This window comes from Salvelinus fontinalis, chromosome 24 (genome assembly GCF_029448725.1).
Source record: "Salvelinus fontinalis isolate EN_2023a chromosome 24, ASM2944872v1, whole genome shotgun sequence".
Taxonomy (NCBI): Eukaryota; Metazoa; Chordata; class Actinopteri; order Salmoniformes; family Salmonidae; genus Salvelinus; species Salvelinus fontinalis.
Window position 1 is genome coordinate 5,504,186 of NC_074688.1, and position 114,736 is coordinate 5,618,921.

At 43.8% G+C, this 114,736-nt stretch overlaps 7 protein-coding genes and 1 pseudogene across 9 annotated transcripts in view; 5 read left to right on the forward strand and 3 right to left on the reverse strand.

The window, feature by feature from the left end:
* Positions 1-11,452: 11,452 nt before the first annotated feature.
* On the reverse strand, positions 11,453-24,614 carry LOC129821812 (porphobilinogen deaminase-like). The gene is made up of 14 exons (XM_055879485.1): positions 24,438-24,614; positions 24,186-24,239; positions 23,636-23,708; positions 22,653-22,702; positions 22,392-22,447; positions 19,933-20,010; positions 19,460-19,537; positions 19,279-19,354; positions 19,024-19,137; positions 17,247-17,285; positions 15,631-15,750; positions 13,975-14,028; positions 13,781-13,867; positions 11,453-13,644 (listed from the first exon to the last, which is right to left on the reverse strand). Exons 1-14 carry the CDS (start codon positions 24,462-24,464, stop codon positions 13,471-13,473), a joined length of 1,080 nt encoding a protein of 359 aa, XP_055735460.1. The 5' UTR covers positions 24,465-24,614; the 3' UTR covers positions 11,453-13,470.
* Positions 24,615-33,991: 9,377 nt separating this feature from the next.
* On the forward strand, positions 33,992-43,451 carry LOC129821813 (coatomer subunit delta-like). The gene is made up of 10 exons (XM_055879487.1): positions 33,992-34,348; positions 35,531-35,794; positions 36,072-36,251; positions 36,346-36,551; positions 39,675-39,836; positions 39,997-40,162; positions 41,014-41,161; positions 41,299-41,407; positions 41,658-41,862; positions 42,000-43,451. Exons 1-10 carry the CDS (start codon positions 34,346-34,348, stop codon positions 42,087-42,089), a joined length of 1,533 nt encoding a protein of 510 aa, XP_055735462.1. The 5' UTR covers positions 33,992-34,345; the 3' UTR covers positions 42,090-43,451.
* Positions 43,452-47,165: 3,714 nt separating this feature from the next.
* Positions 47,166-63,484, reverse strand: LOC129821661 (elongation factor G, mitochondrial-like; annotated as a pseudogene).
* Positions 51,423-53,920, forward strand: LOC129821814 (latexin-like). The gene is made up of 6 exons (XM_055879488.1): positions 51,423-51,836; positions 52,277-52,339; positions 52,586-52,760; positions 52,839-52,975; positions 53,304-53,366; positions 53,464-53,920. Exons 1-6 carry the CDS (start codon positions 51,699-51,701, stop codon positions 53,578-53,580), a joined length of 693 nt encoding a protein of 230 aa, XP_055735463.1. The 5' UTR covers positions 51,423-51,698; the 3' UTR covers positions 53,581-53,920.
* A 3,453-nt stretch (positions 63,485-66,937) lies between the features above and the next one.
* Positions 66,938-83,230, forward strand: LOC129821815 (inositol-trisphosphate 3-kinase C-like). 2 transcript variants are annotated; one of them, XM_055879489.1, is made up of 7 exons: positions 66,938-68,279; positions 78,253-78,352; positions 78,468-78,681; positions 79,417-79,621; positions 79,874-79,975; positions 80,105-80,176; positions 80,781-83,230. In XM_055879489.1, exons 1-7 carry the CDS (start codon positions 67,041-67,043, stop codon positions 80,988-80,990), a joined length of 2,142 nt encoding a protein of 713 aa, XP_055735464.1. In that variant the 5' UTR covers positions 66,938-67,040; the 3' UTR covers positions 80,991-83,230. The 2 variants fall into 2 exon arrangements, with proteins under 2 accessions (XP_055735464.1, XP_055735465.1); XM_055879490.1 differs by lacking the exon at positions 66,938-68,279 and adding an exon at positions 72,493-73,349.
* Positions 83,231-83,870: 640 nt separating this feature from the next.
* Positions 83,871-87,227, reverse strand: actmap (actin maturation protease). Its single transcript, XM_055879491.1, has 7 exons — positions 86,787-87,227; positions 86,268-86,473; positions 85,598-85,666; positions 85,273-85,397; positions 85,049-85,178; positions 84,707-84,777; positions 83,871-84,614 (listed from the first exon to the last, which is right to left on the reverse strand). The coding sequence occupies exons 2-7, from the start codon at positions 86,426-86,428 to the stop codon at positions 84,283-84,285; spliced, it is 888 nt and encodes a 295-aa protein (XP_055735466.1). The 5' UTR covers positions 86,429-86,473; positions 86,787-87,227; the 3' UTR covers positions 83,871-84,282.
* A 116-nt stretch (positions 87,228-87,343) lies between these two features.
* Positions 87,344-90,230, forward strand: LOC129821817 (U1 small nuclear ribonucleoprotein A-like). Of its 2 annotated transcripts, none has more exons than XM_055879493.1 (7): positions 87,344-87,513; positions 87,667-87,739; positions 87,857-88,029; positions 88,171-88,353; positions 88,537-88,704; positions 88,982-89,070; positions 89,293-90,230. In XM_055879493.1, exons 2-7 carry the CDS (start codon positions 87,667-87,669, stop codon positions 89,450-89,452), a joined length of 846 nt encoding a protein of 281 aa, XP_055735468.1. In that variant the 5' UTR covers positions 87,344-87,513; the 3' UTR covers positions 89,453-90,230. The 2 variants fall into 2 exon arrangements, with proteins under 2 accessions (XP_055735468.1, XP_055735467.1); XM_055879492.1 differs by having other exon boundaries at positions 87,345-87,513; positions 87,664-87,739.
* A 15,804-nt stretch (positions 90,231-106,034) lies between these two features.
* The window catches only part of LOC129821818 (protein jagged-1b-like), a 43,160-nt gene continuing 34,458 nt past the window's right edge, over positions 106,035-114,736 (forward strand). The window contains exons 1-2 of the mRNA XM_055879494.1: positions 106,035-106,845; positions 110,635-110,964. Coding sequence (XP_055735469.1) covers positions 106,696-106,845; positions 110,635-110,964 — 480 coding nt within the window. The 5' untranslated portion in view covers positions 106,035-106,695. The remainder of the gene's footprint in view (positions 106,846-110,634; positions 110,965-114,736) is intronic.

Below are 114,736 nucleotides of genomic sequence, written 5' to 3' on the forward strand. Positions count from 1 at the left end.
CTAGTTGACTGGGGGGCTGCATTTCCAAGAGACCGTCTCAGCCCTCGGAACACTACATGTTGAGGCTTGAACACCTGAAAATTCACCAACGTCCACTGTTGCATTGTTTCGTTGTCATTTCGTGTCCCTCCACAGCTGCAGGGCAGGAATTTGTCTGCATTGACTCCTGGTGTGTGGGGTGTGGGGTGTGGGGTGTGGGGAAGATGTACGCCATCATTCAATCAATTACAGATGAAGGTAAACCACACTCAGGGTTCCCTCACAACGTACATGCTTTATTCTGAGGACTTGTTGGTTTAAGTCCACATCCAATGCCCCTTTAAGGCCGGCACCTGTTCCATTGATGCTGATGCTGCAGAGTCTAGGTTACTTTGGGTGAGGCTGGAGGTTACTAGAGTTCAGATGACTTCTCAAGTGTATACACCAACACACTATCTAACAATAAAGCATGATCAGATCTACTATATCTTCATAAGTGTGTACACAATGTACTGTAGGTTGATATGGAGATAAGATACAGTATGTACATTCGGAAAGTATTCAGACCCCTCGACTTTTTCCACATTTTGTTACGTTACAGCCTTATTCTAAAATGGATTAAATCCTTTTTTTACTCATCGATCTACACACAGTACCCCATGATGACAAAGCAAAAACAGGTTTAACATTTTTTTTTTACCAAAAAAATTAATAAAATGACTGAAATATCATATTTACATAGGTATTAAGACCCTTTACTCAGAACTTTGTTGATGCACCTTCGGAAGCGATCGGGTCGGGTCTTCTTGAGTATGATGGGTCTTGAGCCTCGGGTCTTTTTGAGTATGACGCTACAACCTTGGCACACCTGCATTTGGGGAGTTTCTCCCATTCTTCTCTGCAGATCATCTCAAGCTCAATCAGGTTGGATGGGGAGGTGTCGCTGCACAGCTATTTTCAGGTCTCTCCAGAGATGTTAGATCGGGTTCAAGTCCAGGGTCTGGCTGAGCCACTCAAGGACATTCAGAGACTTGTTCCGAATCCACTCCTGCGTTGTCTTGGCTGTGTGCTTAGGGTAGTTGTCCTGTTGAAAGGTGAACCTTTGCCCCAGTCTGAGGTCCTGAGCACTCTGGAGCAGGTTTTCATCAAGAATCTCAATGTACGTTGCTTCGTTCATCTTTCCCTTGATCCTGACTAGTCTCCCAGTCCCTGCAGCTGAAAAATCCCCACAGCATGATGCTGCCACCACCATGCTTCACTGTAGGGAAGGAGCCAGGTTTCCTCCAGACCTTTGGCATTCAGGCCAAAGAGTTCAATCTTGGTTTCATCAGACCAGAGAATCTTGTTTCTCATGGTCTGAGTCCTTTAGGTGCTTTTTGGCAAACTCCAAGCGGGCTGTCATGTGCTTTCTATTGAGGAGTGGCTTCCGTCTGGCCACTACCATAAAGGCCTAATTGGTGGAGTGATGCCGAGATGGTTGTCCTTCTGGAATGTTCTCCCATCTCCACAAAGGAACTCTGGAGCTCTATCAGAATGACCATCGAGTTCTTGATCACCTCCCTGACCAAGGATCTTCTCCCCTGATTGCTCGTTTTGGCTGGGCGGCCAGCTCTAGGAAGAGTCTTGGTGGTTCCAAACTTCTTAAATTTAACAATGATGGAGGCCACTGTGTTCTTGGGGACCTTCAATGCTGGTACCCTTCCCTAGATTGGTACCTCAACACAATCCTGTCTCAGGGCTCTACGGACAATTCTTTCAACCTCATGGCTTGGTTTATCTCTGACATACACTGTCAGCTGTGGGACCTTATATAGACAGGTGTGTGCCTTTCCAAATCATGTCCAATCAATTGAATTTACCACATGTGGACTCCAATTAAGTTGGAGAAACATTTCAAGGATGATCAATGGAAACAGGATGGACTGAGCTCAATTTCGAATCTCATAGGAAAGGGTCTGAAAACTTATGTTAAGGTATTTCTGTTTTCTATTTTTAATAGATTTGCAACCATTTCTAAAAAACTGTTTTTGCTTTGTCATTGTAGGGTATTGTGTGTAGATTGATGAGGGGAAAAAATATTTTATGAATTTTCGATTAAGGCTGTAACGTAACAAAATGTGTAAAAAGTCAAGGGGTCTGAATGCTTTCGAAAGGCACTGTATAATGCAAAAGGCTGTTAGGTTGGAAATTATTATTATATCTAACAAATCAACATGCTCAATTTCATAATAAAAAAAATCGTTATTGAGCTACTTTGAAGGATTTGGAAGCATGCCTTCATTCTATATCAAAATTGTTGTGGCCCTCCATTTAAGTTGTTACATACTGGAATGGTGACCCCTGGTGGAGAAGCAAAGTTATCTTAAAGAGCCCACTGTAGATTTATTTACAATAATATTTGGTGTAGGGGCATATTTGTTGACAAAATGGTAGTCTACATTGGGGATTAGGCACAGGACCAGAACCATTGAATGTCACGGTCGTTAAAAGGAGAGGACCAAGGTGCAGCGTGGTGAGCGTACATTTTCTCTTTATTTTAGAATGACGCTGACAAAAAACAATAAACCATACAAAAACAAACCGTGAAGCTCAAAGGCTATGTGCCCTAAACAAAGTCAACTTCCCACAAAGACAGGTGGAAAAAAGGGCTACCTAAGTATGGTTCTCAATCAGAGACAATGATAGACAGCTGCCTCTGATTGAGAACCACACCCGGCCAAACACAAAGAAATACAAAACATAGAATAGCCACCCCAACTCACACCCTGACCAAACCAAAATAGAGACATAAAAAGGATCTCTAAGGTCAGGGCGTGACATTGAATTAGGAATTAGAACTCTGGGGCCATGATTCTGGAGCATCATAAGATATATTCAAAGGCAGAGCACAGAGAGAGCAGGATAAAGATTTGAAAGAATACAAGAATACAAGAATACACAGATTTTTAAAGAATAATCAAGAACAATAAACAGACTGGACAACTTCACATAACAGATAGTTCACTCAAATGACCTTCTGTATATGAACTCTTCCTTAACCAGACTATTCTATGTGAGACTTAGATCCCTATACTCCACAGAGCCAGAGCTCTAGGCATATAGTAACAATACAATACAGGTGCTTTTAGGGGCCATAGCCCCTAATCACTAACATTAGCTTGTGTACATAACCAGAGCCCCTATTCAGTTTACATAACATTGACCTAAGGTAGCATGCTCTTGTTTGGATGGATCAACCACCTTGATGCTGTTCTATAGAAATGTCTTAACTGATTACATCCCTGACCTCATCAAAAGGGAGCAAGCTGGAGGGAGGAGCACTGACACACACACACACAAGGCATGCAAAGGCAACGTGGTTATTTATTGGTAATTTGTTTAATACGGTCTTAGATTCAGCAATCCTACCACCAGGTCATGCATGGTTGGTGGTAGGAGTGCTCCTCGGCTTCCAATGTTAGAATGGAAGGTGTTCTTTGGAATGAAAGGCTCTTCTGGGCGTAATGAAGCAAACAAGTTCAATGCCACTGTGTAATTCTAAAAAGCCCTCGTTAAATTGGTTCACCTTTATCGAAAAAAGATGTGTGTAGATTCAAGAATTCTGTCACGCCCTGATCTGTTTCACCTGTCCTTGTGCTTGTCTCCACCCCCTCCAGGTGTCGCCCATCTTCCCATCTTCCTCGTCTCGTTTGTTCAAGTCTACCAGCGGTTTGTCTCAGCGCCTGGGTTTCCCTAGTCTCTCTTTTTCTCATCCTCCTGGTTTTTGGACCTTTGCCTGTCCTGACCCTGTACCCGCTGGCCTGACCACTGCCTGTCTCTGAGCCTGCCTGCCGTCCTGTACCTTGGCCTCTGCTCTGGATTATCAGCCCGCCTTCCGTGACCTGTCGTTTGCCCGCCCCTGTGGTTACAATAAACATTGTTACTTCACACCGTCTGCACTTGGGTCTTGCCTTGATTCCTGATGAATTCACGTATAAGGCTTACCTGCAGTGCTTCTCAAAAGTTGTGTGATCTATTGTGTGAATTCTCAATAAGAATGATGAACTGGTAATTAACATGCAATTATGTTCTTTAAACAACAGACAAACAATATAAAACACCCTTTTTAGTAGGGTTCACGATATAGAGTGATTGTGATTTGTGTTTACGTCAACATCACTTTTAATTTGCACTGTCCCCTTTAAGACCCGTACCTGTTCCACTGATGTTGTTGCTGTAGCTTCTAAGTTACTTCACCCAGGTAAGACTTCTCTAGTGAGGCTTACTAGAGTTCCTATCCCTTCTCAAGTGTACACAACAGAACAACATACTATCTAACAATAAACTATTATCCGATCAACTATATTGTCATACGTGTATGTCTAACATAAGTTCATATGGAGATATTGTACAAAAAAACTGTTACGTTTGACATGATTCATATACAGCATTGAATTTATTCAACATGCACAATTTCATAATGAAAAATATATTATTGAGCATATCTCGATTGATTTGTAAGCATTTCCACTGAATCAAAATATAAATGCAATATCCCATGTTTCATGAGCTGAAATAAAAGATCCCAGAAATGTTCCATATGCACAAAAAGCTTACTTCTCTTACATCCGTTACTGGGCATTTTTCCTTTGCCAAGATAATCCATCCACCTGACAGGTGTGGCATATTAAGAAGCTGATTAAACAGCATGATCATTACACAGGTGCACCTAGTTGTATTCCCGTTCATGTGAAATCCATAGATTAGGTCCTAATGAATTTATTTGAATTGACTGATTTCCTTATATGAACTAAAATTGTTGCATGTTGAGTTTATATATTTTTGTTCAGTATACTTTACCTTAATTGTTGTGGCCCTCATTCTAAGTAATTACTGAATGGTGACCCCCAGTGGAGAAAGTGAAACTTGAGCTCGTAGTCTATTGGCATCTAAAAATGGAATATTTGGCATGACAATGTCTGACAAGGAGTTGGCATGATAGCGCTTGTAAACAGATTGGCACTCACGCCACATGCCAGTTCAAAACATACATTACACATACATTGCACAATAGCATCAGATAAAGGGAAGAGGAAGAACATCTTATTCGTTTCTGTCCTTGCCAGGAAATTCCCCCGATAAGGAGTGGCTACTGGTTCAACATAAATATGTAGTACTGTACCCTTCCAACCGGACCTGAATACATGAGGAGTATGAGGACCGTTGCACCTGTTCTCTACACAGCTCTGCTGTTGCTGGTCCCTGGGATCCTGACAGAAAGTAATGTTGAATATATTTACTTACTACAGCTTAGTAATGTCATCTCTATATAGTTATCATCTATCTATCTCTATATAGTTGACTTTGTAAATGACCATTTCAACAGTCTTCCGTTGAGCTGGTCGTAGTCAACAGCATCTCAAACACACCCAATGGGACCTACAGTACTGGTGTCGCATTCAGAGGGATCCCTCAGCGGTGCCGTGAGAAGACTAACAGGAGACCAACGCAGGATTCAAGTTAGTAGATTACTAGGTTACATTGTCTCATTGTTAGATGCTGTGTTGTTCGATTCTTAGCCGTTGTTGTGTCAGTGATTGTATTGTATGTCAGATGTCATTGGTGAACACTGTTGTTTTTGCAGTTTCACCTACACAGAAGACTGCAACTATGGTCCCTTCTTTGTGGTGGGGGGGGGGGGGGGGGGGGGGTTGCTTAGGGACAAGTCATCTGATGCAAATAATGGAAAACGCATCCAAGTTATTTACAATGACCTTCATAAAATATAACACCTCTGTCACACAAATGCTGCACATACTGGATAACTAGTCACACATTGACCTATTTGGACATTATTTCTGCCTGGTCTTGGCTGTTATATCCCAGAACCAAATGACCGCATCATCCTGAGATTTACAGTGTTCATCTCGGGCTCGCACTCTGTGAGTGGCAACAGTTAGAACCCTGGGAACCTGGCAGCAAGAAATCATGTAGAAGATGTTTACCTCTCTGCATTTCAAACGCGCCCAACAAGACCTACAGTTCTGACATCGCATTCAGAGGGATCCTTATCGGAGCCGTGAGGAAACTGCAGACCAATGCAGGATTTAAATTAGTAGATTATTAGCTTCCATTGTGTCATTGTCAGATGCTGTAGACTGTTAGACGTGCATTCAAATCATTACAGTTTAAGCAACTGTGTAGAATATTTCAGTGGCCATGTACAGACAATGTTCTGTAGTGCAAGGTGTCATTCATTGCATTGCATGGCATGGAGTGATACTGCGTTTTGTACTTGTCTTTAATGTCAAAGATAATTGTAGTATTCTGGCATTTCACAACGTCTCAAATAAAAAAGAAATGCATTGTTCTCTTGTTTTTGCCGTTTCACTTACAGAGGACACCAAACTATGGTCCCTTCCTGGTGAGTGTGAATGGTGTTGTAATGGGTGCGTGTTGGTGGCAGCGAAGTCAGGCGCAGGAGAATCGAACTTGGTATAATGGGAGTCGTTTAATCAGTGCGTCATAAAACTCCAAAACCAAAATGACAAAATAATAAAAAGTGGGTACAAAACCCATCGCGCACCAACACATAATTACACAAACATACAATCAAACAATCTCCGACAAGGACATGAGGGGAAACAGAGGGTTAAATACACAACATGTAATTGATGGGATTGGAACCAGGTGTGAAGGAAGACAAGACAAAACCAATAGAAAATGAAAAATGGATCAATGATGGCTAGAAGGTCGGTGACTTCGACAGCCGAACACCGCCCGAACAAGGAGAGGGACCGACTTCGGCGGAAGTCGTGACTGGGAACAATACTGAGAAAACTTTCTGGGAGCTCCTTGTTCAGACTTGCGGGACTACACTCAGACCTAATGTGGGTGAGTAATGATGGAATGTTTTTCGGTCAGGTTAATACAATCGGTTGGACCATCTGTCTGTTTGCGTCTTTCTCTCTCTGTAAAGCTATAGATATACAGTAAGGAAAAATGACTTCTTCATCTTGCATGACTTATTTTCCAATCATTCATCAATCATTCATTAAATATATCAGCTGTCACAAACATTTTGTACATGCTGTGTAACTACTCACACCATGACCTACTTGGACATTATTTCTGCAAGTATTGGTTGTTACATCCCAGAACAACAAAATGACTGCATCTTCCAGAAAATTACAATGTCCACCCCAAGCTTGCATTCCGCGAGTGGCAGAGGTACGAATCCGGGTGTGTTGTTGTTTCTGATGTGTTTGTTTTTTGTTTTCTAATCTAAGCTTAACCCTTGCCTCAGTCCCCAGCATGCATAACCCTAAAACACTAACCCCATACCGGAACCTTAGTCACTACCATACCACACCCTAAGTCACTTACTAACACCTAAATCATTAGCAGGGAGGTTCACTCACTTAATACGTCTAAATCGGCAGATAAATATGTGGGCTTTGGCTGGTTTCTGTGACAGTGATTTTCAACCAGTGTAAATGTTATTTTGTGTGATCATGTTGGAACAGAGAGTAGCTTCTGATCAATACTGTTTTGTGATTTGGAAAGATGCCACAGTTTGTGCTACAATTTATGTAATTAAATTTTTTAAAAACATGGTTATGTAATAATTCTCTAATTGTTTGAATTCCGTTTAATTTTAAGATGAACATTTACCCTGACATCATAGGAAATATGGTGCAAAGGCATGGGTTCCTTGTTCTTTCTTGGTAAAGACCAAGAAGAATGAAGATTGAAGACGAAGAAAATGAGAACACCTCTTTGAAGACTGTTAAACAAATGTTGAATGAAGAACTATGAATAAAATAAAATGTATTTAATTAGACACAATTAATGAATGTAGATAGCAAAAGCTCAGGTTGCCCAGCCCGGCGGAGATATAATCTTTGGCAAAAATATTATTTGAAGGTGACATCTGTGTCTGTCAAGGAGTCTCCTTTTCTTTTGGGGATTGGTTCTCCATGCTTACACTCTGACATGTTTTGGTGTTGTTTGTATTGGTGATATTGGTCGATACATTCCTCAAGCCTTATAATGTGTTTTATGTTGTTATCCAGATTGAAGGTTATTGCCAATGAATATGTGGAGTGAAGTGCTAATATTTAGTCAAACTTACAGATATTGAATATTTGTAACTATGTTCGTCTGAGGAAGAAGGATTAGACCAAAGCGCAGCGTGGTACGTGTTCATGATGTTTAATATAACCTGAACACTGAAACAAAAGTGGAACAAAACGCAACAGTTCTGTCAGGTACTCACACAAAACAGAAAACAACTACCCACAAAACACAGGTGAAAAAAAAGGCTACCTAAGTATGGTTCTCAATCAGAGACAACGATAGACAGCTGCCTCTGAGACCCACACCGGCCAAACACATAGAACAAAAACATAGAATGCCCACCCCAACTCACGCCCTGACCAACCAAAATAGAGACATAAAAAGGATCTCTAAGGTCAGGGCGTGACAATATTACATTTTTATCTTGAGGTATTCTGCACCGCTGTCTTCAGTCTGCCATGGGGGTGATGGTGTTGAGTTCGTGTTCTTGTGCTGCAGGGGACGTCTTGCAGTCATGCAGCTGCAATACCATGGACGGTAGCGAGCTAGCTAGCTTTTTGTTTATCATAACTTGCCCTTTCTATAACTGATAAGTTTGTTGTTAGCTAGTTACTTAGCTAATTGTGATGATACCATATCACTGACCAGAACTGACCACGTTAACTATGGCTGGCAAGCAAATAACTAGCTTGCTTGCTTGCTAGCTAGCTAGCTGCAATGTTTGGCTATTGATTAATGTATCAAGCTGGGGAAAAAAGATGATGCGGGCCTCAGAGGTGGAATCACAAAAGTTGCAAACACTGGTGCAAAATCTGATAATGGAAATGTGAGAGTGCTTTGTTGACCTTTGGTGGCTCTCATATCCACATTCCTGCTGGTACTGCTGCCTGGTAGGTACCTTGTCTACAATGTAATGAAGGCTACAATATAGTCACTATTTTAACATGAATTCCCCTTTGAATGTCATCACGATGCTTCAATATGGTTGGCTACTTGGAGCCCTGTGTGGATCAGTCGGTAGAGCACAGCACTTAATTGCACCACCATGGGCTCGATTCATGCTGGGTCCAACAACATGAAAAATGTACCTGTTGCGCATAGAAATTGTCTGTCCTCGTTTGCAACACTCACTACAGAGTTCCAAACTGCATCTGGACGCAACATCAGTACAATAACTATTTGTCGGGAGCTTCATGAAATGGGTTTCCATGGCCGCACACAAGCCTACGATCACCATGTGCAATGCCAAGCGTCGGCTGGAGTGGTGTAAAGCTCGCCACGATTGGACTCTGGAGCAGTGGAATCACGTTCTCTGGAGTGATGAATCATGCTTCATCATCTAGCAGTCTGACGGACAAATCTGGGTTTGGAGGATGCCAGGAGAATGCTACCTTCCCCAATGCATAGTGCCAACTGGGGCTGTTTTTTATAGTTATGGCTAGGCCAGTGAAGGGAAATCTTAACACTACACATACAATGACATGCTAGAAGATTCTGTGCTTCCAACTTTGTGGCAACAATTTGGGGAAGGCCCTTTCCTGTTTCAGCATGACAATGCTCCTGTGTTAAAAACAAGGTCCATACATAAATGGTTTGTCGAGATCGGTGTGGAAAAACTAGACTGGCCTGCACAGAGCTCTGACCTCAACCCCATCGAACACCTTTGGGATGAATTGGAACGCCGACTGCGAGCCAGGCCTAATCGCCCAACATCAGTGCCCGACCTCACTAATGCTCGTGGCTTAATGGAAGCAAGTCCTCGCAGCAATGTTCCAACATCTAGTGGAAAGCCTTCCCAGAAGAGTGGAGGCTGTTATAGCAGCAATGTTCCAACATCTAGTGGAAAGCCTTCCCAGAAGAGTGGAGGCTGTTATAGTAGTAAAGGGGGGACCAATTCCATATTAATGCCCATGATTTTGGAATGAGATGTTTAACGAGCAGGTGTCCACACACTTTAGTTCTTGTAGTGTTCAGTATATGCTTTGTAAACTAACTATATTACTGCAAATAGCTGATCTAGATGTCCCATCAAGCTGATAGTGAGGAACTGCATGTCATATGACCGACATTGCCACCAGCCTGTATGACCGAACAAAGGGATCTGACAAGAAGCCATGTAGAAACTGCAGGGAGTAACTTAAAGTCAGTAGACAATTAAGCCTAGTTCATACTGCAGGCTCAAATCAGTTTTGTTTCTGAAATCAGTTTAGGAATACTGACCGTCCAAATAGCAAGTTACAAGTGACCAAATCGGATTTGTGTGTATTCAGACAGCAGTCATTTGCTGACATGGCTATGCTAGTTGTTATAGCAACTAAGGGTGTGTGCTCAGTGGTGTAGGCTGATTGGTGGTGGCGCTCGTGCTTCCTATCACTCAGAAGTTATGTTGCAAGCTAAGGTGACAACAATGCCTGCCATGGACGTCTACCAGTTGCGTTGAATGTTGAAAATCATAGAGTAAGAACACTTTGAAAGCCTCAAAGGATAAGATTATCCAAGTTTCAAAACGAGTACTTTTTGGCTATCCCCAGCAGTCAGCTAGCTAGCCACCGCAGTCAACTAGCTAGCTAGTTAGCGGTTTAGCTTTCTAGCACATTCACTCATTTGTTTGTAAACAATTATCAAGCTAGTTAGCTACCACATGTTCTTGTCCAACTGTCAACAGATTCGAATCGGACATGCAAGAAAATATGACTTGAGTCACTTCAAACTGTCAATGTGAACAAGACGCTTCCATTGTCTGATGAACCTGCTGTGGTAGCCCCCAACACTTCTGTTGATTTTTAGCTTCAGTGGCCAAAGTTATCTTAAGTTTGTAGTGGCTATTTAAAGAAAACCTAAACATGGATTAGCTTCTCCTAGGCCAGATCACTTTCAGGGTGAGGAACCAACCATCTAATGTTAATTTGTAAAATAGTGAACTTTCCCTTTTAAAGCTTCAATCAGCAGTCGAAACAATAACGATGTGTTTTCGCCACGCCTGTTTCGGTAAAAAGCTGAGGGATAGGGTTGTAACCCCTCTCAAATTCATAGACAGAGCTTTGGATGCAAGGACTGACCATCCATGATATTACAATTATAGTTTTACCCATATTTTGAGGCATGTTTGTTTATATTTACTTTGTTTACAAACATTGGAGTGAAAAAAGCTTATATTTTGGGTTCTGATGGGGTACGACAGTTGAACTAAGCTTGTGAGGCATTTAGAAGTTATATTCTTCAAGAATCAATGGGTACATTTAATGAATTCAGAAGTCCCAAAATGGATGAAGCGCTTGCCGATTGCTCCTTTAAGACCGAGAAGAACGAAGAGGATTAAGAAAATGAACACGCTTATTTGAAAACTCTGCTGCTCTACCAAACATTGGTTAAATAATAAACTACGAATCAAATAAAATACTTTCAATGTACAAGCTAGAGAGTAACAAGTGGCTTTAATTGAGGCCGCCTCCTTTTTAATGACACAGAATTAATGAAGGTGACGAAGCAAAGCATCACGCTTTCAGATTGCAATACATTTCCACATTCTGTCATATCATGATGAATGCTGCGATATTGAACGAATAGATGGTATGGCAATTATCATTTGACCAGCATCTTCTTAAAACGTCTGAGCACTACAGCGGAAAGCAGAAAGCTGCAAAACAGAAATATGGCACAACCACCCTCTCTATGCCTTTTCAAGTATCGATAGTCAGACAACATAACACCACTTAATATAACATGATGTAACATAGTGAATTCTGCAAAAATATAAGTTAGAGGGGTCACAATGAGGAAAACCTGTGCAGGCTCAAGGGGTACAAGGAAAAGGCATATTTGTAGATCAAGGTAATTAGGTTGTAAGCAAAGCTGTACACACAGCAGCCATATAGACAGAAACTAAAGTAAGACACAAAACTATGCTATCTGACTGCATAAGGTTTGTTAACAAATGACACAACATATCTAAAAAGGTAGCCTACAACTATATTACATTCAATTAATTTCTCTATTTTCTTCATAACACACACACACATAATTACTATATGAGCAATATCTAGTGGGATGGTTATGGAATACTTGTTCAATTCTGAAGTCGTGGACTAGTAGGCTGGATCAAGTACACACAGTGAACATACCAAACCTGTGTGCGTATTCATAAAGTGTGTCAGCATAGGGGTGCTAATCTAGGATCAAATTTGCCATAATGAATAAGATTACATGGCCAGGGAGTACCTGGTCAGCTCTCCTACTCTGGGACGCTTTATGAACACAGGCCCTGTTTTTAAGGACGCAGATGACGTTTGTTGGGTGTTATTGTACGCTGCTTTATATTCGTAAAATTGATATAGCAAAACAAGTAAGCAATAAAAATCCTCCCAGGATCCAAAACACATTAAACTTATGTGAACACATTGAAAGGAAAATGTCACAGGTATCCAACGTTTCGTTTTTGTACGGCATCCAGTGTTTATCGTTTGTTTATATGCAGTGCTTTCCTAATTGTCTTGACATTAGTATTCTGCCGATCAAGGGGAAAAAATATATATACACGTAAAAGTAATAGTCGCTCTGGTGTTGTAGACAGGTGGGCTTGGGCTTGGTCTGACAGTACTCATAAGCTAGAGTTTGTCACCGTAGCTTGCATGTTCTGGGTCTGTTCAACAGACATCACTAATGTGTCACACGCGTCATTCATCAAACAAAGCTCTGTCATTCATCAGAGCTCTGTTGATGAAAGAGGTAGCATGATCCCAACGACAGCTAGAAATGGAGTCCCTAAATGTGTGTACAGGTAACTGCCAGAGTAAAGGAAACATAAAGTGTTTCGAGAGGGCGTTGGGCCACCACGAGCCAGAACAGCTTCAATGCACCTCTATTAGCAGGAGCAACCTTCTTCCACGATAAATTCCATCATTTGGTGTTTTGTTGGTGGTGGTGGGAAACACTCAGGCGCCGCTTCAGAATCTCCCATGTGTTCAATTGGGTTGATCTGGTGACTGAGACAACCATGGCATACGGCTTACATTGTTTTTCATGCTCATCAAACCATTCAGCGACCATTCGTGCCCTGTGGATGAGGGCATTGTGATCCTATGGCCTGCCCAGTATTTTTATACATGACCCTAAGCATGATGGGATCCTAATTGCTTAATTAACTCAGGAACCAAACATCTGTGCAAGCACCTGTTTTAATACTAATACACTTTGTATCCCTCATTTACTCAAGTGTTTCCTTTATTTTGGCAGTTACCTGTACATTAATGTTCTGGCGCTGAAAGCAGGCTAAATCAAACTCTAAGTGAAAACGCATACTAATCGAACCCAGGTCTAGTGGTGCTATTCTATATCACGAGTCCTCAGTCAGCCACTGGTGAGCTTTAATATTAGTATGGAATACCGGTAAGTGTAGGTTACACCTCCAGACCTAGCTGGGGGCACAGAATGTATTTATCGCGCATCGTTGAGCTCCCTGGCCACGGTAAGGATCTCCTTAGCCCCTTTACTCAGGAGTAGATTGGCCAGGTCTAGACCTAGCGTCTCAGAAGCATCCTGGGCCGGGCCTGGCATGTTGTTCGCTGTGACGCCAACTCGCTGGACCCACTCATCCACTCGCTCTTCCACCTACCACAGAGGAAAGACGGCTTAAATAAACCAAATAGATATGCCCTGAGAAGGGAGCCCCTTGGTGAGCTGATACGTTTAATGAGACGAGGTTCATTTTATGTTCTGACTGGGAGTGAGAAATCAGTAGTCGGACCTTATTGTCTGAAGCAATGCTGGTCTGCATGGTCTCCTTGAGACTGTCTGAACCATCCAGGCTGTACACTGCACCCGTCAGGTAGAGCTTTGGTAAATAGAACACAGCAGTTACAAACGGCATACACGCAAGAATGCAACCATGGATATGCAATGACACACACGTGCACGTTAGCAAGTGTCATAAGCCCTTACCTGAGAGCCCTTGACTTCAGTGTGGACAGCAACTGGTACACTGCAACCCCCCTCCTACAACAAGCGAAAGTGATTACACTGGAGTGTAGACAGACAAATATAATGGGACATACAAGAAAATATTGACATTTGGTTAAAGGGGGTAATCTGCACTAGCTGCATACATTTCTTAAATGATAAATGAATGAAATAAAATAAAATTGTATTTGTCACATGCTTCGTAAACAATAGGTGAAAACTAACCGTGAAATGCTTGAATACGACCCCTTCCCAACAATGCAGAGAAAAATAAAATAGAGAAATAATAGAAAAGTAATAACACGTAATAATAAAAGTAATAATAAATACACAATGAGTAATGATAACTTTGCTATATACACCGGAGTACCAGTAGAGTCGATGTGCAGGGATATGAGGTAATTGAGGCAAATATGTACATACTGTATAACTAGGAATAAAGTGATTAGTCAACAGGACAGATAATAAACAGTAGCATCGGTGTATGTGATGAGCCAAAAAAATGGTCAGATAGTTAAATAGTTAACTAATAGCTACCTGGACTAACTATACTGAACATAAATGTAAACGTAACATGCAACAATTGCAAAGATTTTACTGAGTTACAGTTCATATAAGGAAATCAGTCAATTGAAATACATTCATTAGGCCCTAATCTATGGATTTCACATGACTTGCAGGGCATAGGCACACCCACTGGGGAGCCAGGCCCATCCAATCAGAATGAGTTTTTCCCCACTAAAGGGCTTTAGTACATTCAGAAATACTCCTCAGTATTTTTGTTCAGTTTATTGGGGGTAGAAGCTGTTCAGGGTCCTGTTGGTTCCAGACTTGGTGCATCGGTACCATTTGCCGTGCGGTAGCAGAGAGAACAGTTTATGACTTGGGTGGCTGGATGCATGAAGTTTTAGGGCCTTCCTCTGACACCGCCTGAAGGGCAGGGTGTTCGGCCCAGTGGTGTACTGGTATACTGATGCACTGTAATGATTTATACCCATTTATTATTGAGGAATATAACTTAGAAATGTCTCATGAGCTTAGTTCAACTGTCGTACCCAATCAGAACACAAAATATAACCTTGTTCTACTCCAATGTTCGTAAACATTGTAAATATATATATTTTTAAACACTCTATTGCCTCCAAACATGTTTAAAACTATCATTTTTAAATCTTAGATGGTTAGTCATAGCTCTGTCTACGAAGTTGTGAGTGGTTACATTTCTCCAGACCCCTCCATCAGCTTTTTACCAAAATAGAGGTGGGGTGTACGCGTTGTGATTGTTTCAACTCTGGATTGCCCCTTTAAGTACTGTTTGTGACATAATTATAAAGCCTACCATTACATTATATTTTTTTAAATGTAAAGACTTCTACTTTCACTTGCAATTGTACCTCAAAGGCCGGATTCCTAGGCAAAGATTAAGCCTCGTACTAGACTAAAAAGCCCTTTCAGTGATGATTCTCCGTTGAGCATGCTTTTTAGTCCAGGATTAGGCCCAGGCTAATCTGAGTCTGGGAAACTGGTCCTATACGAGTATCTACATTAAGTAGCATCAACACTCCACTAGCAGCCAACAATTCACAGATACACTGGACACACTATAATAAAACATCTAGGAGATAGAGTGAGACATACCAGTCGTCTGAGGAAAGCTCGCTCTGCTATACAGCGCAGGACCGTGTTGGGGTCGTGCAGAACAGACACCATCTCCAGGATGTCCTTGTCTTTGGCCCGCACCTCAATGGCAATAGCCCCCTGGAATACAGCCAAGCAATGGACCCTCAGTCAGTTAAGACCAGGCTGAAAATTCTAATTCTCACATACAGTTGAAGTCGGAAGTTTACATACACTTTAGCCAAATATATTTAAACTCAGTTTTTCACAATTCCTGACATTTAATCCTGGTAATTATGGTGGTTTTGGAGCAGTGGCTTCTTCCTTGCTGAGCGGCCTTTCAGGTTATGTCGATATAGGTCTCGTTTTACTGTGGACAGAGATACTTTTGTACCTGTTTCCTCCAGCAGCTTCACAAGGTTCTTTGCTGTTGTTCTGGGATTGATTTTCACTTTTCGCTCCAAAGTACGTTAATCTCTAGGAGAAAGAACACGTCTCCTTCCTAAGCGGTATGATGCCTGCGTGGTCCCATGGTGTTTATACTCGCGTACTATTGTTTGTACAGATGAACGTGGTACTTTCAGGCATTTGGAAATTGCTCCCAAGGATGAACCAGACTTGTGGAGGTCTCCAATTATTTTTCTGAGGTCTTGGCTGATTTATTTTGATTTTCCCATGATGTCAAGCAAGGAGGCACTGAGTTTGAAGATAGGCCTTGAAATCCATCCACGGGTACACCTCCAATTGAGTCAAATTATGTCAATTAGCCTATCAGAAGCTCCCAAAGCCATGGCATCGTTTTCTGGAATTTTCCAAGCTGTTTAAAGGCACAGTCAACTTAGTGTATGTAAACTTCTGACCCACTGGAATTGTGATACAGTGAAATAATCTGTCTGTAAACAATTGTTGGAAAAATTACTTGTCATGCACAAAGTAATGTCCTAACCGTCTTGTCCAAACTATAGTTAGTTAACAAGAAATGTGTGGAGTGGTTGAAAAACGAGTTTTTGTCACGTTCCTGACCTTATTTCCTTTGTTTAGTCTTGTTTAGTTGGTCAGGACGTGAGCTGGGTGGGCATTCTATGTTATGTGTTTCTATGTTGGGTTGTCAACTAGCCTGATATGGTTCTCAATCAAGGGCAGGTGTTTTACGTTTCCTCAGATTGAGAACCATATTAAGGTAGGCTGTTTTCACTGTTTGTTTGTGGGTGATTGTTGCCGTGTCTGTGTTTGTGCGCCACACGGTACTGTTTTCATTCGGTCGTTTATTTGTTTTTGTATTTTGTCAAATGTGTTTTTCGTCTTCGTTGCTTTATTAAAAGATATGTATTCAACCCACGCTGCGTTTTGGTCCGATCCATGCTCCTCTTCAGACGAGGAGGAAGACGAGCGTTACAGTTTTAATGACTCCAACCTAAGTGTATGTAAACTTCCGACTTCAACTGTATACAGTGCCAAAAGGGGTCTCGGACGAAGGCCTGGTGATAATGGGTTAGCAACTGTGATATACCCTTTCAAGGTAAAATGTTCAGTTTTAATAACAGTTTAGCGTTTTTTGTTATTACACAATGGAATAAGTGCCACAGGTATAAGAGTTAAAGTTGTCAATTTCTCCTTCATAAAATAAATCTACCCACCTGTCCAACAGCGTACATACAGTCCTCAGGGCCCAGGATCTTCAAATGCAAAGACACAAATTAAAGATACAATGAATTCGTAAAGTTTTCAGACCCCTTGACTTTTTCCACATTTTGTTACGTTACAGGCTTATTCTAAAATGGATTCAATCGTTTTTTCCACCTCATCAAATCTACACACAATACCCCAAAATGATGAAGCAAAGACATATATATTTTTTTCTGCAAATGTAATAAAACTGAAATATCACATTTACATAAGTATTCAGACCCTTTACTCAGTACTTTGTTGAAGCACCTTTGGCAGCGAATACAGTCTTGAGTCTTCTTAGGTATGACGCTACAAGCTTGGCACACCTGTATTTGGGGAGTTTCTCCCATTCTTCTCTGCAGATCCTCTAGCTCTGTCAGCTTGGATGGGGAGCATTGCTGCATGGCTATTTTCAGGTCTCTCCAGAGATGTTTGATCAGGTTTAAGTCCAGGCTCTGGCTGGACCACTCAATGACATTCAGAGACTTCCCCCGAAGCCACTCCTGCATTGTCTTGGCTGTGTGCTTAGGGTTGTTGTCCTGTTGGAAGGTGAACCTTTGCCCCAGTCTGAGGTCCTGAGCACTCTGGGGCAGGTTTTCTTCCAGGATCTCACTCTACTTTGCTCCGTTCATCTTTGCCACGATCCTGAATAGTCTCCCAGTCGCTGCTGCTGAAAAACATCCCCACAGCATAATGCTGCCACCACCACCATGCTTCAACGTAGGGATGGTGCCATGTTTCCACCAAACGTGACTCTTGTCATTCTGGCCAAAGAGATCAATCTTGGTTTCATCAGACCAGAGAATCTTTTTTATCATGGTCTGAGAGTCTTTAGGTGCCTTTTAGCAAACTCCAGGCAGGCAGTCCGGTGTCTTTTACTGAGGAGTGGCTTCGATCTGGCCACTCTACCATAAAGGCCTGATTGGTGGAGTGCTGCAGAGATGGTTGTCCATCTGGAAGGTTCTCCTATCTCCACAGAGGAACTCTGGAGCTCTGTCAGAGTCACCATCGGGTTCTTGGTCACCTCCCTGACCAAGGCCCTTCTCCCCCGGTTGCTCAGTTTGGCTGGATGGCCAGCTCTAGGAAAAATGTTGGTTAATTACAAACTTCTTCCATTTAAGAATGATGGAGGCCACTGTGTTCTTGGGGACCTTCAATGCTGCAGAAATGTTTTGGTACCCTTCCCCAGATCTGTACCTCGACACAACCCTGTCTCGGAGCTCTACAGACAATTCCTTCAACCTCATGGCTTGGTTTTTGCTTTGACATGCACTGTCAACTGTGGAACATTATATAGACAGGTGTGTGCCTTTCCAAATCATGTCCAATCAATTGAATTTACCACAGGTGGACTCCAACCAAGTTGTAGAAACATCTCAAGGATGATCAATGAAAACAGGATGCACCTGGCCTCCATTTCTAGTCTCACAGCAAAGGGTCTGAATACTTATGTAAATAAGGTATTTCTGTTTTTATTTTTAATACATTTGCAAACATTTCTGAAAACCTGTTTGCATTTTGTCATTATGGGGTTGTGTGTAGATTGCTGAGAAAAAAATATTTCATCAATAAGGCTGTAACATAACAAAATGTGGAAAAAGTCAAGGGGTCTGAATGCTTTCCGAAGGCACTGTATACAGTAGGCTTACATATTGTCTATAAACCACATACAATTGAATCTTTATGAATTAAGATTAATCTTGGTATGGACAAGGTGTTGTGAAGTGGAATGTTGGAAGTAACTACCTGGCTGACTCGGCTCTCCCAGCCCATGCGACTCAGTCCTGCTGCAGCCAGTATAATGGCCGAGAAGTCGTCCTTTTCATCCAGCTTCTTCAACCTCGTGTTGAGGTTTCCTCGCTGGAAAAACCCCCACTAAGGAAACAAACTCACAACCCTCTATAGATGTAGTCATGACTGATATGATGTGCATCAGATTTGAAATGAAGATCCTATTTTGATATTTCGCTATACTGTGAGTGGCGGTGAGTGAAAGGATACAATATCTTTAAACTCAAGGTGGGGGAATCTTTTCTTTAGCTGAGCAGCCCGTCGCAGCGAACTTGTGCCTATCACACTACGAAACAAACCCATCAAGATCAATGTCAAGCCACTCCTTTACAACAGATAGGAAAAGAATCTTCAAACAATGTCATGAGTAAAATACAACTGTGTTTCGTACCTCTTGTCGGGCAGGGTGTCGAGAGATTTGCCCATGTTTTTGGGATGCAAGACAACTGCATCATGGGGGTTCTCCCGCCTTAAAAGAACAGGAAGAAAAACAACTATTGACCATTAAAATATCGGAGGCTACTTCATTCCACAACAGTGGTGAAGACAATCCTACTTCAATAGTAGATATTCAGAAAGTGACGAACTCTAGTGCGCTTGGAGTATTCAAAGTAAATGTCTACACACGCTAGCTAGATCATGATTTCAAATCTACATAGTCAATGAAATAATGATGAAACCTGTATAAACTTTGAAAGAAAGAACTTTCAATATATTACAATATGTGAGTAAAACTGATAGTGTTTCACACCAAATCAGTATATTCAAAGGTCTGAACACAAACAAAAGAGGCCCAGATGAATTAAGGACAGTGTGTTTGATTTCTCTGTGGATCCTTACAGAGGCACTATTGTGTCGACTTACTTTAGCACTGCTCCTATGGTAAAGCCAGGAGGCAGAGTCGTGGGCAAGTCCTTCAAAGAGTGGACCACCAAGTCTACCCTATACGAGACACAGCACAACAGAGTAATTTATTTTTGCAACACTTCAGAGCGAAGACTCTGGACATCAACACCTGCACAAATCAAAGTCTTGAAGACATCAATGGTTTTGTCTGAAGTGTTGAAGCTACTCTAAATGTATGCCATTACGTTGTAATAAAGAAAGTACTTCAGCAGTAGTAGCTTTCCAGATTCTGGCTAATAGTAATGTAGCCTACAGCTTGAATGTACAGTGCGTAGTGAACATCTACACACCCCTTGCACAGTCTCCACATTTTGCTGCCTTTAAATTACATATGAAAAATGTATAAAACATTTTTTTAAGTCCTACTGATCCTACTGTACACAACCTACTCCACATTTCCAAAGTGAAAGAAAATTATAGAATATTTTCAAAATGTATGGAGAAAAAACAAAAAACTAAGATGTCTTGATGGAGTATGTCTTTACACCCCAGAGTTAATACTTGGTGGAAGTACCTTTGGTAGTAATTACAGCTGTGAAACAATTTAAATCAGATTCTACAAACTTTGCACAACTCTTAGGGCAACATGTATCCATAGTTAAATTTGCTCAAGCTCAGTAAATTTGGTTGGGAGTCATTGATGGACAGTAATATTCCAACCTTGTCTCAGATTTTCAAGCAGATTTACGTCAGGACTCAGACTGGACCATTCAGGAACATTCGACACCTATTGTAAAGCCATTTTGATGTGTCTTTGGCATTACAATTGATGTAATTGTCCCGCTGAAAAATAAAACTCTATTCCAGGTTTAGGTATTCAGAAGACTAAGGCAGGGTTTCGTGTAACTTTTTATCTGGGCTTTTCTCCTTTCATATTATATATATATATTTTTTTGTTTTGTTTTTTTACCCCCTTTTTCACCCCAATTTCAATCTTGTCTCATTGTTTCAACTCCCCAATGGGCTCGGGAGGCGAAGGTTGTGTCATGCGTCCTCCGAAACATGATTCACCAAGCCGTGCTTCTTAACACCCGCCCGTTTAACCTGGAAGCCAGCCGCACCAATGTGTCGGAGAAAACACTATTCACCTGAAGACCGAGGTCAGCCTGTAGGCGCCCAGCCCGCCACAAGGAGTCACTAGAGCGCGATGAACCAAGTAAAGCCCCCCGGCCAAACCCTCCCCTAACCCGGACGACGCTGGGCCAATTGTGCACCGCCCGATCACGGCCGGTTGTGAAACAGCCCGGGTTTGAACCCAGATCTGTAGTGGCGCCTTAGACCACTGCGCCACTCGGGAGGCACCTTTCATATTTTTTTCTCCTGAAAAACTCCCCAGTCCCTGCCGGTGACAAGCATACCCATAACCTGATGCTGCCACCACAATACTCAAACGCATATGATCAACAATATTGTATTCACTCCACATTAATGACCTGTATGACAAAATGAAACAAATTAAGCCTATTTTAGAAAAGCCACTTCAAATCATCCATTCTGTTTGCAACAAGGCTGTGAAGTAATACCGCAAGACAACACTGCAAAAAATTGACTTTTTGGCCTAAATTAAAAACTACAAGCTTAGGTCAAATCCAATACAAACACAACACAGAGTCAAGCATTGTGGTGGCAGCATCATGTTGTGGGTATGCTTCTCACTGGAAGGGACTGGGGAGTTTGTCACGATAAAACAAAATATGAAAGGAGCAAAGGGTTAAACCTAGCCCTAACCCAGGAAAGAATTTAGAGGAAAACCCACCTCAGTCTTCTAAAAAGCTAATCCTGGGATAGAGTTTATTTTTCAGCGGGACAATCTCACAATTTTTGGTCAGATACACCAGAATGGCTTTTCAAAAGGTGTAAAGTGTTCATGAGTGGTCCAGCCTCAGTCCTGACTTGAATTTGCTTGAAAATCAGAGACAAGGTTGGAATATTGCTCCATCAATGACTACCACTCAAATTTACTGAGCTTGAGCCATTTTGACAAAAACAATGAATACATGTTGCCCTAAGAGTTGTGCAAAGTTGGTAGAATCTTATTCAAAATGATTCACCGCTGTAAAGGCTGCCAAAGGTGCTTCCACCAAGTATTAACTCTGGGGTGTGAAGACATACGTTACCAACACAACAACAATTTTTTATTCATTTGATTTAACTTTGAAAATGTGGAGTAGGTTGTGTAGCTCGATAGGAAAGAAATCAAATATATCCCCATTTGAGATCACATTTTAAGGCAGCAAAATGTGTTGACTGAGCAAGGGGTGTGTAGACTCTCACTAGCGACTGTATATTACAAGGCTTATTCACACACAAGAGACCACTATTATCACCATTCTTGACAACATTTTTCTTGACAACACCCAAGCCTGACAAGTGGATCCAACTGAAATGCCAGTTCCAGATGACAAAATTAGACTTACTCGTTCCTCTCCAGAGCAGTCTCCAGTTCTTTGGTGAAAAGGCTCTTCTCTCCGATCTGCATTTAGAAAGGAAATAGGTTACTAACTGTTAACCTCATAACATTTTCAGTTCAGACCATAAGTTTACATGTACACAATGGAGAAAACACTGTATATTCTAATGGCAGTGGTTTTTGCACACTACTGGAGTCAAGTAAAATGAACAATTTGGGCAACAATTTAGTTCTCATGAGGCACGCTTTAGTATATAAATAGATTTACCTTTGATAACGCTGTGTCAAGGATTTTGTCCCCTGTAGTTGTCATGCCAACTGAAACAGAAAGACAATGACGTAATCAAAGTGATATAGTCATTTAATTACTGTGCTGTACACATCTTATTGGTGATGCATCTCTATAGTCAAATGAAGATTACGGCACTATAAGTAACACAACATACACGTAACTGCTAAAATAAAGAAAACATCACCATAACATGTTTTAATAGGGCGTTGGGCCGGAACAGCTTCAATGCACCTTGGCATATATTCTACATATGTCTGGAACTCTATTGGAGGAATGGAACACCATTCTTCCACAAGAAATTCCCATAATTTGGTGTTTTGTTGATGGTGGTGGTAAAATGCTGTCTCAAGCGCCGCTCCAGAATCTCCCATAACCCTTAGATTGGGATGAGATCTGGTGACTGAGACGGCCATGGCATATGGCTTACATCGTTTTCATGCTCATCAAACCATTCAGTGACTGCTCATGCCCTGTGTATGGGGGCATCCTATGGGGGCATAGCCATGGTAGGCCAAAAATTGCCTAAATAATGGCCTGCCCAGACTTTTTATACATGACCCTAAGCATGATGGGATGTGAATTGCTTATTAATTAACTCAGGAAACACATCTGTGTGGAAGCACCTGCTTTCAATGTACTTTGTGTTCTTTATTTACTCAAGTGTTTCTATTATTTTGCCAGTTACTTGTATAAAACCTTTTTTTCATACACTCTTAGAAAAAGTTCCAAAAGGTTCTTCGGCTGTCCCCATGAGAGAACCCTTATTGGGTTCAGAACCCTTTTGGGTACCAAGTAGAACCCTTTTGATTTCCAAGTAGAATCCTCTGTGGAAAGTCTTCTACATGGAACGCAAAAGGGTTCTACAAAGGGTTCTCCTATGCGGAATGCCGAAGAACCCTTTTAGGTTCTAGATAGCACCTTTTTTTCCTAAGAGTGTATTGCGGGACACCTGGACTCACCTATTTCCATGTGGACATCGGGGTGCAGTCCCTTCAGCTTCTCTGCAACGCTGTCCGTCTGAATACGAGCGAGCTGAGGTCAACAAATGAACAGAAATCAATTCAATTTGGATTACATCATTTGTTTGTCTGCATTTTGGATGGTTGGTTTCTAGCTAGTTCACTTCTTGGATAATATTGAATATCATAGGCTATTCAAAAAGCGAATGTTCAGCCGTGAGTTACCAAATCAGTGGGACGTGAGCATAACAAGCTGTAGTAAAAGGCTAGACATGACTGGAGCAGTGAACGATCTATCTCTGATGCAGGAGGTGCAGACGTCCCTGACTGCTGTATCAGAGGGAACAGAGAGGGGAACCTTATCTGATAAGGAGTTGCCACGCTCTCTACCCCCCCCCCCCCCCCTCCTCCCCCCCCATTCAAAAGCTGTTTCGCCATTCAAAAGTATAAATCTTGAAAAATAGTTAAAGTGAGAAATGACATTACTTGATATCAAAAACAACAACAAAAAATGCTATTTGGTTCCACTCAACCACCAAAGGTATCATACCTGGCTCTTTCGGGTTCCAATTCGTATGACCCGGCTAACTTTCCCATTCCCATCCTGTTGGTAAAAAATGAAAGCAATACATTTACAACAGCCATTTTTCCAATAATGGAGTTTTTTAAACTTACACATGTAGTTGCAGTTCTTGGCAGTCATTCCCTTCGTATTGTGTCAACTCCTTTAACTATAAGCCACATATAACTACTCCATACAATAATATTTATATAAACTCTGCTTGAATTGCTTTCCTCTTACCCTGATGTACTTGTAAGGTCCCTCCATAGTTCTCAGTAAACCTTAGCTTCTACACGCGGAGCAGCACGTTGTGTCGTCTGTAGAGCTGTGAAAGCCTGCTGTGTCTATGTGGGGAGCAGTGGCAAGTCATATAGCCTAGCCCGAGAGATACTGAACAACTATGCATCTTAACTTCCTACACCCCCATTTCCCTGGTCCTAGCTGATAAGTCAAGAGTGCCGATTCATTGTGTCAGTTATTATGAGCAGGGAGGGGTAGTGATAGACTTTAGAAAGATAATTTGTTTTAGGCATTTTCCAAATGGTTAGGAAATTGACATGTACTGTATGTATGTGGAAACCAATAATATGAAAAGGATAAGAGTTTTCTGTTTAAATCTGATCCCGTTCAAAGCTGGCAACCTTTAGGTTTTATAGGCGAAGACAGGAAACCAACACACTGGATGTTGCAGGCATATAATACAGCAGCTATAGAAACACTGACAGGCAGCAACATCATATTATGCTGTTATTTAGAGTTAGTTTAATGAATGAACACACATAATTTTTACTGCAGGAACTGTCAATCTGCCATTTTAGAAAGGGACAGCTAAGATTTAACATGACATTAGCTTCTAATCTACAGGTTCAATGGGTGTGGCTGCTGATGGTGAGGCAGATATTGTTTGTAATGAAACCCTTTGATATATGAGATGTATTCTCCAATGGTGAGCTCCGAGGTGCAGAAAGGCGCGTGAGTAAACCAATCGGAGTGTTCCGGGTTGGCTGTAAAAACGACGCATGCCTCACTGCGCGGAATATTATCAGTGAGGTATGACTGTTATGCAGAGTGCTAGCTAACTAGCCAAGTCTCTCACCTGGGAATTCTTCTTCTCTCGACATCTCAGTGTGGCAGTAACGATCCGCGAGTATTGTCTTTGTCAGTGACAATTGTTCGCGACATGCAATCCTTCAGAATATAGATAATTCCTTGTAAACAGTGATGAAAATGGCATTTGTAACTAGGGTAATTTATTTTTAAATGTTTGTATTATTCATAATACAAAAATCAACTTACATTGCTACATCAAACATGTATAACAAAACAAAACACAGGTATTAACAAGAAAATACTAAAACATACAAAAAATATCATTTAAATAATTTTAGAAAATTAACAATTCTAGTGCAATTGTATTCATTCTGAAAAAATATCGAATTATAATGAATCAGGAAGATGTTCATCTTATTTACTCGGGATAATGTCTCAACAAGATAATTAAATTCAATCAAAAATATGTGTAATTTTGGTATATAATTCTGGAATTTTTGTTTGTGTATCAAGTATTTGGCAACAAGAATAAGAAAAATCACAATTATTTCAATGGTCTTGATATCATTGTAAAAGTAACATATTGTATCCTTAATGTCAAAAACATGGGTAGTGTTCATAATGATAAATAAGTATTCTGCAAGATTTTCCCAAAATTCTGACACAAATTCACATTCAAAGAACAAGTGAGTCAGAGTCTCACCTTTTTCACAGAAAACGCAGATATCAATAGGCACAAATTTGGACAACATAGAATTACATCTTATGTAGAATTTGAAAGTGTACTTCTGTCACGTTCTGACCATAGTTCTTTTGTGTTTTCTTTGTTTTAGTGTTGGTCAGGACGTGAGCTGAGTGGGCATTTCTATGTTGTGTGTCTAGTTTTCCTGTTTCTGTGTTTGGCCTGATATGGTTCCCAATCAGAGGCAGGTGTTAGTCGTTTGTCTCTGATTGGGAGCCATATTTAGGTAGCTTGTTTTGTGTAGGGGTTTGTGGGTGGTTGTCTTCTGTCTTTGTGTTCTCTGCACCAGATAGGACTGTTTCGGTTTTGCCACATTTGTTATTTTGTATTTGTGTAGTGTTCACGTTATCGTCTTTTATTAAAGATGTTGAACACGAACTACGCTGCGTCTTGGTCCGATCCCTGCTACACCTCCTCCAGACGAAGAGGTGGAAGGCTGCCGTTACAACTTCCTTACATTTGTTTGGTATACAATATTTGTAAGGCCTTAACCAAGCTTTTTTCCAGACAATGTCAGGAATAAGCATGTTCCAGAAAAATGTTCCTCTAGGTGTAAGTTGGTTCTGTGAATGGAGAATGTCTTATATATTTACTACAACAATATTTCTCAAGTAAGGCCATGCCTTCCAATCTGAGTTCTGGATAAACTTTGTGATCATTACCAAAGGTTAGATTAGTTGTCATTAGTGTAGTTAGACCACTGGGAATGGCTTTGATCACATAAATAAACTCTCTGAAAGGTATTGGAAACTCATTCAATGTTATGAATTGTTCATATGTAAGAATATTACCCCTGTTTAACATCTCCTTCCAATTCACACTTTCAAACACATAGATCCCCTGAACGCAGCTCACTCTCAAGATCCCAATCACCTGAATTCTGATCACCTGTTCACACACCTGTATGTCATTTACACACACTATTTAGTTCAGTTCTTTGCACCCCATCATTGTGAGGTATTGTTTGTTTTGTTACACGGTCTATTTGGAGTCATGGTTATGTCCGTATTAGTCGTCCTATGTATCGTAATATTTGGCCATCCTCCCTAACGGCACCTTTTTGCCTATTCCCTGCCTGAACTTTTGCCTATCAGTTTTCCTGTCCTCAACCTATTGCCTGCTCTCCAGGACTAGGTCATTAGCCTTTTCCCTGCATGTACTGTTACCGTTTTGGAGTACCTGTGTATCTTCTCCTGCCTGTCCCTGGACCCAGCTATCTGTCTCTTCCTGTGGTCCTTTGCTAATAAACACCTGCTGCGCCCTGCGCTTGAAACCAGAACTCTGTCTCCCATCGTATTCATTACACCCTGTTGTCAAAAACATCAAGAACAAAGTCAATATTCCTCTCATGCCAGCTGGGGTAGAACAATGACTTATTCCTTACAGTTATGTCTGAGTTATTTCACAAAAGAGCTTTACGTTGGGAAAAATTGTGCAGGAAACATATTTTCCAGGCCATTAAAGCTTATTGGTGAAACCTAGCCAATTTAGCTGGTAATCTTTCAGGAATATAATTACATTTCTGTAAAAATTGAAGACCTCCCAACTTATTAAAAACATTATTTGGAATGAAATACCATATTGAATCAGAATTGATTAACATCTTTTCAACCAGTTTATCTTGAAAGTGTTATTTATGTCAACAAAATCCAACACTTCTAGACCGCCTTCAGCTCTTTTATTACAGAGGACTGACTCTTCTCGTTTGTGAGACTTATTTTTCCAGATGAAGTCAAGAAAGGTCTTGTTGATCTCTTTACAAGTAGAGGGATTTACAAATAAAGATAATGAGGGGTACACAAAGCGAGACAATCCCTCTGCCTTGGACAGAAGTACTCTCCCAAGTACAGAAAGATCCCTTTGTAGCCAATTATTAAATATACACTGCTCAAAAAAATAAAGGGAACACTTAAACAACACAATGTAACTCCAAGTCAATCACACTTCTGTGAAATCAAACTGTCCACTTAGGAAGCAACACTGATTGACAATACATTTCACATGCTGTTGTGCAAATGGAATAGACAAAAGGTGGAAATTATAGGCAATAAGCAAGACACCCCCAATAAAGGAGTGATTCTGCAGGTGGTGACCACAGACCACTTCTCAGTTCCTATGCTTCCTGGCTGATGTTTTGGTCACTTTTGAATGCTGGCGGTGCTTTCACTCTAGTGGTAGCATGAGACGGAGTCTACAACCCACACAAGTGGCTCAGGTAGTGCAGCTCATCCAGGATGGCACATCAATGTGAGCTGTGGCAAGAAGGTTTGCTGTGTCTGTCAGCGTAGTGTCCAGAGCATGGAGGCGCTACCAGGAAACAGGCCAGTACATCAGGAGACGTGGAAGAGGCCGTAGGAGGGCAACAACCCAGCAGCAGGACCGCTACCTCCGCCTTTGTGCAAGGAGGTGCACTGCCAGAGCCCTGCAAAATGACCTCCAGCAGGCCACAAATGTGCATTTGGAGGAGATGCACTGCAGAACTCCAATTGGTAGTAGTTACAGTCTTGTCTCATCGCTGAAACTCCCGTACGGACTCGGGAGATGCGAAGGTCGAGAGCCATGCGTCCTCCAAAACACAACCCAACCAAGCCACACTGCTTCTTGACACAATGCCCATCCAACCTGGAAGCCAGCCGCACCAATGTGTCAGAGGAAACACTATACACCTGGCGACCTGGTCAGCGTGCACTGCGCCCGACCCGCCACATGAGTTGCTAGTGCGCGATGAGACAAGGATTTCCCTGCCGGTCAAACCCTCCCTAACCCGGACGACGCTGGGCCAATTGTGCGCCACTCATGGGCCTCCCGGTCGCGGCCGGCTGCGACAGAGCCTGGGCTCAAACCCAGAATCTCTGGTGTTAAAGCTAGCACTGCGATGCAGTGCCTTAGACCACTGTGCCACCCTGGAAGCTGCTCTGCAGGACTTAATGCAGCTGGTGGCCACACCAGATACTGACCGTTACTTTTTGACCCCCCCTTTGTTCAGGGACACATTATTCAATTTTTGTTAGTCACATGTCTTTGGAACTTGTTTATGTCTCAGTTGTTGAATTTGTTATGTTCATACAAATATTTACACATGTTAAGTTTGCTGAAAATAAACACCGTTGACAATGAGAGGATGTTTCTTTAGATGCTGAGTTATTTGTTGATTGTCTTATTAAGGTGTTTTATCAATTTAAAGTACATTTCACTAGCAAAATGAGCCACTTTAGTAAGAATGGCCTTTTTTGTGCATTGACAATTTATGAGTAAAATGTGCACAGCTGACCACTGTCTTCTTCAAGACTATTGTCATTGAGCTATAAAAGAAAGGGTCAAGACTGAAGAGCTAGCTACTTTCCAAGCCCAATCCTCTTTTCTGAAATGCCGGATTATCTATCTGGCCTATTTCCAATTTTTTTCTCTGTACAAAAACTTGTTCAAGCCATAGAGATAGTAGATAGATGGATGTAAACTGTTTTAGCATGGACATTACCATTGAGGGCTTCCACCATTTAAAGTCATCATGATTCGACCTTGTTTTTTTCCGAGTTCCAAGTTGTCTTGAAAGCACCATAAATCCAGGGAATGCCAGACTTTGATGACAAAATTTGCCCATGAAGGACCGCCTCGCCACCTTTCTGATCAAGTGAGCACAGCACAACAACGTGAGTCCAAAAATGTCTTGTATGCAGCTTCATATATTATGTATTATACCAGAGAGATATTTATACTGTAGCTAAGAAAGTAATACTAAGTGTATGTTCTGTAGTAAGCTGTTAGTAGGCCGTGTGCTTCACCCTAGTAATTTAGTATATTTTCACCTCTTAATTTCGCTTACTGTTCTGAATTGATGGTGCACATGTAGCCTATAACATGTTTTTGAGAAATGTAATCATCAAATATTTTTAGAGCTTTCATTGTCTGCTCATATGCCCCCTTTATTTATCCTATGGTTCTGACTTGGTGTACAGGGAGAACACTGTAAGAATGGCCCATGTTCTGAATTCTGTTGCTGTACATTTCAAAAGTGCTGAACAAAGAGTTATATTGATTACGTTGTCCTAGCTCGCTCATTAATGTCTTAATCGAAATTATGGATCGCCTCTTATCTGCTTGTAATCCCCTTATGCCATAGTTTGTACATCTCAATTGTCAGTAGAAAACACATTTGTTTAAGCAAGTCAGCCATATCAGCCATGTTTTTTAAAAGGCAGTAAATGAGGCTGAATGAACTGTTTTGCTGCCAGACAAGGCTCCGCTGATAACCAGGTGTAGCAGTGGTAAGGTGTTGGGACTGCTGTTGGGACTCTGCTGTTCGGACATCTTTATGTACAGTAGGCCCTAACAGTTTGTGGGCATCGTTTGTCACTTTTTGTGCAATTAATGTATTGTTTAGTGTCGTGTAGTGGCTTTGCTGGCATGCATCCCACATTTTTTGTTTTGTTTGCTCCACCAAGATTTACATGCTAAAATCGCAACTGGCATCATGTGCAAAAAGAGGGAAACATGCTCCAGTAGTTCAGAGATGGAACCTGGCGAGAGTGAGGATGAAGTACCTGCGGTGAGGACCGCCGAGTTCAGTCCTCATCCCGAGGATGATAAGGATGATTCTGGCCGAGTGCGAGTGAGATTTATAGAGACAAGGAATCCTTGCATTTTGGCTGATCCATATGTGGTGTCAGATTGGGTGGAGAAGAGGTTGGTGAAGGTAACTCGGAGTGGACTCGTGCTGATTTATTGTGTTTCCTCCGCCCAGAGGGAGCGGGGGCTCTGGATTACATGATTAGGGACAAGATTTGCAACTTGCTTTGCTCTTCGGAGCAGTGCGCCGTTGAAAGGAGTGATAACGGGGGTTGCATTAAGTGTTGAGGAGGAGCAGTTGAAATGGAAGATTCCCGGTGTCTGTAACGCCCGCCGTTTGGCGAGACGTAGATCCGGTGGAGAGCATGGGGATACGGAGAAGACATTATCTGTCATGTTGAGTCTATACCAGATTATGTCAAGGTAGGAAGTGTCAGTTTCCTGTGAGTTTTTGTTCCGACAACACTACAGTGTTTTAGGTGTCAAGTTTATGGGCATGTTGCAGCAGTGTGGAGGGAGATGCCTCGATGTGAGAAGTGTGCTGGAGGGCATGAGATGAAGGATGTGTGGTATTGGTGGAGAAAGTTATATGTCTCAGTCTTGGGGGTGCCCATGGGGCTGGAGTTCGGAGGTGTCCGGTGAGAGAAAGGCAGATTGATGTAGCCAGGGTTAGAGTAGTACAGAATGTGTTGTATGCCGAATCAGTGAAGAGAGTGGTAGAAAAAGATGGGTACAGGGTGAGGGATCCTGAGAGAATTCCAGCCGCGTCCTCAGAGCATGCGCAGACCAGCTGGCTGGTGTGTTTACGGACATATTCAATCAATCCTTATCCCAGTCTGCTGTTCCCACATGCTTCAAGAGGGCCACCATTGTTCCTGTTCCCAAGAAAGCTAAGGTAACTGAGCTAAACGACTACCGCCCCGTAGCACTCACTTCCGTCATCATGAAGTGCTTTGAGAGACTAGTCAAGGACCATATCACCTCCACCCTACCGGACACCCTAGACCCACTCCAATTTGCTTACCGACCCAATAGGTCCACAGACGACGCAATCGCAACCACACTGCACACTGCCCTAACCCATCTGGACAAGAGGAATACCTATGTGAGAATGCTGTTCATCGACTACAGCTCAGCATTTAACACCATAGTACCCTCCAAACTCGTCATCAAGCTCGAGACCCTGGGTCTCGACCCCGCCCTGTGCAACTGGGTCCTGGACTTCCTGATGGGCCGCCCCAGGTGGTGAGGGTAGGTAACAACATCTCCACCCCGCTGATCCTCAACACTGGGGCCCCACAAGGGTGCGTTCTGAGCCCTCTCCTGTACTCCCTGTTCACCCACGACTGCGTGGCCATGCACGCCTCCAACTCAATCATCAAGTTTGCGGACGACACTACAGTGGTAGGCTTGATTACCAACAACGACGAGACGGCCTACAGGGAGGAGGTGAGGGCCCTCGGAGTGTGGTGTCAGGAAAATAACCTCACACTCAACGTCAACAAAACAAAGGAGATGATTGTGGACTTCAGGAAACAGCAGAGGGAGCACCCCCCTATCCACATCGACGGGTCAGTAGTGGAGAAGGTGGAAAGTTTTAAGTTCCTCGGTGTACACATCACGGACAAACTGAATTGGTCCACCCACACAGACAGCGTTGTGAAGAAGGCGCAGCAGCGCCTCTTCAACCTCAGGAGGCTGAAGAAATTCGGCTTGTCACCAAAAGCACTCACAAACTTCTACAGATGCACAATCGAGAGCATCCTGTCGGGCTGTATCACCGCCTGGTACGGCAACTGCTCCGCACACAACCGTAAGGCTCTCCAGAGGGTAGTGAGGTCGGCAGAACGCATCACCCGGGGCAAACTACCTGCCCTCCAGGACACCTACACCACCCGATGTCACAGGAAGGCCATAAAGATCATCAAGGACAACAACCACCCAAGCCACTGCCTGTTCACCCCGCTATCATCCAGAAGGCGAGGTCAGTACAGGTGCATCCAAGCAGGGACCGAGAGACTGAAAAACAGCTTCTATCTCAAGGCCATCAGACTGTTAAACAGCCACCACTAACATTTAGCGGCCGCTGCCAACATACTGACTCAACTCCAGCCACTTTAATAATGGGAATTGATGGAAATTATGTAAAAATGTACCACCAGCCACTTTAAACAATGCCACCTAATATAATGTTTACATACCCTACATTACACATCTCTTATGTATATGTATATACTGTACTCTATATCATCTACTGCATCTTGCCATCTTATGTAATACATGGACCACTAGCCACTTTAAACTATGCCACTTTATGTTTACATACCCTACAGTACTCATCTCATAGGTATATACCGTACTCTATACCATGTACTGCACCATTGCCTATGCCGTTCTGTACCATCACTCATTCATATATCTTTATGTACATATTCTTTATCCCTTTACACTTGCGTGTATAAGGTAGTAGTTGCGGAATTGTTAGGTTAGATTACTTGTTGTTATTACTGCATTGTCGGAACTAGAAGCACAAGCATTTCGCTACACTCGCATTAACATCTGCTAACCATGTGTATGTGACTAATAAAATTTGATTTGATTTGAGAGAATTCGTGTGAGTAGGCAAAGACCAAGAGAGAGTGATGGGAAGAATATGTGCCTCAGTAAGGTGGACTTTATAGCATTTATAGCCATGGCTGTCAATTGTACTGCAGAAGTGGATCGAAAGTCACAGAACATTGAGTTTGTGGTGGCAAAGAAGTACTTGGGATTGAGGGATTTACTGCAGAACAGCTGCAGGGGGTGTTAGTGTCATGTACTCTCAGACCATCAGATTTTTTTAAGAGTGCTAATAGTTGGCAGGGCAACTTTCCTTTTCCCCAATTTGTATTACCACATCAAATAATTTAATGTAGGTAGGCCGTGGATTACCTCACAGACCAGTACAGTAGGTGGCGGTGTATGCACTTAAAAGTTTGATGCGATCCAAAGAGTTTTATAACTAAACCAAGGTAGTCGTTTCCAATGGGAACAAGTGCGTCATAGTGGGAAGAACAAGTAAGGAGGTGGGCAGAAACAAGCATGAGTTAGTGAGATCCTATTGGCGCGTTCTAGCATGTATCTGCATATTCCCGTTAGGGAATGCTTACTCTGTGAAGTGCGCACGTGCAATAACTCAATTCGCCTTTGCACTCCTTCTAAACAACGCAATTTAAAAAATACATGTTGTAAAGGGCCAAGTCTACAAAACTTACTCCAATCTGTTCATAACAGATTCTAGTGTTGGGAACAGAAAACTGTATTGTGCTCAAATGTTTCATCGATGAGAAAATGTGCAGAATCTCGGCCAAAAGCCACCTGGTTCCATCTTCTCCTACTGCTGGCCATTGGGCTTCCTCTCACTATTTGGTAGTGAGGTGAAACGCCAAGCGGATGCTTCACATTTCTACATCCGGTGAAACATCTGTCTCGTTCTATCTGTGCTCGATCTCTTTGGTTCAAGCACACATCGCGCAACTTTTGACGTTCTGAAGTTTTCTACGACAATGCGAACGAGTGGTTTATCAAGGAAGCAACTCCGCTGGTTGGAGACGTGGCTCTGCCTGGCTGCCATATTGAAGTAACCCACAGTGAAGCACTACAAGCAGCTTAGCTAGCTATCCAACTATATTTTCTTTCTAAAGGCGCTTTAGATATACTGGAACTCGACTGAGCAAACACCATCAGAGATTGAAGATCGTTTTCCTAACCATCTGAGATTAAAGATCGTTTTCCTAAAGAGAGACCAAAAATGGTGAGCACAGTCACATTTCAAGTCTTTATCTTTTCCGCTTAGCTTAATCATAACAACAAACGTTAGCTTGCTATCATTAGCTAGCCCCTTGGCACAATGAATTGAAAAGCAAATGAAACTTAACTTGACAAATAACCACAAAGGTAGCCACTCAAGGTTATTTGCTAACTTAACTATATAATGCTACTATTACTTAGCAGCTTTGTAATGTAACTTATCGATGTTAGTAAGCTAGCTAAGTTAACTAGCTAACGTTACCACAAATATCAGCTACTAGTGCTTGGTGTCAGTTCAGTTAGCTAACGCTAGCTGGTTAAGTTTACTAGGTAACTAGCTAGCTACAATTTAACTAAGTTAGCTAGATTGATCTTTGCATTTCACCGGTTGTCTAATGTTGGCTGTCTGCTAACTGTGTTAAGCTATGTTGGCTGGTAACGTGAAGTACTTGTCCTTGGTAGGCTAGTTAACTAACTAGCTAACATTAACGTTAGCTAGTTATCAAGATATGTCAACCAATGGATCTTGGCTGTATGACATTGTAATTGATTTGCATTGGGTAATCTAGTAAATTAAGTCGTTTGGATCAATGCGTTATCATGCCTTGGTCCTGGTATTCTGTGACGGTAAGTGATTTTCACATATAGTTTATTGTAGCCAGCATATTCCCACCCTATCTTTACACTTGTTTACACACTGAACTTCACTGTGGTCAGAACGCAATCATGGTTACATTAAGACACCATGAAGATTGTGTGAGATTGGTCGGAAAACGTACCTTCAATGCAGGGATGAGATATGCCACTGTACTCCAAATTTTACCTTTCCACACTGCTAGATCAAAAAAGTTGAAATACTGCTTTTTTCCCCTGGGAAACTACCCCTTTGTCCTCATGCTAGCCAGCAGTAGCATATCCCGTCCCTGCATTGAGGTACGTTTTCCCGACCCATATCATACGCTGGCTTCGCGGTGTCTTAATGTAACTATGATTGCTTTCTGACCCCAGTGCAGCTCAGTGTGTAAAGAAGCTTAACGGTATGGTCGGAATCTGCTTTCTAAGTAAACTACCTTTCTTGGCCAACATATTTGTACCAAGTATGGTTACCCTGTCTATCACGCTGTCATCATTAATGGAGACATCCCACTTATGAACGGATGTTTGCGATTCTCTCTGCTCGCTGCAGGTGCTTTTGGCAGCGGCGGTGTGCACCAAGGCAGGCAAAGCCATCGTGTCACGGCAGTTTGTGGAGATGACCCGGACGCGTGTCGAGGGCCTCCTGGCTGCTTTCCCCAAGCTCATGGGCATGGGCAAGCAGCACACGTTTGTGGAGACGGAAAGCGTGCGTTACGTCTACCAGCCGTTGGAGAAGCTCTACATGGTGTTAATCACCACCAAGAACAGCAACATCCTGGAAGACCTGGAGACACTGCGGCTCTTCTCACGTGTGGTACGATACGATCCAACACATCTTCACTGGTCCATTACACAGAGATTTTGCGGTCATAGTGTCCAGGACCCACCACACAAGACACACACACATAAGACAGGCTGGGAGCAGCACACGGGATAACCCTACGCTATAGCAGCTCACTGCTGCTTACGAGTTCAGAATTGATCCATCCCACCAATAACTTCAAATGGGATCATATCCCACTATAAACTAGAAAAGTGTTATGACTGTTGGTTTGATATTGAAGCATTTAATTGGGTTTTTCTGTTTTCAGATCCCAGAGTACTGCCGTGTGCTGGAGGAAGGGGAGATCTCAGACCACTGTTTTGACCTGATATTCGCCTTCGACGAGATCGTGGCCCTGGGCTACAGAGAGAACGTCAACCTGGCCCAGATCCGCACTTTCACCGAGATGGACTCTCACGAGGAGAAGGTGTTCCGGGCAGTCCGAGAGGTGAGACACTTGTAGCTAAAACGCCCATAACGTCCAGCGGACGTGTGGCATTAGCTTATAGTAACCATGATTTGAACGTTCTTCCTCATCACAGACCCAGGAGCGAGAGGCCAATGCAGAGATGCGGCGAAAGGCCAAAGAGCTGCAGCAGATCAGGCGAGACGCCGAGCGCTCGGGGAAGAAGGTGCCGGGCTTCGGCGGCTTCGGCAGTGCCGGGATGAGCAGCATGTCCTCAGGGTCCATCATCACAGACACCATCATCGAACCTGAGAAACCCAAGATGGCTACCGTCCCAGTCAGGTACGGAAATTATGGAATTTAGGTGTTGAATTTGATTGTGTGTATAATTGTCTTAGAATGTGCTCCAATACACAGTGATTGGCAGATAGGGCCCAGTTTCTCCTAATAATGTGACCAGGCTGGGAAATTGTATTTTTGGTCCAACAGCCACTGTGGCAGTTAGATGAGAAAATCGACCAGCCACTCATTTTTTTTTTTTACAAGCAAAAATATTTTGGGGCCATAATTAAACCAAAAATCACATGACTGATGAGAATGCTTTTGTAATGTTTCTAAAACAAGAAATGTATTAGCAGTAAGAAGTAATGTGGTATATTGCTCCATTCAATTTCATTTTTAAGTATTTTAACCGATGTATGTTAAAAGCAATAATGTAGTTAATAGTGAAACAAAAACTGTTCTACAACTGAACATTAAGAATCAACAAAGGTTGATTGCTGAGTGAAACAACTTATTTATTGTTATTAGTTCAGAGCTCAAACACTGCCATTTTTACAAAGAGTTCATTAGTTAATATTTGAGAACACAAATATATTGAGCACAATTAAAATATGTGAGTGTTTTAATGAGAAGACATGACTAAAAGTTTATGAATAAAAGGTTTTTGGAGTCTATACCCTGAAATATTTGAGTCACTAGGCGAGACGTGGTAACGGTTATTGAGAGTCTCTGCATCTGCGTTAGCAACAGACAGTTGCAGCAAAATAATATTGGAAAAACAACTTGGCGTGTGAACAAAAATGATGTAACTAGACAAGAAACACGAGGATAAAGTCACACTTTAGTAGCCATTTGTCAATTTGACCAACTTCTACATTTGGGCTTTGGATTTTTTTTTTACTGTTCCCAAATGCTGTGTGTAACCATCCACCAACGTGGCTGGTGAAAGATATTCTTGCCCGCCAATGCCCAAAATTCTACCCGCATTTGGCAGGTGTTAATTTCTCACCCTGAACGTAACCTGACTAGGGCTGTTGCAGTGACCATGTTACAGCCACACCGGAGGTCAACGAGTCATAAAGGCAGTCAAATTCCACATGACCATTTAGTCACGATAATTAGGCCCCTCCAAGCTCTGATGCTGGTCATTAGCAGCCTACCAAACTTGCTAACAGCCTGGTACACAGCACTCTTTTGTCCCTCTAATCACTCTGACATCAATGCAAATAATTTGAAAATCTAATCAAACAGTTAATGAGAGCCCATCAGCTCATGTTGTGCAATATTTCTATAGGCTATGCAAATGGAGAGAAAACAGTGTGATGGCTGCTAATAAAAAGAGGAGGCTCCCATCAGCTTTCTATAAGCTAGGCCAATTATTGATTTCTCAACTTTCCTAATATTAAGCACGTTGCTTATATTTAGATCAGGAGTATGGCCTAGCTGGCTGCCATGAAAATAAACCACTGGGAAAAGCGTCCTCCATTCGCTATTTAAGTGCATAGATGACATGTATTTTTCCCCCGCTGCCCCTGTTTCGATACAGGTGCATGTTAATGGTCCATTCTAAATTATAACAAATATCACACACACATTATTATTTAGTATATTTAAAGACGAGATTAAACCAAGAATAGTCTGATGGGTGACAATATTAGCCTATCACTTGTGAATTATATATTATCACTTGTGAATGATGCTCAGCATAAGAGACAATGCCTTTGCCTTTTTTGCTGCCTTTTTTCGAACCATAGTCGCACACCTTATGTAACCTAGCCCATAGGCCTATATGTTTTAATAAGGTTTGTATCACAACTAAAGTGGCCAAATAACTTCTTAAAAATGAAGCACATTAATCCGCTTTACAAGGGGTGTAGAGCCTAACTGGCATATATAAGCAGCGCATGCGTTTCAAGTTTGGTGAAGTTAATTTTCGCCATAAAAATGTACCTTTATAATAAAAGCGTTACATGCATAATTTCATTTTTCGGTCACTTTTGATAATAGTGTTTTCCCGGGAAACATTTGCGCGTTTAGCCTACTGCCATGTGCGCATTGCTGTGCTTATAATGTGAAGAAATAGCCTAATAGTTTATCAACATAAGTTCTGATCGGTTGTGTCAGCCACATTGCATAAAACATGTATTTTGAAGCTAGTGGTTGTATTCATTTGGGATCTATCGCATTCCACAACTGTCCCAGACTGTTTGGAATATTTATTTCTCACACAAAATAGGTCGACTTTTGTACTATGGAGGATAGTAGATTGACTTTGGCTAGTGCTTTTTCTGTTCGTTAGGCCTACTCATCTTGTTGGCTGACGGAAAGTACATGTGGACAGTGCTTCCAATATCTTCAATATGCATCTCGGAATTGGATAGAAGCGTGTGCAGTTGCGTCCCCGATGTCTGTCTTCACTTGTAGCCTGTGAGAAATACTCGATCACGTGACAGCGAGCCATGTGAGTGAGAGACGCTTTGGATTGCGTAGCACACTCGGAGAGAAGGGCACAACGCACTAGTCAAAGCAGAGCTCATGCCTTTCAAGCAACTTTTTTCAAATCATCTTTAGTCTCATCCTGCAGCCTTACAATGTATTCAAAATAAAAACATATAGCCCAATGTTTGTAGAACTAAAGTTAAATGAATAACTCTTAATTAAGCATACCTATTTCTTTGTTAACCGCTGAACACAGAATAGTGTGCGCACTCCCCCAAATCGTTTTGGAGAAAATATTTATATTTTATTCAGCTTTGTTCAATTGTATTCTTCATACTATAAAATAATATTAAATAATGGCACAGAATTCTAAGCAAATCTTGTCTGCTAAATTAACTAGTGTAGCCCACAGCCATTTGGCAGAGGCACATAAGGACCTTTTCTTCTGAAATAGACTAGACATTTTCTTCATATCATGCTTCTTTAGACCTGTCTAATATAATAATGGATTTATTGGGAAGGTGTAGTAGGCAATATTACATGGATTTATTAGACTTTTTTTAAATGGCTTATTAATAGGTGGAAGCCAGGAGATGCTAAATGTTCGTCAATTACCATAGAGACCGATAGTTATTTGCTTGACAATCACCGGCTGACAATTTCGGGAAAGCCCTAGACCTGACCATGAAAAACTCTGGGCCACAGATACAGAGGCTGGTACTGACGATCGTGTGTCTCCCACAGGCCGACCGGATCCAGCAAAGCCCTCAAGCTGGGCGCCAGGGGGAAAGAGGTGGACAACTTTGTGGACAAGCTCAGGGGGGAGGGGGAAACCATCACGTCCAACACAGGGAAAAGGCCTTCGCTTGCGTCCAATGTTCTACCGCCACCAGTTAATGTGGAGAGGTACATTTATTCCTCTTAAGTTTTCATCTTTGATAGTAAGCCAAGGTTTATGTATTCAATGTCTGTGCATGTGCTTTACTATTGACCTAATTCCCGTGTGTGATTGCAATGTGTGTGATGATAAAACCTCAATCTTGACGCCTGTGTATGTTTTCCTCAGTGTCCACATGAGAGTTGAGGAGAAGATCAGCCTGACCTGTGGACGTGACGGCGGTCTACAGAACATGGAGCTCCTAGGCATGATCACCCTGAGAGTGACCGACGACAAGGTCAGCCGCATCCGCCTGATGGTCAACAACTACGACAAGAAGGGAGTACAACTGCAGGTGAGTTGTTCAGATCCTGACTGACCCATGACCTTTTGTAAAGACTCCAGGATGGTGTCCAGTAGGGCACAACGTTGTGGAAAAATCCAGTGTTCTTATTTGACTACTAACCCCAGCACGATTACAAAATGTTTCTCCCCGTGTGCTCCTTCTGAACACGGCCCAATGTATTCGAAGATTTCTGTAACAATTCATCCCATATCAGAGATATGTACTCTACCAGTCAAAAGTTAACACCTACTCATTCAAGGGTTTTTCTTTATTTTTACTATTTTCTACATTGTCGAATAATAGTGAAGTCGTCAAAACTATGAAATGAAATAACACATGTAATCATGTAATAACCAAAAAAGTGTTAAACATATCAAAATATAATTTTATTTTTGATATTTTTCTTTGCCTTGACAGCTTTGCACACTCTTGGCATTCTCTCAACCAACTTCATAAGGTAGTCACCTGGAATACATTTCAATTAACAGGTGTGCCTTGATAAAAGTTAATTTGTGGAATTTATTTCCTTCTTAATTGCGACCCGACCAAGATAAAACAAAGCAGTGCGACACAAACAACAACACAGTTACACATGGAATAAACAAACAGTCATAATACAATAGAAAAAAGTATATATACAGTGTGTGCAAATGAGGTAGGATAAGGGAGGTGAAGAAATCTCAAACATTTTTTTGTTACTACATGATTCCATATGTGTTATTTCGTAGTTTTGATGTCTTCACTATTATTCTACAACTTAGAAAATAGTAAAAATAAAGATAAAGTAGGTGTTCTAAAACTTTTGCCCGGTAGTGTATGTCTACTGTGTTGGAATTGATTGTATCTCCCCTGGTATTTAGACACATCCCAACGTAGATAAGAAGCTCTTCACTTCAGACTCTGTGATTGGTCTGAAGAACTCTGAGAAGTCTTTCCCCCTCAACAACGATGTGGGGGTGCTGAAGTGGAGGCTCCAAAGCACAGACGATGCCCTCATACCTCTAACCAGTGAGTCTCATTCCAATGCCTTTCTCCACCCGTCGTCCTGCCGGCACCGTCTGAGATCTGCAACTATTGTGGTACGATTTATTCAGTGTTAACTATAGTCTATTTGTAAATGTCATTGTGCCTGGTTTTGTCTGTAGTAAACTGCTGGCCTTCAGAGAGTGCTACTGGCTGCGACGTGAACATAGAATATGAGCTGCAGGAGGAGAGCCTTGAACTGAACGATGTAGTTATTGCTATCCCAATACCGTGAGTACATGGGTGTTAAATGACTTTTCTTGTAATGTGTTGACTGTATAACAACCTTGCTGGGTTTTCTTTTGGCTAGTTTTCCAGAGACCAATTTTTAAGCACAGCCCTGGACTAAGAAGCATGGGTAATGGAGTTCTTCCATTGAGGTGGTTTTTAGTATAAGATTATGGTTCATTTGTGACCGGTAAACCAGCCTAAAGTTTATGGTTGCGTTGTTTACAGTATATGGTTGTGTATCCTGGTGCAGATCTGGAGTTGGGGCACCTGTGGTTGGAGACGTGGACGGAGAGTATAAGCACGACAGCAGACGGAACGTTCTAGAGTGGAGCCTACCCGTCATAGATGCCAAAAACAAAAGCGGCAGCTTGGAGTTCAGTGTCCCCGGGCAACCCAGCGACTTCTTCCCCGTCAACGTGTCCTTTGTGTCCAAACGCAATTACTGCGACATACAGGCAAGTTTCATCTTTTTTACGTTGAAGCTTACTAACTATGGACATTTAGGCCTACAGTCAATGATGGAACACAATGCTCTTGCTATCCCTGCATTTCACTCGTCACATTGCTTTTTTCCCCCCTCCTATTTCCTCAGGTTGCCAAAGTGACTCAGGTAGAAGGAGACGCACCAGTAAAATTCTCTTTAGAAACTTCGTTCCTCGTCGACAAATACGAGATCCTGTAAAAGAAATATACGTCAAAGCTCCAGAGAAGACAAAAATAAATACTCGCCTACCTGCCCGCCTGTGGAACATTTGAGACTGTACACATCAACAGGATCCAGCCCTTCAAAAGCCCTTCCCGCGGTGGAGCGCAGTATTGGTGTGTTTATGTTTGTATGAGAGAGAAAAAGATCTACAGTGTATATATAGAGTTCAATTTAACGGGCAGCGAAACGTGCTGTTATTCGCCGAGGAGAGGCGGGAAGTGAAAACACGATGGCTAAAGGGGCAGCAGGAAAGGGAGATGGGTGGTGGTCTTGGTTAAGTGGTGGGGTAGGAACCGTACTAGCTACAGACAAGCGTCGGGGACGTGTTCACTAGAACACAAAACAGAAAACAATTCACACTGTTTTGCAACAGAAAACAAAAAATGATCTTTTCTCATTTGAGGAAAACTAAAATGAGCCTTTCTAATTATACACGTCCGGGTAGTCCCTCTCTGATTCAGTCAGTTTTCTTCCATTTGGTGCCTAATAAACATGACCCTGTTGTGTTGGCTGAGGAGTCAGTATTCAGCTGGTTCATCTCCCTGCTATTGAGGTTGAGTAATTAAAACCATCCCCACCTTCAAAGAATCATGCATCCGCTACCAGAGACATTTTGTATTTTATACATTGGACCAGATTTTGAAGAAAGCAGGACTACTCAGGTGGTCTTTCATGTTTTAGTTTTTTTGTTTCATAACTGCAGGTTCACCACAAATCCATTTTAATGGCACCTGTTTACCCACTAAAGGCATTTTTTTCTCCATTAGATTGATTAATCTCTATGTAGCTTTAGGTGTGTTGGCTGTGGTATTGAGAAACTGTTAAGATGGAAAAGAGTAAGCCGCCAATTCACAAAGGCAAACCAGTGCATTTGTGGCTATAGAAGTTCTTGAAAAGTAATCATTTAAAAGCTCCATAGCAAGGTCACCGTTGACTATTTACAAACGTAACAGTTGTTGAAAAGGAAGAGCCGATCAGTATACTGTGGTTCACATCAAACAACCATCAATAGAGGGAATACTTTGGTCCTATCGCGAGGAGGATTCTCCTGCCAGTGACACCACCTCCCTCTGATGACTCCAGTCAGTAATTTACTCCCCTAATGAACGGATGCTCTAAAATCCACTTAATCATAAGGACAACATGTAGTGTTTTCATGTTTTGGTTTTGATGTTTTGTTTGTATTCCCAGAATTTCAATGTGGTTGGTTGGATAATGGGGTTTGAAGATGGCTAGATGGGACATTTTATCTGTAAAGAAATACAGATGGGGAATCATAACATTCCAGTATAAAATGTGAAGCAAAAAATCTTTAATTGATTAAAGTGTATTATTCAACTTTGCGGTCTTGATTTTTTTGGGTAGTTAATGCATTGCAATGACGTTAAAGACCGGTTGGTTGTTCAGCAACAACACTGATGCTTGCGCTACTATGGGGCAAAATGAAGGTTACGTACGTAACCACGGTTATCTGAGCTACATGGATCACCCCAATATATTGGTATCACTCCGCAGCGGAGGGATACATCCGAGGTGAGGATTTACAGAGTTACTCCCATCTACCTGTGTCACGGCTGGGGTCCGCCCCTATATATAGACCCCATGGCCGCGACACATGTTCTCTACATTTGAGGCGTGTCTCTAGCACCGTAGAGGATTAGAGTGATCCATATAGCTCACATAACCGTGGTTACATACGTAACCTTAGTTATGTTTCCCTACATTGGAATACCCGTACCAGATTTTGTCGGTGCTAGAGGGATCTGGCCAGCCAGCGGCGAAGTCCCAGCGTGGGGCTGTCAGTGGAAGGGGTGTCCAGGCACAGTCCCCGGAAGGGGAGGTGATGCCCAGGACCGCTGAACCAACCGCAGAGGGAGGTGCCACATTTACCCGATTAGTACCTAGCAAAGGTGCTAGAGGAAGCCCAGCTGGCCGCAGCACAGATATCAGCGAGGGGCACTCCTCTCAGTAGAGCCCAGGACGCAGCCACACCTCGTGTTGAATGTGCCACCACAGACCCCAGCACTGGCCTGCCAGCCAGGCAGAATGCTGTCATGATCCAGTGAGTGAGCCTCTGCTTTGATAACCCAGCCCCCAGGAGACTCACCCATAGCAGACCTTTGTCTGGTCTGTTGTTCTCACTGACCGTGTCCGCTCCACATAGGCAGCCAGTGCCCGCACAGCATGCCGGAGCGAGGCCCAGACTCCCCTGATACTGCCGGGGGTTCGTAAGCAGACATGATAAAAGGGATGTTCACATGCCTGTCTGACAGAACCTTCGAGAGGAATGAAGGGTTAAGGCGGAGAGATATACTCCTCCCCCTGGGGTCCACCCGGTAGCACTCAGAACTTACAGAAAGAGCACGGAGCTCAGCAACCCTCTTCATGGAAGTAATCGCTACCGAGAAAGCCACCTTCATGGAGAAGTGTTTCACAGAGGCAGACTCCAATGGTTCGAAAGGCGGCTTTGCCAAAGCTGCCAAGACCACATCCGGATCTCAGCTCGCCATTGAGCGGGTCCTAGTTGGACGCAGGCGACGAACCCCCTTCATAAACCTGGAGGCCAAGGGATGGCGCCCCACTGGCCTGTCCATCTACCCCATACGGCAGGCAGATTTGCCAGCCAAATACCCTCTCAGTGTAGAGGCTGCCAAGCCCTCATCCAAGCGAGACTGCAGGGTATTGGAGGACATACTGCACCACGCATGACTCGGGCACAACCTTAATACCAGTGCACCAAGAGCAGAACAACTGCCAGCGCAACTGGTATGCCGGGGGTTGTAGCCCTTGCGCTCTGCATGGTGTTCATTACACCCTCCTGTAGTCCTAACATGGACCATTGGTGCCATTTAGTGACCAAGCCCACAGACTGATGTTACAGTATAACTTTAGACCGTCCCCTCGCCCCGACGCGAACCAGGGACCCTCTGCACACATCAACAACTGACACCCACGAAGCGTCGTTACCCATCGCTCCACAAAAGCCGCGCCCTTGCAGAGCAAGGTGCAACACTACTTCTAGGTTTCAGAGCAAGTGACGTAACTGATTGAAACGCTAGTAGCGCGTACCCGCTAATTAGCTAGCCATTTCACATCCGTTACACTGAGGTGGTGCGGTCTCGGATGCCACAGAGTTCCCCCGGCCTGAGACAGCAGGTCGGGTCTCAGGGGCAGTTTCCAAGGTGTCCCTGACAACAGGGACAGGAGTAGGCTGAACCAGGTGTGGTCTGGGCCAGTATGTACAGATTGCCTCATCAGATATCGTTTCCTAAAACCAATTGTTGAGATGATGTGCATAATGCCAACCCAGAGATGGCGCTAGTGGGGCACCTCTCTAGGATAAACAGGTGCATTATGAGTGACTGATTAGGATGTCATGACCTGTAATCCCTGACTAAAGGGTTATGTTTGCAGTTTATCTAACTCTCTTACGTGAGCTATTCACACACATATTAACATCAATGTTATTGGATTTTTGTTTAGACTTAAAAAGCCAAACACATGCCATTCTAGTGCAAATCCAAATGCTACGCACCCTCGGGTGTTTTTCAAAGGGAGCTTGCGATCGGCATCTCACAGCCCTGGATGAGCCAATGTTTTAGATGCAATCATCAGCAAAACGAACAGTAACGCATACACCATCGCACAACAGGTTGAAGTCAAGCGGGGTTCCCAAATACGAATGGGGCAATACAAGGCATCCATATTGCCATATCACCATCCCAAAACGAAATCAATTATGTGAACAGAAAAGGCTAGGTGGAACGCGCAACTCGTTCATTCTGCAGAACATGTGGCTTATTGGTGAGTGTTGCCTACTCATTTTAAGTATATTTGCCATTGCTAAAGCAACTTGAGTTGTCCTAATGGTCCTCTCTTTGTAGATATATGAACTTCTTTACTGGTCAAGCCACAACAGAGCGAGCCAAATAAAACATGTTGCTGGTACTCAGTCTCTGACACTAGCATCTCTATTTCAGTCTTTTTTCGTAGCTTGCGCCTTTTGTATGTCATGGTATGGCGTTGTGTATATATGAAATACAAACAGCCAAGGTCGTGCATGAGCATGAGGCTGAGAACAATTTGTATGTATCAATGGTTATCTCCTACTGACGTGCTTATGACGCTCGTACTCGTAATTGTTTGATAAAATCACACTTTTTCTATGCGTACGAACGTTCTCAATTCCGTTTAAGTCGTGTTTTAGAATGGTTTCTATGCTATATTAATACACGAGGCCCCTTTTCTTTAAAAAGGCTTCGGCATTATCATTTTCACAATTTCAGTGTTATTGAGACCTAATAGTGTGAAATATCCCGTTTGACTGCACTCCTTTTTAAATAAATCACTTTTCTGGAGGACTGCTCTACTCAGTGTTACATGTGTAGGCCTACATGAGACCAGAAGAGGAGTTTGTTTAGATAAAGAAAACCGAACAGGCAGCTGAGCTGCATCAGTGTCCGTTTCCTCTCACTCCCACCCTCTCTTACGTAACCCTGAAATGGATGCCTATTTACACTCATCTTGCATTCCTTAGGACTCCACAATCCTCTTTGGCATTAGTTTTCTGTTCTCAGATCTTAGTGTGGAGTATGGGCTGGACGCTGCTTATCCTTCTGGTTGTTCTGACCGTGGTCCACGGGAACCCGACCGTGACTGTCAGAACTGGGTCAGGACCAACAGTGGGGATCGATCAACACCCAAACAGTGTTCCTCTGGGAGAGGATACACAGACCACTACAGAGGTGAGTGAGCTACAAACCCCTAGAATCCTCTATTCCGAGAGGAGGCACATCAGCATAGACTCGAGACTTTCTGTATAGGCCGACATAACATGGAGAATGAGTCTCCAGTTTGTTTTGCTCGAAAATACTGATTTGACTTAACTTTGTCCAGCTTCTTGCAGTGATGCACATTGGATAGTATTTCACAACCCGAGTTGTGCTTTCCAGTCGAATCCAGATTAGATCAAATTCAGGCACCCTAAAATGAACACATCAACCACATAACCACCTGCTAAGTAAATGAAGGAGCAATGACACCCTGGTGAAATGGTAGTATTAGGTCAATCTTATTTAATCATCATTACAACATATGCTGTACATAGTACACAACCAGTTAATATACATGCCCAAGTTGAAGTCCAAACTTTGAGCTTGCTTCAAGTCTTTATGAAAACTGCTAGGCTGTGGGGCAAGGCTGTTTGCTGGAGAGCAAAGTCTGAATGGAAATAGTCATAATAAATACTTTAGGACAGTGTGGGGGGAAATCAAGGGAATTCACTTGGATTCACATTTGTAGCATTTTGAATGCACATATGATATAATACACCCACCTTATTTTAATTAATTCTAGGCAAGTTAAGAACAAGTTCTTCTTTACGATGATGGCCGAACCCTAAACCGGATGACTCTGAGCCAATTGTGCGCCGCACTGTTGGACTCCCAATCGCGGCCGGTTGTGATACAGCCTGGAATCGAACCAGGGTCTGTAGTGACGCCTTAGACCGCTGCGCCACTCAGGAGCCCTTGGTGAGGCAGAGTATGTTTACAGTTGATTGAGCACTGTGTAGGTTTGTGTGCATTTGTCAAGCATTCCATTGCAGTAATGTTATTTTTTTTAGGCGATAGATCAGCTTTAATACTGCAGATAGATTGTAGCTTTCATCAATGTAATTGTCTGCATCATTTTCAGTCCCCCATATTTTTTTTTTTATACATACACACAAACATACATACCAGTCAAAAGTATGGACACACCTACTCATTCAAGGGTTTTTCTTTATTTGTACTATTTTCTACATTGTAGAATAATAGTGAAGACAAACTATGAAATAACACATATGGAATCATGTAGTAACCAAAAACAGTGTTAAACAAAAATTTATTTGTTTATCAGATTCTTCAAAGTAGCCACCCTTTGCCTTGATGACAGCTTTGCACACCCTTGGCATTCTCTCAACCAGCTTCATAAGGTTGTCACCTGGAATGCATTTAAATTAACAGGTGTGCCTTGTTAAAAGTTAATTTGTGGAATTTCTTTCTTTAATGCGTTTGAGCCAATCAGTTGTGTTGTGACAAGGAAGGGGTGGTATACAGAAGATAGACCTATTTGGTAAAAGACCAAGTCCATATTATGGCAAGAACAGCTCAAATAAGCAAAGAGAAATGACAGTCCATCATTACTTTAAGACATGAAGGTCAGTCAATATTGAACATTTCAATAACTTTGAATTTTTTTTGAAGTGCAGTTGCAAAAACCATCAGCCTAAATAAATGCTTCAGAGTTCAAGTAACAGACACATCTCAACATCAACTGTTCAGAGGAGACTGCGTGATTCAGGCCTTCATGGTTGAATTGCTACAAAGAAACCACTAAAGGACACCAATAAGAAGACACTTGCTTGGGCCAAGAAACATGAGTAATGAACATTAGACCAGTGGTAATCTGTCCTTTGGTCTGATGAGTCCAAATTTGTGATTTTTGGTTCCAACCGCCATGTCTTTGTGACACAGAGTAGGTGAACGGATGATCACCGCATGTGTGGTTCCCACCGTGAAGCATGGAGGAGGAGGAGAGATGGTGCTTTGCTGGTGTCGCCGTCTGATTTATTTAGAATTCAAGGCACACTTAACCAGCATGGCTACCACAGCAACACGACATCCCATCTGGTTTTCGCTTAGTGTGACTATCATTTGTTTTTCAACAGGACAATGACCCAACACACCTCCAGGCAGTGTAAGGGCTATTTGACCAAGAAGGAGAGTGATGGCGTGCTGCATCAGATGACCTGGCCTCCACAATCACCCAACCTGAACCCAATTGAGATGGTTTGGGATGAGTTGGACCACAGAGTGAACAAAAAGCAGCCAACAAGTGTTCAGCATATGTGGGAACTCCTTCAAGACTGGTGGAAAAGCATTCCAGGTGAAGCTGGTTGAGAGAATAAGTGTGTGCAAAGCTGTCATCAAGGCAAAGGGTGGCTACTTTGAAGAATCTCAAATATATAATTAACACTTTTTTTGGTTACTACATGATTCCACAGTTTTGATGTCTTCACCATTATTCTACTATATAGTAAAAATAAAAACCCTTGAATGAGTAGGTGTCAACTTTTGACTGGTACAGTACATACAAATACATACATATCTTAAATATTTTTTTCCTTCATTACTTTCTAACCCTACCACCCCTATCCCAATTGGAGTAAACAACAACGCTTAGGCTTCTACTTCCAGCTTATACATGCTATATACATTTTATGGACAGTATATTTTACAATAGTTCTATTTTGTTTGTTTTTACTCCTGTCCTTCCTCTACACTCAATCTCTCCCATCTATTTCTGATGTCCATCCGTTTTGATTTTTATTTACCACATCTTTCAAACTGTGCTCTTTCACAAAAGTTCTTAACCTATGTGCGTTTTATGCACATCGTGTGTTTTACATTAGTTATATTATTAGTCCCAACCTTCAGCTCCATTTAACCCCCCTGTAATCTGTTTACAATTCATTGATTGTGTGTGTTGTCCATCCTTAGTTCTTCCCCTTCTTGGCAGGCAGCTGTCCCGTTGACTCCAGGTATTTGTTGACGAGCTCCTCCTGAGTGCCAGGCAGACATGGCTGGTATCTGCTATACTCCATGGTGTACTCTCCTTTCCCCTGGACACAACACACACACATCAGTTCTCCAGAAAGGATCATAGACTGAGCAATAACTTTAGTCCAAATAAATTAACTGAAAAAAAAACACGCAAATACAAACTCAATTCAATATCACTGAAAATGCATGGCTCGTTATCCTGGACAATTTTATGACTAATTGACGTCTTGACATCCGACTAGAGCAGCCAGTGCCTTACCTTTGTACAGGACTGGAGCTCTGTGGCGTAACCAAACATGTCATTCAGTGGAATCTGGGGAGAGGAAATGGCGATTTGACCATCAAATACACAGTGACTGGACAGACGCTTAACCTATCCTGTCTTTGCAGGAAGAAAAGGGCATAGGAAGTGTGAGAATGACAGAGCTGCACTCACATCAGCATACAGCGTAAAGTAGCCCTCCGCCCCATCCTACCCACTGATGGTGACGGTTGACCCCGGCGATGACTGTCCCTTGGAACTCATCGGGCGCCACAATTTCTACTGACATGATTGGCTCCAGCACGGCAACGTTGGCCTTCTCCATGGCTACCAAGAGGGGGACGTGGATGGAAGGAGAGAGGAGACATTCAGTAGGTTTGTCAAAAAGCTGAGAAGCACGGAAAAGGTATACAGAGGGAAAAATATGCGAGAACGATGAGGGTGTATTCTGGTTAGTTGACACCCACCTTGTTTAAGAGCGCCCTCCCCTGCACGGATGAAGGAGATCTCATTCGAGTCCACCATGTGATGCGCTCCGTCTTCTAATAGGAACTTGACGCCTGAGATCTTGTGACCAGTCCGAGGGCCTTTCTCACAGGCCTCTCTGAATCCCTGCAGGAGAGAGGGATGATGGCGAAAGAGTGACAGTGGTGTGGAAACTACGACCCGCAGGCCCATTCAATCCGGCCCACGGGAGGTTTGAGTAAAGAAAATAGAAATGATAATGGACCTATATAATCAAATGAATGCCCTTTTTGTAGCCCACAAATTGATTTTTGACCAACTAAATCGGTCAAAATAAAAAATATCTGTGGCCCTCTTGAATTTTTCAATCCCGAGTTGGCCCTCAAGTCAAAGTTTGCCCACTCTTGGGGTATGAGATTAGAGGTCTACTAGAATTTCTATCTGAATAAGGTACAGGATTTTTTCCAATCCTAATTACACTTACTGAAGGGCCTATGTGATTTTCAGACTACAGCCAGGCATGCGCACCTTCTCGACAGCCGGCACAAACTGTTTGGGGATGTTGGTTCCTACAGTCTGGTCTTCAAACTCCACTTGTGTAGTTCTCTTGGTCCAGAGGTTCCAGAACTCCTATCACTTTACCGTACTGCCCAGAACCACCAGACTGCTTCTTATGGGTAAAGTCAAACCTGCAGAGACAAGCACATAGCCAAAATCAGTAACTAATTTTGAGGATTTTCATTAAAGCATTGGTAGGTAAAGAACTGCCATAGTTGCCAAAACGATCAACTCAAATTAACATAGACAAGCAAAGTAGCTTTATGGTCACTCGCCATGCTTTTATGTTAGTGAGGAGAAGGGAAATGTGTGGCCTGTCTCTTTTAAAGAAGGGCGGTACTAACTGAATTATTGGCTTGGGAGGAAGCAGGAAGTTCTCCCCCTGCATGTGGCTGTTTCTCCAGCTGTCTAACCGCAACAGCCTCAACGGGCAGGGAGTTATAGCCTTTCCAGGCACACTTTCTTCCTCTCTGACACTTCTACCCTCCCCTTACTCACTATATTCCTCTGTATTCTCCCTCTTTCTCCTCATCTAGAACTAGGGCAGGACACGACTTCCTGCACCAGCACACACAGAGGTCAAAGTCCCATCAGCAGCAGACTGACTCTCCCTACCAGTCCTCACCACCCTCTTTTGCTCTCATTCCCCTTCTCTCCGGTGTGGATTAGGGGGAAAGCCAGGTGGTGGATGAAGTGATGACGACTGGCGTGCTGAACCCGAGTCACTACCCTGCCCGCCGAGCAGCCACGGTGGTCCAACACTACCTGAACACCCGCTACGGCTCACCCTACAGGTGGATCTTTCTCAGCACAGTACACAGCGGCAGCGCAGAGGTAGGAGTGGAGATGATCAGCATACCTTGGGGTGTGTGTTGGGCAAGAGCAGTTAATATTACAAGGCAAGGAAGGATCCTTGAAGGGGATGGATATGGGAGGTCTGTGCGGATTAAAAAAGTCCATTCTCAATACCACGTACAGTGGGAGCTTTTTATTTTACATTTTTAACTAGGCAAGTCAGTTAAGAACATCTTCTTATTTTCAATGACGGCCTCGGAACAGTGGGTTAACTGCCTTGTTCGGGGGCAGAATGACAGATTTTTACCTTGTCGATTCGGAGATTCGATCTTCTCACCTTTCGGTTATTAGTCCAACGCTCTAACCACTAGGCTACCTGCCGCCCCACTTGAGGGGGCGACGGCTTTATGGAACATAGTTCTGTTTGCTTACATTTTGTCTTAAGTGGTTAATTTCTGCTCTCTCTCCCCGGCTGTCAGGATGTGGCGGAGATGGGGAGGAAGTATCAACTGGAGCTTACCATGCAGGAGATAATCAGTAACGTAAGATCCGATTCACATTCTCAGTGACTCACTATTACGCAGAACAGCCGTGTGAATAAATACACGGTGTGTTAAGTAACCTTGTCTACACTGCCATGGTAAAAAACACCTGTTAGATCAACTTTTTTCCCCCCCCTCTCCCGTAACTTCCCTCTAACATACCTCAACGTCATTCCTTTCCCCAACTCTCCCCTCATATTCTCACTTTCTCCTCAACTACCTCACCCTTTCCTCTCCCTATAAAAGGTCTCGGGACGGTGCTCTGCGGAGCTCCTCTTTCCAGGGGGAGAGGGGCAGAGTGCTCCCCAGGTCCAGGCCTCCTGTGAGGGACTGCATCAAAGCAACACCACGGCTCAGGAAGAGGCCTTCTACCAGCAACACAGAGCCAGCAATAACCTAGCGTCAGGAAACGATATACCAGGTAGATATAGAGCCACAAACACACAACTGACCCCCCCCATCTCTCTTCTGACTGTGATGTTTGTGGTTTCTTTGACAGACAGCTACGGTCACATGGAGCCCAGTGTGAAGCCCTTCTGGCAACTGGGGGGCGTGGCCTCCAGTTTCATCATGCTGAGGGAGTCCAATGAGAGCACACTTTACAACATGGCCCAGGTGGCCAACTTCACACAGCTGGTGAGCAGCCAATAAGTCGGTTCGAGTTCCTGCCCGACTAGATGCGCAGGCGTTGCGTCAACCGACGGTTGCGTGCTACGTCATCGACTGTGCAGTCGGGCATCAGATTGCTAGATCATATATGGTTAGCTGAGACGTTAAATGCCTATCCAGGCGTGGTATGATCAGGCATGCGTCTGATGTAGTCGGACAATAACTTGAGAAGAACCTCCGTGTAACCATGGCGATATCTGCCCAAATTCCAAATTGACACTTAACTCCCCACCCCATTCCTTTCCATCCGTCCTTCTCACACACTTGGTCCCCGGTTCTGTCTGTCCCTCAACAGGAGACTGAGAAGGACCAGCTGAGGTTCAACTACCATGTCCTGCTGCATGAAATGATTTCCCAGGTAACTAAAACGTTCTGCCATCGGTCTTAACAGAACTCAGACGTCATGTTTGTTATTATAAAGGTGCATTGTTGTGTGTGTGTGTGGTTACGCGCAGGAGATCATCCACTGGAAGCTGCTAGTCACCTGGTCCCCAGCACAGGGAGTTCAAGTCCTGCAGACTGAGCTGCAGCCAAAGTGCCGCTGTGAGGCTCCTCCAAACACCACCAACTGAGATGCACGGAGAAACACTCCAGAGCCTTACAAGTACTGCAGAGAATACAACACGTCTCTTAGGACTTGAATGAAGGGTAAAGCCACGTTCTACCTGCTTTGAAAAGCTGAGCTTTACTCTTCACACTTGGCTTTAGTAATTATGTTTCCCTTCACCACTATTGCTTTAGAGGAGAGGAGAGGGCACACGTCCATGGCCTTACTGCAGCTATGCGAATGCACTGCTTTTACTGTGTCAGCATGTGAGACTCTTGGTAAGCTATAACAATGTGTTTCAACTTTTTGTTAATGTACTCTATTGATGAAGCGATGCGGGCCAATAAAGCCGTCACGGTACAGAATGTAATGCTTCTGAGTGGTTCATTTGGACGTTGTTGCCGTGTGTTAGGAGTGGTACTTACTGGTCACGCTCTCCCTGAAGGCTACCTTGGGCTTTCCCATCACACAGGGGCAGTTATACTCCCTCTCCATCCTCTACAGAAAGACAGCGACAGAAAGTAAGGTCCGCTTGATTTACTGCACCAAAATGCCATTGAAGATTCTAGATGTTTGGAACTCGTAACGCATTCTATTATACTTCAAGACAACTTAGGACACCATAAAAAAATAAATAAATGACGCAAAAATCCAAAACGCTGCGGCCAGAAGGATCATCAGATCGCCGGAGAGCGGAGTACTAGACTAATACCTGTGAGTAGATCTCCAGGTGCAGCTCTCCCATACCAGAGATGAGTCTCCTTGCTTTCTGTGTCAAAGTGGACCCTGAACGTGGGGTCTTCTCTGGTGAAGCGGTTGATGCCTTTTAGAGAACTTGTCCGTGTCATTCTGATCCACAGGAAGAGGGAGGATGAGGCCATACAAGCTCATATACTCTACTGAAATGGCATCAAGGCTTAGTATGGTCATTTAGACTCCTCATACTACATAGAATATGAGAGGGGCCCACCTTGTTGGACGGCTTCATAGACATGGAGATGACAGCCTCTGGTATGTGGATGGACTCCTGTGGGAGAAACGTGTTGAATGATGCTCAAGGTCATGACATTATGCACACACAGGCAGTTGCACAACCGATCGCATCTTTAAATACACGTCAGTGAGTGCTGACTGGTTGTTTATCTAGTCTGGACATTGGCCATAGGCATGTACCATGGAGAGGTTGGCGCTGGTCCGGGAGGTGAAGGTGTCTCCGCTGGCACAGTCGATCCCAAATAGGGCACAGATGTCCCCTGCATACACCTCCTCCACATCCTGACCAACCGGAGAGGGGGGTTCACAATTTATGACACAAAATTAAGATTGTTTCAGTTAAATGTATAGATAAAGATGTTTGTAATCATGAGATGTTATCACTAGGGTAAGTCAGGTTGGGAAATCAGGGTCATTGGGCTGTGTGGCAGAACCAAACGATCACAGTGCCCTTTCATAGTACTGAAACTGTCAGTTTGCGCCATTTACTTCTGGTTTACATTCACTTCCTGGTTCTCACCTCCATCTGGTCGGCATGGAGACGCACTAGCCGCTGCATGCGGACCTTCTTGCTATTTTTTCAGTAAGAGTGTTTCCAGCTATGGAAATATTTCAGATATGAGATAGTAATGCAAGTCTTCTCTAAATCCCTGCCACGATCGAATTCTCCGTTCTCTTACCCGAATGGGCCCTCGAAGTACATGCTGCGCTCCTCTAGGAGGTCTATGACGCCCTTCACGTTCCCCTCCAGACCGACGGGGATGTTCACGCAGGCCACATTATGGTTCAGCTTGGTCCTGAAAGCAGGAACAGAGGAGTCAGAACACAGAGCTAATGGAAAACCAGACTAGTCTGTCCACTCCACAGCATCTGTATATCTGCTGACCTCATGGCCTGCAGGGCGCGGGTTGGGGTTGGCTCCCATGCGGTCCAGCTTGTTGATGAAGGTGAGGAAGGGAACGTTGTAGCGTTTCATCTGTCTGTTCACGGCCAGGGTCCGGCACTGGACCCCTCCGACCGCACATAGGACCAGGATCGCCCCGTCCAAAACACGCAGGGCTAACTCCACCTCGATGGTGAAGTCCACATGGCCTGGACAGGACAGAGCAGTAAACTGGGGTTAAAGTTAAAAGCAAAAATACATCCTAACAGCTGTTGGGTACACTGGCATTGATCTGTTACTGTGACTTATGGTTTATCTGTCAAAAAGGGAACCTGGTCATAAGATCTGTGTTGCCACTAACACAAATCTTTCTGCCAGGTACCTCCATACCTGGTGTGTCGATGATGTTGTAATCCTTATAGATGGTGTATGTGGCAGCTGACTGGATGGTGATGCCTCTCTGCCTCTCCAGCTCCATCGAGTCCATGGTGGCCCCGACTCCATCTTTTCCCTTTACCTGTAGAGTTAGAGGATCAAACATAACCGTTTTTGTCTGTCTGCCTCCCTCTAAAAAAAAAAACACACACACTTCTCCAACTGGCTACTTCAATAAATCAGAGCCAGATTATGATTAACTCACCTCGTGGATCCCTGCTATCCTGCCCGTGTAGAAAAGGAAGCGCTAGGTGAGTGTGGTCTTCCCCCGAGTCGATGTGCGCCGAGATTTCCGATGTTGCGGATTCTTTCATTGGGAACTATACCAGAGGAGCACGACGACAACTGTTAATCAACACCTATAAAATGAAAAAAGAGACTGCGTTCAGATAAATATCTCTCCATTTCCATCCTTCTCATCTGTCCTATTCTCAACATCTTTGGGTATTTTTTCTTACCTTTTTTAATGTTAGTGTATCCCGTTTCCTTAAATGTGTTTGACCAAATGTTAGTCCTGCTTTAAGAAGTCGCATTTTGTTGTTGGACAGAACCGGTTAAGCTCCGTTTACACAACACCCCCACTGGATGTCAGTCAATCCGTGAATGTCACCGCACCGCAAGCCGGTTCCTTGTGAAACATTACTTCCTGGGCTACGGCAAATCTGAAGAGTTAAACTTGCGATCAACAAATCCGCTTTGCCAAACTCAACAATGACGCACATTGGCAAGGCGAAAAGTGTGCAGCCCCCCCCCCCCCCCCCCCCCCCATTTTGACATAAAATTATGAAATTACACATATGGAATAATGTAGTAACCAAAAAAGTTATATTTTAGATTACTTAATGTAGCCACCCTTTGCCTTGACAGCTTTGCACACTTTTGGCATTCTCTAAACCAGCTTCACCTGGAAGGCTTTTCCAACAGTCTTAAAAGAGTTCCCACATATGCTGAGCACTTGTTGGCTGCTTTTCCTTCTCTGCGGTCCATCTCATCCCAAACCATCTCAATTGGGTTGAGGTCTGGTGATTGTGGAGGCCAGGTCATCTGATGCAGCATTCCATCACTCTCCTTCTTGGTCAATTAGCCCTTACAGAGCCTGGAGGTGTGTTCGGTCATTGTTCTGTTGAAAAACAAATGCTAGACCCACTAAGCGAAAACCAGATGGGAGTGTGTATTGCTGCAAAATGCTGTGGTAGCCATGCTGGTTAAGTGTGCCTTAAATTCTAAATAAATCACAGACAGTGTCACCAGCAAAGCACCATCACACCTCCTCCTCCATGCTTTACGGTGGGAACCACACATGCGGAGATCATCCGTTCACCTACTCTGCATCTCACAAAGACACGGCAGTTGGAACTAAAAATCGCGAATTTGGACACATCAGACCAAGGGACATATTTCCACCGGTCTAAGCAAGTCTCTTCTTATTATTGGTGTCCTTCAGTAGTGGTTTCTTTGCAGCAATTCGACCATGAAGGCCTGATCCTCTGAACAGTTGATGTTGAGATGTGTCTGTTACTTGAACTCTGTAGCATTTATTTGGGCAGCAATTTCTGAGGCTGGTAACTCTAATGAACTTATCCTCTGCAGCGGAGGTAACTCTGGGTCTTCTTTTCCTGTGGCAGTCCTCATGAGAGCCAGTTTCATCATAGCGCTTGATGGTTTTTGCGACTGCACTTGAAGAAACTTTCAAAGTTCTTGAAATTTTCCGGATTGACTCACCATGTCTTAAAGTAATTATGGACTGTTGTTTCTCTTTGCTTATTTGAGCTGTTGCCATAATATGGACTTAGCCTTATTTGGTAAAAGGCCATCTTCTGTATACCATCCCTACCTTGTCACAAAACAACTGATTGCCCAAATGCATTAAGAAGGAAATAAATTCCACAAATGAGCTTTGATCAAGGCACACCTGTTCATTGAAATGCATTCCAGGTGACTACCTCATGAAGCTTGTTGAGAGAATGCCAAGATTGTGCAAAGCTGTCATCAAAGCAAAGGGTGGCTACTTTGAAGAATCTGAAATATAAAATATATTTAGATTTGTTTACTAAATTATTTGGTTACTACATGATTCCATATGTGTTATTTCATAGTTTGGATTTCTTCACTATTATTCTACAATGAAGAAAATAGTACAAATAAAAACCCTTGAATGAGTAGGGGTTTCCACACTTTTGACTTGTACTGTACACTGAACAAAAATATAAAAGCAACATGTAAAGTGTTGGTCCCATGTTTCATGAGCTGAAATAAAAGATCCCAGAAATTCTCCATATGTGCAAAATGCTTATTTCTCACAAATTGTGTGCACAAATGTGTTTACATTCTTGTTAGTGAGCATTTCCCCCTTGCCACGATCATCCGTGCACCTGACAGGACAGGTGTGGCATGTCAAGAAGCTGATTAAACAGCATGATCATTATTCAGGTGGACCTGTTTTTGTCACACACCACAATGCCACAGATATCTAAAGTATTGAGAGAATGTGCAATTGTCATGCTGACTGCAGGAATGTCCACCAGAGCTGTTGCCAGATAATTTAATGTTCACTACGCTAGAATTTGGGAGACCACATGTAACCACGCCAGCCCAGGACCTCCACATCCGTCTTCACCTGCGGGATCGTCTGAGGGGGAGAGGTGCTTAGCAGTATTTATGTCTGTAATAAAGCCCCTTTGTAGGGTAAAACGTATTCTGATTAGCTGGTTAGGCTTGGCTCCCAAGTGGGTAGGCCTATGCCCTCCCAGACGGAATGGAGACGCTACCCAGATACAATTAGAGGATGAGAAGGATGACGGTTTCTGGAGTGGAGGAATATTGAAGGTGGATTGAACTTGAAAATGGAACAAAAAGGGCTAAAGTTGTAAATGAGTGTAGGTTTTTGGTTGGAATACAATTCACTAACAATTATGCTTTTTTGGGGATAAGTGGTTTTGTTTTGATTTCTTGTGTGTGGAAAAGGCATTAAGGCTCTACAAAATATCGACATTTGAAGTGGTGTTTAGATTTTTGGAGCAGAGCACCGTTAAAAGGTGTCATCGCAGGTGTCGCGTTGGATGTTGAGGCCTTGTGGTTTATGAAGGAACATATCAGTTGTTGTTGGAGCACCGCTGTCTGAACCGTGTAGTGGATGGAAGAAAAGAGGAAAGCCTGTCGGTATTATTGAGGTTTGACGAAGAGTATCTCCCTTCACATGTGAAGCTGGGATATGTGAGATATGCGGTGAGCGCTTTCGTGTCCAAGCCATGTTCTTCCAGAATTGCAAAATTTTTGAAGTTGTTGAAGAATCTGAGGATGTACGGTGTTGCGACTGTGCTGGAAATCACATTCCCAGTTCCCCGGAGTGCCCCGTTAGGTTAAAGGAGTTTGGAGTGGCAAGGATCAGGACTGTACAGCAGGTCTCCTACATGGAGGCACGTGAAATAGTTGAAGGAGCGAGTGGAGCTGGAGATATGGCAGTGGACGCCCCGCAGCCTTTGGAGATTCAGAGTGTCATTCAAACAGTTGAGGGAAGCTGATATGCTGATCGCGAAGAAGGTGGATTTTGTGGCGTTTATTGCGCATGTGATTAATTGTAACGCCCAACTGAACAAGAAGTCCACAAAACTGGCCATAAGTGTATCTGCGGCTGAAAAGTTATTGGGTCTCCAGTACATTGCAAGGAATACTGTCCGAAAATGCTCTTCCTTCTCAGGTCCCAAAGTCTGTGTGGATTAGAGTTGACATTTTAACCTGACCAAAGAAGTACATTGATTTTGTTTCTTTGTCTTTTTTATTATTATTTGGAATCAATATTATTGTCTAAAATCTCGTACACTACCCTGTACAGTGACGGCATGCACCTCTAACGTATGTATGCGGACCACCATAATACCATAGAACAAGAAAAGCAACCTAAAACACTCCATGCTCAGTGAGCAAGTATTTTGACATGTTCTTCCTCTATCAGTTGAACACATACACAGCAAACCGATAAGCTGCATTTACATCCCCTCCACACCCAGATACAGATAGATATCGCACTAAGACTCTTGTTCCCAGCCTAACAAGCAAGGATAAACAACAGGTTATTGGCAGACACTTGACTGATGGTAAGTTTTCATTTCAGTTTATGGAGAAAGTCTGATACTCTTTGGAGAAGTAGTTGTTTTTTTATGGTGCTTTGTAGCCTATTCTATCTCTTATTGATCTCTGGGGTGATAACATCAAATCTAAACTTCTGCTCATCAGTATACCATTTGACCATGGATTTAATGTGTTTCAATTTCTGTAGCCTATATGTATCTGATAACATTTATTGTGATCATCACAGTGTGTATGTCTTAGCGTGACATGCGTCACTTAATTGTAATTAGTTCCAGGTGCTGCCTGTGAGTGTGGGGCGGTATTTTGTGTATAAATGCCCGGAGTTGAAGCTTTTTGAGTCGATGCGACATGGCGGCAAATTCAGCATAAAAGAACCATTTGAACAGTTTGCTTCTACAGCGGGTGAAGGAGTGGAAAGAGCATGGAGATATGGACATGATTGGAAAGAGGGGAAGAAGGAAAGGATCTAAGGGTAGAGAGAAGCGATGTGGTGAAGACCTCAGAGTTCGAGCCTCATCCCAATGATGATAAAGATGATCCCGGCACAGTCGGAGTGAGATTCTTTTGGAAAAAATGGATCCTTGCCTTGATCCATATGTGGTGTCAGGTTGGGTGATGAAGAGGTTGGGGACTGTTGACTCGGGGAAAGTAACTCAAAGTGGACTCGTGATGATTCTTTGCATTTCTTCACTCCAGAGGGAGCGGGTGCTCCACATCACATGCCTCGGGACAAGAACTGTGACTTGCTTTGCTCTCCGGAGCAGGGCGCAGTTGAAAGGACGGATAACTGGGGTGGCGTTAAGTGTTAAGGAGGATCAACTGAAATTGAAGATTCCCGGTGTCTGTGATGCCCACCGTTTGGTGTGATGCAGACCTGGTGGAGAGCGTGGTTAAACAGAAGACACTGTCTGTCCTGCTGAGTTTTGATGCAGAGTCTACATGACAAGGTCAAGTTAGGATGTGTCAGTTATCCCATGAGAGCTTTTGTCCTGAACCCATTATGGTGTTTTAGGTGCCACGCTTATGGTCATGTTGTAGCAGTGTGTAAGAGGGAGATTTCTAGATATGAGAAGTGTGCAAGAGGGCATGAGACAAAGAAATGTGTAGTATCAATTGAATAAGTTGTGTGTGTTAACCAATGGTGCTGGACATCAGAAGTGTCCGGTGAGAGAAAAGCAGGTTGATGTGGCCATTATCAGAGTATTACAGAAGGTGTCATATGCTGAGGCAGTGACGAAAGTAGTAAAAGAAGATGGGTGCAGGTTGAGGGATCCTATGAGGCGCCCTGTGAGTAGGCTAAGACCAGTAGAGAGTGATAGGAATAACATGTGCATCAGTAAGGTTGGTTTCTTAGCGTTCATAGCCATGGTTATCAACTGTACCGCAGAAATTGAACATAAATGGCAGAAAATAGATATTGTGGTGGCAGCTGCAGAGAATACTTGGGTGTAGGAGATTTTACTGAAGTGTTACAAGGTGTGTTGAACGATAGTGTCCCGTCCTCCCAGGCTGCTGGCCTGGTGAAGGATCAGATAGGGCCAACTAGTGGAATAGTGGTGAGGTTTTAATGGGTGTAGGGTTAGTTGGTAAGGCAATTTTTCTTCTCTTTTTGTGTCACAAAGTGTAATGAATTCACACTCCAGAACATTAGGCGGAAACCAGTGGAGGCTGCTAAGGGGAAGACGGCTCATAATAATGGCTGGAACGGAGCAAATGGAATGGCATCCAACGCATGGAAACCATGTGCTTGCTGTATTTGATACCATTCCACCTACTCCGCTCCAGCCATTACCACGAGCCCATCCTCCCCAATTAAGGTGCCACCAACCTCCTGTGGCAGAAACAACAGGGCTAGATAAGAGAAATAGATGAAAATGGAGGCTGTGACCGTCAACCTGTTACATTAGGCTAACTTGTTAATGTGTTCATCATTCATCTTTTTGAATGACCATTCTAGGTTATTCTGTGGTGTCTGCTTGGCTGCTAAAATGTATCTTACCATCAGTTATGTGTGTTAATCGCTGCAATTTCCTCCATACGCAGCAATATGGATTGACCAGTTCCCCTAAAAGGACATTGTATGTGACCTAACATCCCTATCCGTAATGGGTGTGTCAACGCAGCAGTGTTGGCATCATCCTTATCAAATAAAACTGTATTTGTCACATGTGCCAAATACAACAGGTGTAGACCTTACTGTGAAACACTTACTTACAAGCCCTTAACCAACAATGCAGTTTTAAGAAAATATTTACTAAATAAACGAATATAAAAACATATACAATCTTTCCATTATCTTCCCATCTCATTTCCTGTGCCTAAGCACTCCTTCCTGACTTGACAGGGTTTCTACTGTCATGCTGCTCTCGTTCTGTCTGGATATTATAATCAGACCGCATGATTATGAGTCAGTTTATTGTTTTGGCATGATGCATAGATCATGCATAGGACTATTCAAATCGACATGTGGAAAAACTCAAGCCTCTTGTCTACTGTGGAACCCGGGTCAGCAGGTCACATTGCAACACACAGTTGATCCATTTCTCAAACACCAGCCAGAGAGGCTTGTGGGAAGTCATCGAAATAAGGCAGTGACTTTGTCATCTGCTATAGAATCACACAGTGTTCACAAAATGTCATCAATACAACAGTGGAAAATCAGTGTGTCCTTGTACCTCCAGTCTGGTGTCAATCACTATCAACAGATACGAGAATAATCCATCACATTTTAGCATCAAGTCTAGCGACCATCAATCCACACTTTGAGTGTCACAAACAGAACACTGGAAATTGTATATTACAGAAACTCAAAACATGCTAAACATTGTGTTGATCACTCTAAACTAAATATGAACTTTAGTCATATTACATTTCCCCATTACAATGTGTGGTGAAAGACTATAAGTCCTGCCTCTTTCTGTTGATTTTTCTTGGTGATTGTAACACTGAGTCGTAATGTCAGATTCAGAGTCACTAACTAGAAACTGAGCTGACCCCATTCCAATGTCTAGATTCTCTCTATTCTGCAGGGCAGGGAGGGACAACTGGCGGACCAATAAAAAATAAAAATAAACCTTTTTTTGGGGGGGGGGGGACTCAGTCGGGGTCTCAACTTACTGTTGAGAGTTAGGATACACAAGGTGCAATTTCTAAATGTGGTTGTGCATCAGAAGTTTGTCTAGCGGCCAGCTAACTAAACTTGTAGTAAGCATGGTCGATTTACCGACTGGGGTGGGGCCCATTGATCATCAGTTATCATATTGAAAACGGCACTATTGCAAAATGTGTAGAATTGCAGGAAAGTAGCTGTAAAACTGCACATTTTTTACTCTTCCCAATGGCAAAATGAGTAGAATTGCATGATATTAGTTATAAAACTAACTGCAAATTCACCCGGACAGCTGATGAAACTGTGAATTTGCACAACCAAAGAATTTCTACACCAACTGTCAGAAACCGTCTCGGGGAATCTCATTTGTGTGCTCGTAGTCCTCACCAGGGTCTTGATCCAGCTGCAGTTCGGCGTCATAACCCACTTCAGTGGGCAGATACTCACCTTCGATGGCCACTGGTACGCTGGAGAAGTGTGCTCTTCACAGATGAATCCCAGTTTCAACAGTACCGGGCAGATGGCAGACAGGGTGTATGGCATCGTGTGGGCGAGTGGTTTGCTGAAGTCAATGTTGTGAACAGAGTGCCCCATGGTGGTGGTGGGGTTATGGTATGGGCAGGCATAAACTACGGACAATGAACACAATTACATTTTATTTATGCCAATTTGAATGCACATAGATACTGTGACGAAATCCTGAGGCCCATTGTCGTGCCCTTCATCCGCCATCATCACCTCATGTTTACTCATAATAATGCACAGCCCCATGTCGCAATTCCTGGAAGCTGAAAATGTCCCAGTTCTTCCATGGCCTACATACTCTCCAGACATGTCACCCATTGAGCATGTTTGGGATGCTCTGGATCGACGTGTACGACAGCGCATTCCAGTTTCCGCCAATATCCAGCAACTTCACACAGCCATTGAAGAGTAGTGGGACGACATTCCACAGGCCACAATCAACAGCCTGATCAACTCTATGTGAAGGAAGTGTGTCGCGCTACATGAGGCAAATGATGGTCACACCAGATACTGACTGGTTTTCTGATCCACGCCCCTACTTTGTAACCAACAGATTCATATCTGTATTCCCATTCGTGAAATCCATTGATAAGGCCCTAATACATTTATTTAAATTGACTGATTTCCTTATATGAACTATAACTCAGTAAAATCTTTGACATTGTTGCATGTTGCGTTCATATTTTTGTTCAGTGTAGTTATAATGACGAGATGCTTGTGCCAACGCCCTAACAATGGGATCCGTTGCCCACAGAGCGGAGCCGGCAGACTGTCAAGATCCCGCCTATTCCTCTCTTTAGATTGTTGGATACACCTTCTTATTTTAATACTTTTAAAAATATCTGATGAGGAGTGTTGACGTCAACCACCTGTATTCAGTGGAGAGTGAGATGCGTAGATTGTCTAACATTTCAACAGGAACATCTCCGGTATAAAGTGCTTTTGCTCAAAGTTCCCGGGATATGTGTCACACACATCACACTTATATCAGTACACTCGTAACAACCTAAGCATTACAAAACTTCTATTAGATCAAATAAGCCTTAGGTATCAAAATAGCAATATATTTTTTATCTTGACTAAATTCGACACTCTCATTGCCCCCCATACAAAAACTCCTCACTTGCTTAATAAATAATGATCTGCTTAATGTGGACAGATTTTTGGAGGAGTAAACCCTCTCGCTTCGACTCTTCCTCTCTGCTTTAGGTAGGCCCAGACCAGAGTTGTATACTATGAAGCAAGCTAGATCTACTCAGGGTTTTCGAAAGTTAGCCAGCTTAAATTAGCTTCACATTTCAGCTCAGGCTTCATCTGTCCTATGATGGAGGATATTGCTCATCCGCCTGGCGCTTACTCTAGCATCTACAGAATCGGTGTGCCCCCCCCCCCCTAATGTGATTAGCATGACGTTGTAAGTAACAAGAACATTTCCCAGGACATAGACATATCTGATATGGGCAGAACGCTTAAATTCTTGTTAATCTAACTGCACTGTCCAATTTACAGAAGCTTTTGCAGTGAAAGCATACTATGCTATTGTTTGAGGAGAGTGCACAGTTATGAACTTGAAAATGTATCAATAAACCAATTAGGCACATTTGGGCAGACTTGATACAACATTTTGAACAATAATGCAATGGATCATTGAATCAGTCTAAAACTTTGCACATACACTGCTGCCATCTAGTGGACAACATTTTAATTGCGCCTAGAGTCCTAAGTCCTGGCCTAGAGTCCTGGCTTTCTCTTGCATTTCAATGATGGGAAGAAAAAAAAAGAATCTTTGCATTATCTTTTACCAGATCTAATGTGTTATATTATCCTACATTAATTTGACATTTCCACAAACTTAAAGGTGTTTCCTTTCAAACAGTATCAAGAAAATGCATATCCTTGCTTCAGGTCCTGAGCTACAGGCAGTTAGATTTGGGTATGTCGTTTTAGGCGAAAATTTAAAAAAAAGGTTTGTAGGCTTGTAACTGCGCATGCTGAGACAATGCTGAAACATAAATCCATGTGCGAGTCAGTGCCACATTTTCATTTGTGCCCAAATCAAAATGAAAGACAGGTTTTGGGAAATTCAGCAATGGTGTGATATTGGCTTTTTGAAGTGCAGTCTTTAATTTATTACTGATAGTTAATGCCGTCTTCGGTGTGCTTATCCCCCACTCCTATCAATAAAATAATAGAATTTCCATACAAAAGTTTTACTGTGTGTGGTGGTTCAAATGCATTCTGTCATATTTAAATGTGTGATAGGTATTTTAACATTAAAAAAAAGTTTTACAAACAAAAAAACATTTAATTAATAAAGTATTGAATCAGTCATCTTCCTCAAACGATGGCTATGCAATATGCAATATTTGCGAGATGGAGGGAATCTGATTTCATTGGTCCTCAACTTGTGGCTCAGACTCTTCATTCAGGATAAATGGAGTTAGCCCGCCCTGGAGCAGGTTAGTTCTGAAGGATTTGTTGCCATAGAAATGTACCTGGCTAAAAGGTACTGGTTATCCCGAGTTGAACTCGAGAGTGGACCAAAGTTATCTCGGTCAAATTCTTTGCATGATTAATCAGCCATCTGCAGTGGCAGTACAGCATTTACTGCGATGCGGCCTCCACAGATGTCAGAGCAAACATACTTTTTACGCTTCGCAGAGCTGTTGTGAAGGAAGTTGCCAAGGAAGTGAGTTTGTGTTTATACAGGACCTCACGCCCCCTCCTACCGTCAAACAATTATGTCAACGCGGCGCTATACAGAGCACTTCGCATTGTTACAAAATTTGAGAGGCACACAGCAATGTTGTATGGAGGTAGGCCTCCGCATGCCTCCAGGGGCTCCGCGAATTGCGTCACACCCTCCACACGAATCCTCAGACCAAATGTTCAGATCATGCATACATTGGCTTTAACTCTTCAACCCTGATTTGCAGTATAGGGCTCTAGACTAAACCATCCATCTCAAGCCGAACAAAACAGACTTGAGGCAACAATCCCGAGGCAAGAAACATGAGCAAAGCAATGTATCTCAAGTTATTGGCCTCAAAAGGCACAGAAAAACAAAAAAACATTCCTGTTTTACAGCCAAATGTATTTTTCTTCACCCTCCACACAGACACGAATGTCACTTATCTCTTTAACGAAAGCAAAATTGTGTACCTTGTACCTTATGACATTGTTTGAAGTTTATTGAAATATCACATAGACAAGACCAAGTGGCAAGCACTAGCCTATGTTAAGTGTTTTGGCAAAATATTCTAAAATTGTTTTCATCTTTTTTTCTTGCAGATATGGAATATTCAAACATGTTCCTATAATTGTCATTCATCATTGGCAACAATGAGTGGAGCACGTGACTCGTGTGTTACTTTGTAGCACAGTGCGCATTGTTTCAAATGTGATAGATCTTGGAAGGTGTGACTTGTGCGCTACTACTACCGTGTACAGAATGGGTCAAACGTGCTGTGGTCTCTCGTACTCCACCGCCGCTCTAGGCAAAGCGAAATGGAAACCAACTGAAACATCCAAACGACTCCCTATCCGCAGATTCACCAGTGAGCAGCGAAGGTGTGACCGGTTTTACAGGAATCGGAGGAAAACGAAGCAGTTGCCTTCGCCAAGCACAGGTCAACCAGAGGTAGGGCTGGTAATCGGATATGGAAATTCGGAAACCCTTCGTGGTCACGGGCGGGGGAAGTTGTTGAGAGGCCACACTGAGTCGGTGGTATTGGACCACACCACCCCGGTCGCCGAATACCCACCTGGAATTCATTATGAAAATATTCAGGCTCTCGACTGTGACGCTGTGAGCAAAGGAGCGGCTGACTCGTCCTTCGATGCGACGGACTTGGAAACACGGGCCAGAGGATTCGACAGAACTCGCTGCGCAGTTAAGCAGCGCAGCGGCCCAGAAACAACGGGAGAAGACCATGTCTGGAATGCCCCGGCTAGGGCCATGGAAAACAAGCCATTCGGATTTGATAAACAGGGTGGGGTTGCCTCGGAGGTCAGGGGGGTATCGGGGGCTGTACAACCGGCTGTACAACCGGATGGTTCAGTCCATTGGCGCACATCTGGCAAGGATAATTTAAGACGGACCCTGGCATCGCTGAGCTTGCGTTTGGACGAACCTCTGACAAACGGCGTGTCAGAACCGATAGGGTATGAGATACACCACACAGAGGTAGAAATGACCAAATCTAACTTTCCCACTGCTTCTTGTGAGCTCGAAGCTGTCAGGAAAAATGATCCAAACAGTTGTTCAGTTGAGTCGGGGAACCAGGAGGACCCCTCGATCAACTCTTCAACACAGCCACACGGACAGGTCCAAAGTCCACTAGGTAGCCAAAGTTTCCCTGGTACTATCCCAAAGCTTATTATAACCAGAGATCTAAACCCCAGTCGGACCCAGGAACCACTAGATCCAAGGACCATGGGACTCGGAGTCGGTGGATCGTCGCTGGGCCCACACGCCGATGATGAGTCCCCATGCTCGGACAGTGGCTGCGGAGGCTCCCCGGCGCTAATGCGCTTTCACAGAAAGCTCTCCAACTCGTCCTCCGCCGGCTGCTTGTCCTCCGCCTCGTCCTTTGAGGAGTCCGAGGATGACTTCGCCGGCAGCGACATCGAGCCCAGCCTGTCCCCAGTCACATGCAACACGCTGGGCAGCCCAAACGAAGGCACGGGGGTAAGTGTGCCATATATATATATATATATAAGAACATTTTTACTGTGCGATAAATGTGGTGGAGGTCTGCTGACTAGAGGTTTATCTGCTGTATGAAGTTGCATACAAAAACACACAGTAGTATTATGTTAAACTCCTTTGCTATAATCGGTCCTAAATGTTGGCTAGAAGTGCCAAAGATGGGCAGATACATATACACACACAGGCCTATTTTACTGTCTGTACACAAATAAATAAAGAGCGTTGCAAACTCTATATAAACTCCCGGTGATTTATTGGCTAAACTTTCTTTATTTGTCTAGCTTGCAGTTTATTCAGTTAGTCAGCACCTCTACACAAGATCATTTCTCTGTGTGTATGCCAGCTCGTGCTTTTTATTAGACTACTTTCTGTACACACACACTTCCATGATACAGTTGTATGCTCCCATGCTATTGATATAAGGCCAAGTCTTTTTTTAAATTCATTTATGAGATGCACTATGATTTAAAATGATGGCCTAATGCGCAGAGCAGACATTAACTGGTAATGCATGTTCCAGTACCACCCCCCCCCCCCCCCCCCCATTTGTTGACTTAGACTGCATTGTCAATAAAACACACGCACGCAAAAATGTTAATTCCTCAATGTCAGTGTTTGTGTCAGATCTACACTTAGCTGACGTCTCTGTGTCTCACTTGCGTCACATACACAAAGCCACCAAGGCCGTGTGCTCCTACCGCAGGGGATGTGGTGAATATTAGGTCAATGGCTGGATCAAGGGTAAAACTTTTTTTTTTAAAGACCCTTGGAACACGTATGTGGTTTTAGCCTGAAGGAGTTTGGAGGGCAGTTGTATTTATGCATAGATCAGAAAGGTTCCGTTGGGTGAAAACAATATGACGGAAATCGGCTGGCCTATCAGAGGGCCTGGTTAACTTTTGTTGTCTCTTACATAATACTCCTAAGCCAATAAATAGGGCCTTTTATTGATAATCGGTGAACCTTTGACTCCTGAGTGACTCTTTACCCATGACCCCAGCCACTATGATCCTTAACCGTGATGGTCACTAATGAGCTCGGCTAGATTAACCCAGGGTCATTTGCTGACCCTCAAGTTGTTCTTGCTTTGTCCCATGTATGATCCAGCTCTAACCTTCTAGGGTGGTAAATGTATGACGTTTCCCTCCCCAGTCAGAGGCCTTTGATGCGCCCTGACCAGAAATGCTTGGAATGACATGAGCTCAAAAACAGGATGTCTTTCCTGGAAATGGACCAATTGAAAATCAGGCAAGCTCTCTTCCTGAACAGGAATGGTGTGAATCCTGGTAGTCACCACTGAGAAAGACTGTGTGGAAATACTAGAATTTCCATATGTTACAGATCAACAACACACACACGCACGTTCTCTCTCTCCCTGTTACTTTCTGTCTCCCTCTCTCTGAGTGCATAATCAATGTGCCTTTGTTTGTGAGAGAAACTACTTCAGGAGGACACCTGTTCAGTCCTTGTTTGTTCGTGTCTCTGAGAGGGAAGATGGCTTTCCAAATAACACATAATGACTGATCTATTTGGATGGGATTGATGTGTGATTCCACTGGGTCTCTATGTTGTGTGGGTGAGTCAACGTGTTTTGAGTGAGCCTTAAGAAAATGCTCTATCCCTTTGCTCAAATCAAATGTTCTTGGTCACATACACATGGTTAGCAGGTGTTAATGCGAGTGTCGCGAAATGCTTGTGCTTCTATTTCCGACCACGCGGTATTATCTAACCAGTAACCTAAAAATTTCAGAACAACTACTTATACACACAAGTCTAAAGGAATGAATAAGAATATGTACATATAAATATATGGATGAGCGATGGCCGAACGGCCTAGGCAAGATGCTATAGAGTACAGTACATAGATATGAGATGAGTAATGTAGGGTATGTAACCATTATATCAAGTGGCATTGTTTAAAGTGACCAGTGATACATTTATTACATCCAATTTTTAATTATTAAAGTGGCTAGAGATTTGAGTCGGTATGTTGGCAGCAGCCGCTCAATGTTAGTGATGGCTGTTTAACAGTCTGACGGCCTTGAGGTGAGAAGCTGTTTTTCAACGTTCTTACCTACGTTGTCTCGCGCTCTCTCTCTTCCTCACACGTTTGCTTTATCTCCAATTGGCTTTATCTTCTGTGATTTCAGATATTTCCATATTTGCCTGTGTCTGTGTCATCCTTGTTAACGCATTAATGTAGTCTGGGTGAAAGGGGGTTGGTCAGCAGTTCCCATCTTTTAGATCCCCCCCCCCCCCCACTACTGTTATGATTGAATATCTGGAGTGAGTGAGTGACTGTAGTAGGGCATCCATTTTGGATCTAGCTGGTGTGATACGGCACCGCTGAGGAGTGTTGTCGGTTGTGGTAGTATTAGGTCCTTTATTGTTATTGACTTACTGTGGGCTTTCAAAGTGTGGCCAAAGCAGTTGTTAAACTTTGTGCTTAATGATGCACATAGTAGACACTTGCCTGCTCACACTATACATATTCAGAGTTTAAGGCACGCACTCACACATGACACACTCTGCCGTCTGGCATTCACAGCTCAGAGTGTGTCATGGAAAATTGGGCTGAAGGCAGTTGCGTTGCTAGGCGACATCATTGCCATATATGGCGCTGTTTCTCTTTTTTTCATTTTCTCTCACTCTCTCTCTCTCTCTCTCCTTGTTCTGTATTTTGAATGTAACGTCTTGCATTACTCACATTTTACTTTTAACCTATTTCATAGTCTCTTTCTGCCTGCATCATCCCTTCATTTCTCGGACACTATCTTCCCCCATCTAGCCTTGCACCACGGCATAAGGTTTACCGCGGATTCACAGGCAGTGGAACAGCATGCAGAGGGAAATGTAGATAAGTGGAGGAGGAGTGATAAAGTACCCTCTCTACACACACTCTACAATATACCCCACAACACATACCAGCTCATACAGAGCATGCTCCATGTGCACACACAAGAACCAACTCGTACACAAACTCCCGTTATGCAACTCACAATTGCAAACTTGCAGCACTCTCTCACACATTTGTAAGTGTTCACAAAAGCATTAAAACACACATTTGTGTCAGACTTCTGTTTTTTTTGTTAACTGGGCTGTGGTTTGAGCTGTGCTCATGCCACAGAGAGCAGAAGGGAGGGGATTTGGTTTACAAATAAACAAGTAAACAAGGCCTGAAAAAGAGCAGCATCACACCTAAAAGTAAGACCTCATCCAGCGATTTTAATTTATTATTTTTATTTTTTATTTTTTTAAACTTTTCCTGTTGAAAAGCGATATCCCAAGATTTACTTAACAAAAGGTACATCTCAATAGGTGGTCCAGGTAAGTCATGACATTGTGTGTGTGTGGGGGGGGGCTTTCCTCTTTTGTTCTCTATTGCGCCTCTATTGTTCCTCAAGCACGGGGGAAGGGCATCAATCTGACTCCTTGAATGGCCTACTCCTTGAAGCTTGCGGTTGTTGAGCAAAATCAAAAAAAAATTTTTTTAGACATGTTTTATTTTTGTTTGTTTTTTAACCTTTAGTGTGTGTACTTTCCTGTATTTATACTTGGGATGTCACTTTTCAACAGAATAAATAAATAAAAAATTGTTGGAGGACGTCTTTAAAGAACACTGGTGTTGTGAGCACTAAAACAGGGAGTACCCCCTTTTGTAAATCAAAAGCTCCATACCTCAGAGGGACAAAGAGAAACAGGACAGCAGGGGAAGGGTTTAGAGAGAACTACAGGGGAGTACTCTAGTGGATTTAAATGTTCTTTATTTAGTCCTGATAGTCCAATCAGTAACAATTGCCACTGTTTTCCAAGGAGTCATGGGTTCGAGAGAAAGAGAACTGGGGTTTGTGGTATTTGGAAATGTTGTTTTCCTCTGAATATCCCATCCAGTAATTCACTTTGGCTCCAGCATGATGACAAAACAGAATTGGCTACGTTAGGTAGTAATGTCTTATGCATTATACTCACACACTTCAAGGGTTTTGCCTTTCCCCCGCTATTGCTCTCTCTCTCTTCTTCCTCTCACTTGTCTCTCTGGATTTACCAGCAAAAATGCTGTCTGCTGGTGTTAAGGTAATTCTTGCAGGAACATGTGGTGTGGGAGAGCCATTGTCTTTACGCTATACTACTCGGGGGGGGGGGGGGGGGGGGGGGTAGATGTCTCCCACACTACCTCCGGAGCTAGTGTGGGAGACCATCTCTCATAGAAGTTCTTTACACTACAGAAGTATATTTCCTGTGACTAGTATGTGCCGTCAAAGTAGTGTAGAGTAAAGAGGTGTTGCAGTCATGTATGTCACCGGGGACTGGATTTCTGAGGACACGGGCTCAGTACAGGCTGACGGAGGGATTAGAGAAAGGGAAAGACTACTATAAACAGATTGTGAGAGGATATCAGAAAGGCAGTTGGTGTGCGAGAGGGGAAAGAAACTTGGAGAGGGAAAATTGACAAAGGGGGGGTCATAAACTCGGAGAGAAAATGTGGCGTTAAATTACAGATTAGTGAGAGTGAGGGACGAGTTAGAGCGAGCACGAGATGGGGAGGGAGAAGAGAAAAGCATGTAGGGAGACAATGGTACAGTAAGAGGGTGATAAAATGCCGCTGAGAAGACAGAGACGAGTTGGTGTTAAAGATGAGGCATTGAGAGAGGGGGAGGGCTCAGTGGGAGAGGGATTATAGTGTAACCTCATATGAGAGGGGAGGTTCACCAGAACACAAGTTAACAAAGCCAGGCAATTACATTGGGTTGACTGCCAATGCTGCAGGGCTAACTGAGGGGACAGATAGCTTCTATCAGAGGTAAGGCTACATGCTCATGTTAGGCCAACAGTGACATACAGAGCGAGGGGCAAGGCTAAATGCTAACCTCGCTAGGCTAACTGAGGGACAGTCTGATGGAGCGCCGGACGCTCGTGGAGGTCACATTTGGAGACCCTGTGCTGGTGGTGCGGAGTGTGTGGGACTGGCTACGCTCTCACCTCCTCTCTGTGTCTGTGTGTGCCTGTGTCAGTGCCGGTCTGCTGCTCCACTACTGCTCTGTCTGCCAGGTAAGAGATGAGACAGAGAGACACAGATTAGACATACTGTTGGGAAGAGCTGAGATGGGAGACGAATGTCAACAGGTGAGGGCAGGCTTAGATACAGTACATTTATACACTGGGTGGTTTTGATTGGATGAAAGCCGTGGTATTTCAGACCAGATACCACAGGTATGACAAAACATAGATTTTTACTCTTTTAATTACTACATTGGTAACCAGTTTATAATAGCAATAAGGCACCTCGGGGTTTGTGGTATGTGGCCAATATACCACGGTTAAGGGCTGTATCCAGGCACTCCGCGTTGCTTAAGAACAGCCCTTAGCTGTGGTATATTGGCCATATACTACACCCCCCCCCCGGGCCTTATTGCTTAAGTATAGTATAGCTAGGAGGTGAAGGCAGATGACCCTGGTCTTCTATAGTCATAGATATGATATAGTTAGGTGTGGACAGGTGAAGACTGTCCCTGTCCTTGTGGACATGGAAGTAGTCAGGACCACGTCGAACGTCGCCAGTACAAATTTTATTTATTTATTTATTTATTTTACCGTTATTTTACCAGGTAAGTTGACTGAGAACACGTTCTCATTTGCAGCAACGACCTGGGGAATAGTTACAGGGGAGAGGAGGGGGATGAATGAGCCAATTGTAAAGTGGGGATTATTAGGTGACCATGATGGTTTGAGGGCCAGATTGGGAATTTAGCCAGGACACCGGGGTTAACACCCCTACTCTTACGATAAGTGCCATGGGATCTTTAATGACCTCAGAGAGTCAGGACACCCGTTTAACGTCCCATCCGAAAGACGGCACCCTACACAGGGCAGTGTCCCCAATCACTGCCCTGGGGCATTGGGATATTATTATTTTTTTTAGACCAGAGGAAAGAGTGCCTCCTACTGGCCCTCCAACACCACTTCCAGCAGCATCTGGTCTCCCATCCAGGGCCTGACCAGGACCAACCCTGCTTAGCTTCAGAAGCAAGCCAGTAGTGGTATGCAGGGTGGTATGCTGCTGGCAATGCCACGAATAGAGCCGGCATGAATTCTTATTCGACTTGTTTGTTCTAGATAGCGTATTTCTATCTGAACATTCCAAAACGTTGCGTCCCGCTGAACGCGCCCCTGGTGTAAATCCAGCATATAAGGCTGTCTTTCTCTCTAGGAGTAGCTATGAGGTGGACAGGTACACAGTGTCTCCTCTCTCTGGTATGCGTGTAGTCGCTGCTACAGACCCCGTCCTGTCTAGTTGAGGCAGGTCTCTACAGGTGAGTTAGATCATCCTTCTACCGAGAGAAATACATCTGCTTTGGCATGAGCTAATACGGACGGGTCTGTAGGCTGGGTCAGGCGTGTTTTGGCTCTATTACGTCCGACACAACCAAATCTAGTGTTTTATTTGAGCAGGTTTGTGACACCTAGGAGCTGACTTTTTAGTAGGGAAAGCTGTAATAATGTCATGTTTTTTTTGAATAAGGTGCTCTGAGTTGACGTTTGCACCGTCGCCATCTGGGCTAAGGCGGTGGTAAGCCAGAGGGATTTATGATGATGGTTGCTGTCCGAATAGACGTCAGGGCTGTAGGTCAGAGCTTCACAACCGTTTGTTTTTTGCCTCGTGGTCAGAACAGAGCTTTTCTGTTCCTCTTGTGGAAAACACTGATGTCCAGAATGTCACTACTGACGTGTGTGTGTGTGTGTGTGTTTCATGGCTGCTATCGTTATGACAGGGGCCAGACACATTCCAAGAGTGTGGTTTAGGATGAAGGGGAGAAAAGACAGAGGAAGGGGGCCAAAGGGACAGAGCCCTGCTGTTCATAGTGGAGTAGAGGGGGATTAGGATGACAGCGGGAAGCAGGGAGTGAAGGCAGGAGAGGGAGAGAGTGATACTTTGAGGAAGGGAAAAGTATGGGGATTACGAAAAGGAGAAGTTAAGGGCAGAGTTTGGGCAAGAGTTAGGGAAGGAGAAAGAATATAGTGAGAGGTTTCGTATCATCAGTCTCCTCTCCAGGGTCATTCAGGTCAGGTAATAATGAAGGAGGTGGGGATGGGCGGGGAAATCTAATAGAGGGGACTGAGTTACATCTGACCCCCCCCCGGCCATTCATTAAGCTGTCTGGCCTGAACTGCAGGAGAGAGAGCGAGTGGGAGATGAATGAGTGGATGAGAGAGAGGGGTGAAAGAGGAGAAGATTGCTGTTTAAAAGGGGTATAGACCCCCCTGGAGTGGAACCCAATGCTCAGCTCAGAGAGGGACAGAGAGAGAGAATGATAGATAAAGTGATTGACTGAGCTGAACGCACAGGTAGATATGTATGGGTGTAGGGTGACTAGGCAACAGGATGTAAGATAAGATAAACCGAGTAGCAGCAGCTTGCATGTGAGTGGGTGTGTAGAGTCAGTATAAATGTGGGTGTATATTATGTACAGTGAAGCAAATGGAGTGTGTGTGTGTTGGAGTGACCATGTGTGTGAGTGTGTTGGGCCCTGTGAGTGCATAGAGACACTGCAAATACAGTCCGTGTAGATCTTTTGTTAGCCATTTATCAATCGTATTGCTTGGAGATGGAAGCTGTTCAAGAGCCTGTTGGCCGACTTGATGCACCGGTACCTCTTGCCGTGCGGCAGCAGAGAAAATAGTCTATGGGTTGGGTGGTTGGAGTCTTTGACTGTTTCCTGTAGTCCACGATCAGCTCCTTGGTCTTGCTGACGTTGAGGGAGAGGTTGTTGCTCTGGCACCAGACTGTCAGGTCACTGACATCCTCCCTGTAGACTGACTCATCGTCGCCGGTGATCAGGCCTACCACTGTTGTGTCGTTAGCGAACTTGGTAATGGTGCGTGTGGCCACACACCCGTGGGTGAACGGGGAGTACAGGAAGGGACTAAGAACACGCCCCTGTGTTAAGGGTCAGCGTGGTGGACGTGATGTTGCCTACCCTCACCGCCTGGGGTCGGCCCGTCGGGAAGCTCAGGATCCAGTTGCAGAGGGACGTGTTCAGACCCAGAGTCCTAAGCTTGGTGAAAAGCTTGGAGGGGACAACGGTGTTGAACGCTGAGCTGTAGCCAATGGACAGCATTCTCACATTGGTGGGTGAGGGAGAGTGTGGAGAGCAATCGAGATTGCGTCATCTATGAATCTGTTGGGGCGGTATGCAAATTGGAGTGAGTGGGATTGTCTGAGTTGATGTGTGCCATAATCAGCCTTCCAAAGAACTTAATGATTACTGAAGTGAGTGCTACTGGGCGGTAGTCATTTTGTTGCAACGAATCCTTAGAGTTCTTAGAAACAGGGATGATGGTGGTCACCTTAAAACATGTGGGGATTACAGACTGGGACAAGGAGAGGTTGGAAATTGTGAGTGTGTGTGTGTGTGTGTGTCATCTGCTCTGAGGCAAGGGTTATGTTTGGGTTAAGCTGGTAAAGAGCTTTGGAGCTCGGAAGTCTCTGTTGGCATTGACCAGCCACGGGACTCTGACTACTAGGCTTACCGGCCTGCTCTGTCTCTGTTCCTTACCATGCATTCGGTATCCACAAAGTGTCTCATAGTAGGAGTGTTGATTTGGGATTAGTTTGCCTTTTAGATAATAATGAATTAGATTTATGTATTTTTTTTATTTAACCTAAATTTAACTAGGAAAGTCGGTTAAGAACCAAGTCTTCTTTACAATGACGGCCTACCCCGGCCAAACCCGGACGACGCTGGGCCAATTGTGAGCCACCCTATTGGACTCCCAATCACGGCCGGGTGTGATTCAGCTTGGATTCGAACCAGGGACTGTAGTGACGCCTCTTGCACTGAGATGCACTGCCTTAGACCGCGGCGCCACTCGGGAGCCCTGGACAGATCCTAGATCAGCACTCCTATTCTGAGATATTTTATGAATAGTCTTTTTATTACGACTCTTTCCTCGCTCTGTATTCAGCCCAAAGTTACAGCAGTCCAGTAGAAAGAATGTGTGGAGTCAGGCAGACAGACAAACATTGTCTGGGTTTGTTTGGTTGTACTGGGCTGTAGTGGAGTGGGGCATGCATTCTTTCGCAGACTGGGGATTGTTAGTGATCATTAAAGACTGGTTTATGATACACTGTCCTTCCACTGAATTACTTCTTTGATGAGGACCTCTGCCTCCCTCTTCTTTCTCTTGTCTCTTTTCTCAAACATTTTGTCTTCCCTACCTTTCTTTGCGCTCTCCTTCTGTCTCTCTATCTGTCTCTGTCCCTATCTCTCTCGTTGTTTCTCTCTCTCTCCCTCCTGTGAATTCCCACACACATACAGTATCATTTCCTAGTCAGTGACGTGTGTATAATCGATGCTGTGTGTTCTCCTCTGCTTGCTTGCGTCAAAGGCCCTTGCATAGTGACCTTGCTGTATTTTTCCAATAAAGATAAACCAACTCTACACACACACAGACACACACACACACTCACTGCACGTACACACATTCACAGATACCCAAGCAGACTCGCAGCAAACCCACACACTCCCACACCTACTCAATCAAACTCTCACAGTGTTCCTGTGTAGGCCAGGGGCGTGTGTTTTCGTTATTATTATTATTTTTTTACTGTGGAACCAGTGTGATGGTTCTGGTCAATGTTTTGCGAATGGGGGCTGTGAGAAACGTTGTGTACCTGGCCTTGGCTCAAGCGGACTGGGAACTCTCACTCTCTCCCTCCTGTCGATTCTGCATAAATGTCTCTGTGTGGTATGTGTCTTTTTAGATCATTTGTTTTCAAACTCTTTTGACCAACCTCTCAAAAGGTCTTATGACCCCCTGATAAGCGAGACAACATTTTCTATCCGGTTTTCTGCTGTGGCCCGAGTAGGAATGAGCCAGGACAAACATGTTTAAACCACTAGTTTAGGTGACTGGTGGTGTGTAACCCGTTTTGTTGCTTCTCTCCTTCCAGACCAAGCAGTGGCAGAAGCTGAAAACTATGGTGCACTGGTCTCCCTTCGTTGTGTCCTTTAAGAAGCGCTATCCCTGGGTGCAGCTCGCCGGGCACGCAGGTATACACCACTCTGTTTCTCTCTCTCTCTCCACTTTCCCTGTCTTTCTCTCTGTGTGTGTGTGTGTTCTCTGTCCCTGCTGACCTCTTTCTTTCACACATTCTCTGTCTCGTAGGTAACTTCCATGCGGGGGAGTATGGGCGTTTGTTGAAGCGTTACTGTGAGTGTGAGCAGCTGTGCCTGTCAAAGCTGATGGGGGACACTCTGCGGCCCTATGTCCCTGGCTACTACGGCGTGGTGCAGAGGGACGAACAGGACTACAACCTAATGGACGACCTCCTGGCTGACTTTGACTCTCCCTCCATCATGGATTGCAAGATGGGCAGCAGGTGAGAGACCGGGGGGAAGAGTTTTGTATTTATTTTTTAATTATTATTTTGACCCCCTTTTTTCCCCAGTTTCAATCTTGTCTCATCGCTGCAACTCCCCAACGGGCTCTGGAGGCGGTGGTCTAGTCATGTGTCCTCCGAAACATGACCCTCCTAACCGCGCTTCTTAACACCCGCCCGCATAATCCGGAAGCCAGCCGCACCAATGTGTCGGAGGAAACACTGTTCAACTGACGACCGAAGTCAGCCTGCAGGTGCCCCGGCCCACCACAAGGAGTTTCTAGAGCGCGATGAGCCAAGTAAAACCATCCCGGCCAAACCCTCCCCTAACCTGGACGACGCTGGGCCAAATGTGCGCCGCCCTTTGGGACTCCCGATCACGGCCAGTTGTGATACAGCCCGGGATTGAACACGGGTCTGTAGTGATGCCTCTAGCACTGCAATGCAGTTCCTTAGCCCTCTGTGGCACTCGGGAGGCCCCGAGTTAGGTGTTTCAGTACTGAGCTGGAAAATAATAGGCAGAATCTACCACACACCCAAAACCGATTTAGTGAAGGCGCTGGAGGCAAAAAGTAGCTGAGCTTTCAGTCAGTCCACCTTCATCAGTGCAAAACTAAATTCTGCACTCCCTGAGGCTCTCCAGGACCAATGCTGGAAGGGAGAGCACTATTGTTAGATAACTCTGCTGTTAGATAATGAGCTGGCCCACTAACCCTGTCTTCCCTGTCCTATCAGGACTTACCTGGAGGAGGAGCTACTGAAGGCCAGGGAGCTTCCGCGGCTCCGCAGGGATATGTACGAGAAGATGGTGGCCGTGGACCCCGGGGCCCCTACGGATCAGGAGAGGGCCCAACAAGGCATCCTGAAGCCCAGATACATGCAGTGGAGAGAAACCCTCAGCTCCACTGCCACCCTGGGCTTCCGCATCGAGGGCATCAAGGTCAGGGGGCACACAGGGTTCAACTGGGGGGTCAAAATGAGGGGATTGGGAAAAAAGTAGTTTTAGTTTTTCAAATGTATGTGCACAGTAACTTGTTCCAGGTCACAATAATGAGACAAGGAAATGGGTATGATTGATCCGCACTCAAAAAGATGTCACATAAAGCTTACTTCATTTTTTTATTTAAAACATTTATTTTCACTGCATCAACAACGAGACTAAATACTGTTGTTTGTCATTTGTGCTGTGCAGAGAGCAGACGGGACGTGTAACACCAACTTTAAGAAGACCAAACACAGGGAGCAGGTCATGCAGGCCCTGGGAGACTTTGTGGATGGGAACATTCAGATCCTGGTACGTGTTTCTAGAGGGACATTTAGTCAGGTGGCACATAAGGGAACTTGAGTTCTAGGGGAGCTAATCAGCCCCTTCAGATTGACCGTCTGTTTGACTGTTTGTCTCCCCTTCTCCTCTCTCTGGTAGAAACTCTACCTGCAACGTCTGAAGGAGCTGCGATCCGTGCTGGAGAAATCCCAGTTCTTCAGAGCACATGAGGTAACACACACAAACGCCACTGTACTCTGCTTTACTTACTGGCAATAAATTAAGACAATATTTACAGTAACTTTCGGTATGATTACTTTCCCTCAACAAACCTCTTTGCTGGGTTATGATTCAATGTGATTGACATGAACATGATTCAAATTCCTTATTAAAGCTGCAACATGTAACTTTTTGGGCTACCTGACCAAATTCACATAGAAATGTGAGTTAAAGTCCTGTCATCCTCCTTGAAAGCAGTAGATCTGTTCTATGTGCCCTATTATTTTTTTCATTTTTTAAATTGAACCTTTAACTAGGCACGTCAGTTAAGAACAAATTCTTATTTACAATGACGGCCTAACCCTAAACCTCCTTTTACTTTCAGTTTTGTACACCAGCTTAAAATACAATATTTTTGGTTATGGAAAATATATTTCAAAGTGGTTTAGATGGTACAATGATTCTGTACACTATACATGCTTGTTTTGTCACAAACTGAAATTAGGCGAACTATTCGAATTTTAACAACCAGGAAATGGTGGCGCGATTTCTGCATAGTGCAGCTTTAAAACACTCACACTGACATACTGAACTCAACCATCCTGTTTTCTCCCAGGTGGTGGGCAGCTCCCTGCTGTTTGTGCATGATGCGTCGGGGCAGGCCCGTGTGTGGATGATAGACTTTGGGAAGACGGTGCCCCTGCCTGCCCTCCTCACCCTGGACCACCGGACCCCCTGGATGGAGGGCAACCACGAGGATGGCTACCTGTGGGGTCTGGACAATCTCATAGACATCCTCAGTACCATGCTCCCCCCCAGCCCCTGAGAGAGAGAGAGAGGCCTGTGTGAGAAAGAACAAAGGGATGGCCTGGAAGAGGGAGAAAAAGAGGATGGAGAGAACACTCTCATCTTTGCCAGAGCAGAGGATGTAGTTGGGGACGAACAGATGGAACTGGTCATTACTCAAACTAGACGTGAGACTGGAGAGATGAAGGGAAAGGAAAGGACGATGACCGTGAAGGAGAGTGAGGGAGCACACGGAGCATGGTGGACAGAGTGAGGGAACCTGTCCACATAACCAGTGGTGTGTCATCCCTCATCAACTTCTCTCATTATAAGAGCTATGACGTCAACTATCACTGACACACACACACACACACACAGACACACACACTACCTTCATATTATCACAAGTATGGTGATAATGTACTGAACTTTTCCAATGGGATATATTCTCCTCAAGTGACCTTAGAGGAGCAATGTTTTATTTTCTCTATGGACCACTTGACTTTATGCTTTTAAAACTATTTTATATAAATGTCAACACTAGAAACACTGGAAAAACATGTATATTTTCAACTTTATCCGGTGCTCAGCCTTTTAATGTAAATACAGTTGTATTTAATCTGTTTGCCTCCACAAATAGCCTCTTTACTCTTTGTACTTTTTTTCTGTGCCTAGATAGATTTTTTTGTTATTTTTTTATCATTACAAAGTTTGCTGGAGAATTAACCCAAAGTATGAACTGATGTCTGTAACATATATATTTTTTCTATGGTGAAAACTGGAGGCTGTTGTTGATTAGTCTGATCCGCGTGGTGTCTGACTGGCGGAGTTGACCCAGCAGAGAAACTAACAGTGATTCCCAACCAGGGGTACTAGGACCCCTGGGGGTACTTGGTCTATCCACAGGGGGTACTTGAGAAGACTCAGGAGACCATAGGACTACTGGTAAAAATGGACACGAGGGGGTACTTCAGGGGTACTCTGGGCAGAGCAACATTCAGTTGGTGGTACGGTAACCCGAAAAAGGTTGGGAACCACTGAACTAATAGATGGGATCAATGTTTTTTTCTTCTTTAATTTCCCTCCTGGTGGGCACATGCCTTGGTGGTCACGATAACTAGACTGTATTGCACAAATGGGTACCTCACAAAAGCCATTGAACAAAACGAGTCCTGCCTGTGTGTCCCTGAATATGGATTCACTCTGTTGTCCCGGGTTCTTTATAAGCAAACCATTTTCTGGTGAGTGGCAGTTGACTGACTCATCTGTATAATTGTGATCATTATTCCTTTAGGTCAATGATACTTACTTTTTCTGGGATGGGTAACGATTGGCCTGACAACTGAAATTACTAGTTGAACAAGTCACCTGAAACTGGAATGAATGAGCTACTGATTCTTATGACACGTTCATCCACACGTCAGACTTTAATGTGAATCTGATTTAATATAGAATCATTGATATCAAAGACGACATTTTGGTGACCATTTTTTTTTCTTCTAATTGAAGGAGGATTCTGCATCTGCCCTTGTTTTGGTACACTTTTTCTTTCGAGATAATGTTGGCTTAACACGACCATTCCTCAGTAAGTTGAGATATAAATATGCAAACACAAACTCACCCATAATGACAGTCATCAGTATTTTATGTGTTTCTGCTGATGACGGTATTTGACACCTTTTCTGAACGGTGTCAGGTCTTGTGTCTCTGGATTTGTAGATCTGTCAGTCAACATTCCCATCCAAGTCTTACTCCATATTCTTCAACAGAGTCAGACAACAGTTTGTGTATTTATGGTGTGAGCAGATTTCTCTAGCTAGGAAATAGAGGGGTTCTGTGTGTGACTATGTTACTGTCAGCATTTTCATCATGGAACTGGAATCCTGTCTCTACTGTTGACATCTCTCAAATATTCCACACCATAAAAGCACACATTCTGGAAGTATATATTCTGGAACAATATATTGTTTACAATGTATATCTTACGTACCATGTATCCTCTTCTTTATCGTAACCTGACAGTTACCAGCTTTCAGACTGCTTGGGTTTTTGTGTGTGGCTGAGAGCTGGACTGTGTATTAGGGTAGGTCTAAGATGTATATTTTTTTAGCTTGGATAAGCCTTTCCTCTGTGCTGTACTTCAGGAGACAGTGCATTACAAGATGCTGGGGGACACGTATATGAATGTTAAGAGGATTGAGACTGGTCCTTGCTCTCTTTGTCTAGAATACCATTGATTGCAATAAACTGGAATTAAGCACAAGTCTTTCTAATCTGAAACCCCTCGTCTCCACATTATTCAACACCAAACTTATCAGAAGTATGAATCATGTTGATGGAAAGGGTTTTTACATTCCCCTACGCATGTATTTGGATAGTGAAGCAAATTTATTTTTAAATGTGGCTCTATACTCCAGCATTTCATTTTTTAGATTATGTTTCATGTTAGGCGATAGTACAGAATATCAGCTTTATTTGATGGTATTTTCATACTTGTGTTTTTCCATTTGGAAATGAAAGCACGAAGTATCTAGTCACCCCATTTCAAGAAGTAATAAGTATTTGGACAAATTCACTCAGTTTGTTTTGCCTTCTCTATTACACTAACTGCATCCGAGTGTGTAGATACAGAAAGCGCTTTCATTTCTAAACAGTAGAACAGATATGTATGAAAACTCTCAAAAGGTGACATTCTGTACTGTCACCTCATGAAACATTTGATCTCAAATCCAAAATGGTGGAGTGTAATTTAAAAAATGTTAGCTTCACTGTCCAAATACATATGGAGGTCCGTATATTAAATGGTTCCTGTGAGCGTTACATTGTGGACTGACTTAAAAGACCAGGGCTACCTCGTATGCATCATATCCAGAAAGGCTCGTATAGACATGGTCACATTTCAATGATATGAACTATTGACAACAGTACATATGTTTATTCTGTGTGCACATGGGGTTGCTTGATAATCAGTATAAATACAGGGAAGGTACGGGGTTCTAATCGTATGCAATATTGCAGCCTGTTTGACCATGTGAAGTGAATGAAACATTTCAGTAAGGCACAGGATCTGTTTAGGTACTGGAAAATAGGCTCCATAGAGGAGCCACAGATTTAGCAAAAGTCCACTTTACATTCAAACTTTTCATTCTGATAAGTAGTAGACATATTAACTGTGTCCTATAGAAGAAATTAATGCCAACGCAGGAAAGCATCCTTAGACCCTTTCATCCTGTCCTCTACTTACAGTATTATAGACTGTCATGCTTTCCTGTGTCCAGGCCAATGAGTCTCAATTTGTATCATAGCAGTGCTCCAGGAGAGAAGGCCCATGATCACTTAGTCTGTCCCCCAGTGTGGACCAACACGACCTGGCCTGCCAGCCCAACTTCCACCCCTCCCTTGGGTACCACGTACTGGGTACTGTCCCCAGCCCTCTGGGGATCTATCTCCCTCAGCTGGGCATTGCTTTGGGCCACCTTGTCCAGGCTCCACAGCTGATAGCGCAGGCTCTTGCCCTGCTTGGCCAGGATGTACGCTTCTCTTGCCCCCACAGTGGGACATGGGCATGAGGGGCTGTCCTGGGGCAGGAGTAGCCAGGGCAGGGTGGGGTCAGGTTGAGTGTGCTCTCTGCTCACGCTGTCCTGGTCCAGACCCAACAAGACACCTGGGAGAGATAGAGAGGTTATAGGAAGGGTCAAATGTCAAGACATGGGAATTGCGCGTGTGTGTGTTGCAGTCAAGGAGCTCCGGTCTAACCTGAGGCCACTGCCCAGTGTGCCCTGTGTCCGGTGCGTTGGCATGGCTCATGGTTGAAATCCTCGTCATATCTGTGTTTATGCAGTCAAAGACCTCAAAACACATACAGTACACATCGCTTTACTCATATACTGTATAATAAATATTCCAGATAAGTCAGCTATTAACATGGTATTTACATCGAAATGTCATTGTAAAATGGTCAAATACACGATAATAACTGCCACGAGGTTACCTTAAGAACACCATCTATGAGTACCTAACGACCGCTACCTGAGACAGACTGACTAGAGCAGATGGGTCCTTCCGAACAGCCTGAATGTGAGAGAGTATAAAGGATCCGGGATGAGGACGGGTTGTCCGTCAGCTAGGTGTTTCAGGACGGCTGTAGAGTTGTCTCCACTCATCCCTCCGGACAGGAGCTCAGCCCTGCACCCACACACCTCCTCTGCAAGCATGGCCATGTCACTAGCTGGATCAGACACACATACACATTAGTCTCACTAATAAAGTATAGCTCTGCTGGTGTCGTTGAGAGTATGCATCATAGAAGACTAAAGCGTTACCGGAGAACATCTCCCCTTGTGCTGTGTAGCCCCTGTCCATCGCTGTCTGGACTACGGTCTCCACGGAAACACTCAGAGGGGGCTGTAGTAGGTGACCAGCCATCCATAGAGCCACCAGACCACATCTACAGGTAAAAACACACACACACACACCTCAGGCAGGGGTATGTACCTTAGGAAGTATAACGTCACCTTTAACGACAAAACGACAAACAAGAGACATCAGCTTAGGGAAGACGAATTCACATGTATTATAGATCAGTGATTACTTCAATGGAGGAAGGCTCCATTTTGAAAAGCCTAAATAAAGCTTTACGTGACTTACTGTGGGCCGTCTTGGATGAGGGAAGGCACATACTTGTTAAACAGCATCCACTGCAGGTCCTTCCTGAAACTACGTCAACCAGTAAATCATCAGCCACACCACAAAACAGACTTTCCTACTGCCACCTGGTAACAAATGAGTTATTGAATAATGCATATATCACAGTAGTATGTACAGTAGCTTGGTCTTGGTGGGATAGCTCGGAGCGTCATCTACCGTCTTGCATTTGTGTTCTATTCGTAGTTGAAACTCCCACAGGATCACTACAGTACTGCTTTCATGGACAGAAACTGTTCTAAACTGAATGCCCAGGTGCAGAACCCCCCCCCCCCCCCCCCCAGTGCACTGATTATAAAGGTGGAGTGTTACCCAATGTGTGACTGATGACCCCATTCAATAACCTGTAGGCCCTATTAAAAAAAAGACATTTTAGTCATTTAGCAGACGCTCTTATCCAGAGTGACTTACAGGAGCAACTACAGGTTAAGTGCCTTGCTCAGATTTTTCACTTAGTCGGCTTTGGAGTTCGAACCAGCAACCTTTCGGCTACGGGCCCAAAGCTCTTAAGTGCTACGCTACTTTTCCAACCACCATGTTGGAGATCCTGAATATGCTTTAGCTGCTACGCTTGTCTGATAACTTCTGTTTTTCTGTTGGCAGTTCGCCTCACCTGCTCTCCCTCTGACTGAGCAGCAACCGGGCCTCTGCATGATCCCCCTCGACAGGGGTCTTTCCTGCCGCTATGGCTTGGTACAGCTTCTTCTTGCTTGGCTCCGAGGCAGCTGTCAGTGGGGGTGGTCCTGGTGGTGGAGGAGGAGGTGGATGCTCCATTGAAATACCCTCTGTCACTGCTGTGCAATTCTGTGTGATAAGAGACTGAGAGAAGGGAATGATAAGGGCTCCACTACCTTATATATATAATTATTTTTTTTAACCTTTATTTAACTACATGACAGGAAGCTATTGAAATTACACATATGACCAACTGATGGAATAAAGTTGCGTTAATGATTTAGTGATACATAAACATTATGGTGTGTATACCTATTAATTGATCCCCTTATTGCTTTTACTACCAGAGCTTCTCCATCTGATGCCATGTCTAGCTAGATATGTTACACCATGACTAAAGTTGCGAAATATGTTTCTGAAATACGTTCATATGACATGCAGTTTGATTAACACTCACGTTATTGCATGGCTGTTTTAGTTGTAATGAGACGACTTCAAGCGCAGACCTAAGGAGCTATTTTTAAGTTTTTACACGTTAGGACTAGCAGGTAGCTAGCTAACTGAATAAAGACATATTTGGTAACAAACACGGCGATCATTTAAAGTGGTAGCTGCGGCTACAATATGGCATTTTCTACAGTAATGTTACAGAACAGAAGACCTACTTTGCTAGCTATCTATCAATAACAAAATAATTGAAAAGTAGTTCATCTTTTGAACCAAATAATAGCTGTTTGAAACATAATGATGGGCTCTCAAACAGCTCTCAATAGATTGCACGATGATAATATCATAAGGATATGTTAAAGCCTGTTTCTTTAGATGAGTAAAGTAAATCAATTTGATCATCTGCGCAGCATCTTGCTCAGGCTGACTCTCGTGAATGTTTACAAGGGGCGGGTGCGTCTGAAATGTAGCACTACATATCCAATGATGTTAAGGGGGTGGCTAAAACAATCCAATGAAAAGCTGTTCTTGACAGGATCCGGAAATTACACCAGCCAATCAAAATATTCGGCTTTGTTAGCTATCAAGGGTTTCTGTGTCTGCTACGTTAGCTAGCATGCTCCAGCACAAAATAATTAAGTGTTTCTGGCTCCAGTGGTAGAGTGTTGGCTACGCGTGTAGCTAGTTTCATTCATTTATTTTGAGGCCGATTACATTGTGCATCCCAGTACTGAAAGGTAAATAAAACTTCTTAATTGTTATGTTTTTGTCTATTTCACATATTTTCTAATTTGCAAGTTAGCTACCAACTTATTCTACATCTAGCTAACGTTACTTGCAGACTGGAGGCAATAAGGGCGCTAACACTGACCTGTTTTATTTCACAGAAGATGGCTGCTCCGGATATGCGCCTCAACCACACCATATACATCAACAACCTGAACGAGAAGATTAAAAAAGATGGTTAGAGCTTAAAGCTGGCTACCCCCTTTGATTTTGCTCTCATGTTTGTGTTTACTCATCAACCATGCCAATGGCTCATTGCCTAAACATGTCTTGTTTGTACCCTTTGTCACCCAGAACTGAAGAAGTCGTTGTACGCAATCTTCTCTCAGTTTGGTCAAATCCTGGACATTTTGGTTGCCCGCTCCCTGAAGATGAGGGGTCAGGCCTTTGTCATCTTCAAGGAGGTCAACAGCGCCTCCAATGCCCTGCGTTCCATGCAGGGGTTCCCATTCTATGACAAACCTATGGTAAGCTACTGCCAATTAACATCTTGGTACACATCAGCTAGCTTTTGCCTGACACATGTTTAGCTAGATAATGATGATTCTCTAATATGCATTCCTGTAAATAGTCCTGTCGTCATCAACTGTTCCTCTTTCTCCTGGCAGCGTATTGGGTATGCCAAGGGGGACTCTGACATCATCGCTAAAATGAAGGGCACCTACGTGGAGCGTGACCGTAAGAAGGAGAAGAGGGCCAAGGTCAAGGGCCCAGAGGCTACAGGGGCCAAAAAGGGTGTGCCAGGGACCCCTGTAGTACCCATGGGCCCTGGAGTTCCAACACCCATGCCCGTAAGTGTTGTACTGAGAGCCTGAAGACACACAACCACGTTTGTATCCACAATGCCACTGTTAGTCATTGTTTCCTTTTAAGACATGTCTATCTAAAATGGCGGATTGTGTGTTATTCCACGTGTATCGCTAAATGATAGTGCGGCTGATTTTTTTTCATTGAACATTCTTGGTCTTCTGAAGGGAATGCCACCCATGAGCGGAGCTCCTCGTATGATGCCAATGCCAGGGCAGCCCCCCTACATGCCCCCGCCAGGCATGATGCCACCTCCAGGGATGGGCCCTGGGGGGATGCTCCCTGGTGCCATGCCTCCGGGTGGGATGATGCCCGGGCAAATGCCCCACGCCCAGGTATGGATCATGTTTGTTTATCAGTGTTCGTTTATATCTTTTTCTTTATTGAACCTTTTATTGAACTAGTCAAGTCAGTTAACAACAAATTGTTATTTACAATGACGGCCAACCAAGGCCAAACCCAGACGACGCTGAGCCAATAACTACGCAGCAGGTCTGTTTGGTGGCACATGGTAATTTTGCGTTTGCTTGTCATTCGTCTGACTGTATAATCTCGCTCTGTAACTTAATTTTTTTTTTTTATATTAATAAATGTAATCTTCCATACCTCCAGGTTGCAGAAAACCCTCCCAACCACATCCTTTTCCTCACCAACCTCCCAGAGGAGACCAACGAGCTCATGCTGTCTATGCTCTTCAACCAGTTAGTACCTCTTCATTTTATTCTCCCCTTCTCCTATACTCCTTGGTGCAGTGTGAAAAATGTCATGTTTATTCCTCCATGTTCTGTAGTATTGGAACATATCTGTTCCAGTTTCCAATATAGTGGTTATCTTAACTAGTGTTTGTGTATGGTGAGATTGAACATGTCGACAAGTAGTCTGCCCCGAAGCTCTCCTTGATGTTGATTGTTTTCCCACTTCAGGTTCCCTGGGTTCAAAGAGGTGCGCCTGGTGCCTGGTCGCCACGACATTGCCTTTGTGGAGTTTGATAATGACGTGCAGGCTGGAGCGGCCAGGGAGGCACTACAGGGCTTCAAGATCACTCAGACCAACGCCATGAAGATCTCTTTCGCCAAGAAATAACACACCAGAGAGCTCTTGAGTGGTTTACAATCACACACACACACACAGAGAGGCCCCTCTACCCCCTTAAACTATACCAGCACAGAGCCGACTACTAACCTGTCCTTCGCTAAGAAATCACAATGCGATACAAGTCGCCCCCCCCAAGCTCCCCTCCCAAGACACATCTATAGGCTCCCTTACACATTTGTGTGCGGCTCCCTGCTCTGCTTACAGATTATGACATAAGAATTCTTTCAGCCTCCACCAGAAGGTAAGGAGTGGTGATTGGACGATCCCCTTCATCACCGATGCCTATAGGAGAGCAAGTCTTTTTACCCTCTTAGTTATGAAGTTCAGCATAGATTTTTTTCTTCTTGTAATTGTCTTGTTACTGCCCTTCCTGTGATCCCATACTAATTTAGAATAACTGGAGATGACTTTCTTTGTATCTGATGGTAGGTTACCAGCGGTTTAGAGAAGACAAGGGCAGGATTGTTATGATTGGAATACTGACACCAGGCTCAAACGATAATGTGTAAGAACTATATTGTTTTAGTGATTTGGTGCCAACATAGAGGATAGTTAGCTGACATTTGCACATCCATAGCCAGGTTTAGAAACATTTTAAAGTATGTCAGTTTCTGCACCCATTCCTTGAGGATAAAATCTGGCGTTTTGTATGTAAGTATATTTTTATTGTTTGTCTGTTTAAAAGCATTGCACCCAGGGTCTGTTTCGTCCAGACATTGTACCTGGAGCTTTTATGTTTGATTAAAATGTGTGCTTTTTATAATGACTAATGCTGTGTGTACATTTCTGCTTTTATGTCCGGGGAGACACCGGGGGCTATATAGACCGGCTGGTTGTTTAGCAACAAAACCGACACGTGCGTGACTCGGGGGAAAAACAGGCTAGGTTGGCTTAGATTTTTGACAACAATCTATATTTAGTCTCAATGTTTATTGGAAACATAAATACATTTGCACAATGAGCACTTGTCTCTCGAATACATTGTTACAGTTGTGGGTTACCTAGCAACTCTTTCCCATATTAGCATTGACATGAAATCAGTCTCAACACCTCCAAACAAGATAAAACAAGCAGTCTACGATTGCCCACATGGCAGCGTCTCATCATTGTTGCAAGCTGAACGTTCAAAATCAGAACAAAGCATGTCGCCCTGTCGATGAGCGCATTTTTTTGTGATGTTAGCCAACCCGTCTACTGATTTCTCTCTTTCCTTCTAGAGCACAATTAATATTACATGGAGAAGTGGGACCTGGGCCCCTATCCACAACTTTTAGATCATGATGACTATGACAGATCCTATATCAGCACTCCTACTCTGATATGCTTTGTGGATACAGGCCCTGATTCCGAGATGTTTGTTACATATGGCCCCAGATATGGGTTTTTGCACATCTAGTATCTCTAGACCAGAGATCATTATGTCTATAGGGATGGGCTCCAGAGTGGCGCAGGGGTCTAAGGCACTGCATCTCGGTGCTAGAGGCGTCACTACAGACCCTGGTTCAATTCCAGGCTGTATCACAACCGGGTGTGATTTGGAAGTCCAATATGGCCGGGCACAATTAGCCCAGCGTTGTTAGGGTTTGGCTGGGGTAAGCCGTCATTGTAAATAAGAATTTGTTCTTAGCTGACTTGCCTAGTTTAAAAAAATGTTTTATCAAACAGCCTACTGTAACTTCATGTACATCTTATACTGAACCAGTGTTTCAGTATCAAAACCACAACGATGGTTTTGATTAACACCCCGATGAAGGCAGTGTTCATCAGTGTTTTCCATGGCGTGTCAGGAGTATAGTGTCTAACCACATTGAATGATAGAGGACTCTAGGGCCCAAAAGCCCGTTTCAGCATGGGCAGTGCCATTGAGGACTTTCACCATTTTGAAGTAGTCAACTGGGTGGGACTTCCTATGGGTTAAGGAAGGATCACATGATTCCATTGAAGTCATCAGAAGGGATCCGCCCATAGAGAATGATCAAGGACTCTTGTGGCCAAAAGGCTGTATTAATATGGGCAGCGCCATTGAGAGCTTCCACCATTTTTTATGTAGTCAACCGGATGAGACTTCCAACTTCATTGGCTGATCCCTCCCTGTGACATGTCCAACTGGGTCATCAGTCAATTGTGAAGAAAATGGACTACTTCAAAATGGAGATAGCATGGGCAGCGCCATTGAGGCTGTCACAGACACCATACTGGCACAGACATAATGAGGCCTTTTTCCATCTCTATGGATCAGCCAATGAATTATACTCATGAGCAAACCTTCCATAACTGCAGGTGGCAGTAAATCGCCAACCTTGGCTTTACACCTGTTCAAACACACTCCAGGTGGCAGTGTTCACCCTTTCAGTTTGTTTACCATCTCATACAAGTAGAAGATAATTGACGACGTCAAAATGGCAGTGGTGGAAAAAGGACCCAATTTCCATACTTGAGTAAAAGTAAGATACCTTAAAAGAAAATTACTTAAGTAAAAGTCACCCAGTAAAGTACTACTTGAGTAAAAGTCTAAAAGTATTTGGTTTTAAATGCACTTAAGTATCAAAGTAAAAGCATAAATAATTTCGCATTCCTTATATTAAGCAAACCAGAAGACACAATGTTCTTGTTTTTTTTAATTATTATTTACAGATCGCCAGGGGCACAGTTCAACACTCAGACATCATTTACAAACGAAGTGAGTCCGTCAGATCAGAGGCAGTAGGGATGACCAGGGATGTTCTCTTGATAAGTGCATGAATTTGACAATGTTCCTGTCCTGCTGAGCATTCAAAATGTAATGAGTACTTTTGGGTGTCAGGGAAATGTAAGGAGTAAAAAGTACATTATTTATTTTAGGAATGAAGTGGAGTAAAAGTAAAAGTTGTCAAAAATATGAATAGTAAAGTACAGACACCCCCAACAAACGACTTAAGTAGTACTTTAAAGTATTTTTACTTAAGTACTTTACACCACTGCAAAATGGAGATGGCCAAGTTCTTACAGACACTATAATGGGACAGATACAATGTTGCATCCTCTATGTGTCTAACTAACTCATGCAGTCAGAAATATAATGCTTTTCCCAGCATGTTGCAGTAAGCGGACTGGTGGGACTGTAGTCTAAACTTTGATCTGGCCTCTTGTCTGCACTTTTGATAGAACTTGAGTTTGTGCCCTCCCCTTGATAATTCTACAATCATTTAAAACATTTTGGGATAACGTTTCCATTTGATTATTATAACCTATAAAGTAATGAGAATTCTTTCTTTCTGGAGCATTGTGTCATAATCAAATGGCTCTGTGCTACCACGTTCATCATCATTACGGACTCACTTCCTGCCCTGTCTGGCCTCAGCCACTGTAGTTTCATCTAATTTCTACCATGAGTCAGACAACAATGTCTGGATGGCCTATTTCATCAATGCTATTTTCCTTTTGTGCTCAATTCGTTTAAAGAAGTTTTGGAGATTTAATTTAAAACATTTCCTCTTTGAATGTCTTTAGCATTGATTGTGCCTGTGAGTTCAGGTGGGCCTTGAACCTATAAATCAACACAATCTACTTTTTCAAATTGCACTGTCTTTATGCACCTTCGCCATTAAGACCTTTTTTTTTTAACTTACACAGAGTCAGATGAACTCAATGACAGTGGCGATCCGTCATTCAGGGCAGGGCAAGACCTGTTTTGAGCCCCACATTTTTAGGCAATTTTTTTTTTTTTTTAAATATACTTTGGCAAACTCCAAGCGGGCTGTCATGTGCCTTTTACTGAGGAGTGTCTTCCGTCTGGCCACTCTACCATAAAGGCCTGATTGGTGGAGTGCTGCAGAGATGGTTGTCCTTCTGGAAGGTTCTCCCATCTCCACAGAGGAACTCTAGAGCTCTGTCAGAGTGACCATCAGGTTCTTGGTCACCTCCATGACCAAGGCCCTAATCCCTCGATCGCTCAGTTTGGCTGGGCAGCACCCCGTTTTGGTGGTTCCAAACTTCTTCCATTTAAGAATGATGCAGGCCACTGTGTTCTTGGGGACCTTCAATGCTGCAGAAATGCTTTGGTACCCTTCCCCCGATCTGTGCCTCAAAACAACCCTGTCTCTGAGCTCTATGGACAATTCCTTCAACCGCATAGCTTGGTTTTTTCTCTAACATGCACTGTCAACTGTGGGACCTTATATAGACAGGTGTGTGCCTTCCCAAATTATGTCCAATCAATTGAATTTACCACAGATGGACTCCAATCAAGTTGTAGAAACATCTCAAGGGTTATCAACGGAAACAGGATGCACCCGAGCTCAATTTCGAGTCTCATAGCAAAGGGCCTGACTACTTTTAGAAATACAAATTCTGTAATAGAGTTCATCCATGCAATTTATGGGACAATTTATCGGAGCACAGGTACAAATTCCGCTTGGACATTATGGGCAATTGTGTGTAGATCAGTGACACATTTAAATTTAATATTTTTTTTATTCAGGCTGTAACAAAACAGTCAAAGGGTGTGAATACTTTCGAAAGGCACTGTATTTGTCCAAAACACTATACATTTCTGAAATCCTTAGATGTTTCCTAATCACACAAAATTGAATTGTCATTGGAGTGCAATTAGGAATATAATAATGGTGTCCCAGTTTATCTAACCTGCTGTTTCAAAATAAATCCTGGCACGATGTGATACCCCCCTCCTAGGGACGGCACTAGTAAGCCAGTGACTCAGCCCCCATAATAGGGTCAGAGGCAGAGAATCCCAGTGGAGAGAGAGGAGCCAGTCAGGCAGAGACAGCAAGGGCGGTTCATCACTCCGGTGCTTTGCCGTTCACCTTCGCAACCGTGGGCCAGTCTACACTGAATTATAGGACCTACTGAAGAGATGAGTCTGCAGTAAAGACTTAAAGGTCGAGACCGAGTCTGCGTCTCTCACATGGATAGGCTGGCTATTACATAAAAATGGAGCTCTATAGGAGAAAGCCCTGCCTCCAGCTGTTTGCTTAGAAATTCTAGGAACAATAAGGAGGCCTTTGTCTTGTGATGGTAGCATATGTGTATGTATGTATGTACGGCAGGACCAAATTGGAGAGATAAGTAGGAGCAAGTCTATGTAATTGTCACGTCTACTCCAGGGATGCCTACCTCGTCAATACTACGACCAGCTGGCGCAACTGGGGAAGGCTATGGAAGAGGTTCTTCGGCAGTCTTCAATGTCTCAAACATGCCATGGTCCTGCGCCAAGGTGGAGGAACTTTAAATATTTTTTTGATGTTCATCAAAAGAGATCAGGGTCAAGAGTAACGCCAAGGTCCTTCACAGTTTTATTTGAGATGACTGTACAACCATCAAGATTAATTGTCAGATAAAACAGCAGAATTCGTCCTTGGGACCTTGAACTGGCATCTCTGTTTTGTCCGAGTTTAAAAGTAAAACATTTGTTGCCATCCACTTCCTTATGTCTGAAACACAGGCTTCCAGGGTAGGTAATTTTGGGATTTCACCATGTTTTATCGACATGTACAGTTGTGTGTCGTCTGCATCGCAGCGAAAGTTGACATAGAATATACAGTGAGGCAAAAAAGTATTTAGTCAGCCACCAATTGTGCAAGTTCTCCCACTTAAAAAGATGAGAGACCTGTAATTTTCATCATAGGTACACTTCAACTATGACAGACAAAATTAGGGGAAAAAATCCAGAAAATCACATTGTAGGATTTTTAATGAATTTATTTGCAAATTATGGTGGAAAATAAGTATTTGGTCACCTACAAACAAGCAAGATTTCTGGCTCTCACAGACCTGTAACTTCTTCTTTAAGAGGCTCCTCTGTCCTCCACGCGTTACCTGTATTAATGGCACCTGTTTGAACTTGTTATCAGTATAAAAGACACCTGTCCACAACCTCAAACAGTCACACTCCAAACTCCACTATGGCCAAGACCAAAGAGCTGTCAAAGGACACCAGAAACAAAATTGTAGACCTGCACCAGGCTGGGAAGACTGAATCTGCAATAGGTAAGCAGCTTGGTTTGAAGAAATCAACTGTGGGAGCAATTATTAGGAAATGGAAGACATACAAGACCACTGATAATCTCCCTCGATCTGGGGCTCCACGCAAGATCTCACGCCGTGGGGTCAAAATGATCACAAGAACGGTGAGCAAAAATCCCAGAACCACACGGGGGGACCTAGTGAATGACCTGCAGAGAGCTGGGACCAAAGTAACAAAGCCTACCATCAGTAACACTACGCCGCCAGGGACTCAAATCCTGCAGTGCCAGACGTGTCCCCCTGCTTAAGCCAGTACATGTCTGAAGTTTGCTAGAGAGCATTTGGATGATCCAGAAGAAGATTGGGAGAATGTCATATGGTCAGATGAAACCAAAATAGAACTTTTTGGTAAAAACTCAACTCGTCGTGTTTGGAGGACAAAGAATGCTGAGTTGCATCCAAAGAACACCATACCTACTGTGAAGCATGGGGGTGGAAACATCATGCTTTGGGGCTGTTTTTCTGCAAAGGGACCAGGACGACTGATCTGTGTAAAGGAAAGAATGAATGGGGCCATGTATCATGAGATTTTGAGTGAAAACCTCCTTCCATCAGCAAGGGCATTGAAGATGAAACGTGGCTGGGTCTTTCAGCATGACAATGATCCCAAACACACCGCCCGGGCAACGAAAGAGTGGCTTCGTAAGAAGCATTTCAAGGTCCTGGAGTGGCCTAGCCAGTCTCCAGATCTCAACCCCATAGAAAATCTTCGGAGGGAGTTGAACGTCCGTGTTGCCCATTAACAGCCCCAAAACATCACTGCTCTAGAGGAGATCTGCATGGAGGAATGGGCCAAAATACCAGCAACAGTGTGTGAAAACCTTGTGAAGACTTACAGAAAACATTTGATCTCTGTCATTGCCAACAAAGGGTATATAACAAAGTATTGAGATAAACTTTTGTTATTGACCAAATACTTATTTTCCACCATAATTTGCAAATAAATTCATAAAAAATCCTACAATGTGATTTTCTGGATTTGTTTTCTCCTTTTGTCTGTCATAGTTGAAGTGTACCTATGATGAAAATTACAGGCCGCTCTCATCTTTTTAAGTGGGAGAACTTGTACAATTGGTGGCTGACTAAATACTTTTTTGCCCCACTGTATAGTGAAAACTATAGTGGTCCTAAAACGGAACCTTGAGGAACACCGAAACAAACCATCCACAGAGACGAACTGATGTCTTTCGGACAGATAAAATCTAAACCAGGCAAGAACATGTCCGTGTTGACTAATTAGGGTTTTCAATCTCTCCAAAAGAATGTGTAGATCGATGGTGTCAAAACCGGCAATAAGGTCTAGGAGCACGAGGACAGATGCAGAGCCTTGGTCTGACTCCAGAAGAAGGTAATTTACCACCTTCAAAAGTGCTGTCTCAGTACTATGATAGGGTCTAAAACCAGACTGGAGCGTTTCATTTTTCAGGAAAGGCTTAATTACCGACACTTTCAGTGAGTTTGGTACACATAGGATTGGAAGCCATTTATTATGTTCAACATAAGAGGGCTAAGCACAGGAAGTAGCTCTTTCAGTTGTTTAGTTGGAATAGGGTTCAGTAAGCAGCTGGGAGGTTTAGAGGCCATGACTATTTTCGTGACCATGTTGAGAGATAGAGGATATAAAAACTTGAGTGTCTCCATTGATCCTTGGTCCTGGCAGTTCAATGCAGACTCAGGACAACTGAGTTTGAGAAATCATATTCAAAGAGTATGTCATTTGCTTTCTAATGGTCATGATCTTTTCATCGAAGAAGTTCATGAATTCATCACTGCTGAAGTGAAGGCCATCCTCACTTGGAGAATGCTGCTTTTTAGTTAGCTTTGCGACAGTTTCAAAAATATTTGTTGGATTGTTTTTATTCTCCTCAATCGGGTTGGAAAATTAGGCTGATTGAGCAGCAGTGAGGGTTCTTCGATATTGCACAGTACGGTCTTTCCAAGCTAGTCTGAAGACTTCCAGTTTGTTGGAGCGCCATTTCAGTTCCAATTTTCTGGAAGCTTGCTTCAGGGCTCAGGTATTTTCTGTATACCCGGGAGTTTGTTTCTTGTGACAAATGGTTTTTGTTTTTAGAGGTGCAACTGCATCTAGGGTATTACGAAAGGTTAAGTTTAGATCCTCGGTTAGATGGTTATGTCAGGATTGTGTGCGGAGAATATTCAGAGTCAAGCGCAGGACACAGGTGTTGAGCGAAACCACAGTGTTTTACTCAAAAATAAGGCAAAATTCCACGAATGGAAATAATCAAATACATACACGTATAAACCACAACCACTAACGCACAAACAATCACGGACAAAACAGAAATGAAAGCCAGAGGATAAATAGGGAACATGATGGGGGGAATTGAAACCAGGTGTGTATAATACAGACAAAACAAAACGAAACTGAAAAATGGATCGATGGTGACTAGAAAGCCGGTGACGTCGACCGCCGAACACCACCCGAACAAGGAGAAGGGCCGACTTCGGCGGAAGTCGTGACAGGTTAACTGATTTTTGTACTCCGATGTCTTTGGGTAGGTGGAAGGAGTCTGGAAGGGCATCTAACAATCTTTGGATTGTCCGAGAATTTATAGCGCAGCTTTTGATAATCCTTTTTTGGGGTCTTGAGCAGATAATTTTTTGCAATTTCAAACATAATAAGATGATGGTCTGATAGACCAGGATTATGAGGAAAAACATTTAGATCCACAATATTTATTCCACAGGACAAAACTAGATCTATGTTGGATAGATGTCAAAAGAGGTTACAGAAAACCGAAATGCAAAAATTGCCACCACTTATTCCAAAACCACACTATAGTGTGGCCATCTTTAAATGCATCAGCATTTCTTTCTAACTCTTTAGGGACTAGTGTGTCCAAAGACCACATTTGGAGTGAATCTGACTTTTAGTCAATGAGACGATGATTCATTATGATTATTTTAAGCATTAGCGTTACATAGTCAAAAAGTGGATTGTTAATAGTTTCCTTTCGGTTCCATTCTTTTTGACCAAGTTACTCATGGCCTCTAGTTTCTTCATGCCAAAAGTTACCAATCAATGCTTTAGTTTTGCTGTGCACCCCTAATTAAACATAGGAGAGAAGGAAAGGGTGTCATTTCATAGCACTGGGAGCTAGCCAGACAAGGGCTTTTGGGAGTCTTTTTAGCACTCTGGTGGTCACTGGCTTTTTACTGGTGTCCTACTGTCACTAAATCATTTGTGTTCTTTCCAGGACGTCATTGCTCCCACAAAACTATAAATGTTCCACTGTTCTCTGTCTGTACAAAAGTGTTCAAAAGTGTGTAGTTCATGAAGTGTCTTAAGTCCTTGTGGTTGAATTTGAGGTCATTCCAAGACAACATCAACCATACTATTTTGCTTGTGCTTATGACACATTTATGTTTATGAATCATACTAGTTACCTAAGTTTGTTTATTCATGAGTTAGAATTGGTGGACCCATGATTTTCTCTTGGCTTTGTAACATCTGCTTCCAACTCACACTCAAACACGTAGATCCCCTGAACGCAGCTCACTTTCCAGCCCACTTTCCAACTCACACTCTCAAACACATAGATCCCCTGAACGCAACTCACTCTCTAAGATCCCAATCACCTGAATTCTGATCACCTGTTCACACACCTGTATGTCATTATTACACACTATTTAGTTCAGTTCTTTGCACCCCATCATTATGAGGTATTGTTTGTTTGGTGATGTACTTCTATTCAGAGCGCTGGGCTTCCCGTAATTGAATCCTCTGGTGAATGATAGTTTTTGCCTACCTCACTAACGACACCTTTTGCCTATTCCCTGCCTGTACTTTAGCCTATCGGATTTCCTGTTATCAACCTATTGCCTGATCTCCCGGATGACGTTACTAGCCTTTTCCCTGCTTGTACTGTTGCCTTTTTGGAACACTGTGTATGACCTTCTGCCTGTCCCTGGATCCAGCTACCTGCCTCCTCCTGTGGTCCTTTGCAAATTAACACCTGCAGCACCCTGCGATTGAATCCAGCTCCTGTCTCCCATCGTGTTCACTACAGGCTTAGTCAGAACAGGCTCTTAAAATGATATTGGAGAGTAATTGCTATTCAAGAAGGAGAACCTTCCCCTCTCCAACTGGATTTAAGAAGGGAGAGGCCTGTACCATCAACTGTATCTAGTGCAGACAAGGGCCTCATGTTGTCGACTTCTACTGTTCCCTGAATCATTTTCTTTAGGTCAGCTCTACAGTGTACACAAAATGCTTCTGCAGTTTCCCAAGACTTTCCACACTCCCTTATATTGCCTTGAGAAAGCGCTGACCTTAGCTGCTGGGGCACTGTGTCTGTGTGTGTGTGTGTGTTTGTCAGTGTCCCATGCTCTTGGCGACATGCCTAATGACTCACCATTCACTACACTGGGACCTTTCAGCCGGGGAACTGAGGCAACTTATCCGCCGTCTGCGTGGGACATCTCCAAGCACATCTACGTATATATTGATTAGAACATCAATAGCATTCCAAAGACAATAACAGCTTAAGCTAACCCTAAATTAAGTACATCACCTTTTTTTTTGTTTAAGGGGTGTTTATTCTAGGCTACTCCTGTCCTGTTTGAAGGGTCTTTCACACGAAGCCTACTGCTCATCTGTGTAGGGGGCTTGCTGCGTCATTGGGGAGCACTGGTTGGCCATCACTCACTATCCAGAGTAAATCTATCTGTGGCTGTAGCCCTCTTCAAAGCACTCTGGGCGTTCTCATGCTTTGACACTTAACAGTAAACTGGCTACTGTGATTGTGTACATTTGTTATTGCTTTGAAGTCAAGTAGCCTATGGGGTTATTGAATGGTTATACTAGGGCTATTATACAGACAGCCTAGATCCTGTTGAAAACAGCCTCCAGTGATGCATGGACCCTATATATACACACATCCTTAATTTGTGTCCATGAAATGTCCTAAAACGTCACCAGTTAGAAATACTGGATAGTTTGGGGCCCCTTGATGATCTTTCAAGACTTATGTGTCACCATCAGATGGCGCCAACCTCCCAACCACTAATGTCGGGTATTCAAAGCAGTTATCGACCAAGTCGCTCTGTACATTGATCTGCCATTGTAGATGATAACAACAGGCCCTTCACTCGTCACCAGGTGCCAATATAATGTAGAATCGACCTGCAGATCGCTTCATTCTGGAGGGAGGGAGGATGATTGAAATTCAGCACGTCTGGAGGTCACTGCTGCTCTATGCTAATAAGCACTGCACGCTTCAAGAGCCCTCTTCTGTCCACGGGTCACGTTGCAGTGCTGGGCAACGGAGACACTAGGCCTACTGGTTGCCAGGGGCGTCAACATAGGCAACAAGTCCATCCCTGCTCTCACAGAGAAAGGAGGGAAAGAGAGGGGGAGTACCGGGGTCACCAAAATTGGCTCATTATATTTCAGACATGAAGCGGACACATTGTCCTGTAGTGTTGGTTCCAATGGACGCGAGGACAGGAACTAGTTGGACAGCGGAAAATATTTAGGGAAACCAGTGCCAAAATGCCTGAAAGACGCAACCTATACCTCTCTTTCATCGTATGCTTCTCATCCATTTATATAAAATTAATTCAAGGTCAAGATGGCTCCATACAATGTTATCTTTATGCAAATACAGGAAACCAGATGCTTTGGGTAGTTGACGTTACACCCCTTTTTTTTGACCATGATGTCAAACACAAATATAACAGCTTCAATTGGCTACAATTGTAATAGCCTATAATACTCAAAGCTTTTTTTTTTTTTTTTTACTTGGTCATGAGTGAATTCATGCAGTGTATTATTTGTTTTCTAAAAATGTTCAACAAAACGTGACAATAGTCCAATGGTGTGAATGTCCCAAGTAAGGTTGTGGAACTTTGTAAATGAATTTAAAAAATGAATAGCGCTCTCTTTACCTATTATTTTATTGATAACACAGAAGTGTATTTCAAGAGACAATAGTTCCCAAGTCTATTCATAGTTCTGATTGATTACATTTTGTCCCTAAAAGCAACGTCCACTAGGTGTGCGACACAATTCTGTGATTAAACAGCAAGCCAGCATTTGGGCACTATTGCGCTGGGGAGGGTTCTCTTGCAAGAAAGAAGTATGGAAGACATGGCTGGAGCACATGAATATTTTATCAGGAATATTTTGCAAAATATTGCACCTGTATTTGTCATTTGGTGTGAAGCTTTTAGAACGTATATATGAAAACAATAATACTTTTTTGGACAATTGAAGTATAAAAAGTAATGAAAACATGTTGTGGTGAAATCATATGGATGGCTGTGCTGCTAACAATAAGACCCAAAATGGACCCTACAGCCTGAGATTTCCAACAGTGACATCTTTTATCCCCTTGGATTAAGATCGTGTCACACCAGAGGAAATAGCTGTGGCTCCATGGGACATAACCCATTAATAAACAAATTGAATGTATTTTTTAGACTTATTTTGAATCAAATAACACTCGTTTACATTAGACCTATTTGTATCCTGTTGCAGTTTGATCATTTTAAATGGTTCTGAGCGCAATATTTATGTATTCATTCTCCCACGCCTGGTTTTTCACTCTTGGCAGGTGAACAATGCTCCAGGTGAACATTGCTCCGGATCGATCTAGTTATTTTGCCTGGTTCCAGTGATGGTGCAGGCAGATATTGGGTGCTGGCTGTGGTAGTTGGCTCTGTTGTGCGTTATACTCCAAAACCCCTCCAATAGAACGCCTCTCAAGTTGCTTCAGCTGTGGGTAGATTGGGGCCTCCCACTCAGGGCCAACAAGTGAGCTTGGGTCTTGGTGCTGGTGCTGCCTCAGCACTGCTATGCATATGGGTGTACTCTCGCTTTTTGGCACAGGCTTATCATTCGAATGTGTGCCCATTTGAGGTAGTTTCTGTGCCTATCATGGTGACCCTGGGTAAAGGGGAATCCGGGTTGGATTTCAGTGCAGGAGCCTGAGAAACGTCTACCACACCCAAGGGAGGCAGCAGGCACACACATTCTCCACTCCTGATCCAGGGAGGTGGTGACGGAAAATAACAATACAGGACTCTTTCGTGGCCCTGTAACTGGAATCGAGTAGGCTACACTTTAAATCCTTTAATGAGGATCCACTAGTGGTTAGAGCATTGGGCCAGTAACCGAAAGGTTGCTGGATCGAATCCCCGAGCTGACAAGGTACAAATCTGTCGTTCTGCCCCTGAGCAAGGCAGTTAACTCACTGTTCCCCAGGCGCCGAAGATGTGGATGTCGGTTAAGGCAGCCCCCCGCACCTCTCTGATTCAGAGGGGTGGGGTTAAATGCGGAAGACACATTTCAGTTGAAGGCATTCAGTTGTACAACTGACTAGGTATCCCCCTTTCCTATTATGGATGTTTAGAATGGATGTTTTGAAGGACTTTTAGTGTTCAAAAACTTATGAAAGTGTCATTAATTATGTACAATTTGACTGCCTGCTGTGTATTTTCCATCGGTGTGACATAATGTCCTATGGGGTGAAGCCAATAGCCTAAATGAAATGGGGGGAAATGGTTGTCTTGGACAAAATGTAAAAATAATTGTTTATCTTGAGGCAGATAACATTATAATAATACACAAGTAAGATAATTGCTTTTTTAAATCAAGGTTTAGTGAAATTACTGTGAATGTTAACCAAAATGTGATAGCGAGACACTTGGTTATTATTGTATTGTTTGTATTATTTTTTAAATAATACTTTTCTTGTCTGTTTGGAAATCATTAAAACTTTACATTGACGTAAAGTCACACCAGAGGACAATTTCAAGGCAGTAATGCATGAAATGCTTCATTAAATTGGATATAAGCTCAATATTGAAGGTGGCGATATAAAATGTTGAGTTGTTTAGTTATAGTTTATTGTAACTAGGCTATAGTTTTTAGAGGAAATCTTTTTTTAAACTTCTGGTATGGCTCTATGGCACCTACCCCTTTATAGTTGGCGGTATAATGAAGCGGTGGAATGTATAATTGTAAACATGCATAAGCAGTCACACACACAGACACTAGACGGTCAAAGCTGGGAGAAATGATGTAATGTCCTTGCGTGTACACGCATAATCAAACGATTTAAAACGGCCAATCATCAACTGCGGTCTGGCTTTGTAAGAATAGCACAGCATGAACGCCAAATACTTTGCTCAGCCACCCGTATGTCCACTCTCAATGGCAAGCGGTCCCTTCAAACTCAAATTCGATCTAACCGACAAACTTTACGGTATTTTTTCTCCGCTTTGTTTTGCAGACAGGCCTGAGTAAATTCATTCTCCACTACCATAATACGTGGTCCCCTAATTGCGTGGAGGTAGTCCCATAGAAACTCTTTCAGTTCGCCGACCAGTTACTGACAGTGCAAACTGTGACAGATAGCCTATTTAATTGGCACAGCAGCACAGCAGTGCTTTGATCTATACCGGATTAACCGAGGCCGGAAACTAGGGTATAAGGCACATTCAGTGGCGATTTTAGAATGTAAATCTTGGTGGGGAAAACTCAACAACAACAAAAATGTATGCACGCCAGCAAAGCCACTGCACAACACAACACTGAACAATACATTGATTGCACTATAACGGTGACCAACGTTGCCTGCGAACTGCCTACATAAAGCTGTCCCAACTGCAGAGGTTTCGTTTCAGCACCATGGAGTGAATCCTTACCACCGCTACAGCTGGCTATCAGCGGAGCCTTGTCTGGCAGCAAAACAATTCATTCAGCCTCATTTACTGCCTTGTAAAAAAATATATGGCTGACTTGCTTAATTAAACAAATGTGGTTTCTACGGACAATTGAGATGTACAAACTATGGCATAAAGGAAAAATGAGCGGATAAGAAGCAATCCGTAATTTAGATTAAGACTTTAATGAGCGAGCTAAAATGGACATAGTCAATATAACTATTTGTTCAGCACTTTTGAAATGTAAAGCAACATAATTCAGAACATGAGCCGTTCTTACAGTAGTCTCCCTGCACACAAAGTCAGAAGCATAGGATAAAGTTATGAGGGGAAAGGGGACCAAATTGGGTGAGGCACATGGGCTACTAATAGCTTAATACACAACATACACGTAGTATTGCTTTTTTAGCTACAGTATACATATCTTACTGACATATCATATAATTTATGCAGCAGCATACAAGACATTGTTGGACTCACCTTGTGCTATGCTCACTTGAACAGGAAGGTGGAGCGGCGATCCTTCTTGTGGACAAATTTTGTCATCAATCTTTGTCATCAAAGTCTGTGATTCTCTGGATTTATGGTGCTTTCAGGACAACTGGGAACTCAGAAAAAAATAAGGTTAAATCATGACGTCGGTGATCTTCAGGTCAGAGCACAAGAAAGAGGCCCGAGTTCCCGACTTGGAATTCCGACTTGGATGAACGTTCAAAACGTATTTCCCAGTTGGAGCTCGTTTTTTCCCCGAGTTCCCATTTGTCTTGAATGGAGTCTGAGATTTTCCAGCTATGAGTTTCCAGTTGCTTTGAAGGCGGCAGAAGTCATGCTGGATTGACAGCATGGCCAATGTATTCCATCTTTTCTGGCCCATGTTGTTGCATGTGAATGTTTATCCTTTTCAGCTTGAAAAAGAGACCCTTAAACCCAGACTTGGACCGCACACCCTCTCCAACGAATAGCAGGCTAGTGATTGCTTTGCAATGCTTACAGTTAGCCACTGATCCCTTCCAAACCACTCATTGTTGAATTTGCGAGTACTAACTTGTTGTGTTATGTGTATGTCCAATGGCCGATGAACACTGATATATTTTATCTAGAATTTATCTTCATTTGAAAAGGATTTGCCAGTAGATTGTCGACTTGATTCACAATGATGACTGCTTGTCTAGCTTGCTAGCTAAGATTTTGAAAGGATGATGTTGACATGATCAGTCCAATCTAAACTACGGTAGATATAACATGATTTGACGTCATTTTATCTGTGGCCAATGACCTTGAGCCTTCTTGGATGGGCACTTCTTATGTAAATCTGTGGCAGCACCCAAGGGGCTTGAACTTTCTAGCTCTCCCCGTAGATGTCGCGGTGAGGTAGTGTCCCAATGAGTACCAGAATACTGAGCAAATCACGGCGCAACTAGAGAACATTACCAACCCCCACGCTCTTTATTTTCCGCTGGCTGCCCCACTACCACAGAATGCGCTGAGCTAGGCTGAAACACCTGCATTTTGGAGCTGCCTTACTCAAGGAAGAAAAAAAGAGACCATGTTTGTATGCTGCTTTATTAACTCAATGCTATTTTTTTTAAAACATTGTTTGCAAACTGATATGTGACATGTATTAAGGTCAAAATAACATGCAACACAAGTTTTTTTTGTCGTTGCCCTGAATGACGGGTCGCCACTGGACACATTACTCGACTACAGAGCCCAGTTGAATTACAGACCGCGTGCACATATAAAACTAGAACACGGATATCCCCTGCCTGAGGACACACACCCCTCGCGCACATTAACACACTTTCTCTCATGTTTAACCCCCCCCCCCCCACCCTCCCCCCTCCCCCTCCCACACACACACACAAAGCCTCTCGTCACTGGCTGGCATCCCTTTTCGCGGAGTTCTTTCCCACAGCCGATACGCACGGTTACTTGATCAGAACCTGGGTCATTCGGATCTGTTAGCCCTGAGCGAAAGTGACCACACGGGTTTGGAAAGCCTACGGAAAGAGTGAGGGACGCAGCATGCAGTGGACAAACAAGAGAGAGTAGAGTCTTGACTTGTAGAGAGGGAGATTCTACTTCAGTTGGCTATCAATTTGAGTCCTTTGCGCAAAGAGGGAAAGGGTGTATGCGTATGTGTTTAGTTTAAAAGGGCGAGTGCGTTGCGCAGAGGGAGAGTGTAACTGGGATGAGAGCTCAAGCCAGGGAGCCAGCAGGTCTGACATTCGAAGCCTTAACGGCAGGTGAAGGGAAGATCGACCTGGTGGAGTGAGTGTTTTTTCTTATTCTGTGGAAAGACCCACTCTGGATACCGCACCAAGAGAGGGAGAAGCCGGGGAGAGTGGTCGAGGAGGGGCGGGCAGACAGGAGGAACTCCCCAAGGGGAACAGTACAAGAAAGGCAACAATGCCAAGTACGACACGATGACCTGGCGCTCAAAGAGAGCTGAGAAAGGGATATTATAGAGAAGAGGGGACACCCGCATTGTTTTAAGTTCTCGATCCTTTGACGTTGAGATGGAGAGAGAAAAAGTGCACGGACGAAAGCCGGTTGATTGCTGCAGTGGAGGCGCGAGGATCAGCACCAGGACAGAGATGAGGAAAGAACGGGGCCGGGCACAGCAGTGGACCGTGATTTTTATCGTCGCCTTTTCTCTGCAACCGCAAGTAAGCCGTACTGATTAAGCGCTATTTTCGGCAGTTGCTAACCCTGCCCTGACTTTTACAGTTGGTGTTTTCTTCCCACAGAGTTAATAATGGTGCCCACATTCTACTTCCCTGGTTCTCTTGTCAATATGTCTCCCCTTGCTCCAAATGGCGCTGTGCCCACCAGTTTTTGTGCGTCTTAAAAGTCGCGTGTCATCCACTTGTTGCTCCATGGGCGTGTCCTTTCATCTGTAGGCTACAGGAGCAAACCTTCACGTCTTTACCAACCATGGTCTTTGGTTACACCATTTTTTGTTATTGGGATTCTAAGCCTGTAACACTGTAATTGCTTTGCTTTCCCGTTGAAAAGGGCTAGACGACCCGTCCGTGAAGTGAATCGTTTGAACCAGAACTGCAGAGGGAAATGTTCAGAATAACGGTCTCCTGTAGGCTATAACGGTGTAAAAATAAATCCTTTATGGGAAATAGCAAGCTAACTGTTATGGTGCCTGTGGATGGAGTAAGGCCGCCTTCTATGTGTTAACTACTACTACACTTTACTTACAACGTGCGAGGGGGATTCAAGGGAATTGTTTGTCAGTATGTCCCTGTGTGTGTGTGTGGGGGGGCGCACACTTGCCTCCCTGCCTCACACCTTTTCATGAATGCAGTCCTATGATGTGTAAAAGTTCTGCAGATGGCCAGGAATAGTCCAGCATAGTATAGGCTACCTTATAAATAAAATGTGATTTGTCACATGCGCCGAATACAATGCTTACTTACAAGCCCTTAACCAACAATAAGATACAGAGTTAAGAAACTATTTATTAAATAAACTAAAGTAAAAAAAAATGAAATTAAGAAGTAACACAATAAAATAACGATATTGAGGCTATATACAGGGGTACCAGTGCCGAGTCAATGTGAGGGGGGGGGGGGGGGGGCAGGGGGGGGAAACAGGTTAGTCGAGGTAATTTGTACATATAGGTAGGGGTAAAGGGGGGTGTCAATGTAATTAGTCCGGGTGGCCATTTGATTAATTGTTCAGCAGTCTTATGGCTTGGGGGTAGAAACTGTTAAGAAGCCTTTTGAACATAGAATTTGCGCTCTGGTACTATGACTTGGGTGACTGGAGTCTATGACAATTTTTTGGGCCTTCCTCTGACACCGCCTAGTATATAGGTCCTGGATGGCAGGAAGCTTGGCCCCCGTGATGTACTGGGCCGTACACACTACCCTCTGTAGCGCCTTGCGGTCAAATGCCGAGCAGTTGCCATACCAGGCGGTGATGCAACCGGTCAGGATGCTCTCGATGGTGCAGCTGTATAACTTTTTGAGGATCTGGGGACCCATGACAAATCTTTCCAGTCTCCTTTTCAGTTATCCTTATAATGGTAATAACAATGTAATAATGAGTGTGCTTCCAAAACGCCACACTCAAACCACTATGACCACATAGAAAACCCATTCACATTCAGTCAAATTGGACATAGGCCTATCACATTCAAGTTCAAGTTCACACAGACCAAGAGGGAAAGCCTGGAGGTAGAGCACTGGCTGAATGTGTTCTCTTCCCCTCCCAGCCCCGCCCCAGGCTATGGTTGTTGGCCTAGAAGGGCCCCCCACTGGCAGGGTGACACAGCCCTCAGTGCAGGGGCAATATCAGGACGTTCTGTATGTGTGTGTGTGTGAGATGAGAAGCCTGTGTGTGTGTGTGTGTGTGTGTGTGTGTGTGTGTGTGTGTGTCTTTGCGTGCGTGTGGACTCATGGACTGGGGTGTGTGTGTTGGGTCAGCGGCCACAGCCTTGTAGCACTAGGGCGTGTGAATGTACAGGAAGATCCACATGGATCCACTGCACCCAGCTCTGAAGCTCTTCGCTAATATAACATTGCCTTCCCCTACTGCAGTACGACGCAGACCTACCGTGCTGTGGGACATTTCTAATGTAGGGGGAGAGCAGTAGAGTTGATATCCTGCATCCATTTCAGCATTGAAGACACTATAACCTGTGCCAGTAGGGTAACGCTTAACAACCTGTATTACTCAGGTCTGGGGATGTGTCAGATTCAGTGCAATGCAGATACGAGCATTCAGAATGATTTATGAATGTGGTTTGAGACAGTGTATAATGTTGTCCTGATATTGTACTGTTATTACAGAACAGTCCCGATGGTGCCATATTTAACCATATTAAAAGGAAAGTGTTTACCAATGGTGTTAGTCAGTGTACATATCCAAACGTGGTACTCCAGTGTTCAGGTTGTGGTCCTGGTCTCGCCCTATTTTGGGGTTAAACGGGGGACTTAATGACCGCAGCTCTCCACGGTGATGGTCGAGACTGAGCGCTCGGAGCGGTCTGATGGAGCGCTGAAAGGCAGGTATGCTCGGAATGGCTGAGAGAGGGGGGAGAGAGGGGGGGAGAGAGGAGAGGAAGAAAGGAGGATGCAGAGTGATGAGTGGGCCTGTATCTCCACAGGCTGTTTGATGTAGGAGACTTTGGCACCCTAGCCCAGGGACAGGGACAGGGACAGGTGAGGGACAGAATGCCACAAGAACAATGGGCTGACTTACCAGCTATTCTTCTAACTGGCTACGGCCAGGTTGTGTGCAGCAGGACTATTGCACCACTATTCTTTGTCACGTCATTCCATTGTATGCGACGTGTGCGCGCGCGCGTGTATGTGTGTGTTTGTGTGACACGTGCATTTGCGGTTTGTGGTTTTATAGCCGTTGGAAGTCATAACAATTATTTCCTTGCTATACAACACACCAACACACCTGTCTCTCTGGGGAGCTTGTTAGCTCTACCAGCGTGTCTGTGCCCTTCCGCACCCAGCTGAGGAGAATGCTTTATAAGCTCTGGGAGGAGGGAGAGAGAAAGAGAGAGAGAGAGAGACAGGCAAACAGAGAGAGAGGGGGAGAGGCAGAAAGAGAGATGAAAAGAAGAATGGCAACAAAACAGAGAAGAAAAGCTGGTGCAGAGAGAAGGAGAGAAGGCAAGAGTTACAGCCTGTTCCCAGATAGAGAAGGAAGGGAGGAGGAGGAGAGAGAAACTGTGGCCAGGTTCCCAGTGTCTTAAGTCCCCCTGGGGAGAGAGGGAGAGAAAAGAAGGGAGGGCTACTGATACAGGAGAAGTAGGACAGAAAGGAGCTGGATGGAGAGGTGGAGGAAGTGCATGACGCAGGGGAGGGGAGAGGCGAAAGAGGGAGACTGAGACAGCGAGGGAGAAGGGTAAAGAAGCGGGGAGGGAAAGATGAAGACAGATAGAGGGAGAGAGAGAGAGAGAGAGAGAGAGAGAGAGAGAGAGAGAGAGAGAGAGAGAGAGAGAGAGAGAGAGAGAGAGGATTGCTGGAATGGGGGCGTATCTCCATTTGGATGAGGGATTTTAAGTTTCTTCCGGTGTGGGGAGGAAGTGGTGTGAATCAATGTTATCTTTCCTTTCTCAAACACCTTCTCTTTCTACCTCTTAGAATAGGATGACCGTAGTCTGGTAACCCTAATGAAGCAGATGATACAGAGAGAGGAGAGAGAGAGAGAGAGAGAGAGAGAGGGAGGGCATGCTATCCATAGATTACCATAGCTGGAGAGCTTTGGGATGAAAAATGATACTCCACCCATTAAGCAGGTGTATTCATCACATTCATGAACGTTTTTTCAAGAAATATGACATCGGGAACCAGACGCTTTTTGTTCCCATAGATTCGCCCTCTCTTTGGGTGGTGTGTATGATTCCCTGTGTGTGTGTGTGTGTGTGTGTGTGTGTATGAGTTATACCACATCCTAACTCTCCTGTCTCCCTCTCTCTCCAGGCTGTGTGTGCAGTGGGAATGTTTGAGCTCCAGATCCGTCACTTCCAGAACCCCCATGGTGTGCTGCAGAGTGGGGAGTGCTGTGACCTCCAGGCCACCGGGGGGCAGCGCTGCTCTCTCACGGACCAGTGTGACACCTTCTTCAGGGCCTGCCTCAAGGAGTACCAGGCCCGGGTCGTCCCCACAGGAGCCTGCACCTTCGGGGCGGGCAGCACCACCGTCCTGGGGGGCAACACCCAATCCCTCCGTCATCGAGGGCACGACGGAGGAGGGGGAAGAGAGGATGTCACTACAGGGCACGTCATCATTCCCTTCAAATACGCCTGGCCGGTGAGTACAGAAGTGTAACCACAATGTTGTTACTACGGTAACATGATACGGTTCAAGTAGGTACACACAGGAGACCTGTGACAGTGTTGACACGAGCTCTTAGCGTTCAGTCAAGCGGCTTTGCTACTATTTGCAGAAACTAGTAGCAAATTTCTCCTTGTCTAAACATAGGCCTTGGTTTTGATGCTGAGATGATGCACTGTCTCTCCTTCCTTCTCTCTCTCTCCCTGGTTCTTCCTCTCCCTCTCCTTATCTCTCGCTTTCTCTCTCTCCTCCGAAACTCTAAGCTGTTGTGTTGTTGCGTCATTACGGTCGCTGATATTCGCGCCTCTCTGTCTGACTTTGTGCACCGACACGTCTGTGTCTGTACCGGACACGTCGTCCAGGCTGGTGGCTACGACTCTTCGTTAAAGAGCCAACCTATTAATCGCACATTAGACCCATCGATAATCCAATTCTATCTCTCTCTCTCTCTTCAGTCCTCCGTCTCCCTCTATTCCTCACCGGCGTCTCCCGACCCAAACAAAACAGGAAGAGCGGAAAATAGAAGCAACAAATACAAGTAAAGAAGAATCTTGAAGCCTTGAGGTTGTGTGTATTGTGTATTGCTGCTGCTCACAAATACGTTGTTCTATTTGCCTGTTACTAAGCCCTGAGATCTTCACTAGGGGGGTGAGGGGGGGGGGGGGGGGGGCAGACATCTGGAGGGGGATGAAAGCGTTTCGCTGGTGGAAGAGGAACACTAATGTTCACAACGAGCAGAGTTCATCCCTCTGTTTTACACCCCTTTATTCCCCCCCCCCCCCCATCCACGTCCATTAGAAGTAGTTCCCTGGCTTTTTGGCTGTAATTACTGTCTCTTTGTTTCCAAGTCGTTTCGGGGTCAGAGCCGCAGCGACTAGAATCCCTTTTAAATGACTTGGCACATGCAGGACGGCTGCGCTACATGGTCATTCCTTCCAGAGATCGGAACGGTTGTTTGTTCCTTTGTGTACCGTCTCAACGAGAGCGGTCGATATTTCTTTCCGTTAATGGTCTGGAAGGCTTCGTTTCTGACCTCTCAGTGAGGTTGAATGGTTACGCATAATGGAGGTATTATATCAATGGGGACCGAGAGCTGACGATGTGGTCGCAATTATATTCCTATTGCCTAGTAATAATGTTTGTAATATTGTGCAAAGCCCTGGTTGAGATTTGTTCTTAACCGGTTTGGTCGGCCGTCATTGTATATAAGAATTTGTTCTTAAGTGACTTGCCTAGTTCAATAAAGGTTCAATCAAAAAATCGAAAAAAGATTTTGAGGCGGACTGGGAATAAGGCTGGTCGTGCTCAGCAGCTGGCCTGGTGTTGGAGCGCACAGGTCTGTGTGTTCTGGCCTCAGGCGTCTGGAACACACACATGTGTACGGACACACACACACTTCCCCCCCCTATGTTGGGGAGGTGTGTGAGTGGCAGGTATGAGTGTGAGAAAACTCTCCCGCAGAAAGTCTATCTGGATCCGTTTCAGGGCCAAGCCGTGGGGCGGGCTGGGCTGCAGGGGAGAGGAGAGAGACACTCAGAGGCAGGCCAGCATTTCTATGGGGAGAGCTGCGGTTGAATGACTCACATTATCTGGCCGTCTCCAGGAGGTAGGGGGAGAGGCCAGGGGAAATAGGGGGGAGACGGGGGAGGCTCAGGCAGTATTCTGATCCCTCTGCCCCAGGTGATGAACAGGTGAGCACAGTCATTATGAGGAAAGGTGAGCTCCCTTTATCCCTCGCCCTCGCTCTTTCTCTCCACTAATCTATTCAGGGAAATGAGTGTGTGTGTGTGCGCGTGTGTGTGCGCGCACGTTTGTATTTGCTTGTGTTTTGGGTGTGAATAACCTGCATGTGTGTGTGTGTGTGTGTGTGTGTGTGTGTGTGTGTGTGTGTGTGTGTGTGTGTGTGTGTGTGTGTGTGTGTGTTTGTGAATGTGTATTATATTTCCCCGCTGTCTGCCCAGCCCCTCACTGTCTGATCATATGGACTGAAGGATTTGGCTGCAGTTTGACCCCAAGTCCAGGGACAGCTAAGCGGCCTGGTCTGGGATGTTTTAGCGAAGGCGTTTCCGTTCACATATAAAACATCAAAAGCATTTTGAACCGTGAGGTCATTTCTCAAGTCGCATGGTCCTCATGTTGTTTCCAACTCGCATATCTGATTGGCGGAAAGAGGGGGACTGTGGGGATTGTCTTTTTCTTGTCTATGTGGCAGAGGAAACTTCCACAGTTTCTGAATGAATGGACGGAGTGAATAGGCGGTGCACCAGAAGGAGTTGCCGGGTAGCTCTCAGACAAAGGTGCATTATAATGTCTCCAAAGCCTTGTTCCTCTCAAAGATCAGAATCCTATAGAATTGTTACTCTAGATCGGATGTGCATAACTTGAACTTTCGGCTCCCATTGACATCAATGTACAGTGTGGTTTACACTAAACCGTTTAAGTGTCCTGCTTTGCTTTCCACTCTTAATAACTTTTTCCCTCGTACTGCTGTTGACTTGGGGCTAGCTTTAGAGGAGGGTTAAGAGTCCCTGTGACAAATGACTTTGTGATAGGCACTGAACGAATACCGTTAAAGAGAACTGAATGGGCTGTGGTCCTCATCTCTTGATCTTAGGTCAGTCTTTCGTAATCTTGACCTGATGTGTTGAGCCACTCAATCTGATCCTAGGTCAGATTCTCTGCCAGAGGGAGAGATCTCGCAACTGGTGGGAGTCACGTTCAGCTGATTGTGTGTGTGTGTGTGTGTGTGGTGCTTGTGTGTTTGTGTGCATGCGTGTGGTGCGTGTGTGTGTGTGTGTGTGTGGTGTGTGTGTGTGTGTGCATGCGTGTGGTGCGTGTGTGGTGCGTGCGTGGTGCGTGCGTGCGTGTGTGTGGTGCGTGTGTTTCTGTAACCATATCATCATCTACAATTATTTTTTTTTCACTCTCTTTCTTTTCTTTCCTCGTTCACTCCCACCGCCTTAGTTGTTCGTGAAGGTTATTTAAAAAGCCACGCTTGTACATTGTTTCCTATTGTGTTGTATGTTCAGGTTGTAGAGTTTAAAAAAAAAATGTCAATGACACACATACAGTACTGTTTTTAAGTCTAACCTCTTGTGAATGTGGGCCAGTCTTGTGAGGGCAGTAGTACCAGGAACCGTCAGCAGTCAAAGGTCAGAGTTGGAAGTACGTCTCATAATTCCCACACTAGGGTTCTCAGGGATGTCACTAGGTGGCCATGCCAGAGAGGACAAAACAGGCAATATCCACAGAAATGTTGAGGAAGGGCCACTATTTGTTCTCTACCTAGGGGTGAGTAAGGTCGAGGTAAGGGCTAAGGTTAGAGTACGGGTTAACTAAGGGTTAGTGAGAGTTAGTGGTTAAAACGTCAAAATAAATCACATTTTGTTTTAGCATCATACTTCCGTCCTCTCTTACCTGTTTGCTCTCTCTGTGACAACCGGGTTTCCAGGAACAACTGAACTGCTATCAAACATGCAAAGTAGAGAAACTATGCAAACGTATTTCAGCCAGTACTCTCCTGTGTTCTGGGTCGGGTCTAATATGATCGACTACACACAGACGCACGCACGCGCACACATGCACACACGCACACACACACACACACTATGGGTTTACCTGTGCATTGGCGTGTAGGTAGTCAGGCTGACCCAGTCACCAAGGGGTTATGAGAGGAGAGAGGAGGACAGAGAGCTCAGTTAGAACACTCTTTCATTTGGGTCTCTCTCTCTCTTTCACTCGCTTTCTC

Excerpts from the sequence above, each read along its gene's own strand:
- LOC129821812 (XM_055879485.1), bottom strand. The coding sequence starts at position 24,464 with ATGGAGGGACCTTACAAGTACATCAGG. Across the intron at positions 24,240-24,437 it reads GACCTTACAAGTACATCAGG|GATGGGAATGGGAAAGTTAG; the intron begins GTAAGAGGAAAG and ends TTTTACCAACAG. Across the intron at positions 13,868-13,974 it reads CTGAAGTCAAGGGCTCTCAG|CTCTACCTGACGGGTGCAGT; the intron begins GTAAGGGCTTAT and ends TATTTACCAAAG.
- LOC129821813 (XM_055879487.1), top strand. Across the intron at positions 36,552-39,674 it reads ATGGCTACCGTCCCAGTCAG|GCCGACCGGATCCAGCAAAG; the intron begins GTACGGAAATTA and ends TGTCTCCCACAG. Across the intron at positions 40,163-41,013 it reads AGAAGGGAGTACAACTGCAG|ACACATCCCAACGTAGATAA; the intron begins GTGAGTTGTTCA and ends CCTGGTATTTAG.
- LOC129821814 (XM_055879488.1), top strand. The coding sequence starts at position 51,699 with ATGACGACTGGCGTGCTGAACCCGAGTCACTACCCTGCCCGCCGAGCA. Across the intron at positions 52,340-52,585 it reads TGCAGGAGATAATCAGTAAC|GTCTCGGGACGGTGCTCTGC; the intron begins GTAAGATCCGAT and ends TCCCTATAAAAG. Across the intron at positions 52,761-52,838 it reads GTCAGGAAACGATATACCAG|ACAGCTACGGTCACATGGAG; the intron begins GTAGATATAGAG and ends TTTCTTTGACAG.
- LOC129821815 (XM_055879489.1), top strand. The coding sequence starts at position 67,041 with ATGGGTCAAACGTGCTGTGGTCTCTCGTACTCCACCGCCGCTCTAGGC. Across the intron at positions 79,622-79,873 it reads TCCGCATCGAGGGCATCAAG|AGAGCAGACGGGACGTGTAA; the intron begins GTCAGGGGGCAC and ends TGTGCTGTGCAG. Across the intron at positions 80,177-80,780 it reads AGTTCTTCAGAGCACATGAG|GTGGTGGGCAGCTCCCTGCT; the intron begins GTAACACACACA and ends GTTTTCTCCCAG.
- actmap (XM_055879491.1), bottom strand. The coding sequence starts at position 86,428 with ATGGAGCATCCACCTCCTCCTCCACCACCAGGACCACCCCCACTGACA. Across the intron at positions 85,667-86,267 it reads CTCAGTCAGAGGGAGAGCAG|TTTCAGGAAGGACCTGCAGT; the intron begins GTGAGGCGAACT and ends TGGTTGACGTAG. Across the intron at positions 85,179-85,272 it reads ACAAGGGGAGATGTTCTCCG|CTAGTGACATGGCCATGCTT; the intron begins GTAACGCTTTAG and ends TGTCTGATCCAG.
- LOC129821817 (XM_055879493.1), top strand. The coding sequence starts at position 87,667 with ATGGCTGCTCCGGATATGCGCCTCAACCACACCATATACATCAACAAC. Across the intron at positions 87,740-87,856 it reads CGAGAAGATTAAAAAAGATG|AACTGAAGAAGTCGTTGTAC; the intron begins GTTAGAGCTTAA and ends TTTGTCACCCAG. Across the intron at positions 88,030-88,170 it reads CATTCTATGACAAACCTATG|CGTATTGGGTATGCCAAGGG; the intron begins GTAAGCTACTGC and ends TTCTCCTGGCAG.